At 43.7% G+C, this 144,179-nt stretch overlaps 1 long non-coding RNA gene across 1 annotated transcript; it reads left to right on the top strand.

Annotated features, from left to right (window-relative positions):
* Nucleotides 1-71,363: 71,363 nt before the first annotated feature.
* Nucleotides 71,364-127,830, top strand: LOC141083462 (uncharacterized). Its single transcript, XR_012230725.1, has 5 exons — nt 71,364-71,467; nt 107,159-107,242; nt 117,138-117,197; nt 117,598-117,842; nt 127,624-127,830. It is a non-coding gene; the product is annotated as an uncharacterized lncRNA (long non-coding RNA).
* The last annotated feature ends 16,349 nt before the right edge of the window (nt 127,831-144,179 follow it).

Genomic DNA, 144,179 nt, shown 5'->3' with positions numbered 1-144,179 from the left:
TGCGTCACAGGAAGTTTTTGAATATTTAAAAAAAATGAACATTTAAGTTTTTTCACAAAAAAAATTCAGGTTCAATTTTTTTTATTTTACCAAGGGTAACAGGAGAAATTGGACTGCAAAAGTTATTGTGCAGTTTGTCCTGAGTACGCTGATACCTGATATGTGGGGGGAACCACTGTTTCGGCGCATGGCAGTGCTCAAAAGAGAAGGAGCGCCGTTTGACTTTTTCAATGCAAAATTGGCTGGAATTCAGATCAGACGCCATGTCACGTTTGGAGAACCCCTGATGTACCTAAACAGTGGAAACCCCCCACAAGTGACCCCATTTTGGAAACTCGACCCCCCAAGGAACTTATCTAGATATATGGTGAGAACTTTGAACCCACAAGGGCTTCACAGAAGTTTATAACGTACAGCGGTACAATTAAAAAATCATATTTTTTCCACAAAAATGATCTTTTCACGCCCAATTTTTATTTTCCCAAGGGTAACAGGACCCTAAAAGTTATTGTGCAATTTGTCCTGAGTACGCTGATACCCCATATGTGGGTGTAAACGACTATTTGGGCGCATGGCAGAGATTAGAAGGGAAGCAGCGCCATTTGACTTTTTTGGCTGGAATTGAGATCGGACACCATGTCGCGATTGGAAAACCCCTAATGTACTATAACAGTGGAAACCCCCCACAAATGACACCATTTTGGAAACTAGACCCCCCCAAGGAACTTGTCTAGATGTGTGGTGAGCACTTTGAACCCCCAAGGGCTTCACAGAAGTTTATAACGACGAGTCTTGAAAATAAAAAAATCCAATTTGTCCTGAGTACGCTGATACCCCATATGTGGGAGAAAACTACTGTATCGGCACACGTCGGGGCTCGGAAGGGAAGTAGTGATGTTTTGGAATGCAGACTTTGATGGAATACTATGCGGGTGTCATGTTGCCTTTGGAGAGCCCCTAATGTACCTAAACAGTAAAAAAAAACCACAAATGACACCATTTTGGATACTAGACCCCCTAAGGAACTTATCTAGATGTGTGGTGAGCACTTTGAACCCCCAAGGGCTTCACATAAGTTTATAATGCCCGGGCATGAAAATAAAAAAATCATGTTTTTTCCACAAACATGATCATTTAGTCCCCAATTTTTTATTTTCCCAAGGGTATCAGGAGAAAATGGACCCAAAAGTTGTTGTCCAATTTGTCCTGAGTACGCTGATACCTCATATGTGGGAGAAAACTACTGTATGGGCACACGTCAGGGCTCGGAAGGGAAGTAGTGATGTTTTGGAATGCAGACTTTGATGGAATGGTCTGCGAGTGTCATGTGCGTTTGGAAAGCCCCTGATGTACCTAAACTATTGAAACTCCCCACACGTGACCCCATTTTGGAAACTAGACCCCCCAAGGAACTTATCTAGATGTGTGGTGAGCACTTTGAACCCCCAAGTGCTTCACAGAAGTTTATAATGCCCAGGCGTGAAAATAAAAAAAATCATTTTTTTCCACAAAAATGATATTTTTGCCCCCAATTTTTTATTTTCCTATGGGTAACAGGAGAAATTTGACCCCGAAAGTTGTTTTGCAATTTGTCTTGAGTAGGCTGATACCCTATATGTGGGGGTAAAACACTGTTTGGGCGCATGGCAGAGCTTGGAAGGGAAGGATCACCATTTGACTTTTTCAACGCAGAATTGGCTGGAATTGAGATCAGACGCCATGTTGCATTTGGAGAGCACCTGATGTGCCCAAACAGTGGAAATCCCCCAATTATAACTCCAACCCTAACCCCAACACACCCCTAACCCTAATCTCAGCCCTAACCCTAGCCCTAACCATAGCCCTAACCCTAGCCTTAAAGGGAAAATGGAAATAAATACATTTTCTTTTAATTTTATTATTTTTCCCTAACTAAGGGGATGATAATGGGGGGGTTTGATTTACTATTTATGGCAGTTTTTATGTTTGGCAGCTGTCGCATGCTAAAAGTCGCTTTTTATAGTAAAAATAGTTTTTGCATCACCACATATTGAGAGCTATAATTTTTCCATATTTTGACCCACCGAGTTATGTGAGGTCTTATTTTTTGCGGGACGAGTTGACCGTTTTTATTGGTACCATTTTCGGGCATGTGACATCTGTTGATCGCTTTTTATTCTGATTTTTGGGACGCAGAATTAATAGAAACCAGCGTTTCATGAATTTCTTTTGGGGGGGTGCGTTTACACCGTTCCGTGTGCGGTGAAATTGATAAGATGGTTTTATTCTTCTGGTCGGTACGGTTACAGCGATACCTCATTTAGGTCGTTTTTTTGTTTTGGCGCTTTTATGCAATGAAAATAATTTTATATAAAAAATAATTATTTTTGCAACGCTTTATTCTGCGAGCTATAACTTTTTTTATTTTTTTGCTGATGATGATGTATGGTGGTTCGTTTTTTGCGGGACAATATGACATTTTCAGCGGTACCATGGATATTTATATGCGTCTTTTTGATCGCGCGTTATTGCACTTTTTGTTCGGCGGTATGATAATAAATCATTATTTTTTGCTTTGTTTTTTATTTTTATTTTTTAAGGGGTTTGCTAAAGGGGTTAACTAATGGGACAGTTTTATAGGGCGGGTCGTTACAGATGCGGTGATACCAAATATGTGTACTTTTATTGTTTTTTTTTATTTCCAAAAAATGAATTTATTAGGGAATATTTTTTTTTAAATTTATTTAGCGATTTTTTTAAAATTATTTTTACACTTTTTTTTTTAAACTTTATTACATTATCCCAGGGGGGACATAACTGTCATGTGAAAGATCGCTGATCTGGCACATCACAGATCCCTGTGACAGATCAGCGATCTGTCACAGGCACTGCACTTGGCTTCCTCGTGCCTGCGCTTTGCAGGCACTGAGGAAGCCAGCTCCCTGCAGGCCCCCGAAGGTCCCCGTCACCATCTTGGATTCGGGGACCTGCAGGGATGGAGCCCCCCACAGCAGTGCTGCACATTGCGCTGCTGTGGGGGGCTCAGGGAAGCACAGAGGGAGCCCCCTCCCTGCCGATGCTTCCCTTTAACCCCCGGTACACCGCGATCGTGTTTGATCGCGGTGTGCAAGGGGTTAACATGTCGGGGGCGGTCCGTGACCGCCCCTGACACATTGTGCTGGGTGTCAGCTGTGATACTCTGCTGACACCACGTGGGCGCCGCTGATTGCTGTGACATACTATCCCGTCTCTGGGAATTAAGTCCTAGGGCACATGAACGGGATAGTACGTCACATGGCAGAAAGGGGTTAAAATATTAAAATATGCTGTATAACTAATTTAAAGCATAAGTACCTAAACCTCAAAACTCCTTTAAAGGGAATCTATGATGTAAAAAAAACACTATTAACCTGCAGATATGGGGTAAATCTGAGGGTTATTAGCATTCTCAACTTGCACTGAGAGCACCGCTGCCAGGAGGAAATGATCTTTATTCCTCCCAGCAGCCTCAGACTTTTAGACATAGAGGTGGGCAAAAGTGGCTCCAGTCACTGCTCAGTACATAGTGAGTGGCGGCTGTGTCCACTCCAGCTCTAATGCTTGAGGCGCCTGTCAGTCAGTGCCGGATTAGCCATATATCTGCAGCTTAATAGCATTTTTTTAACATGACAAGTTCCTTTTAAGAAATAAACATAACTGAATAGTGGCTGAACTGCAGTACCCAGGAATGACCATTAAACAGTGAACGGAGCCATGCTGTTCAAGCTTCCTTCATTGTATGCTCTTGGCTGAAAACTGCTGGTCTTTGGAGGTGCCGAGTGTCAGACCCCCAACAATCTGATATTGTTTCTCTATTATATGGATTGATCATCAATATCTTAAAGGAGTTGGACACATTTAAGGACTTTTTTTTACTTAAATGCATGTATACTGGGCTAGAAATCATTTTTGTAATTGGGTTTCATTACAAGCCATTTGCTTCTACAGGCCCTTAGTGTGACGTCCATCTGCAGTCTGGGCTGCAGCCAGCCAACACCCCGAGAAACACTGATACCCTTTACCCCTATACAGGGATCTGGATTTATAGCAGAGCCCAGGAGGCGCTGTCTGAATAGGAGCAGTGGCCAGAGCAGGACGGTCGCCAGAAAGGTGTTCCAAAACAGGACAAAAACGTAGTGGTATCCGGGTCTAAACCAGTCGGGCAGCAAGGTACAAAAACAGTAGACAGTAGCAGAGTCAGATTCAGGCCAAGGTCAGAGTCATAAACCAGGAGGGCAGCTGAGGTACAGAATCGTTAGGCAGAAGCAGAGTCAGAAGTCCAGGCCAAGGTCAGAGTCATAAACCAGGAGGGCAGCAGAGGTACAGAATCGTTAGGCAGAAGCAGAGTCAGAAGTCCAGGCCAAGGTCAGAGTCAGTCAACTATAGCAATTCACACAGTAACACGCAGGGGAACCAAGACTATATCCGGCGGCTTGCAAGCCCAGTCCCAAGGTATTTGAGGGATCAGGTCATCCCTCACAGGCTCCCACGCTGATGATGTCATCACGACCGCCCCCAGGACCAGACCTGATGACGATGCACCAACCCCTTCATGACTGACAGAGGAGCGGAGTCTGCGTCCACTAGACGCCTGCGCAGAAGCCCTTTCACTGTTGCCGCCATCACTCGGGCGCGAGCCACAGCACCTCCTAGTGGCTGAGGGCAGAACAGCAGGCCCCGAGTTCGACGACGACATGTCACATGTCAGTCCGGCGCCTCCTGGTGGCCGAGGCCTGGACAGCAGGCCCTGAGCCCGAGGGCGGCGTGACAGTCCGTCGCCTCCTAGTGGCTGAGGGCGGAACAGCAGGCCCTGAGTCTGACGGCGACGTGACACTTAGCTTCTCTGCAAATCTAATTGTCACACACAGTGTGGGAAGACTAAGTGCAACACAAGGGGATGAGGTGAAGGAAGCCCAAACGCTAGGGAAAGGGGGAGTGGAGACCCCTATGCAAATCTAATAGCACCCTGCCAACCGTACCATCCCTATATTGGTTCCACCGAGCAGGAAACCTATACCCTGTATTTCCCTAGAGCTAGACCCTGAATAGGGAAGGGAGGGTGAGCACTGGTCAGTCCCCACTGTACACTAAAGACAAGAAGGGAGACAAACAAGGGGAAATAAACTTAGCTTGAGCAGACACCAAAGAGATAACACCAAATGTCTTCCAAAAGCAGCAGAGATTAAGTAAGCCGACTGCTATAGTTCCAAGCTTTTGCAAGAGAAAACATGAATATCACCAGCAGCTCCCTGAAGCAGACTGAAAGTCTATAAATACACAGGTCCAAGTGTGTCAGTTAGAGCCGGAGGGAGGTTGCCACTTGGTCCAAAAGTCAGAAAGATTAAGGAGGTGTCTGCAATGCCAAACACAGAGACCTTCTGCAGCCAGATGTAGAGCAACTGTCTGCTTCCTCTGCCACACCCCTGACACTAATTTTAGTTTATGGTCATCAATCAGCTGAGAGGAGCTCAGAAAAAGACAGATAAAAAAATTACAATTTCCTGTTAGACTGTCAGACGAACTCAATGATGGATTCTCAACTAAAGGGTTAGCCACTTTCTCTTAAATCTCTCTGTCCAGATGAATTGCATCCCAGGGTACTGACAGATTTAGCAGAGGAAATTGCACATCAACTAGTGGGAATCTTTGAAAAATCCTGGAGAACAGAAGTCCCAGGAGATTGGAGAAAGGCAAATGTTGTTGCTATCTTCAGAAAAGGAAAGAAGATGAAGCCAGGAAATTACAGGCCTTACTTCTATACCAGGAAAGCTTTTCTTCTATACCAGGAAAGATCTTGGAACAAATTATTAAACAGCATGTATGTAAGTACTTGCATAAGAATACAGCAATTAGCCAGATCCAGCATGGATTTTTAGCAAACAAGTAATGCCAGACTAATCTAATTTCCTTCTATGATGGAATCACTGATTGGGTGGACCAGGGAAATGCAATAAATATAGAATATCTCAACTTCAGCAAAGCATTTGATAAAGTATCTCATATTATCCTTATTGAAAAAATGACCAAGTATGGGATTGCCTAGGCTAATGTTAGATGGATTCATAAATGGCTCAGCGATCGTACTCAAAGAGTGGTAAATGGTTGCATATCTAATTGGAGGAGTGTTTCAAGTGGGGTAACACAAGGCTCTGTCCTAGCCCCAGTGTTGTTCAACATTTTTATAAATGATCTAGATAAAGGAACTGATCAAACTTGCAGATCATGCAAAGATAGGATGGATAGGTAACACGAGAGAAAACAGAGAAAGAATTCTGAAGTATCTAGATAAGCTTGAACAATGGGTAGCAACTAATAGAATGGTATTTAAAAGGGAGAAATGCAAAATTCTACATATGGACCCGAAAACCAAAAATTACATCTACAGAATGGGAGGAATAGAACCAAGGAACAACATGGTTGAAAAAGACTGGGATATACTAATAGATCACAGACTGCACATGAGTCAACAGTGTGATGCAGCAGTAAAAAGGGCAAACACAGTTCTAGGATGTATTAAGAGAAGCATAGAGTCTAGATCACGTGAAGTATTTATCCCCCTTCTATTCCTCCTTGGTCAGGCCTCATCTGGAATACTGTGTCCAGATCTGGGCAACACATTTTAAAAAAGACATCGAACAACTGTAGCAAGTTCATAGAAGAGTTACTAGGATGGTGAGTGGACTGCAAAATATGTCCTACAAGAAACGGTTAAAGGATCCGGGAATGTTTAGCTTGCAAAAAAGAAGGCTAAGAGGAGACTTAATAGCTGTCTAGAAATATCTGAAGGGATTTAGCAGTGTAGAGGTATCATCCTTATTCTCATTTGCATATGGAAGTACAAGAAGTAATGGAATGAAATTGAAAGTGAGAAGATGCAGATTAGATATTAGAAAAAGCATTTTGACAGTGAGTGTGATCAATGAGTGGAACCTGCTGCCATGAGGGGTGGTGAGTTCTCCTTCAAAGAAAGTCTTCAAACAGAGGCTAGACAGACTTCTGTCTGAGATGGTTTAGTAAATCCTGCGCTGTATTGAGCAGGGAGTTGGACACGATGACCCTGGAGGTCTTTTGCAACTCTAAAATTTTATGATCATATAATTAGAGCAGCTTTTCTCACAAACTGGCCAACACTTCTGTCCATACAATGGCCATTGGTGGAAGAGCAATGACCAGACCTGTCCATCAGCATCCTCCAACAAAAAAGGCAGCTTTCCCCTCTGAGATGTTTAGCTAGAGGATGATGGACAGGTCAGGTCACATGCTTCTCCAGTTGGAGCCATTGTATGCCATTCTGTCAGTCTAAGAGGAAAAGTCTGTAACTCATTTATCTGTCTTATTCTGTCCACCTCTAAGCTCATTTATGAACAGAGTACATTAAAGTTGAATTTCCTGGGAAACAAATAGACTGTTAATGCCAAAACCAACTGAAAATTAATTTTTAAACTAAAATACATCAGGTTTATTTTATACAGTACTTAAGTAAAAAAAGTCCCCAAGAGTGGCCAACCCCTGTAAAACTGGATTATGCAATTTTTGAAAATTAAAAGCTAGCCCAATTTTGTTGTGAGATTGTGTGATGCTACAATACTAAATAATTTAAACTACCGTATATACTGTACCTTCTAATTTAATTGTACCTATGGTGGCATAGATTGCTGATTTATCATGTACTCAAAGTGTTGCCCTTATCAGATTGAGTTGTCTGATTTTTGTGTTGTGTACTTGAAGTGTTAATTATGGTCATGACAAGAGATGGGAGAATTTTTTAAAGTTCAAATTTGTTGACTTGACCGAATTTTCCACAAAAATTTGATTTCCACTATATAAATTTGTGCAAATCTCAAAACCGGAAACTTTATAATTGCTTGGAAAACACACTTGGAGTAAAAGTGAGAGAACCCCGCTGATCACAAAAGCTTACACTTTACAGACAAAAGAGTACGCCACTGATAATAATAGCTTACACTCTACAGAAGAGAGACTTACCCAGTGACTATGGTGATGGAAAAGCACTCTACACTACAAACTGTGCTCCTCTGGGAGCCACTGATGACCCAGGAATTGACCAGCAATGTGCAAGGTATGATAATCTGCTGGGTGTCATAGCTGCAGGGCATTATGGGGAATCCTGCACGGCCATGCAAAAAGACATTAACCCAATCTCTGATGCTTTAGCAGTGTGGGAAATGATGCTGGGCAAGATTTTTTTATTCTGAACTACAAATTGAAGCTCAAAATGTTTGAATTTGAGTGATTCAACTCAAAGTCAATCCTCCGCGGATCGCTCTGCTCATCTATAGTTGTGACCACAAAGCACCAGAATTGTGTACTTCTTAAAACCATGTGATTGACATCTGTAAGGATCAGCATGCTGAAGGTGCCCATATACCATAGATCGAGCCAGCATATATCCAACATTTATCTCTCCGTGTCCTGACTCCCCCATACATGTGCATAATCATCTCAGTCATGAGTTCATGTTTTCCTCATTTAGCAGGAGAATAAAAGGATTGGGCATTTGAATTTCAACCGCTCAACCTGTCTATCACTTGTCATCATCTTATGAGAGTCAGGAAATCCTCACATATATTATGGTTCTCTAGTCCCTACACATTCAGCAGACTTTCATCTAATGTGTGGGAGCCTTAAATTCACTTGCTCAACATCTGGTCTAACTGATTCACTGCATCCGTTTTTCAATCTGCTCCTGATGTATCCTGGATGGAAAGATTTTAGTTGCTCAGTGAACTCTGCATGTTACTGACAAAGTGTCTGCTGTCACTAGCATCCCTCCTGAAGCACATCCTATGCCAGGCTGATCCAGGCAAGTAATGCTAGAGCATCAGTATACCTACTGTTGACAGAGAGAAGCAGCTGGGAATAAAACGCCTGCCTCCCATCAATAGCCCATTGAGAGGATAAGTAATAACAGCTAAGTACAGGAAAGACAATTTCCATTTCTGGGACCATATGGCTAATGCTTTTAGTAAGCCTATCAAAATTGGCTCCAGATATTTACTGGGAGATAGGAATGGAGTGACTACTCCTCGATATCTACCTGAATGTACTAGGCTGGACATTCCCATGGTCTTGAGGATACCGACTTAAAAGATGCCTCAACCAGAAAGTCCAGAACTAATCAACATTTATGCACTTTTTCCCTGAAAAATCCAATCCGTCAGGCTAGTACAGATTGTAAATTTTCAGTACCGTGGTCTACCAGATTATTAGAGTCTTACTGTAACTATAAATTGTAAAATGATTTAATTTAACATCATCATGTTTTAATTAATTAAATCTCAAATTCTTGAACATGAAAACAAATCATTAAATATCATTTATTAGTTACTTGAAGAAAAGTTCCATCATTTTATGATTAGAGTTCATGACATATTACCTAAATCATAACAAATATCTGCATAAATGACTTACTAATTTGGCCAAGAGCATATTCATACGGCCTCATTTTTACAAAATCACAATCAGGAAGAATATTGCATTTGGTTTGATGAAATAGCCCATCTGCAACTTTTTCCTTGATATACTATACTCGAATACAACTCCAAATACACCAATTTGATTCCTGTAGGATTCTGCCAAGAGGCCAGATGCTAGTGTCAGAAGAATATATTCCATAGTTTGGCATTTGAGCTTTAATACTGCCCTCAGCAAAGAGATGAGATGAGCTGAAACCAAATATCAAAGACATAAAAAATTCAACAGATATTTTCTATATACCTCAGTCTAAGAATCTGACTGCAAACAAGAAAGACAGTTTATTAAACTAATTGTGCTCTCTAATCATAATTACAGGGGCCATAATTAATACTGTCAATATGAACAACATGCTCATCACTATTTGAACTCCACATTTGGCGCTGCTGTTTGAGGGATATAATTCTAATCTGTTTCAGTAGTATTTTATTTATATAAAGGGCAAGGGAGGGGTGTAATTGGCAAATATACAGAACTGAAAAAAGTATGAGAACAGATGGATATAGTAAATGCATAGAAGACCAGCTTCCTAGCATAGAGCATTAGTAGGCCCACAATATTTCAAGGAAGGTGAGCAGACAAATTGTTACATTTCCTAATATACATTGTGTTAACATTTGGTGTCCAAGAGCTAATCTGCAGCAAGGCGGGGATTATTTGCTTTGATTTATATTTATGCGTCTATTACAATTATTAGCATTATTTTTTATACCATTTTATGATTCAGTAGATTTACATATGAGAGGTTAAAAACAAAAAAAAATGCATTTTGCCTCCTTTTTACAAACAGCATGTTCCTTGGGGGGAAAAAATGATCATCTATCCTGTGGACATCAGTAGGGGTCTGATTGCTGAGACCTGCACTGATCAGTGGAAGAGAGAACATTTAGCCCCAATAGGTCTCATGCAGGTGGCTGTATTAGGCCGGGGTCACACTAGTGATTAAAACGGTCGAATGCAATGCGATAAAAAATCGCATTGCATTCGAACCCATGTTATTCTATGGGGCAGCTCACATCATGCGATTTTTTATCGCATCCGATCCTCGGACCGAGACAATCGCAGCATGCTGCGATTGTCACCGATTTTCGGATCGGATTCCCCAATGCAAGTCTATGGATGCGATAAAAAAACGCATGGAAAACGCACCAAACGTGTGACTTGCGATTAAATCGCACAACTTCTCCAGGTCTACAGGATAGGGCATCAGGCATTGGCATTGGATGTCAATTTGATGCTTAGATGCGATTAAAATTGGTTCCTTGCCGGAAAATGGGAAGACAGACGGATATCTGGCCAAGAATTCTTTGTGCGATTTTGTACTGTTAAAATGGGACCAATTTTTTATTCACTGTGTGTGACTCCAGCCTTATAGGTCGGAGTGCGATCCAGCAAAACATCGGATTGTACTCGGACCAATTTTAGTCTATGGGGCCAGGCACATGTCTGATTTTTTCCATGGACTGAGCCTATTCGAGGAAAAAAATTGCTGCATGTCTGAGTTTGATCTTATATTTGGATCGCATTCAGACATGCAAGTCAATGAGCCCGTGGAAACCATCGGACTGCACTCAGATTGATTTGCATAATTGACCCAAATCACTTGGATGAGAGAATTTATGCTCATGTAACCGTAGCTTTAGAATGGACCTGCAGAATGCAAGTGCGATATTTGTTCCATTCTTTAGCTATAGGGCTGCCAAATGCTAAATTCATTTTTTATGGCAGTTCCTTAAGGAAAGAATAGAGTAGTGGTTAGGCATGTGCACTGCTTCTCCATTCTAATGGGGATAAAAGTTTGCAGTTCTGCTGATCGATGCAGGTCCCAGAGTTCAGAACCATAAGATTAATAAGTTATCACCTATCCTGTGGATAAGTGATAATCTGTTTTTACCGGAGAACCTCTTTACTGAGATTTATGCCATCAACCACATTTAGCTACTAATCACAGTATATGTGATAAATGACAGATTGGTGGAGAACCAACTACTAGGACCCCCACGTATCCTAAGAATAGGGGTTCCATGTGACCCATGAATATGAAGAGAAAGTGTCCTTGCATTACCAGTGCTTCATTTACTTTAATGTGTTAATGGGAGAGGCAGTGCAAGAGTGTGTCTAGTGCTCTCATAGACAGTGAATGGGGCTCTAATCATGCATGTGCGCCATAGCCACAACTCTCATTAATTTATTCAAGTGCATTAGAACAATGTTATCACTGTACTGTAAACGCAGTTTTTTTACTTTTATTATATTTAAGAAATAACTTTATTACAATTTATTTTTATTTTCATTCACAATTCAATTCTTGTTCCCTTAGCTTATTAAATTCTTCAAATGCATAATTCCATATAGATGACTGATGTATCAGACAATATCCTGACAGGTAAATACATGTCTTTTTCATGTCTAGAACATTTTGTTGCTAAGGGAACAAGACCTTAACAACCAGATAAACCATTACTAGACAGATATTATCTGTGTCATATGATAGAATGATATACATTTTAAAGGAACCTGTTAACAGAAAGAAATGCTATTAACCTGCAGATATGGGTTAATCTACAGGTTAATAGCATTATTAACCTGCCCGGCACCCTCAGTTAGCTGAATGCTGCAGGTAGAAAATGAACTTTATTGCCCCCGGCAGCGTTCAGGTTTCAGTCATAGGGTGTTGCGGCGTGGGTTCAGTCACCGCTCTGAGTATAAAGATGGCTGTAACCTGCGCCCCCGGCCCTGACAGACACTAGCTCTGCATTGACTCCATGACTGAAACCGGAATGCTGACAGGGGGAATAAAGTTCATTTTCTCTGGGCAGCATTTAGCTAAGTGCGGGCACCGGGCTGGTTAATAGCACTATTAATCTGCAGATTATCCCCATATCTGTAGATTAATAGCATTTTTTTCTGGTAACAGTTTTTCTTTAAATGAATGTTCACACAGCCTTCATTTATTTTACTATTAAAGAAAAATCAATCCAATTTTGTAACTAAAATGGGAAACAAGTGTGGAGGGTGGAGACAGATCACCTTGGCACTGCCCTTTTACTTTTTTATCACTATCACAGCAGTATAATATGCATTAGTAAAAAAGAAACCTACTGAGTCGTGGATTTAAAAAAAAAAATAAATGAATGGTCTGGCATCTTTAAAGGGACTGTCCAACCTTAGGCTACATATCTGCAGTCAGTTTATGTGACTGCAGACTCAGTAAATCTGAACATTGAGCACACTACACACTGTGATGATTCTCCGATGCCGATATCAGTGCCAAGAGCAGGCAGGTGCACAAAATGTGATTTGCATATATGCAGTCGTGCTGACTAGATGGGCACGTTCTCACTCATTCGCTCAATGGAAGTGTATTGAGTGAGACCAGACAAGGTTAGTTGGAAAACTTGCAGTCATGTGCCTGCCTGCTCCCGGCACCAAAGAAGCCCCACAACATGCAGTGTGCACGATGTGAGGATTCACAAGTCTGCAAACATATAAAGTGACTGGAGACCTGTAGCCTAAGGCAAGACAACCCCTTTAAGATAGCTGGTCTAGTCTGGGGTCTGAATATATTTGTGCTTGTATAAAAGGTGGAAATTACTGCAGATGTGAAAGGTCAAAGAAAAAGGACAGTAAATTCTCTCTGACTTACTTATTTTATCAAGAATATTGTAATCTTGATCTGTTCAGTGATCTATACCAACAATGACACTGACATTGTGACATCATGGTAATATTCCTCTGTCTATGGCTCCTATCATCAAAACTACCTGAGAGTATCCCTCTGGGAGTGTGCTAGTGGCCAGAGCACCGCTCAAGTGGACTCATCAGAATAAAGACTTCCTCCATATGAACACCGGACTGGAATTAAAATAATGAGGTATCTCATTGAACACATGTGTCATGAGAATGAGGTGAAAAGTGGGACTAGAAGTTTGCGATGTCTGGTTACACGTTCATTTGCGCTGGTTTAAACTGCTTCACCTTCCTTTTGGTAGTTTAGGTTTTCCATGTTCTGTACTTGCAAGGGTTAATCAGTTCTGTTTGTCTCCTTAATCTCTCCATCCTGAGTTGCCTCAGCTGTTCTGAGTTCATCACTTCCCTCTGGTTTAAATACTTTCCTCAAAGCTTCAGTTGTTGCCAATGATAGCTTGCAACTATCTAGTTTGGAGCTGGAGGAGCGAGATCAGCTGGAAAGGAGCACGCATTTGGAGTTGTTTTAGCAGATATCTGCATGTAGTTGATTTGTGTATGTGTCTCTCAATCTTTATTCCTATTTGGTTTGCCTCACCATCTCCTTCCCTATTTACCACTCGATGGTTTGAGAGAGTTTTTGCATGATTGCAGTTTTCTTTTATCCCTGTCCTTTTCTGCTGTGTCTTTACATTAGAGCAGACTAATCAGGTAGGTATTTAGGGTAAGACAAGGATATGACTGTGATCACCGCACAGGAAAAAAGAGCTCGTCTAGGGACTTTATGAACCTCAGGTAAGCACAGGGCAAATTTGAGGGGTGCTCCCTTGTAACCTTGCCTAGTGGCAGCACTTCCTTCCCCGTCTGTCTCACCATGTGCCATCTTGCTTTGGGTAGAAGCGTGACATTATCACTGGCCCACCTTATCTGGATCAACTATATATCCTGTGACTGCTCTGGCAGACCATTTACAAAAACTATGTTTGGTTGTAGCAGACCTGTGTTAATTTGCCTTGCAGTTCCCACTTCCCACCATTGACTCGAGGTTTAGGGACCACTGCTCCCGTCGGAACCTAAACTAGCCTTCTCGGATAGGTTCACTGGGGGTTCGGGACAAGATTGTGATATTTTGGGAGGCCTGCAAATTATACTTCAGGCTGCGTTCTCATTCCTCTGGTACTGAGGAGCAGCGGGCTGTAATAGTCATCTCCCTTCTCCAGGGGAACTTCTAAGCCTGAGCCTTTTTCCTTCCTTCTGTGTTATGAATGAGTCACCGTAGGAGGCAAAAACAGAAATACAAGCTAAGTCCAGAAAACCAGAGAAGTTGGCAACTATCAGATTGCAGACCCATGAACCTATCAACACAACTAGCAGTAGCCGTGGGGGGTTCCTACGATGCCCTAGACCCCTCAATCACAGCCGGAGAATTAACTAGGCCTAAAGAAAGAAAGGGGAAATCTAAACTGCCCCAGAGCAGACCCCAAAGCAATAGGCAGCCCCCAACATATAATGACGTGAAGCAAGATGAAAACACCAACACAGACAGAAAGATAGACTGAGCAAAGACGGGGCCCAAAACTACCTAGATAGGAAAGGACAGGAAGGCTGCTGTCTGCAATCTGCCAAAACCCTATCAAAGACATAAGCCAACAAGCTGATATGAAAAAGGCCCTGAAGCAGCTAGGCTTCAAAAACTAAATCAGCACTCAGGTATTTACAGAAGACAGAGCTAAAGGAATTCAGCACACCCCAGCAGGGAATGGCAGAAATCCAGAAAAACAAAGCAAAACAAAGTCAAAGCACAAATGCAAAAGGCCGAGCAGCAAACTTAGCTTTAGAGGAGCAGGAATTCAGACTGGTCTCCAAGGATCCCACAGAGAAATCACCCGCAGGGCAGAAGGGCGTCGGCAGCCTTATATCCAGTCAGTAACTCCACTCAGCCAGTCATCATCATCAGCCTCAGGTGTTTGATAATCAGGCTCACTACCTTTCCTTACCAGAAGTGGGAGTTCCTCGGGCCTCAGTAATGAAGGGGAAAATGAACTCACAACAGTACATCCCCCTTGAGGAGGGGTCACCGAACCCTCAACTACGCCACCAGGGCGATCAGGGTGAGCCCGATGAAAGGCACGCACCAATCTTTTGGCATGAATATCAGAGGCAGAGACCCAGGAATTATCCTCCTGACCATAACCCTTCCACTTAACCAAATACTGGAGTCTCCGTCTAACCAGACGGGAATCCAGTACTTTCTCTACCTCATATTCCATGTTACCTTCAACCAATACAGGGTCTGGAGGTGCCACCCCCGGAACAACAGGTTCAACAAACCTCTTCAACAAAGATTTATGGAACACATTATGGATTTTAAATGTGACAGGAAGAGCCAAACGAAAAGAGACCAGATTAATAATCTCCACAATCTTGTAAGGTCCAATAAATCTAGGCTTAAACTTAGGAGAAGCCACCTTCATAGCAATATTTTTTGATGATAACCACACCATATCACCAACCTTAAACTGGGGACCAATGGTCCTATGTCGGTTGGAAAACCGCTGGGCCTTTTCCTGGGAGAGAGATAACTTATCTACCACTTGGTCCCAGATCTGGTGCATTCTCTCCACCACAGTGTCAACACCTGGGCAGGCAGAGGGCTCCACCTGCCCTGAAGAAAATTGAGGATGAAACCCAAAGTTACAAAAAAAAGGTGACATCAAAGTGGCAGAACTAGCTCTATTATTTAAAGCAAATTCGGCCAAGGGCAAAAATGAAACCCAATCATCCTGATCAGCAGAAATAAAACATCTCAAATATGACTCCAAGGTCTGGTCTGGTTTGTTCTCTCTGTCAACCCATTGGTCTGAGGGTGAAAAGCAGAGGAAAAGGACAACTGAATTCCCAGCCTGGAACAGAAAGTTCTCCAAAATCTAGGCACAAACTGGACTCCTCTGTCAGATACAATGTTCTCAGGAATCCCGTGCAAATGAACCATCTGTTGTAAAAACAGGGGCACCAACTCAGAGGAAGACGGCAACTTAGGGAGTGGTACAAGATGAACCATCTTAGAGAACCTATCACAAATCACCCAAATAACAGTCATCCTTTGAGAGACAGGCATATCAGAGATGAAATCCATTGAAATATGGGTCCATGGCCTCTTGGGGACAGGCAAAGGCATCAACAACCCACTAGAGCGAGAACACGGTTTAAACCGGGAGCACGTCCCACAGCACTGCTCAAAATTCCTGACATCACGAGACAAGGAGGGCCACCAAAAAAACTCACCAGATCTCTAGTACCAAAAATACCTGGATGACCAGCCAAAGCAGAGCAATGAACTTCAGACATCACTCTCTTCTTCCACTGGTCAGGAACATACAACTTTCCACTGGGACAATGCTCAGGTTTGTCCTCCTGGAACTCTTCCAGAGCATGTCTCAAATCGGGCGAGATGGCAGAAAGAACTACCCCTTCACCTAAGATGATAGCAGGCTTGGTCACCACAGGAGAATCAGCAAAGAAACTCCTAGAGAGGGCGTCTGCCTTGACATTCTTCGTTCCAGGAAGAAAAGAAACCACAAAATCAAAACATGTAAAAAACAAGGCCCACCTAGCCTGTCTAGGGTTCAAGCGCTTAGCCGACTCTAGGTAAATCAAATTCTTGTGGTCAGTGAGGACCACGACTTGATGCTTAGCTCCCTCCAACCAATGTCTCCACTCCTCAAATGCCCATTTCATGGCCAACAGTTCCCTATTCCCCACATCATAGTTACGTTCAGATGGAGAGAACTTTCGGGAAAAGAAAGCACAGGGATTCATTTTAGATGTTACAGGATCCTTTTGGGACAAAACAGCTCCTGCACCAATCTCAGAAGCATCCACCTCTACCTGGAATGGAAGTGAGACATCAGGTTGCCGCAAAACCGGGGCGGAGGTGAATCTTCGCTTCAGCTCCTGAAAGGAAGAAACAGCCTCCGGAGACCAATTTAACACATCAGCACCCTTCTTAGTCAAATCAGTCAATGGCTTGGCAATACTAGAAAATTTTGCTATAAATTTCCGATAAAAATTAGCAAAACCCAAAAACTTCTGGAGGGCCTTCAAAGAAGTGGATTGAACCCAATCGTAAATGGCCTGTACCTTGGCCGGGTCCATTTCAATAGTTGACGGGGACAAAATAAATCCCAAAAAAGAAATCCTCTGTACTCCAAAAAGGCATTTAGATCCCTTGACATACAGGGAATTCTCCCTCAAGATCCGGAACACAGTCCGAATATGTTCCACATGAGAATCCCAATCCTTGGAGAAGATCAAAATATCATCCAGATAGATAATCAAAAATTTATCGACAAAATCTCGGAAAATATCGTTCATGAAGCACTGGAAGACAGAAGGGGCATTAGTGAGCCCAAAAGGCATCACCAAGTACTCAAAATGTCCCTCCGGAGTATTAAACGCTGTCTTCCATTCATCCCTATGCTTAATGCGAATACGATTATACGCCCCCCTGAGGTCAAGCTTGGTAAACCAGCAAGCACCTTTAACTCTGGAGAATAGATCCGAAATGAGGGGTAACGGATACTGATATTTAACAGTAATTTTGTTGAGGACACAATAATCAATACAAGGTCTTAATGATCCATCCTTTTTGGCTACAAAAAAAAAAACGACATCAAAGGGTGACGAGGATGGTCTAATATGACCCTTCTCCAACACCTCCTTAATATAGGATCGCATAGCCTCGTGCTCGGGTACAGATAAATTGAAGAGCCGACCCTTGGGAAATTTACATCCCAGGCTCAGTTCAATTGCACAGTCATAACTCCTATGAGGAGGCAGAGACGCAGACTCATTCTCACTAAATACATCATAAAAGTCCGCCAAATAATCAGGAACATCATGCGACTGAGGAGAGGTGGAAAACACCGGAGCCTCACTAAAGGCACACCGACAACCCCAACTCACCACAGACACAGATTTCCAATCCAAAACTGGATTATGAATTTGTAACCAGGGAAACCCCAGAACAATAGTATCATGCAGATTATGCAACACCAAAAATCTGCAATTTTCTTGATGGTCTGGGGCGACCCGCATTACCACCTGGGTCCAAAACTGAGGTTTATTTTTAGCCAAAGGAGTAGCATCAATCCCCCTCAAAGGGATAGGCGTCTGCAGAGGTGTCATCGGAAATCCACAACGTTTAGCAAAATCCAAGTCCATTAGGTTTAGGGCTGCTCCCGAATCCACAAACGCCTTGGCGGAAAATGTGGACAGGGAGCAGATCAGAGTAATAGCCAGAAGAAACTTAGGTTGAACACCCCCAACAGAAAACGTGTGTGCAAAGCGTTTCTCTCGTTTAGGACAGACAGAAATAATATGCGAGGCATCTCCACAGAAAAAAGACAACTTATTACGCCTTCTGGACTCCTGACGCTGCTCTCTGGAAAAAACTGTATCACATTGCATAGGTTCAGACATTTGTTCAACAGGTGGCAACACCTCTCGTTCGCGCAAACGCCGATCAACCTGAATGGCTAATGACATAGAATCGTCAATACCAGAGGGAACAGGAAATCCCACCATAGTATCTTTTACGGCTTCTGACAACCCCTTCCGAAAGAGAGCAGCCAAGGCATTATCATTCCAGGTAGTAAGTACTGCCCACTTTCGGAATTTTTGACAGTACAATTCTGCAGAATCACGACCCTGGTTCAATGCCAGCAGGGTCTTTTCAGCCTGATCAATGGCATTAGGTTCGTCATACAACAACCCCAAGGCCTGAAAAAATGCGTTCACATTAGTCAGAATATGATCATCTGGTTTCAAAGAAAACGCCCAATCCTGGGGATCGCCACGCAGCAAAGAGATGACAATTTTAACCTGCTGCGCGGAGCTCCCTGACGAGTTAGGCTTCAAGGCAAAAAATAATTTACAATTATTTTTGCAATTCAAAAATTTAGACCGATCCCTAAAAAATACATCAGGTGTAGGAATCTTTAGTTCAGCAGCATGTGAATGAGCAAGGTAGGCGGAAATTCCCCGCACTTCCGTGGCGAGCTGCTCCACACGATCAGACAATTGCTTTATCTCCATTGAGAGAAAAAAAATTACCCCTACGGCCTCAGAGATATAGAGGAAAAAATATACACCTTTTTTTTTTTCAATTCTTTCCTGCTATTGAGTACCCTAGGATCTGCGGTAGGGCGAGTGATTCTGTTATGAATGAGTCACCGTAGGAGGCAAAAACAGAAATACAAGCTAAGTCCTGAAAACCAGAGAAGTTGGCAACTATCAGATTGCAGACCCCTGAACCTATCAACACAACTAGCAGTAGCTGTGGGGGGTTCCTACGATGCCCTAGACCCCTCGATCACAGCCGGAGAATTAACTAGGCCTAAAGAAAGAAAGGGAAAATCTAAACTGCCCCAGAGCAGACCCCAAAGCAATAGGCAGCCCCCATCATATAATGACGGTGAAGCAAGATGAAAACACCAACACAGACAGAAAGATAGACTGAGCAAAGACGGGGCCCAAAACTACCTAGATAGGAAAGGACAGGAAGGCTGCTGTCTGCAATCTGCCAAAACCCTATCAAAGACATAAGCCAACAAGCTGATATGAAAAAGGCCCTGAAGCAGCTAGGCTTCAAAAACTAAATCAGCACTCAGGTATTTACAGAAGACAGAGCTAAAGGAATTCAGCACACCCCAGCAGGGAATGGCAGAAATCCAGAAAAACAAAGCAAAACAAAGTCAAAGCACAAATGCAAAAGGCCGAGCAGCAAACTTAGCTTTAGAGGAGCAGGAATTCAGACTGGTCTCCAAGGATCCCACAGAGAAATCACCCGCAGGGCAGAAGGGCGTCAGCAGCCTTATATCCAGTCAGTAACTCCACTCAGCCAGTCATCATCATCAGCCTCAGGTGTTTGATAATCAGGCTCACTACCTTTCTTTACCAGAAGAGGGAGTTCCTCGGGCCTCAGTAATGAAGGGGAAAATGAACTCACAACACTTTTGGTTCCCAGTCGCTCCAGATGGTCAAGAAAATTTTTAGTGCTGTGGTGCACCAACCATGTCTCTCTGGCTGAATCAAAATTATGTCAACTTCAGCAGGAAGACCTGCCAGCAGAGAAGTTTTGCTCCAAGTTCTGTTTATGGTACACGGACACTAGTTGGCGTGATCCTGTGCTTTGGAGTCAATTTTGTCAGGAGTTTTCAGAGAGGTCGAAAGATGCCTTAGTCCTGTATGAGACTTATGTTTCCCTGGAGGCCGCCATGTCTCTTGCTATCCATGTCTCTTGCTGAGAGACATAATGAGACACTATGAACCTATGTCTGAGTCCAATAAGTAACCCATGCTGTTGAGGAGCTCAATTTGTTTAATGGTCCTCCAGCAGTTCAGCATAAAAAGGAGTTTGTTTTTTGTGGCGAGAAGGGTCACTTTGTTGGTATCTGCCCAGCTATACATAACCACAAACAGAAGCCGGAAAACTAATGAGCCCAGGTTGTGTGGAGGTCAGCAACTTGGTTGTACCTATTTCCTCTGTTGGTAGGTTGCAATTCTTTCTACCCTCACAGATCTTATTAGGCAGAAGAAAGGTGTTTATTTCTGCCTTTTTTGTACAGCGGGGCGGGGTTTTATCTGGTTGACTCCTGATTTATCTGGGCCCAGGTTCTTTTTCCTCATAGGTTGGCATAAGCTATACCCGTAAACACTATTGATTCTACACCTTTGAGCAAGGGGTATTTTACTCAGGTTTTTCAAGATAAGCTTCTACAGGTAGGAGCCATGCACACAGAATTGATCCATTGTTATGTGTGAGAGGGCTTGCCCGGCCCAGTGGTTCTTGTACTCCCATGTCTGATGTTACATAATCCCGTGGTGACGAAACTGAGCAGAAAAGTTCATGGTCCGTACCAAACACCTAGTGTCCGTGCACAGATCCCAAATACGGACTTTTCCAGGAAGTTCATGTTACTGTAAGGGTTCATTAGCCCGAATATGAGTTGTTTCCCATGCTGTAATCTGTGTGACAACATGAGAAACACTGACTCTGATCGGCGGTAACCTTTTAAGGCTACAGCCCACAGCTGTCAGTGTTCTCCTGCCGGCATAACAAAAAGAAAAACGTGTATTTTTGACAACCATCAAAGAAAAAACAGACAGCTGGGGACTAGTATTCTCAAACTGGTAAGGAGCCATGGATATTGCCCCCTCCAGCCAAAAAATAGTATTCTGCAGCAGACCCAGCAAAGGCGCATCTGTTCAATGCGCCAATTCTGGTGCTTTGCCCACCTCTTCCCACTTGCCCTGATGCGGCAGAAAATGGAGTAATAATTGTGGAGTTTATGTCAGCTTTGTAATGTCAACTGACGTCAAGCCCACAGGTAGTAATGGAGAGGCATCTATAAGACACCCTCATTACTAACCCCATAGTTATATTGTAATAAGACACAGCAAGAATAAAGTCCTTTATTAAAAATAAACGCACATACTTCTTTCTTTATCATAAATACTCCCCACCTTCTTTTACCCATGTATTTAAAAAATTAAAAATAAAAAAACACCATATTCCTCACCTGTCCAAAGAAAAAATGATCCATAACTGTCCCATGATGATCCAGTTGGTTTGGAAAGCAGTCACTTCAGTGATGCGACTGCTCTCCATGCCAGCCGAAACACAAGCATGTGAAGTGTCCGCTTGTACTGTCCCATTTTTAGATCCTGCTCCAATTAAAGAAGCAATGATTTGACTTTGTCCTTGTAGCGGGAATCCAGTAGGGTGGTCAGGTCACCCATTAATCTGCACTGGTGAAACTACAGGCAACTCGTCTGTCGTTGCACAGGTCCTGCAGCATGTAATGGTTCATGAGCCTTAGGCTGCCCAGAGGCAACAACAGGCTGCCCTCAGTGGCAGATGTATAGTCTGTGTCCTCACTATCCACCCATCCATGCTCCAGGGATGCCCGTGAGCTGTTCTGAGAGCGACCATGCTGTGAACACGGCTGTTGTTCTTCCTCCTCCTCATCCTCGTCATTCTCCAGTACTGTACCTTGGTTATACACTTGTGTTGAAGACAGGCCTGATAAAATTGCAAATATTCCCTGTTCCTCCTGCTCCTGTTCCTGAACTCCAACTTCCTCATGCATCATTGCCTGTAGTGTTGTTTCCAGCAGACAAACAATTGGTAATGTTACGTTAATGCTGGTGTTATCAGCGCTGGCCATGTTGCTGGAATTTTCAAAGCAGTGCAACATGGCAGACACGTCCTGTCTGGAAGTCCAGTCATTGGTGGTGAAGTGTGGTTGTTCTGCAGAGCAACTCACCTGTGCATGCTGCAGCTGAAAGTCTACAATTGCCTGCTAATGCTCACACAGCCTCTCCAGCATATGCAGGTTGGAGTTCCATCTTGTTGGTACATTGCAAATGAGGCAGTGAGCAGGAAGAGAGAAGTGAGAATGCCAAAAGTGTGCACACACTGCCCTCACTTTTACCAGCAGATCGGACATATCAGGGTACATTTCGAGGAAACTCTGTGCGACGAAATTAAGAACATGCGTAAGGCAAAAGATGTGTGTCAACCCGGCTAGACCCATAGCTGCTTACAGATTTTGCCCATTATCACACACCTCTAGGCCAGGCTTGAGGTGCAGCGACACCAATCACTCATCTGTCTGCTCTTTGATCCCAGTTCACAGCTGTGCTGTGTGGGGTCTGTCCTCCAAATAGATCACTTTCAGAACCACCTGCTGTCATTTCCCCCTGCAGAGCTCAAGTTGCTGGTGTAGGTGTTACTGTGAGCGAATGATGAGGTGATGGAGGAAGAAGCAATGTGGCCACAGGAAAGTCCAGCAATCCTCGGTGGTGGTATGAAATCCGCTAGAATGCCTTCTGCCTCTGGTCCCGCCACCACTACATTTATCCAGTGGGCAGTTAGGGAGATGTAACGTCCCTGGCCGTGCTTACTGGTACACATATCAGTCATTATGTGGTCCTTGCCACTGATAGCATTGCTCAGTGCACACCTGATTTTGTCCTCCACATGTGTGAGCAGTGCATCGATAACCCACCTGAAGAAGTAGCAGCAGCTGGGAACAAAATACTGTGGGACAACCACCGCCATCAGATTTTTGAAACTGTCCATATCCACGAGCGAGAATGAAAACATTTAGAAGGAAAGTAATTTTGAAATGCTGTAATTGAGGAGCATTTTGTCTTTCTCTCCAAGGTTTGGTGATGGAAAGCTGAACAGTTCCATGGGATGGTGTGGAGATGTTTGGTGACACTGGTGATGGGGTAGTGTTACATCCTCTTTTTGCGGGGTGGCAGGTGGTCTTGTTGATCACGGGGGAGAGGAGAGATAGAGCCTACAGCATAAGAGGGAGTAGAAGGCTCTGATCTGGCATGCTTTTTAGCATGTGTACTCCACTGCAGCTCATGCTTAGATTTCATATGCCTGATCATGCAGGTTGTGCTCAGGTTCAGAAGATTCATGCTTTGCTTCAGGCTCTGATGGAGCAGCGTGCAAACCAGTGTCTTGTCGTCAGGGCATTGTCTGAAGAAAGCCCATGTCAGGGAGCTCCTTTGAGCTGGCTTGTGTGTGCTCATTTCCTTGACATGGTGGGCAGTAGCGGTTGACATACTGGCTACGGGCTGACAGCTGTGGTTTTCCACCCTGCTCTCTCGTGGTCTGTGATGCTGGGGCAGTGAGACAATCTCCCGTTCCTCTAAACTGACCACGTCACTATAATGGTCTTCACTCCATGTGGGGGTCTAAGACTTCTTCACTTCATCATTCCCCGCATCTTCTACACACCTTTCCACACCCCTTCCCTCCTTGCCGGTCAGCACTGCAAAAAGATTTACCAGTTGGTAGCTGTAAAGGAAATACTGTATATAATTGTAAGGGAAGCCATAACATTAGTAAAATAACTAGTAAGGCTGTATCTGCATGATTTTCTCTAAGAGAAAGGACATAACATCTGTCTACTCTTATTGCAGGAACTCAGAACCACAGTGGGGTCTCCTGGGAGAATACTGAGAATTGTCAAACATTGGGGCTTCAAAAGGAGCTAGCAAATGGTTTGTAACTGTTTGTAACTGGGCAGAATATTTCCTATTGACTGCACAGAGAGAAGGGGGGACACAGGATATGTGAAATCCACAACTTAACCTATCGTCCATCCAAATGTGCCAATCCTTGTTATCCTGGAAATTTGAACTTATGGTCAGGACTATAAAAAGCTGGGTGGCACAAAATAAGTTGTTCACATAGGGCATTTCTGTTGTTTCTCCTTTTTCTTTTATAACTAGATGGTGGCCCAATTCTATCGCATCGGGTATTCTAGAGTCTCTGTTAAAATGAAAAATAGTTATATACTCACCTTCCGATGGCCCCCGGACTCTGTCCCGCCTCTCTCACCACGCTCCCGGCATCTTCCGGTCCCAGTAATGATTAGCGAGAAGGGCCGGAGATGATGTCACTCTTGCGAGAGCGCGACGTCATCAGTGGTGTTTCGCACAAAGCATTACTGGGACCGGAAGATGCCGGGAGCGTGGTGAGAGGAGGGACAGAGTCCGGGGGCCGTCGGAAGGTGAGTATATAACTATTTTTTATTTTAACAGACTCTAGAATACCCGATGCGATAGAATCGGGCCACCATCTAGTGTATTATACTCCTGTTACAGCCAGAGCTGCAGTCACTGTTCTGCAGTTACCTAATGTAGTGTACTCCAGTTACACCCAGATCTGCAGTCACTGTTCTGCTGTTACCTAATGTATTGTACTCCAGTTACACCAAGAGCTGCTGTCACTGTTCTGCTGTTATCTAATTTATTGCACTCCAGTTACTCCCAGAGCTGCAGTCACCGTTCTGCTCTTCCAAATGTATAATACTCCTGTTACAGCCAGAGCTGCAGTCACTGTTCAGATCTTACCTAATGTATTGTACTCCAGTTACACCCAGAACTGCAGTCACTTTTTTGCTGTTACCTAATGTATTGTACTCCAGTTACACCCAGAGCTGCAGTCACTTTTCTGCTGTTACCTAATGTATTGTACCCCAATTACACCCAGAGCTGCAGTCACTGTTCTGCTGTTACCTAATGTATTGTACTCCAGAATATGTACAGCAGTGATGCCTTTAACGGCTGTAATGTGCCAGTACAATAAGCAATGTGGCCGTGTTGCCGCGACGACTAATCAACTGTCGCTGATTGGTTGCGGCAGTTAGGCCGCGACCAATCAGCAAGGCAGGATTTCCATTACAGACAGACAGACAGACAGAATTAGACAATTATATAGCAGACTGTTTTGCATATTTGTGTGTCGTTTTATGTTTATCCTTTATGTCTTTTGTTATAAGTACTGTATATTTAAATATTAAAGCTTAAAATCTTTAATAAGTTTGATCCTTGTATGCTCTAATAAATCCATAGCCTTTCAGAGAAAGTGATATGTGATTGTCTGATATAACATAACATATTTTGGGGACTTGTCACCCTGTGTGTTTGATGAGTGGTGGCAGCGCGCTAAGAATTTGGGGTGTGCGGACTGTGTCTGGGTATGATTTATGCTCACTTTATAGCCTAGAATGGAGAATACGTGTTGGATTGAGTGAAAGGATATGAATTAACCCTTGCATGTGCACCTCATATCACCTGCATAGAAGTGTGTACTTGACAGTACCTGTGTTTCCACATCATCTGAGATGTTCGGCAGTGGTCCACTGACCGTGTGCCCTGGCCCTCCCATGTATTCATCCTCAGACATAACATGTTGTGCATCAGGGCACTCAGTCTCTTCCACTTGTGGGGCAGGGCCAGGAGGATGGGCCATGGAACCACAGCCAGCTGAGTCCTCAAACAGCTGAAGAGACTGATGCACGACTTGCGGCTAAGACAGCTTGGCTGTTTTGCAAGGGGGTGAGGTAGAAGAATGTTCATGATCCACCGGTGCCAAACCTACGCTTTCTGCACTGGAACAGGTGGGAGATAGTGATGGGCAAGCACTAAAATGCTCAGGTGCTCATTGCTCAGGTTGAGCAAATGGGAATGCTCGGGTGCTCGACCCAAGCAAAGAGCCCAATTTAAGTCTATGGGAAAACCGAGCATTTTTGCCGCAATCCCCCCTAGAGGTCCTTTTAGAGTGTAAAAATGTCTGAAATCGATGAGAACAGTGCTCAAATGACATGAGAACATTATGGGGAATACCCCTGGAAGCATTTCTGACTCCCAGGTCACAGCTGTGAACAATGTTGTCAGAGTATTACGCCACTTTTACAGGTGCCCACTAAAACATACAAAAATGAAACCAAAATGGATTTTCCTGGGAAATATGATAAGGAATATCCTTTCCAGGGTAATGGTAATGATTTGTATGTAAAACAAAATAAATAACCCAAAATTAAAATGTTCCTCCACCACTTGGGCTATGTTCACACATACAGTTTTTGATGCATTTTTCAACTTTATCGGTGCTTTGAACCAAGACAAATGCATTCACTGGGAAATGTAATTTTAATATTTCACAACCTTATGTGGCCATGTGGTATGTGACACATCATCATACACATCCTGTTTCATTTATGAAGGAGGAACTCTGAAAGTCACAGTCTATTTTTATAGGGCCAGCAGTCGGCCCTCACTTTTCTTAGAGAATCATAAGCCGGCTATGCATTATTGTTCCCATTTTTAAACAGTGGTTCCATTATACTGTTATTGCATATGCAGTGAGTGGCAGGGCTGCCCAAAATTTGGACGCATCCCAACAACCCATTGAACAGACATCATGGATGATCATATGCAACCAAAGTTCCAAGTATTAATTTGGTACTCCTATACTGTTTGCTTATGCACTGAATGCAAGGCCTGCCCTGCCCCAAAGTTACACGCAAAACAATAAGCCTTTGAACTCACTTACTGGATAACCACAGGAAAACCAAGTTCACATTATTCATTTGGTACTCCCATACTGTTTGATTATGCATTGAATGCAAGGTCTGCCCTGCATCAAAGTTACATGCACCCCAATAAGCCTTTGATCCCACATACTGGATGGCCAATGGAAAACCAAGTTCACATTATACATTTGGAACTCCAATACTGTTTGCTTATGCATTGAATGCAAAGCCTGCCCTGCACCAAAGTTACAAGCACCCCAATAAGCCTTTGAACCCAGGTACTGGATGGCCACAGGAAAACCAAGTTCACGTTATTCATTTGGTACTCCCATACTGTTTGCTTATGCATTGAATGCAAGGCCAGCCCTGCCCCAAAGTTACACGCACCCCAATAAGCCTTTGAACCCACGTACTGGATGGGCACAGGAAAATCCACTTCACATTATTCATTTTGTACTCCCATACTTTTTTCTTATGCATTGACTGCAAGGCCTGTCCTGCCCCAAAGTTACATGCACCCCAATAAGCCTTTGAACCCAGGTACTGGATGGCCACATGAAACCAAAGCTCCCATTATTCTGAATTTTTTAAGTCGCCTAAAGTTTGCCCATGAACTGAATACAAGGTCTGCCCAAAATTTGCATGCACTCCAATCCCCCAAGGAAGAAATGTGGAGGATGGTCTCCGAAAAATGTTTTCCCAGTTTAAAGGAGTGGGTCTCCTATACTTGTAATGCCCATACACTAAGTGTATGGGCTGAAAAACATTTTCCCCTGGGGGTACACATCAACTTACTGTGTAAATATTTTTTTACTGCCATCATAAACACCCTTGTAAAAAAGTATAGTGGCTGTTGCATCACGGAACATGTTCACCCTTGTGTTCTAGTGGTGGTGTCTGAAGAGACTGGAGGATGGCCTCCGAAATATGTTATAACTAGAGTTGAGCGATACCGTCCGATACTTCAAAGTATCGTATCGGATGGTATCGGCCGATCTTTAAAAAAAGTATCGGTATCGCCGATTCCGATACCGGAAGTCCCATTCAAGTCTATGGGACTTCCGGTATCGGAATAAGAAAAACCCTTTCCTGCCCTTGTACAGCCTCTCTGGGGTCTGTACGGGCCTTTCGGGGGGCTGTGCCGGCCTGCCAGGGGGTCTGTGCAGGCTCCGGTGGTCTGTGCCGGCCTGCCGGTGGTCTGTGCAGGCTCCGGGGGGCTGTGCCGGCCTGCCGGGGGGCTGTGCAGGCTCCGGGGGGCTGTGCCGGCCTGCCGGGGGGCTGTGCAGGCTCCGGGGGGCTGTGCCGGCCTGCCGGGGGGCTGTGCCGGCCTGCCGGTGGTCTGTGCCGGCCTGCCGGTGGTCTGTGCAGGCTCCGGGGGTCTGTGCAGGCATCGTCCGATGGGACTACAAGTAAATCAACAGCCGCGGAGACACCATCACATGTTTCTCAACGCAAGCAATGACTAGCCAGGTCTTTCCCCGGGAAGGAACAACCACGGGAAGGGCAGTCTCCAATGAAGGAAACCACCTATGCCAAAACATGGTATCCATCCACAGACAGCTGTTTCGGGGTATTGCCCCTCATCAGTGTGGAGTAGGAAACTGGCTAGTAGGAGCAATGCCTAGTGAAAGGCTATGAACATAAGGATGAGTGACCTCATGGAGATCAACATCCAACACTGCGGAGACACCATCACATGTTTCTCAACGCAGTGATCTAGAGCAATGCCCCCATCCCTTATGGGAAATATGCAAAAGCATGTAAATCAACAGCCGCGGAGACACCATCACATGTTTCTCAACGCAAGCAATGACTAGCCAGGTCTTTCCCCGGGAAGGAACAACCACGGGAAGGGCAGTCTCCAATGAAGGAAACCACCTATGCCAAAACATGGTATCCATCCACAGACAGCTGTTTCGGGGTATTGCCCCTCATCAGTGTGGAGTAGGAAACTGGCTAGTAGGAGCAATGCCTAGTGAAAGGCTATGAACATAAGGATGAGTGACCTCATGGAGATCAACATCCAACACTGCGGAGACACCATCACATGTTTCTCAACGCAGTGATCTAGAGCAATGCCCCCATCCCTTATGGGAAATATGCAAAAGCATGTAAATCAACAGCCGCGGAGACACCATCACATGTTTCTCAACGCAAGCAATGACTAGCCAGGTCTTTCCCCGGGAAGGAACAACCACGGGAAGGGCAGTCTCCAATGAAGGAAACCACCTATGCACCAACAGGACGACTGACCATGCTGTCCTCCTCCTTGTCCTCAGGCTATCCACACTGAAAACACGGTATGACAGTTGTGCTTGTAGTACCGTCTATTGCTAATGAAAGTAGCTCCTGTTCTTCCTCCTCCTCCTCTTCCTCATTGTCAACCAATCCACGCTGGGATGACATAAGGCTGGGCTGTGTGTAATCCCCTTGTATGGTTCCATGCTCCATCTCATTGTGCTGCGCCTGCAATGCATCCTCTTTCATTGTGAGCAGAGAACTTTTTAGAATGCAGAGAAGCGGGATGGTGACGCTAATTATGGCGTCATCGTCGCTCACCATCTTGGTGGAGTAGTCAAAGTTTTGTAGGATGGTACATATGTCTGACATCCATGTACACTCCTGAGATCTTATGTGTGGAGTGTGAACTGAATACCAATGGCCTTGTTGATGCTGGTAGTCAACAACTGCCCTCTTCTGCTCACAAATCCTTTCCAACATTTGCAGTGTAGAGTTCCAATGCGTGGGGACATCACACACCAGTCGGTGAGCCAGAAGCTGCAAACGCTGCTGAAGCATGGCAAGGGTGGCTGAAGCTGTAGCTGACTTTCTAAAATGGGCACACCGGTGGCGTACTTTGACAAGCAGATCCGGCAGCTCTGGGTAGGTTTTGAGAAACCGCTGAACCATGAGGTTAAGCACATGAGCCAGGCATGGTACGAGTGTGAGCTCGCCTCACCTATGAGCTGCCACCAGGTTCTGGCCATTGTCACACAATGCCATGCCTGGCTGTAGGTTCAGCGGTGTCAGCCACAGATCTGCCTGCTCTTTCTGACCTGTCCACAACTCTTCAGCATTGTGCGGTTTGTCATCTAAGCATATTAGCTTCAGCACAGCCTGTTGCTGCTTGGCTGAGGTAGTGCTACAGTACTTCCAGCTTGTGACTGATGTGCTCATTTCGGAGATGGAGGCTGAAGAGGAGGAGGAGGTGCAGGAGCTGTTGACTGTGGGGTAACCCTGATTGACGTAGGGCCCGCAATCCTCGGCGTCGGGAGGACGTTTTCCATCCCAAGGTCCGACAGGGTCCCTGCTTCCACTATGTTAACCTAGTGTGCCATCAGCAAGATATACCATATCTGCCCACAAGCACTTGCCCACGTGTCCGTGGTTAGGTGGACTTTCGCAGTAACAGCATTGTTGAGGGCACGGGTAATATTGTGGGACACATGCTTGTGTAATGCCGAGATGGCACACCGGGGGAAATAGTGGCGGCTGGGGACCAAGTACCTTGGGACGGCCGCCGCCATCAGGTTGTGGGAAGCTTCCATCTCCACGAGTCTAAAAGCAACATTTTGAGCGCAAGCAGATGAGAAATGTGTGAATTTAGTACTGTGGCCTGTGGGGCATTGGCTGCGTATTTCCGCTTGCATTCCAATGACTGGGGTATGGACAACTGAAGGCTGCGCTGAGACAAGGACATGGATGTGCTTGATGATGGTGGTAGTTGATTGTGTGCAATGACAGGTGCAGTGCAGGAGGCATCTTCGCAGGCACCATGGATAGCGGATTGGCTTCCACGCACAACAGCGGAAGAAGCAGTTGTGTCACCCGAAGACAGTGTTCCTGGACCCTGGGGTTTGGCCCACAAAGTTGGGTGCTTTGCTGCCATGTGCCTGATCATGCTGGTGGTGGTCAGGCTAGTAGTTTTGCTGGTGGTATAAATGGCCTGTTTGGGGTTATCGGCAGTCTTTAAAAAACAACCAGACTCGGGAAGACCTAATATTTGTGTTGCCAACTTCCGTTGTGTTGGTGTTGCGAGGAACGATAGCCTGCCTTCTGTCTGTGGCCACTACACTGCTTCTTCCTGCCTGTTGGGGTGCTACGTCTCCCTCCCCCTGTGTGCTGCTGTGCTTGGTCTGCATATTCTCCTGCCAAGTTGGTTCAGTTACTATATCATACACCACCTTGTCATCCACTTCCACACCCTGGTCCTCCTCCTGACTTTCTGGCAATTGTGTCTCATTTTCATCTACCTCTTGTGACATGTTCCCACCATCACCTTTGTTTGACCATGGTAGCTCAAATATTTGGGCATCACTACATGCAATCTCATTTTGCCCCGCTTCAAGTGGACCAGGCGAGAGGCCCGAATCTATAAATGGAAAAGTGAACAGCTCTTCGGAATGTCCAAGTGTGGGATCAGTTGTCTCCGGGCACTCGGCATTGTGGGAGGAAGGAGGATCAGACCCACGGCTACTGAGACTTGACCGTGTGGAAGACAGGGTGCTGGTGGTGGTGGCAAAGTGACTAGAAGCAGTATCTGCTATCCAACCAACAATCTTTTGACACTGCTCTGGGTTCAATAGTGGTGTACTGCGGTCCCCTAGTAATTTGGACAAGAAGGTTGGGCGAAAAGATGTGGTTGTTTGTTGTGGCACAAATTCAGCTTGCCCATGGCCTCGGCCTCTACATGCACCATCACCATCACGTCCACTTCCCCATCCCTTGCCAAGCGCCTTGCCCATTTTAAATGGACTACAATATTTTCCACGTTCACTACAAATGGCTGAATTGTGAGCAAACTTATATGTGATCCGTGTGCAGGAAAACCACAGTTTAAAATATCTGGACTGTAGGTAAAAAATTTTTTTAGAAAACTGGTGTCAATAACTAGGGTAAAAGACAGCAAAAGCAGTTGAATGGAGGCCTGAAATGCAACAATTTGTAGCCCATATATAGTTGAGGCATCTTACGGAGATACCACACTGTTCAATATGTGGCCTGTATTTTTTTATTTTACTGCAAAATAGTGTATAGAACTAGGGTAACAGACAGCAAAAACAGTTGAATGGTGGCCTCATATGCCACATTTGGTAGCCCACAGATTCATGAGGAGTCAGATGGAGATACTGTACCACACTGTTCAATATGTGGCTTGTATTTTTTGTTTTTACCGCAAAATAGTGTATAGAACTAGGGTCACAGACAGCCAAAACAGTTGAATGGAGGTCTCAAATGCCACAATTTGTAGCCCACAGATAGATGAAGAGTCTGAACGAGATACCACACTGTTCAATATGTGGCCTGTATTTTTTGTTTTTACCCCAAAATGGTGTATGGAACTTGTGTAACAGACAGCAAAAACAGTTGAATGGAGGTCTCAAATGCCACAATTTGAGCCCACAGATAGATTAGGCATCTTACGGAGAAATCACACTGCTCAATTTGTGGCCTGTATTTTTGGTTTTTTTTAACACAAAATAGTCTATAGAAATAGGGTAACAGACAGCCAAAACAGTTGAATGGAGGTCTCAAATGCCACAATTTGTAGCCCACAGATAGATGAGGTGTGTTAGATAGCCCACCTTCAAATATCTGGCCTGTATTTTTTTTTTGCCCATCTAAATTGTGTCAACAAGTAGGCTAAGACACAACAAAAAAAAAGCCTGAAATGGCACAATTTTGAGCGCAATGATATGCGATCCGTGTGGCGGACAAAACCAAGTGTAAATTATCTGCCCTTTAGCTAAATATTTTTTTGGCAGCAAAATTGTGTCAAGAAATTATATAAGACACTCCATAAAAATTTTACAGTACCACAAACATGGCAGAATTTTCTACACACTCAGATGTGAAAGCTGGGACGGGAAAACCCATATAAAATAGCTGGATTTTCATGCTGTACTATGAAAAAGATTTGGATGTATTCAGCAGTGCCAACAAACAAATGGAAAAAAAGGGGGTTTTGGATTGCTTTGGAATACAACAATCAGGATTAAGATGCAAAAAAAAATATTCCTGCCCACTGATACCTATGTATATACGGTCAATATATGTAATAGGCAGCAGCAGACAGTAATGGAATGGACCCTCTTGATGTATGCAATGAAGTATGCCACATACAATGCCTGCCTGCTACTGATATCTATATACCCGCAGACACTCCCTGCCTACTGTCATGACGGCATCCACTGCGCCAGTCATGCCCGCAGCTGCTGTGCCCATCTCGCACCCCTCTACTCACCTTTCCGCTCCCACGCTCCGGAGTCCTGCTGGTCGGGGGTCCCGGCATCTCACTCCTTCGCTGTCGGCCTTCCGGACGGCAGTGGATCTACGCATGCGCTCTAGCCCGCGGGCACGCGCGCTCCCACTCCTTTACCCCTGCAGCACCTGACCCGGAAGCACTGGTGCTGCAATCAGGTGCTGTCACAGGGTATATATGGCGGCTCCTCCATATTCGAGGCGCCTGATTATCGTGTGCATTTTATACGTTAGTCTTGGTCGTGTCTGTGGGTTCTGCCCACTACTCTCAGTATTACCTAGCCAGTGCTTGTTCTCCCTGCTCCGTCCTGGTAGTCCTGTCCTCCTGCTCCGTCCGGGTACTCATGTCCTCCTGCTCCGTCCTGGTAGTCCTGTCCCACTGCTCCGTCTTGGTAGTCCTGTCCTCCTGCTCTCTCCTGGTAGTCCTGTCCTCATGCTCCATCCTGGTTTTGCTCCCGTCTGTTTCTCCAGTCCTGTCTGAGTGGTTTCTCTGCCGCCCCTTAAACCATCCCTCTTGGTGACAGCTGTCGCAGTATCTGACTCCCTCGGGTTTTGCCCCTGTACAGGGGTTGGCTCCACCTGGTCCGCTCACTCGGGGGGAGCTTTGGTGCCGTGACCCAGAGGGTCCACTCTTGGAAGCACGCCACCCCTAGGTGTCACATCTACCTAGCACTACAATCTATGTACCCCATAATTTTTTTAATTTATTTATTGCACAGGCGTCGGCTGGCAAGTACTCCCATCATCGAACACTTGCTCTCCCTGCTATCAGCGAGACCAGGTGTAGGATGTCATCAGCCAGCGCCTGTGAATGACGATATTCTTTTTACTGCCAGTCAGATTTTCTGGCTCACTCACCACGTGTCATCTGGTGACAAATGTCATCTGTATGACAGCGTGGGAACGGTAGCGCCAATAAACTTGCCACCAATCATAGCCGGTGTTTCTCGCACTGTCATACAGATGACAGAGTGGGAAACACCCGATGTTCCGGCCCCCCCCTTTCATTTAAATGGGAGTCCAATTCGAGTTCAGATAACATTCTGGCACTCAAACCGAATAGTTATAAAATGTTTGGCCGAACCCGCCAGACCCAAACATCCACGGATTTGCACATCTTTACTGGCAGGCACAGGAGATTGCTCTAGCAATTCAATTTCTGGGGCCAAGTTGCCTAAGAGCATGCTATATAATAAGTCGGTCCTGAGGCTATGAAAGATTACATTACAGAGAGCATTGCTAAGGGACATATCAGACCCACCTCATCTCCTGTGGCAGCGGGGTTTTTCTTTGTAAAGGAAAAAATGGGGGCTGTTTGGAATTCTTGGAATTTTGTGAACTAAATCATATCACAGTTCAGGATCCATACCCGCTGCTTCTAATCCTAGTTCTTTTTTGTCAGATCGTTGTGGCTAAGTGGTTTGGAGTGGTTGGGAGAGCCTACAATCTCATCCATATTAAGGATGGGGATAAGCGGAAGATTGCTTTTAACACCCCAGAGGGGTACTATGTAAACTTCGTCATGCCATTTGGGTTGACTAATGCTCTGCTGTTTTTCATCATTTTGTAAATGACATTTTCTGACATATGGCAGGTAGATTTGCCAGACTTTGTGTCACATCAGGAACATGTGAGACAGGTTTTACAGATACTCAGGGAAAATCAACTTTATGTCAAGTCTGAGAATTGTACATTTACTATTCAGAAGATTCCATTTCTGGATTATCTATTATTTTCCTCCGGTTTTCGCATGGATCCTGCAAAAGACCGGGCGGTACAGTATTGGAATATTCCTGAAAATTTAAAATCTTTACAGTGGTTTCTGAGTTTTGCCAACTCTTGCTGAAAGTTCATCAAGGACTTTTCGGCAGTGGCCAAGCCACTTATGGATATGACCAAGAAAGGGACAGACTGTTATAAATGGTCTAAACAGGCCTGTGAATCACTTGATTCTTTGAAGAACTGTTTCACTTCAGCTCTAATACTCATACAGCCTGAAGTTACTCAAACGTTCATTGTGGAGGTAGATGCACCGGAGGTAGGGGTTGGGGGCTGTTTTGTCACAGGGGTCATATCCAAGAAAATGGCCTCCATGTGCATATTTCTAAAAAAAAAAATTCATCTGAGGAAAAGAATTATGATATCGACAAACGACAACAATAAGGAACTGTTGGCAATAAAATTAGCTTTCAAAAAATTACATCATTTTTTGGAGGAGGCAATATACCTGATCTTGGTCATCACCAATTATAAAAAAATGTTGCATCTGGAATCTTTTTTGTGACCTAATGGCCAGGGTATAAAAACATTAAAGCTGATGCATTATCTATTGTTTTCTGAAGGGGGAGGATGTAGTGTTCCAAGTTTACAGTTTTTCCAGAAAGGTGTAGTCATTGTTACTATATGTTCTGATCTAGAGAAGGAGGGCATAGAAATCCATGGGGACACCCCTGCCACCTGTCCTCCAGTTAAATTGTTTGCCCTTCTGAATCTCCATCTTAGAATTTTGAGTGAGCAGCACGATTCGTTCCTGTCTGGAAATCCTGGTAGAAAAACCATCACGGATCTTTTTACTCATCATTTTTGGTGGTGAAGGTTGCCGCAGGATGCTCAGAATTATGTCTCAGCCTGCAGTACTTGTGCGCTTTCTAAGTAGAGATGAGCAAACCTTTCAAGGGTCAGTTCGGTGAACATACTGATATTCAGCGAACGGTTCGGCAAACATACCTGAACCCCATTGAATTCAAAGGGAGGCAAAACCAAACGCATAGACAACTCCTTCAAGGGGGCCAAAAAGCTTCCAAAACAAATCAAATTAGAGGCAAACACCAGGAAAAGTGGTATCAATTGACGCAGAGCACTAATAGTATAACTGCGAGCATGGATGCATGGGACAGGGTATGGGAAAGGGCTTGTCCTAGCATTTCTAGCTTAAACAATGATTAGTAACAGGTAGATAAATTACAGGTGTAGGCCTGGTGCTCTTAGAGACCAATCAGGCAACACAAATGAAGGATACCCAACTTGAAGTTCAAACATTTCCAGAAATTAGGGGTAGACACCAGGATAAGTGGCATCAATTGACCCATAGTAGAAATTTGATAATGGCACAGCAGCAGTCAACGATGGGCCATTCATGAGATATCAGGGTCTAGGCCAACATTTACAGATTTGACTTTAAGTTAAAATTAAGATGAGCTAGGTGAGGGACCAGTGTAAGCCTGCTTTGCTGGGAGATTTGATACATCATGCAACAGCTCAAATTGGACTTTTTCTCAGCCACAGACAGGTGGCACAAATATCTGCTTAATAAACCACTAATGTTACAAAAATGTAAGGATAGTAACACAGGTAGTTTACTTCTCAATTCACCCACAGTATAAATTTTAGAATGGCACAACAGCAGTCCGCCATTGGCCAAGCATAAGGAATCAAGGTCTGGGCCAGCATTTATAGTTTTTAATTTAAGTTAAAATTAAGATGAGGTGGGTGAGGGACCAGCATAAGCCTGCTGCTGCTGCTGGGAGCCCTGATACCTCATGCAACAGCTCAAACTGGATTTTTGCTCAGCCACTCTCAGGTGCCACAAACATCAGTTTCACAGACAATTATTGGTAGAAAAATTTAAGGATAGTAACACAGGTAGTTGACTAATGATCAGTTCACCTTACAGTAGAAATTTGATAATGGCACAGTAGCAGCCAGTCATGGGCTATGCATGAGGTACCAGAGTCTGGCTAGCATTCAGAGCTTTTAGCCTAAGTTTAAATAAAGATGAGGTGGGTGAGGGATCGGCATAAGCCTGCTTTTCAGGGAGCCCTGATACCTCATGCAATAGCTCAAACTGGATTTTTGCTCAGCTACACTCAGGAGCCACAAACATCAGTTTTGTAAACTACTATGGATAGAAAAATTTAAGGATTGTAACACAAATAGTTGTCTGATGATCAATTGACCCACAGTAGAAATTTGATAATGGCACAGCAGCAGTCAACCATTGGCCATGCATGAGATATCAGGGTCTGGGCCAGAATGTAGAGCTTAATTTAAGTTTATATTAAGATCAGGTGGATGAGGGACTGGTGTAAGCCTGCTTTGCTGGGAAACCTGATCTGATACCTCATGCAACAGCTCAAATTGCTTTTTTTCTCATCTACAGCTCTGCCAAAAATTAAGAGACCACTGCACAGTTTTATAAAAATCAGTTTTTCTACATGTCTGACAGCCATTCCATTCCAGTGTCAGTTGAATTCCAACCAAAGTACACCTTATTAATGTGCTTCTGATTAGGTGATCACCTAAACCTAATATTATTTAATGAAGAAAAGGATTATAAAAAACCTGCTGTGGTGTTCACAATCCTCTTGCAATAGGACAAGCTGGATGGCAAAGCAACTGCTAGTAATATCCCAAAAGTAATAGGAATGAAAAAAATAACTTTTAACCATGCCAAAGGAGTTGAAAAGAAAAGTCTTGAGTGAGTAAAAGATGGGCTCAATTATGGCTTTACTAGCAGAGGGATACAGTGAGCATCATGTTGCCTCCATCCTTAAAATTTCTAAGACAGTAATCCATTACAAAAAGGTCAAGCAGCAGACATTGGGGACAATAAAGCTACACACCGGCAGAGGGCAAAAATGACTCCACTGACCGGGATGACCATCATCTTATTTGAATTTCACTCAGCAACCGCAGGATGGCATCAAGTGACCTACAAAGGTAATGGCAAATGGCAGCTGGGGTGAAGTGCACAGCCAGAACAGTTCGTAACATGCTCCTAGAGGCAGGGCTCAAGTCATGTAAAGGTAGAAAAAAGCCTTTCATCAATGAGAAGCAAAGGAGAGCCAGGCTGAAGTTTGCCAAAGACCATAAGGATTGGACCATAGAGGACTGGAGTAAGGTAATCTTCTCTGATGAGTCAAATTTTCAGCTTTGTCCAACACCTGGTCATCTAATGGTTAGACGGAGACCTGGAGAGGCATGCTTCAGCAAGGCTGGAATCTGGCAGGTGAATCTTTGTAAAGAACGTATGAATCAAGCCACATACAAGGTTATCCTGGAAAAACAGTTGATTCCGTCTGCTCAGACAATGTTCCCCAACTCTGAGGTTTTTCCAGCAGGACAATGCGCTATACCATACAGCTAGGTCAATCAATACGTGAATGACGGACCACCACATCAAATCCCTGTCATGGCCAGCCCAATCTCCAGACCTGAACCCCATTGAAAACCTCTGGAATGTAATCAAGAGGAATAGGATAGGATGGATAGTCACAAGCCATCAAACAAAGAAGAACTGCTTACATTTTTGTACCAGGAGTGGCATAGGGTCACCCAAAAGCAGTGTGAAAGACTGGTGGAAAGCATGCCAAGACACATGAAAACTGTGATTAAAAATCATGGTTATTCCACAAAATATACATTTCAGAACTCTTCCCGAGTTAAAACAATAGAATTGTTGCTTTTAAATGATTATGAACTTGTTTTCTTAGCATTATTTGAGGTCTGCAAGCACTGCATTTTTTTGTTATTTTGAACATTTCTCATTTTCTGAAAATAAATAAAAAAATTTAGTGCTTGGAAATTCGAAGACATGTTTTAAGTAGTTTATAGAATAAAAGAGCAATTTACATTTTACTCAAAAATGTACTGATAAAGAGAAAAATCAGACAAACTGAAAATTTTGCAGTGGTCTCTTAATTTTTGCCAGAGCTGTACACTCATGTGGCGCAAATATCAGCTTGGTAAACCATAAATGATAGCATAATTTAAGGATAGTGATAGGGAAACCCAAATTCTTTGGGGTCCCTTCATACACTGTTAGGGTCCTGCTCCCCATACTTACATGAAACATTTCATATATGAGCTCTTGTTATTCTCATTACTTAAGCTATTCTTGCCTCTCACTTCTGTACCTCTTATGATTCATGTAACTAATGGGCATATCACAAGTTATACGTAGGCCTAATGATCAGGCTAGGTAGCTAATGAGGACACAGTCTTAGAATTAGATGAAATATAATTATGTAATGTTAACACCCTCTGAAAAGGGTATATATCAGCAAATCGTTTCATTAAAAGTGTGCTTGGACAGCATCTTTGATACAGATTCACCCTGTCTCTGTGTTGATCTGTCACATTGCCTGGGCAACAAGCTTACTAATCTGGCTACCATCCGGTATATCTGAAGATCTCCCCTTGAGAGATAAAGATCAAACCCATCAATAGTAACAAAGATAGTTGATTGATCAATTCACTTACAACAGAAATTTTAAAATGGCACAGCAGCAGTCAGCCATGTTCCATGCATGAGAGAGCTTTTATTGTAAGTGTAGATTAAAATGAAGTGGGTGAGGGACCAGTGTAATCCTACTGTGCTGGGAGTCTTGATACCTCATGCAACAGCTCAAACTGCTTTTCTACTCATCCACACTCAGGTGGCACAAATATTAGCTTCGTAGACTAATATTGTTAGAAACATTTAAAGATAGTAGCACCAGTTGTTCTACTGAAAGTAGAGTAAGTGCAGGCTTGACGGGATTGGAGCCCTACTGCTACAGGCAACACACATGATGGAGATCCAACTTGGAATCCAAGCATTTCAAAAAATTATTGAAAGACATGACTAAAGTAGCATCAATTTCCCCAGAGTAAAAATAGTATAATGGGGATCTGACACCACTTTCACTATAAGCAAGCCACTAGATGAAGACCCAACTTGACGTCTCCACATTTAAAAAAATTGTTTTGTAACATCAGCAGCAGTAGCAACAGTAGACACAGAAGCCACGACAAAGGTGTCACAGACTGCAAAACCGCGAGATCAATACATCACACTAAAAACAACAGGTGATGCCTAGTTTGCGCAGTCTGTGACTGGGGTGCAAGATTCATTGGAGTTACATAACTTGTTCTTCTTGATGAAAGTTAGGTGGTCTACACTTTCAGAGGACAGCACTTATCTGTCAGGACACCACCAGGAGCGCAGAAGATATGTTCTGAGAGAACACTGGCTGTCGAGCATGACAAAGCCTCCAAGGCGTAACAGGAGAGCTCAGGCCACTCTTCCCTTTTTGAAGACCAAAATGCAAAATGGTCCAAAGTTACCCTGATGGCATTGATATTGAGCTCAAAACACTTCTGCACCATCCTATCCAGCCGTTCACATTGTGTCAGACTTGTACTCTGTTCTGCTGGTGTACATGCTGGTCTAAAAATGTGTGAAAAGACTCACAGAAATTGCTTATGCCATTTGCACTGCTCCTGCTAATGTTTTACATCTCTGATTGAATGTTCTCATGGTTGGAAGTCTATAACTGCGATTCACACTGTGTGCCTCACTGTTGTCTTTTGGAAAGCAACTCTTAAGATTGTCTAAAAGCGTGTTTCGATACTTCAGCAAGCATGTGTCCTATTCCAAGATGGGAAGCATCTGGCAAAATTTACTCTTCTACCGTGGATCTAACAGAGTGGCAACCCAGTAGTCAGCACTATTTCTAATCCTAGCAATATGGACATCATTTTGCAGATAGTGCAGCAAGAAGGCACATATGTGGTGGATGCTTCCATGAGGTCCAAGTCCATGGTGTATTGGTGACAGGGTAACACTCAAGCTTGCTTTCTGTATCAACCAGATGTAAAGGCAGCAATTCTGTGGCCAGATAGTGTTAGGACTCGCAAGCATGAGGACCCTTGGTGCGCGTTGCATAGCTTGCATATCTTGGCGAAAATATCAACTAATACCTCACATATTTTTATGTGTTTTTCTGCACTTTATTTTTCAGGGTGTAGCCAGGCCCATTTGATTTTGTAAACTGTGGTGTCTGTTCACATGGAATGCATTTACAGTGGGGCAAAAAAGTATTTAGTCAGTCAGCAATAGTGCAAGTTCCACCACTTAAAAAGATGAGAGGCGTCTGTAATTTACATCATAGGTAGACCTCAACTATGGGAGACAAACTGAGAAAAAAAAATCCAGAAAATCACATTGTCTGTTTTTTTTTCCTTTTATTTGCATATTATGGTGGAAAATAAGTATTTGGTCAGAAACAAAATTTCACCTCAATACTTTGTGATATATCCTTTGTTGGCAATGACAGAGGTCAAACGTTTTCTGTAAGTCTTCACAAGGTTGCCACACACTGTTGTTGGTATGATGGCCCATTCCTCCATGCAGATCTCCTCTAGAGCAGTGATGTTTTTGGCTTTTCGCTTGGCAACACGGACTTTCAACTCCCTCCAAAGGTTTTCTATAGGGTTGAGATCTGGAGACTGGCTAGGCCACTCCAGGACCTTGAAATGCTTCTTATGAAGCCACTCCTTCGTTGTCCTGGCGGTGTGCTTTGGATCATTGTCATGTTGAAAGACCCAGCCACGTTTCATCATCAATGCCCTTGCTGAAGGAAGGAGGTTTGCACTCAAAATCTCACGATACATGGCCCCATTCATTCTTTCATGTACCCGGATCAGTCGTCCTGGCCCCTTTGCAGAGAAACAGCCCCAAAGCATGATGTTTCCACCACCATGCTTTACAGTAGGTATGGTGTTTGATGGATGCAACTCAGTATTCTTTTTCCTCCAAACACGACAAGTTGTGTTTCTACCAAACAGTTCCAGTTTGGTTTCATCAGACCATAGGACATTCTCCCAAAACTCCTCTGGATCATCCAAATGCTCTCTAGCAAACTTCAGACGGGCCCGGACATGTACAGGCTTAAGCAGTGGGACACGTCTGGCACTGCAGGATCTGAGTCCATGGTGGCGTAGTGTGTTACTTATGGTAGGCCTTGTTACATTGGTCCCAGCTCTCTGCAGTTCATTCACTATGTCCCCCCCGTGTGGTTCTGGGATTTTTGCTCACCGTTCTTGTGATCATTCTGACCCCACGGGGTGGGATTTTGCGTGGAGCACCAGATCGAGGGAGATTATCAGTGGTCTTGTATGTCTTCCATTTTCTAATTATTGCTCCCACAGTTGATTTCGTCACTCCAAGCTGGTTGGCTATTGCAGATTCAGTCTTCCCAGCCTGGTGCAGGGCTACAATTTTGTTTCTGGTGTCCTTTGACAGCTCTTTGGTCTTCACCATAGTGGAGTTTGGAGTCAGACTGTTTGAGGGTGTGCACAGGTGTCTTTTTATACTGATAACAAGTTTAAACAGGTGCCATTACTACAGGTAATGAGTGGAGGAAAGAGGAGACTCTTAAAGAAGAAGTTACAGGTCTGTGAGAGCCAGAAATCTTGATTGCTTGTTTCTGACCAAATACTTATTTTCCACCATAATATGCAAATAAAATGAAAAAAAAACAGACAATGTGATTTTCTGGATTTTTTTTCTCAGTTTGTCTCCCATAGTTGAGGTCTACCTATGATGTAAATTACAGACGCCTCTCATCTTTTTAAGTGGTGGAACTTGCACTATTGCTGACTGACTAAATACTTTTTTGCCCCACTGTAGATGGTGCTGGGCAGCCTACCTGATCTAATAGTGTGGGCGTCACTAATAGGCTGATAACCTGGATGCCATGCATTACCATTGTCTAAACAGAGCCGCATACAAGTCTTTTTTGTGCAACAACATACTGGGCAGCCACCCCTTCCATGGATTGGTAGCCGTGAGTGGCTCTTTCATTACTATTCATGCACCTGTGGTACCGCCATCTTTACTACATGGGCCTGCTGCATTTGTTTGGAGTCCTGGGCAGGTAAACATCTCTGCCTTCTTTTTACTGTATTTTTTAATTTTTGGAGGATTTTTAGTCCTCTTATAGTTGCTTTGTTGTTCGATCTCAAAAAAGGCCCAGACTAGGTTCCCCTGCCACCCCTGAGAACTAAAAAACTGACTGATGATGGTAAAGAAATGCCTGGCAGTAGAAATAAATCTACTTTCGGAAAGCTCCTTCGTGAGGGGGATTATACACATTTTCACTGTGGGATTTTTTTACACACATTTTTCTTGGCCCATGTCTTTTTAGTAGTGCATACTATTGCTCTCTGTGTCCACATTTTTTATCCATGCTTCATAGGTAGCGCATATTTCACTATGATGATATTTTTTTGGGCATATTTTCACGTGTTTTCATTATCACTTGTATTTTAATAATACACATTTTCACTGTGGGATTTTTTTTTTACACATATTTTTCTTGGTATATATTTGATTAATATATCCCTTAGATCATTTTTCGTTATTTGTGCTTAAATCACATTTTTTCACCAACCCTCTTTTTGTTTAATTATACACCATTTTTTAGCACTATTTTTTCACTACTATTACATGAATTTTCTCAAAAATGGGCCTCATTAATTTTTTACCTGTTTTTGTGGAAGGGAGATGATCATTATTGTCTATATTTTGGATTAATTCCACATATGTGCTATATTTATTAAATATATTACAGCGGTTCTTTTGCCTCTAGTTTTAATTTTATTGTTTATTTATATATTTTTTGTATGTTGGTATGTGGCCAAATTTAACTCATTAATAAACGCCTTTTTTATTAAAGCAATTTGTTGCCTCTACTTATTTTGATTTATTTCTACTGCCAGGCATTTCGTTAACATCATCAGTCAGTTTTTAATTTTATACCGGATGGTCTGCCATCCATTTTTTGGAAAGGAGCACATTACCTCTTTAGGTATTTTATTATATTAATATATTATTTAGTACATTGACGTTTTATTTTGTTCTCCTTTCTTTCCCTTCCACCCCTGAGAGCTGCAGACTCAGGACCACTGCTGGCGACAGCCAGAGTTGTGGCTGATGATGCAGTGCTTGTCATAGTTGCATCACTCCATATCTGTGCAGTAAGCCGCAATGTAACCTCCTCATCTTCTTTCTCCTCCACCTCCTCTGCTGAGCTACTCAGCTGCATGTCTCTGGGTTCCCACTAAGTTTGATCTACAACCTCATCATCATCCTCTCTGTTTTCCCTCTCCTCACCCTGAGAGTCACGCTCCTCCTCTTCCTGACCTGACACCACAGTACAGTCCGCGTGCGCCTCAGGTATCTGAGTCTCATGAGGATCACCTCCACCATCGGGGGTTAACGTCTGGTGATGAGGGCCTGGATTCTGCTAGGATCCTACGTTGTCTGGCCTTGGATCTAACAGGAAAAATTTTGGGCATTGGTGCAGATTCTTTTCTCTTCTGGATTCTATGAATCTTTGGAGCAGACATCTGATGCCCATGGATTAGAATGTATGAGCAGCTCTGCAGACTCGTCCATCTGTGGTTCCCCACAGTCAGTTGGGTAGTTGGAGAGTTGTGATGCTGGGTGAAACAAGGGTAATTGGGGTGCCACCTCTGAGGATTATATTAATATTAGCCCAAAACGATTTTAATTAGGAAATGTGGCCTGGTCCATGCACAACAATATTAGCCCAAACTATTTTGATCAGGATATGTGGCCTGGTGCCTGCACAATAACATTAGCCCAAACGATTTTGATTAGGAAATGTGGCCTGGTGCCTGCACCCCAATATTAGCCCAGACGATTTTGGTTAGGAAATATGGCCTTGTGTCTGCACAACAATATTAGTCCAAACAATTTTGATTAGGAAATGTGGCTTGGTGCCTGCACAACAAAATTAGTCCAAAGAATTTTGATTAGGAAATTTGACCTGCTGATTGCACAACATTAGCCCAAACAATTTTGATCAGGAAATGTGGCAGATGCCTGCACAACAATATCAACCCAAATGATTTTGATTAGGAAATGTGGCCTAGTGCCTGCACAATAATATTAGCCCAAACAATTTGATTAGGAAATGTGGCCTGGTGTCTGCACCCCAATGTTAGCCCAGACGATTTTGATTAGGAAATGTGGCCTCCTGGCTGCAAAACAATAATAGCCCAAACAATTTTGATTGAGAAATGTGGACTCCTGCTGCGCAACAATATTAGCCAAAACAATTTTGATTAGGAAATGTGGCCTGGTGCCTACACCCCAATATTAGCCCAAACGACTTTGATTAGCAAATGTGGCCTGGTGCCTGCATAACAATATTAGTCCAAACAATTTTGATTTGGTAATGTGGCCTGATGATTGCACCCCAATATTACCTCAAATGATTTTGATTAGGAAATGTGGCCTGGTGCCTGCACAATATTAGCCAAAATGATTTTGATTAGAAAATGTGGTCTGATGCCTGTTCAACTATATTAGCCCAAATGATTTAGATTAGAAAATGTCTGTGGCCTCCTGCCTACACAACACTATTAGCACAAACTAGTTAGATGCAGATAGGATCCTGCATGAAATTGACCTATCTAGCTGAAGTAGCTGACAATAAACCACCTATCTACCTTTCTGACAACTTGCAGCAGCAGCAAATGGAGCAGCCTCTCTGGGCTGGTACACTGAGAAAATGGCCCCACAAAAACAACATGTCCACTTTTTATATGGTGAGAGACATGTGAGTTCAGCAGCCAATAACAGAAGCACTTGTGTCTGAACGTTGTGGGTGGTTTCTGTGCCAGAATATACAAACATTAAGTTAATTTAAAAAAAACAACAGTCTGCCCGCCGCTCCTCTGACCTTTTCCCACCCCTTCCTTCATAAAACACATCCCCACAGCTCAACATACAGCACCATAATCCTACCCAAACTCCTAACAAAAGCATTAGTGGAAATATGATCATTTATCAAACTGTGCCCAAATGTTGTTGACTTTTAGGGAAAATGTTCAGGAATCTGAACTTGAATATGAATGAGTTACGTTCATGCTGAATTTGAGATTGGCAAATGTTTTCCAAACAAGTTCCAAAAATTTGCATTCAAAAAGTCAAATGGCGCTCCTTTCTTTCCAAGCCCTGCTGTGCGCCAAAACAGTAGTTTTCTCCCACATATTGGAAATCATCATATTCAGGAAAAATTGCACAACAAATTGTGTGGTGCAATTTTTCCTGTGATTTTTTTTCACAGCTCAATTTTATAAACTTCTATGAAGCACCTTGGTGTTTAAGGTGCTCACCGCACGTCTAGATACAGGTGCATCTCATAAAAATTAGAATATCATCAGAAAGTTAATTTATTTCAGTTCTTCAATACAAAAAGTGAAACTCATATATTATATAGAGTCATTACAAACAGAGTGATCTATTTCAAGTGTTTATTTCTGTTAATGATGATGATTATGGCTTATAGCCAATGAAAACTCAAAAGTAGTGTTGAGCATTCCGATACCGCAAGTATCGGGTATCGGCCGATACTTGCTGTATCGGAATTCCGATACCGACTTCCGATATTTTTTCAATATCGGAATTCGGCATCGGAATCGGAAGTTCAGTTGATTGACGGCCTGACGTCATCATGATGCGCGGTGTGTGCGCATCATGATGCGCCGTCACTTCGGGCCTTCCGGGGGTCTCTGCCGGCCTGCCGGGGGGCTGTGCCGGCCTGCCGGGGGGCTGTGTGGACTGCCCGGGGTCTGTACCGGCCTGCCGGGGGGCTGTGCCGGCCTGCCGGTGGTCTGTGCACCCTGTGGGGGTCTGTACCGGCCTGCCGGGGGGCTGTGCCGGCCTGCCGGGGGGCTGTGCTGATGTCCGGGGGTCTGTGCAAGCATCGTCCGATGGGACTACAAGTCCCATCGGGCGATGCCTGCTACCATGACAGTGATTGACACATTAGCCAATGATGGGACAGTAGTAGTCCCATCATCCGGCTAATGTGTTAAATGTTAAAAAAAAAAAAAAAATACTACATACATACTACATGCATGCTACATACATACTACATGCTACATACATACTACATATATACTACATACATACTACATACATGCTACATACATACTACATGCATGCTACATACATACTACATGCTACATACATACTACATGCATGCTACATACATACTACATGCTACATACATACTACATGCTACATACATACTACATGCATGCTACATACATACTACATATATACTACATACATACTACATACATGCTACATACATACTGCATGCTACATACATACTACATACATACTACATACATACTACATGCATGCTACATACATACTACATATATACTACATGCATGCTACATACATACTACATGCTACATACATACTACATATATACTACATACATACTACATACATGCTACATACATACTGCATGCTACATACATACTGCATACATACTACATACATACTACATGCATGCTACATACATACTACATGCATGCTACATACATACTACATGCATGCTACATGCATGCTACATACATACTACATGCTACATACATACCACATACATACTACATACATACTACATACTACATATATACTACATGCATGCTACATACATACTACATGCTACATACATACCACATACATACTACATACATACTACATGCTACATACATACTACATATATACTACATGCATGCTACATACATACTACATGCTACATACATACCACATACATACTACATACATACTACATACATACTACATGCTACATACATACTACATATATACTACATGCATGCTACATACATACTACATGCTACATACATACCACATACATACTACATACATGCTACATATATACTACATGCATGCTACATACATACTACATATATACTACATGCATGCTACATACATACTACATGCTACATGCATGCTACATACATACTACATACATACTACATGCTACATACATACCACATATATACTACATACATACAATACATTCATACAATACATACATAGACATACAGTACATATAACATAGAGTAACATACTTACCAATACTTGTCACATTGTTCCCCGAAGCCATTGTCTTTTCCGGAATAAATATTAACATAACAAACCACAAAAATACTCACCCACGATCCGAAGCAGTCCACGAGTGTGTCCCACGACGATCTTGGGTAGAGAACTGCAGCATCAGATGATGCTGCCGTTCTCTACGGGCTGCAGGAATCCAATGACGGAAGGTAGGTATCCTTCCGCACTGTATTCCTCCGCCACTTAAAAAAAAAAAAGTCCCTAGTCTCACTTTATGCCATTGCTGCGTGGGAATTTCCCACACAGCAATGGCATAAAGTGAGACTAGGGACTTTTTTTTTTAAGTGGCGGAGGAATACAGTGCGGAAGGATACCTACCTTCCGTCATTGGATTCCTGCAGCCCGTAGAGAACGGCAGCAACAGCTGATGCTGCAGTTCTCTACCCAAGATCGTCGTGGGACACACTCGTGGACTGCTTCGGATCGTGGGTGAGTATTTTTGTGGTTTGTTATGTTAATATTTATTCCGGAAAAGACAATGGCTTCGGGGAACAATGTGACAAGTATTGGTAAGTATGTTACTCTATGTTATATGTACTGTATGTCTATGTATGTATTGTATGAATGTATTGTATGTATGTAGTATATATGTGGTATGTATGTAGCATGTAGTATGTATGTAGTATGTATGTAGCATGCATGTAGCATGCAGTATGTATGTAGCATGCATGTAGTATATATGTAGTATGTATGTGGTATGTATGTAGCATGTAGTATGTATGTAGCATGCATGTAGTATGTATGTAGCATGCATGTAGTATATATGTAGTATGTATGTAGCATGTAGTATGTAGCATGCATGTAGTATATATGTAGTATGTATGTAGCATGTAGTATGTATGTAGCATGCATGTAGTATATATGTAGTATGTATGTAGCATGTAGTATGTATGTAGCATGCATGTAGTATGTATGTAGCATGCATGTAGTATGTATATGGTATGTATGTAGCATGTAGTATGTATGTAGCATGCATGTAGTATATATGTGTTATGTATGTGGTATGTATGTAGCATGCATGTAGCATGCATGTAGTATGTATGTAGTATGTATGTAGTATATATGTAGTATGTATGTAGCATGTAGTATGTATGTAGTATGTATGTAGCATGCATGTAGCATGCAGTATGTATGTAGCATGCATGTAGTATATATGTAGTATGTATGTAGCATGTAGTATGTAGCATGCATGTAGTATATATGTAGTATGTAGCATGTAGTATGTATGTAGCATGCATGTAGTATATATGTGTTATGTATGTAGCATGTAGCATGCATGTAGCATGCATGTAGTATGTATGTAGTATATATGTGGTATGTATGTAGCATGCAGTATGTATGTAGCATGCATGTAGTATATATGTAGTATGTATGTTGCATGTAGTATTTATGTAGTATGAATGTAGCATGTATGTAGTATGTAGTATGAATGTAGCATGTATGTAGTATGCATGTTGTATGTATGTAGCATGTAATTTTTTTTTTTTTTTTTTTTACATTTAACACATTAGCCGGATGATGGGACTACTACTGTCCCATCATTGGCTAATGTGTCAATCACTGTCATGGTAGCAGGCATCGCCCGATGGGACTTGTAGTCCCATCGGACGATGCCTGCACATACCCCCGGAGCCTGCACAGACCACCGGCAGGCCGGCACAGCCCCCCGGCAGGCCGGCACAGCCCCCCGGCAGGCCGGCACAGCCCCCCGGAGCCTGCACAGCCCCCCGGCAGGCCGGCACAGCCCCCCGGCAGGCCGGCACAGCCCCCCGGAGCCTGCACAGACCACCGGCAGGCCGGCACAGACCACCGGAGCCTGCACAGACCCCCTGGCAGGCCGGCACAGCCCCCCGAAAGGCCCGTACAGACCCCAGAGAGGCTGTACAAGGGCAGGAAAGGGTTTTTCTTATTCCGATACCGGAAGTCCCATAGACTTGAATGGGACTTCCGGTATCGGAATCGGCGATACCGATACTTTTTTTAAAGATCGGCCGATACCATCCGATACGATACTTTGAAGTATCGGACGGTATCGCTCAACTCTACTCAAAAGTCATTATCTCAGTAAAAAGAGGGAAGAATAGGAACATTTAAGGAAACCAGGATGGATGAACACAGAACTTAAACGCAAGCTAAAAAGGAAAAAAGAAATGTTTATCAAATGGAAAAGAGGGAGGCATATCAAAAGAAGAATATAATGCTGTCTGCAGAACCTGCTCCTTGAGAGCTTTCAGGCTAGCGTCAGCTTCCAACGCTGCCTGAAATCCCTTACTCGATGTGGCAAGAATTGATGAAGCTGCCACATCCTCTGTCAGCTTCCCGGGATCTGTCTCCTGGCTGCTGTCTGACTCGGCAGCCACTTGGTCGGAGAGGGGGAAACCGTCGGACCTCCGCGAGGCTCCTTGGGCTCCGGCGCTCCTACTCCTGGTAACAGCAGCCACGACCACTGAGACCACAGGTAGCGCCTGCTTCCCCTCAGCCCCCGAACAAGTCACCGGGTCAGGCAGACTTCCCTGGCCTCCTGACATACCGGATGCGGGGAACTCCTGCTCTGGGGTCTTACCTGGTGGCTCCTCTCCCGGGATGCCCCCTCCCCCCATGGCCTGTTCCTCTTTCTGCAGAGGTCCTAGACTCAGCAGGTTGGATTCACTTAGGGGCCCTACACTGCCCATAGCAGCCCCTCCCTCCACCTCTGAGCTCTCCCCTGCTGTCTTCTCACCTGTCCTCACTGTGAGCCCTGTGTGTGTAGTGTCAGTGCATGGCTTACCATCAGGTTTCACTCCCTCCTCCACTGTTGGAGGCACATTCAGCACATTAACATTAGCATTCAAAATAGAGTCATGACATTCTTGGGGAGCCGGACTTGGGGGTTCAGTGGCCACTTACTGAGACACTAGCCGCCCCAAATCGGTCCCAAGCACCACATTGGCAGGAATATTTGGCGCTACTCCCACCTCCCACATTCCCCTCCCGGCGCCCCAGTCCAAAAACACCTTGGCGACGGGCAGTGCCGGTTCAACGCCTCCAATTCTGGAAACGGAAAGGGTTTTCCCAGGCACCAAGTCTTGAGGGGACAGCACCTCAGGATGTACCAGGGTTTGTTCAGCGCCTGTGTCCCGCAGTCCCATGACCGCTGAGCGGCGATGGTGACAGGTTGGTAATTGTCCAGGGACCTCCCACCACCCCCTCCTACACAAAACAGTGGACGGTTTCTGGGACAGGGATGGGGCATTCTCACGCTCGGGACACGAAGCCTTAAAGTGTCCCGGCTGGTTGCAATGATGACAACGTCTGGGTTCTGCTCCTGGCCTGGAGAGGGCAGCAGGAGGGTACACCCCTTGCACTCTGGGGGCTGAGGCGACAGGGGCAGAATTGGGCTTACCCCCTCTCCAGGTGATGCTGGCAGGCTTCTTTGGCTCAGATGCCTTGTTGTTGGCATACTTGTCTGCCAGGGCGGCGGTAGCAGAAGCCCCTTTTGGTTTCCGGTCATGGAGGAACTGCTGGAGGTCCTCTGGGCAGTTCCACAAGAACTGCTCCGTGACGAACAGTTCCTGGACCTCCTGGCGGGTGGTGAGCTCTAGACCCGAGGTCCAGTGCTCCGCAGCTCTCAGCAGTGCCCGCATGTGGTCAGTCAAGGTGTCCTTTGAGACCCACTGCAGGCTCCGGAACTTCCTGCGGTATGACTCCGGGGTGAGGTTGTAGTGCTGGATCAGGGCCCGCTTGATGCTGTTGTAGTCCTGCTCCTCCCCGGCAGGTAAGTCCCCCAAAACTTTCAGGAACTTACCCCTCAAACGGGGTGTCAGGTACCTTGCCCACTGATCCAGGGCCAGATGGTGTTGGAGGCAGTTTCTCTCAAAGGCCAGCAGAAAGGAATCCAGGTCTCCATCATTTTCAAGCAGGGGGAAGTCCTCCGCTCGGACCTTGAAAGCCTTGGTCCCCGGTGGGGCTGGAGCGTCCAGCGGGAGCCTGTGCTGAGCCATCTCCAGTCGTTGCCGGCACTCCGCAGCTTTACGGTGTTCTGCAGCCTACAGCACACGTTCTGCATGCTCACGCTTCGCTGCTTTCTCTGCCGCCACCAGGAGTCTGTCATGGGCGGCGTCATTGCCTGCCTCAAGCTGTGCCATAGCCGCTTGGAAAAGGGCCTCTGATGTGGACAGGCTGGGGTGGGCAGGTGGTAGACAGTCCACTGCGGGACTGAGCAAGGGGGTCTGGCTCCTTGGGGAGCCCTGGCTGAGCTCCCCCTCGCCTTCATTGGTATTGTCCTCCACCACCTCTTCATAGATCATAGCATTGGCCTCCCCTTTGTCATACTCCTGGTGCCTTGCGCCATCTTGGGAACCTCTGGTTACTGACACAGCTGCAACCCTGACCTCGCACGCAACTTATTATATTTACACTCTGACCGTCTAGTGCTGGGCTGACCTTAAGACCCCAGCAGTGAAAGTTACCGCTGGTAGTCTTTAGTGTCTGGGAGTAGGGGTCCCACGCACACTATTACTCTGATCCCACCGCTGCCACCAATGTAAAGGAAACACCGGTTCCTCCCACGTCACCAATGTGACGTAACTACACAGGCAGCTATTCAATGAAATTACAGTGGATTTGCAGTCAGAGTAAAAATATAGCAATAATGGTACAAGACTTAGAGATATTAAGCTGGAGGTCAATTTACCAGGTTGTAGGTTGCATGTGGATGCCGGGAGCTCTGCAGTCCACAGGTGCAAGAATCTTAGTTGCCGGACAGACCCCAAAGCGCTTGTCCCGCTGCTCCCTTGGCAGATCTGTCCCCAGTTCCTTCTTAGATCATGATCATCTGGTTCTTCTGTGAGAGAGAGAGTCTCTGCCATGTGCTCCGAGTTCTTAAGCATGCTGGGTTCCTCTTCCCTGTGTCAGAGGGTGGGCTAATAATCTCCACCCTTTAGCTCCCTGCAGAACTTATTCCCAATATGTAAGAAAGGGGGTAACTTTCTCCAGGATGATCGGATCAGGACACGAGAGGTACCAGTGAATGTGGTTTGTTTTGCCTGTCGTGTGGAGAGCAAACATGGCCCCATTGGGTCGCAGTGGAGGGCCAATCTCTATATCTCAGGTCCCAGAGCCCTCACCGACTCAGGAGTTGCACTGCCAGATGCGTGATTTCCTCAGGATCATGTGGATATTTTTTATGAGTCTGTAGCTCGAAAGGTGTGCTCATAATCCATGATCCTAGGATGGAGTCGGAGTGGCTGGGAGAGACAATGGATGTGTATTTCTGTGTCCAGCTGGCAGGTATATTCTAATTGAAGCCCCCAGGCACCTTCATGCCCCATGCTGGCGTGGCGCCTACTCAAGCTTTGAAGTTCTGTTTTGGCCTTATCTCATTATCATACTAAAAGGCCTTGTTATTCAACATTGGAACACTAAATCCTGTTTTCTTCAATATGCTTACAGGCCCTGGGGGGTAGGAGCAGTTAGCTGCCTGTAATTCTTGTGAATTCAGACCAAAATGGCGTCACTGGGATAGGCCAGGCTCAGACATGAGGCAAGCATTATGCCCCATATCCAAGATGGCGGCTGCTCCGTCATCACAGGGGATATGTCAAAAGCAAAGGAAAAGTCAAAGACGCTATAGGATTTTTACAGGATGAAATTGATGAAATGATAAGAAAGGATGTTGAGAATGCCGAACTTTTAAATTCCTATTTTGCATCTGTTTTCTCTCAGAAAGGAAATATAACAACTGATCTTCACTGTCCTATTAGAGAATAGAAGAATCCAGGATATCTATAATCAGAAAGATAGTGAGGAAACACTTAGCTAACCTAAATGAATTCAAGTCTCCAGGTCCAGATGAATTACACCCCAGAGTACTGAAGGAGATAACAGAAGAAATTTTTGAACCACTCTCCTTAAACTTTTAAAAGTCTTGGAGACCAGGAGAAGTCCCAGAAGACTGGAGAAAAGCAAATGTTGTTCCTATCTTCAAAAAGGGCAAGAAGGTGGTCCCAGGGAACTATAGGCCAGTGAGTCTGACTTCTATACCAGTAAAGATCTTTGAACAAATAATTAAACAACATGTATGTAAGTACCTGGATAAGAATGAAGTGATTAAGCAGAGTCAGCATGGGTTTGTAACTAATAAGTCATGTCAGACTAACTTAATTTCCTTCTATGACAGAATCACTGACTGGGTGGATCAGGGAAATGCTGTAGATATAGTGTATCTTGACTTCAGCGAAGCATTTGACAAAGTATCTCACACAATCCTTATTAAAAAAATGACTAAGTATGGAATGGACAAGGCAACTGTTAGGTGGATTCATAACTGGCTTAGTGATCGGACCCAAAGAGTGGTCGTAAATGGCTGCACACTGTCACGGCTGCCACCGATACTCACCTGCAGGGTCCTGTGCGCACCTCCCGGCGCGCACCCGCTCCCCGGCGCGTCCCCGCTGCTGACCTCCGGCCTCCCCGATGTCGCTCCCACGCTCCTGTGGCCGGCGCTCTGACGGCACCATGTGACTCGGTGGCTCCGCCCCCAACATGGCGGCGCCCATTGTCTATTTCTGGCAGGCATCTCCCTAGGTAAGACACCTGTGTATCGTTCCCGGGCTGCTGTCCTTTTGGCCAGCGCTCAGTACGCTCTCAGGCCCTGCATACTCTGTATCACCTTGCTCCGCTTAGTTAGGTTTTTCTGCTGTCTTTCTCTGGGTTCGCCACTCTGGCAGTTCTGGTTTTCCCTGCCGTCCTCTCTGTGTGCTTGCGCTCCTGTGACCCCCTTGTCCGTGTACTCTCTTACTCTCTTTCTCTCTTGCAGCCTCCAGCCACTACCTGCTCCCAACCCTCCAAGTCTCTGCGTTCCTCTGGCTCCTACCGCTGTCTCTCGTACCGCTGCTCCACTGACTCTCCACCCTAGTTCCCCTGGTGCTCACCCAGTCGTCCCTTTGGCTCCGGCTGTCACGGTTCCATCCCTTGTGGGCCTGCCCCTAACACTCCCTGTATAGGGGGTGGCTCCACCTGGTCCAGTTCGTCCGCAAGGGCTCTGGAGCCGTGACCCAGAGGGTCCACTCCGTGTTGCTCTCTTTATTTTTGCCATCCTAAACACACTCCGTAACAGATACACAGGCCATGGACCCCGCTGGAGTCACGGCTACTCAGAAGGAGTTAATTTTTTTACGAGAGAATCAAACACGCATAATGTCCTTTATTAAATCGATGGACGCGCGTCTCTCCGACCTCCAAACCTCCGATCCTGGTAATGCGGCCCAGCTGGCCGGCTTACAGCAAGAGTTAGCGCAGCAGCGGGACGCACAAAGCCACATCCTCAGCTACATGGCTTCGGTTGATGGCCGCTTACTCGTGCTCCAGGCAGCCGCGGCTGCTCCTCCTCCAGTTACTGGCCCTCATCCCCTTCCGCGGTTGGCCAAACCACCCCGCTATAACGGTGACGCTAAACTATGCCAAGGTTTCCTGAACCAATGTCACCTCCACTTCGAGTTGCAGCCTCGGGCATACCCCACGGATCGCTCTAAAGTGGCCTTCATAATCTCCCACCTCGAGGGGGACGCTTTGGCATGGGTAAACCCCCTCTGGGAGCGTGATGACCCCCTGGATGCCCATTTGTCAAATTTTTTGGACACTTTTCGTCGCATATTCGACGAGCCAGGTCGTCTCGCCTCCACCACTGAGTCTCTGTTCAGTTTGTGCCAGGGGTCCCTAACTGTGGGGCAATATGCCATCCAATTCCGTACTCTGTCGTCCGATTTGGGTTGGAACAATGAGGCTTTGGTAGAAGCTTTTTGGAGGGGGCTTTCGAGTCGTATAAAGGACGAGTTGGCAGGCCGCGACACTCCCACGGCTCTTGAGGATCTAATCTCTTTGGCAACCCGAATCAATCTGCGGCTCCAGGAACGAGCTCGTGAGAGAAGACTCGCGCGCCCGCTGCCATCTCCTCGCAGACCACCTAGTCCTCGGTCTAGGGCTTTTCCCTCTGCATCAGGACCCGAGCCTATGCAAGTAGATCGCTTGAAACTCTCCGAACAGCGACGCAAGGAGAGAAGTTCTCACGGCCTATGTTTCTATTGCGGTAGCGGGTCTCATTTGCTCAGTACCTGTCCGGATCGTCCGGAAAACTTCTCCGCCTAGGTCAGGTAAGAGAGGCCTCCCTAGGTGTGCATGATTCCTCTCAACCCCTTTCTCTATCTGTCCTATTGCATGTGGGTGGCAAGCGGGTCTCCTTGGCAGCCTACGTGGATTCGGGCGCCTCTGGGAATTTTATTAGACTCGATGTAGTTTCCAAATTTTCGGTCCCTGTGAAGGCCCTTGAGAGTCCCCATGTCCTTGCATCTGTAGATGGTAATCCCTTGCAAGAGACTGTTAAGTTAGTTACGCACGAGGTCGAGCTTCAGATTGGCGCCTTGCACAAGGAGAAAATCTCGTTTTTTGTTTTAGCCGGTATCTGTCATCCTATTCTCCTTGGTCTTCCCTGGTTGCGACTTCATGATCCCACTTTAGATTGGCGTAACGGCAATGTTTTATGCTGGGGGGACTCTTGTCGGTCTCGGTGTCTGCAGCCGGTGCATCCCGTAGGTGTTCCCCGTCTCCTCCCTGATTCCTCTAGTTTGCCGCCCGCATATCGGGTCTACGCGGATGTCTTCGACAAGAGGGAGGCTGAGGTTCTTCCACCTCACCGACCTTATGACTGCCCTATCGAGCTCATTCCTGGTGCCACTCGTCCCCGCGGCAGAATTTTTCTTCTCTCTTTAGCCGAGACGCAGGCTATGTCGGAGTACATCCAAGAGAACCTAGCCAAAGGCTTCATTCGAAAATCATCCTCGCCTGCTGGAGCAGGCTTCTTTTTTGTGAAGAAGAAGGACGGGACTCTTTGTCCGTGTATTGATTATCGGGGTATTAACCGCATCACGGTAAAAAACAAGTACCCGCTTCCATTGATTCCTGAACTCTTCGATCGCTTGAGAGGAGCATGAGTCTTCACCAAGCTGGACCTGCGAGGAGCCTACAATCTAGTTCGTATACGGTCCGGGGATGAATGGAAGACCGCATTCAACACACGGGACAGGCATTACGAGTACTTAGTAATGCCATTTGGACTTTGCAACGCTCCTGCAGTATTCCAAGAACTCGTCAACGACATCTTTCGAGATCTCCTCTATGTCTGTGTAGTGGTCTATCTGGACGACATCTTGATTTTCTCTCCCGACTTGTCTACCCACCGCCGAGATGTCCGTCAAGTTCTACATCGTCTCAGGGAGAATTACCTGTTTGCTAAGTTGGAGAAATGCCTCTTTGAGCAGTCCTCTCTACCGTTCCTTGGCTACATCGTTTCGAGTACTGGCTTGGAGATGGATCCTGAAAAGGTCTCTGCTGTTCTCAAGTGGCCGCATCCCCAAGGAGTGAAGGCAATCCAGCGTTTTTTGGGCTTCGCCAATTTTTACAGGCAATTCATCCCTCATTCTTCCTCCCTAGTCAAGCCCATCTCGGCTCTCACTCGAAAAGGGGTTAATCTCCACTCCTGGCCGCTGGAGGCTGAAGCCGCTTTTAAAGATTTAAAGCAGGAATTCGCTAAGTCTCCGGTACTCCACCGTCCAGATGCCCATAGGCCATTTTTACTGGAGGTTGATGCCTCGTCTGTGGGTGCAGGAGCCGTTCTTCTACAAAAAACCTCCTCTGGACGCGTGGTCACATGTGGGTTCTTCTCCAAGGTCTTCTCCACCCCAGAACGTAATTACGCTATCGGAGACAGAGAACTACTGGCCATTAAACTCGCCCTTGAAGAGTGGTGCCATCTTCTTGAAGGAGCTGTCCATCCGTTTACCATATTCACGGATCATAAGAATTTGGCTTATGTTCAGACCGCCCAAAGACTCAACCCGCGTCAAGCTAGATGGTCTTTGTTCTTCGGGCGCTTTGATTTTCAGCTCCACTTCCGGCCAGGGAATAAGAACGTCAAGGCTGACGCCCTGTCTCGTTCCTTTTCGCCTGTGGACAGTGAGGATGATCCAGCGCACATCATCAATCCAGCTAAGATTATCACTGTGGCTCCCCTAAGTGTACTTTCTCCACCACCCGGTAAGACCTTCGTTCTAGGTAGGGACAAGGCTAGGGTCTTACGCTGGGGGCACTCATCTAAATTTTCAGGACACGCTGGAGTAAGGAAGACTCTCTATCTCGTCTCCCGTCACTATTGGTGGCCATCGCTTCGCCAAGACGTCCTGGACTTCATCGCTTCCTGTCCTTCGTGTGCCAGGAACAAGGTCCTTCGATGCCGACCTTATGGGCTCCTACACCCATTACCCATACCCACGACTCCTTGGACCCACATAGCTATGGACTTCATCACCGATCTGCCAATGTCCTCGAGATGTTCGGTTATCTTAGTGGTCGTGGATCGGTTTTCTAAGATGGCTCACTTTGTTCCATTGTCTGGTTTGCCTTCTGCCCCCGAGTTGGCGAAGATTTTCTTGCTCCACGTCTTCCGTCTCCATGGCTTTCCTCGGCACGTTGTCTCGGACAGAGGAGTCCAATTCACCTCTCGATTCTGGCGAGCTCTCTGCGGATTGATGAAGATAACTCTGGATTTTTCATCAGCCTATCATCCCCAGTCAAACGGACAAGTGGAACGGGTCAATCAAGTCCTGACTTCCTACCTCCGGCATTTTTCCAACGCGCACCAAGATGACTGGGTTTCTCTTCTTCTGTGGGCTGAATTCGGGTACAATAATCATCCCAGTGAAGCCTCTACCAAGTCTCCCTTTTTTGTGGTTTTTGGACAACATCCCGGCATCCCCTTCCCGTTTCCCCCACCTCGGGTGTACCGGCGGCGGATGCTGTGTCGATAGATTTCTCCCAGATTTGGAGGGACACCAGGGAGGCCCTTGAGAGAGCCAGTCGCAAAATGAAGGATTACGCCGATAAGAGACGTTTAGATGCTCCTCCGTACTCCCCTGGGGAGAAGGTCTGGCTTTCCTCACGGTATATCAGACTAAAGGTCCCTTCCTATAAGTTGGGTCCACGTTTCATCGGTCCTTTTGAGATTCTAAAGCGCGTCAATGACGTGGCCTACAAATTAAAATTGCCTGCCTCGCTAAGAATTCCCAATGTTTTTCATGTATCCCTCCTCAAGCCTGCGGTATTTAATCACTACCACTCAACCGCTTCGCAAAATTTCCAACCCAGCAGTTCTGATAATACCTTTGAGGTTAAGGATATACTCGCCACAAAGACTGTTAGAGGTCGAACTTTGTTTTTGGTCGATTGGAAAGGTTTCGGCCCTGAGGAGAGGTCCTGGGAACCTCAAGAAAACATTAATGCACCTCAGATTATGAAACGATTTCTCGACAACCTTAGGAGAGGAGGGAGTAGAGGGAGGGGTACTGTCACGGCCGCCACCGATACTCACCTGCAGGGTCCTGTGAGCACCTCTCGGCGCGCACCCGCTCCCCGACGCGTCCCCGCTCCCCGGCGCATCCCCGCTGCTGACCTCCGGCCTCCCTGACGTCGCTCCCACGCTCCTGTGGCCGGCGCTCTGACGGCACCATGTGACTCGGTGACTCCGCCCCCAACATGGCGGCGCCCATTGTCTATTTCTGGCAGGCGTCTCCCCAGGTAAGACGCCTGTGTATCGTTCCCGGGCTGCTGTCCTTTTGGCCAGTGCTCAGTACGCTCTCAGGCCCTGCATACTCTGTATCACCTTGCTCCGCTTAGTTAGGTTTTTCTGCTATCTTTCTCTGGGTTCGCCACTCTGGCGGTTCTGGTTTTCCCTGCCGTCCTCTCTGTGTGCTTGCGCTCCTGTGACCCCCTTGTCCGTGTACTCTCTTACTCTCTTTCTCTCTTGCAGCCTCCAGCCACTACCTGCTCCGAATGCTCCAAGTCTCTGCGTTCTTCTGGCTCCTACCGCTGTCTCCTGTACCACTGCTCCGCTGACTCTCCACCCTAGTTCCCCTGGTGCTCACCCAGTCATTCCTTTGGCTCCGGCTGTCACGGTTCCATCCCTTGTGGGCCTGCCCCTAACACTCCCTGTATAGGGGGTGGCTCCACCTGGTCCAGCTCGTCCGCAGGGGCTCTGGAGCCGTGACCCAGAGGGTCCACTCCGTGTTGCTCTCTTTATTTTTGCCATCCTAAACACACTCCGTAACACACATCCAGTTGGAAGAATGTCTCAAGTGGGGTACCACAGGGCTCTGTCCTGGGCACTGTAACGTTCAACATCTTTATCAATGATTTAGATGAAGGAATTGAGGGTAAACTGATTAAATCTGCTGATGGCACAAAGCTTGGAGGGATAGCTAATACTAGAGAAGAGAGAGAGCATTCAAAAGATATAAATAAACTGGAGCAGTGGGCAGCAACTAACAGAATGGTTTTTAACAGGGAAAAAGGCAAAGTACTACATCTGGGCAATAAAAATTAAAAAAGCATATACAGAATGGGAGGAATAGGGCTAAGCAACAGCACATGTGAAAAAGACTTGGGTATACTAATAGATCACAGACTGAACATGAGTCCACAGTGTGATGCAGCAGCAAAAAAGGCAAATACAATTCTAGGATATATTAACAGAAGCATACAGTCTAGATCATGTGAAGTCATTATTGCCCTCTATTCCTCTTTGGTCAGACCTCATCTGTAATACTGTGTCCAGTTTTGAGCACCACATTTTAAAAAAGACATCAACAAACTGGAGCAAGTCAGAGAAGAGCGACCAGAATGGTGACCGGTCTGCAAACCATGTCCTATGAGGAACGGTTGCAGGATTTGGGAATGTTTAGCTTGCAAAAGAGAAAATTGAGAGGAGACTTAATAGCTGCCTACAAATATCTGAAGGGCTGTCACATTGTAGAAGGATCATCTTTATTCTCATTTGCACAAGGAAAGACTAGAAGCAATGGGATGAAACTGAATGGGAGGAGACACAGTTTAGATATTAGAAAAACTTTTGACAGTTAGGGTGATCAATGAGTTGAACAGACTGCCACGAGAGGTGGGATGATTTAGTGAATCCTGCTTTGAGCAGGGGGTTGGATCAGATGGCCCAGGAGGTCCCTTCCAACTTTATCATTCTATGATACTATGAAATTAGAATACTTTATGACACCAGCTTGAAAAATGATTTTAAAATCTGAAATGTTGGCCTACTGAAATGTATGCTCAGTAAATGCACTCAATACTTGGTTGGGGCTCTTTTTGCATCAATTACTGAATTAGTGCGGCATGGCTTGGCGGCAATCAGCCTGTGGCACTGCTGAGGTGTTATGGAAGCCCAGTTTGCTTTGATATCAGCCTTCAGTTCATCTGCATTGTTGGGTCTGGTGTCTCTCATCTTCCTCTTGACAATACCCCATAGATTCTCTATGGGGTTAAGGTCTGGAGAATTTGCTGGCCAATCTAACACAGTGATACCGTTGCTTTTAAACCAGGTATTGGTACTTTTGGCAGTGTGGACAGGTGCCAAGTCCTGCCGGAGAATTAAATTTCCATCTCTAAATGTAAGCTTTTCGGCAGAGGGAAGCATGAAGTGCTCTAAAATTTCCTGGTAGACAGCTGTGCTGACTTTGGTCTTGATAAAACACAGTGTACTTATACCAGCTGATGACATAGCTCCCCAAACCATCACTGACTGTGGGAACTTCACACAATTTTGCATCCTTCTTCTGAACTTCCAGACATCACTGCACATGTCTGGAAGTTCAGAAGATGGCTTTCGATCATGCGCAGTGCATCTCTATAGCCAGGTGTACACTTCCAGCCAACATAGGCACACACTGCGCATGTCTGGACATTGAGAAGATGACTTCCGGTCATGCGTAGTGCATGTTTCTGAAGCCAGAAAGTGTACACCCGGCTTCAGAGATGCAGTGACGCTGCCGGAATGAGCAACGCGTGTGCGCAGATCTGCATAAGCTGGCAATGAGGCCTGCTTGTGCAAATTATGTTACCATGCCTACAGGAGCATGATATCATGGAAAGAGGGCTGACTTGTCTGGGGCAACTAACACTCCATCGACTAATCAAAGCCCTAATTAGCATAGGAAAAGCGAAGGTTATAAATGCTTTTTTAAAGCATTTATTTAACTGAATTATGTTATACAGAGCTGGGTAGGTAGGTAGTTTAATCACACACAGCTGAATGCTGCTGGATTGGAGAGCATGGGGGACCTGACCAGTTCCCTTTAAACTTCCCTGTAACTATACTCTTTTGGTGTCACAAGCTATTGTAAAGCCTATTGACATCCATGAGACTGCGTATCATACTCTGAAACAAGTTAGCAGGGAAGCCTGAAAATTGTCAGTGAAAAAAAAGTTCTCACCAACATGACATAAAGATTTCTGGCAATACATGCTAGTTTCATTATCACCAGAAGTGAGAAAGCAAGAAAGGTAATTTCTCAAAAGTGTGCCATGAAACTATACAATGAGCAAAATACCAGAAATTATATTACTCGTCCATTTGATATCATTTGTTACATATGCAATTACCTGAGTTTTTATTTATTTTAAGACCTATGTAATCCTTGATTTCACCTGTAGTAGCACTGCAGGTGAGGTAAGCTGTTGGAGAATGTGTCTGCAGTGCCTTTGGAATGTGGAGAGACTGTAATGTGGCTCTCACCTCTTATTTCAAGGGCCAAACATGGAAATCACTGGCTCCTCAAGGGACTAGTCAGAGATTGGCTGGGACTGCAAGTATGTTGGGATCTCATAGAATCTAAGATGGCTTATTAATATGCTGTTATAATCCACCATGTTTGCTGTATATTATTGCAATATTTGCTTAAGCACTTGAAAAAATGTAACAAAACAATTTGTGGAAGCTTTGAGAGGAGTCATTGAAGGGAATCTACCAGTAGGATCACCCTTTTTAAGTCGTCTATATAGGCATGCAGGTCATAGGAAGCTGAATAAAATGATATATTTATATCTGCAATCCTATGTCTTATTCCAGGGGAATCCATATTTTTTTAAGTATGTAAATGAGCTGTTTAGAACTGCTATGGGTCGGACACAGATCGCCATAAGAATTTACTTCCAGAGCTTATTTTAAATCATAATGGGCAGCACCAGTGTGAGACATGTATATCAGGAGAGAAGACAGTCAGTCATTACATGTCTCACACCTGTAATGCCCCTTTTAATCTAAAATGAACTCTGGAAGCAGATTTTGTAACAGAAACATTGGATTCGATTCCACTAGCATGCTGTATGTATCACAGAGGGCGCCATTACAGCACTATTCAAAGGCAGTGAGGGTCTGACAAGTCTGCTGCAGGAGATTCTTCTGATAAGCAGAACACTAAGAGGAGAATACAAGTACTGACTCAGTCATTGCAAGCTTTAAGATATGCCTTGAGAGAATTTTTTAAATTTACAAGCGAATATATTTTAGCACGAGCACACTTTTCAATAACAAAGGCTATATTCTGTTCTTCAACTTTGAGAATTATTTTTAAATTCTTACTTGGGTACATTTTAGGTTAGGCAAAGTACTAAGATCATGGAAATACAGTAAATCAAGCTCACAAATGTGATTTAATTTCACAGAGTGAAAATTTGAAATGGAAATTTAAGAAAATAAACTACAATTATTTTTGTGATAAAAAATGTGCAAGGTCAGCTTAGTCCTGTAAAACACCCCAGAACCTGCTCCGGTTTGGTCATCTTCTCATTTAAAAAAAATAGCTGGCGTCCTCTCAATCTTTTTAATTGACACAAATAAAGTTATAAAAGTGTCAGAGAAAAAGGTAAAAAAAAATAAAAAAATGAAAAAAGCTGAGCAAAACTATAGGATGAAATTTTAAAAAGAACCCTTTTTAGTGTATATTAGTTTAATTATATTAACTTTTTATAATATTTATTTTATGCAGAAATATTATTACTTAAGACTACACTATTGAGATTCTAATGGAAAAATCAAACTGTTATTGATTTGTGTCTGTTATTTTTTCAGGGTGACCTTGTGTGCACTGAGACTACATCGATATTTGCTATTATTCATGACCTTTTGGGTTGAGGCTAAGGCATGTTGGTGAGAGATGTGCCTGAATCATTAAATGGTGCATCTTAATGATTCAGGCGTGTCTAAAATGAGACATGCATCTCTGTGCGCCTCACCACAAATTTTACTATAGTTATGGACTTGAGTAAGGCTTGCGGCATAAAGTACAAAAAAGGTACACTGCAGCCCTTCAGGGATAATTAGAGTGGGCATTGCCACACCCATTCCAGCCTTCATTCTGCTCCAGTTCCACCCATTTTGGCAGAGCTCGCTGATATTGGCTTAAAAATCCCAAAAGTTCCCAAATTTTTGTGCAACTTTGCGTTGCATAAAAATTTTGCAACTATTCAAAGCGTTTTACTCCAGGTTTCTGGCATAATCACTTTGATGCTTATATGTGTGGTCAAACTGTACATCAAATGTATTTGGTTGTTTGAATGTAGTCAATGAATGTAGTCATGGCACTCCTGCTCCTCATACTTACTGAAACAGAAGTAGCACAGCCTCTGATTTGTACTTTTAAGTTCAAATAATTATATATCTATGTACATATATAGAGTATTCTGCAAAACTTTTAGATGGATGTCAAAAATGCTGCAAAGTAAGAATGCTTTCAATATTAGACATGTAAAAGGGATTTTCCAGGCCTGGATTTCAAGTCTGAAGTCACTCTGTGTAACTGCAGACTTGTGAATCCTCAAAGCGCAAACAGTGTGCACTGTCAGGATTATCCGGCGCCTGCACCAGGAAAGGACAGACATGTGACCATAAGTATGTGATGTTCATACTTAAGGCCACAGTCCAACGAGACATTTTCAATCTCACTCAATTCACTTGTATTGATTGAGGCTGTACACGTCTAGCTAGGGTGTAACCGCATGTATGTAAAACACATTCTTGCGGTCAAACGCCCACCTGCTCCAGACACTGGAGAATCTTGACAGTGTGCAGTGTGTGCACTGTGAGGATTCACAAGTCTTCACTTACACAGAGCAACTGCAGACATGAACCCTAAGCCTGGAAAACCCCTTTAATAAAAAAAAGAAAGTGAATGAACAAAAGAGAAATGTAAATAAAATCAATATTTGGTGTGACTACCCTTTACCTTCAAAACAGCATCAGTTCTCCTAAGTACGCTTATAACAGTTTTAGAAGAAACTCAGTAGAACAGTTGTTCCAAACATCTTGGAGAATTAACCACAGATCTTCTGCAGATAGAGGCTTCCACAAATCCATCTGTCTCTTCATGTAATCCCAAGCAGACAGGGTGACATGTTCGATTTTGATCCAAGTTTCGGATCCATCTCACAAATGCAAGTCTTTTAATAAAAATCAGACAACACTCGGATGCCATCTGTGTGCTTTCCATTTTTTACAGAAAGTTTGATAGCAGAAGGTTGAGAAATAGTTATGTCTTTTCTTCATCCGAGAAACAATGATAAACCTCGGACCAACCTTTGATGGTAAAAACTGACAAGATGAAAACATTGTGATGAAATTCTGATAAGAAACACTAATGAAATTGTGCATACAAGAAAACCCACTGATGTCTGAATGAGCCCTTAAAGAAATGAGTTTTACATTGAACTTAAAGATGCTTTCACGTAGCCATAGTATGGGAACAATCTGTATTTTAGCAACAGTACGCAGACCACTTGCAATTTTACTGAACTAGACTTAGATTGCAAAGATCCTAAAGGCCAAACAAAACCAAAAAGTTAATTCTTTAAAATGTTCCATTACAATTAAACACCAGTGCCCCTACTGGCCTTAGCAGGAAATGCCTGGAATAAGATGGTGAAAGGAAAAATATATTAGCTCTGTCTATACATTATGAAGTATTATATAGTCTTCTTCAGGAATAATCATTTAAAAACATTCAATATTATTGGTTTTACAATTTAATTTTTTTCTTGAAATGCACAGATAACCACAAAGATTTTTTCCTCCAATTTCATTTCTTTTCAGGTTGCGCTCCTTTAATTTTGTTTCCCAACAGTGATTAAGCAATAGCATCTGAAACATAACCAATTGATGTGATGTGAATGAAATCAATTAAATTGTTAACTGAACTGTATAGTTGGATTTGTTACTGACATACCCATGTGCCCATCATTAGCCAGCTGCCTGCAGTTTTGACTTTGGTCCCTAGATTTTCTGTAATTATTTTTCTTTATATTTTGGTTTAAGTTAATGAACTGATTATATTACAAGCAAGCAACAACTTTCTGTGACCAAAAGTTTATTTACCTAGTTTTTATGTAAATGTAGCCCTTGATTAACCTTTCCGCAGTATTTTTAAAATCCATGAGCATTTAAGTGAATTTAATGCTTTATTCTTTCCTCTATATAACAGGAGTAGTCTAATAATATGCCATAAAAGTCTAATAGATATGGGTCCCACCACTGAAACTCCTATCTCCAGAACATGGAACCAAATGGAACAGGTGATCAGAGGAGGTGGAGAAAGGTGTGAATCCCAGTGGTGAAACCAGCATCTATTAGACATATTTGTCTAATAAACTGTTAAGTCAAGTATATGTCATGATGTGCCTGTCGGAAGTAAGGGAGAGGCACCCGCAATTGTCCCTGGAGCTGGGACCCCCACTATTCCTGTCCCAAGGATTCTCTTGAAGGTAGAGAGGCCTGGGTCTCCAACCTTACTATGTTCCTGAATGCACACTGAACTCATTCCTCCCCCACCCAGGGAGGTATGAAATTGACGAGAAACAGAAAGCACAAACTGGACAGACAGGGGAAACAGACTGAGATAAAAAACTGCAATCATACAAAAAGCTTAAACAACAACAAAGTAGAAAACAAGGGAACAATATGAGCGACCAACCAAAGAGTGCAGAGCAAAAGGCTCTGCAGAGCTCCACCTGTGTGAGGCAACACAGGCAAGCAGAGCCAAACAGAAAAGGGAGCTAAAAGGCCTGGCACCCACAGCATCCATAGCGGTGCAGTCACCCATGGCAACCGGTCTCGGAGGTAGACCGTCCTGTGCCCAGCTGTGATCCGAAGGTGGACCGGTCTTGTGTCCGGCTGTAAACCGGAGGTGGACTGGCGTGTTTTTTGGCTGCAATCTGGAGGATATGTTTCCCAGCTGTGATCTGGAGGATATCGTGTGCTGTGTTGTACTGTGAGTTGAACATTGAAACCTGTTTTGTTTTGAACTTTGCTGGGTCACTGAGTCATCACTGCTCAGTGTGGATACCACTGCACTACATATGGTTACTTGGTTAGAGAATGCGGGCAGTGAGAACTGAGGAATACTCCAAAGCATGCTGCATGTCAGTGAGCAGGCCTGCAACGCCAAAACTCAAGCCAGCTGGAAAAATGGAAGAGCTTTTGAAGCAGGTGGTCCTCATTCAGCAGCAGCATGAGCTACTGTGCTAGCAGGAGCTGCAGTTCTGGTGGCAACAGCAAGAGGCGCTGCAGTTCAGCAGCAGCAACAGCTACTGTTCCAGCAGCAGGAAGAGGCACTGCAGTTCCAGCAGCAGCAAGAGGTGCTGCAGTTGCAGTGGCAGCAGCAAGAGCTACTGTTCCAGCAGCAGCAAGAGGCGCTGCAGTTCCAGCAGCAGCAAGAGGCACTGCAAGAGCATCAGCAGTGTAAAAAGGAGACCCCTAAGGTGAGGGGCAAACAGCGGTGTCAAGAAGAGACCCCTAAGGTAAGGGGCAATCAGAGGGTGTACCAGTGGTCCTTTGCAGAGACTCACCCACCTGGTCTCAAGTGTATGGCCTATTGCAGTTGGTGGACGAATGGCTCCAGCCTGAGACTTTGACCCCGGCCCAGATGATAGAGAGGGTGGTGGATGACCAGTTGGTGAGGGCTCTGCCGCTGCCTTGCAGCATTGGGTGGGGCAAGAGGACCTGGCACTCTATACCAGCTGATAAGTTTGATTGAGCGGTATACAGCTACTCATGACTTTGTACCAGAGCATGGGAAAGGTCGACAAACCACTGTTGGGGCTAACCAGGACCGAGCCCATGATGAGGGGGTAACCTGAAGCGAGGGTAACAAAACTCCCATTTCCCCTAAAGCAGCCCCAAGGTCTAGTCGTGTTGCAGTTATTAAGTGTTGGCAGTGTCAAGGGCCTGGACATGTGGCTGTCAACTGCCCTCTGACATTTGAACCCATAGACTGCGGGTATACTCATTGTATGTCTATGTATGCCCAGCCAGTCTGTACCACCACTACAGGCACTGCTGGTGGCAGACTGCAGCTGTGCCGGGTACTCATCAATGGGTGCCAAACGAAAGCTCTCCTGAACTCTGGGAGCATAGTAACTTTGGTCTATGGGTCCCTTGTTGCCGGGGACAACCCCAAAGGATGGAAAGTGGAGTTGATGGGTATTCATGGGGAAATCCCGACCACGGAGGTTAATTTTCCACACCATGTGGGGACAGTAAACATGTGGTGGGGGTGAAGACCCTTCCATATGGGGTTGTGTTAGAAAGAGACTTGCCCCTGTTCTGGTCCCTGTGGGAGACCAGGGTTAACCCTCCCAAGGTAAATGATGTTCCAGGTGCAGAACCCGAAGATCCCAAGTCAGGGTTATCTGTCATAGGGGTCGCCAACCTAGGGACAGAGTGTAACCCCAATGGGTTTCCCCTAGAGGTAATGGCAGGAGTGGTCAAGGATGTTGTTCCGGGTGCAGAACCCGAAGATACCAAGTCAGGGATACCTGCCATAGGGGTCACCAACCTAGTGACAGAGTGTAACCCTGATAGGCTTCCCCTAGAGGTATTGGCAGGAGAGGTCGAGGAGACCCCACCGAACCCCGAGCTAGAAATTTCCCCTGGTAAGTTTGGGACAGTCCAATTCCAGGGACCAACGCTGAAGCGCGTGAATAAATAGAAAGCGTGGAGGAACTGGGAGTGTGTGGTCATGGAGGTGACTAGGGATGTACACACAAGGATCCCTCTGGCAACAGCCAAGGATGTGGCTGGGGGTCAGGGGAAAATGGATTGAGCTCTCACTAGACAGCAGTGTTGGGAGGCTTGGGTTCGGGTGCGATGTGGTACGGATGTATGCCCGGAGTTGCCGGGATGGATCTTGGCGTTTCAGCAGGATGAAGTCACTGAGGCATGGGTAAGGGTAAGGAAGAAACAGTACAAAGTGCCTGAAGGCAGGTACTTAGGTTACGGGATGAGCTGCAGGCTTAGTGAACCCCAAATAAACAAGGTCGAGACCACCCAAAACTGGCCAAAATCCACTGTTAGTCAAGAGAATGGGCGTGTCTTCTGCAACAGAGAATGGGGAGGTGGTGGTCACGTAATGAAGTATGGAGGAGAAATGCGAAGGGGAGGGATGCTTGCATCAACCGATGGTTTGGGTCCTTACTATGGTTTCTCAGTACAGTGTCAGGTGGGGGTGTCACAGAGTCATGCGGATGCCCTGTCACATGCCCATGTGGAGTGTCAAGTGTTCAGCCCGCACAGATTTAAACAGGGGGGGTATGTTAGCCAGTGAACGGTGGCATATGTAGGGGTCGCTGTGTGTTCCCCACAAGTGCACACGGAGGCATATTGAGGCCATGGGAGTGCATTGTAATCACAGGCGTAGCTGTGATTGCAATGCAGAATAAAAGTAGTGAGTATAGGTCTTGGACATGCTGAAAGGCCTGCCACCCACAGCGTACACGGCAGTGCAGTCACCCACAGCAATTGGAAGTAGACTGTCCTGTGCCTGGCTGTCATCCGGAGGTGGACTGTCTTGTGCTCGGCTATAATCCAGAGGTGGATTGGCGTGTTTATTGGCTGCAATCTGGAGGATATGTTTCCTGGCTGCGATCCAAAGGATATTGTGTGCTGTGTTGTACTGTGAGTTGGACATTAAAACCCGTTTTGTTTTTAACTTTGCTGGGTCAATGCCGCATCACTGCTCAGTGTGGATACTGCTGCACTACACTACAAAAAACACACAGAAAATGTCTAGAGAAAGCACCCACTAACTGTCACAAATAAGGACTACTCCTTCACCACCAAACTGGTTAGTTGGAAGCTATCTCCAGCAGGTAACAGAGGAATCAGTGGGGTTTAAATAGATGCCACTGCAGAGTGATAGGATAGGCCAAACAGCAAATGGAAAACATCTGCTGTAAGAAAAGAGTGACAAAAGGCAAAGGGAAATCAGTACCCAAATAGCAACACAATCTCTATTGGCTCAGATCGAATCCTTAAGCATGACAGTATTGAGGTGTAATTTCAAAATTGAATAATATTCTAGTTGACCCTAATACTCTAATTTCTTTGTTTAGTTTTCACAAAGATATTTTTTTTACCACTGCTTTTTGATTTTAAAGCAAGTTTCAAGTTAAGGGCTGAAAGATAATATGCAAGTCATCATGTTATGTTTTCATTCTATATATCTTGCTTCTAGATTATTATTTGGTTGTTTTTATCTTAGCTAAATTGGGCCAGAACCTTGATCTGTAACTATATTTTTGTAACAGGGTCTACAGGAAGTTTGAGGTAGTCTGAGCAATACCTCCTGTCCCATCTTTGCTTCAGTCTTTACCTCTTTCAGCAGCTCAGCATCCTAAGCATAAATGTCCACCAGCACCCATAAGTACCTGTAAGGCTACCATAAGCTTATCAAGAAGTCAGTGCATGGACAGTTGATTTTTAAGACCATTTTTACTTTTTTTTTACATTTTAATAGTATTTTTTATTTTGTAAAATTAGATGCAAACAATACTAAATCACCCCAAAACGCGTCCAAAAGAAAATAATAAAATAAAAAACAAAAAAATTGTGAATATATGTAAGACTTTAAAATAACATTAGGCCACAGTATAGTATTTTTGAACATTTTTAAACCAACAAAAAATAAAACAAATAACATTATTAAAGAGTGTTAGAATTTAGGCATTAAGTACGTTTTTTATAGCATTTTCACAATTTGCTAAACACATTACCCCTGGTCGACCTTTGTGCACTATGATAGGGCTCATGGAGGTAGCCGTGATATCGCTTGTACAATGCTGAATTAGTTTGCTCTCCATCATATGGATGTATCGAGATGATTTTTTTCATGTCAGATTCTGTACAAATGCAACAAAAGAAAATCTGTAGCATGTCCCATCGGACTCGGTATTGTGGAACCCAGGGGGAGCACAAAACACATGCTAGGGGGTCCGTTGGTTTTCTACGTATAACACAGTGCATCTGTTTTGCTTAAAATGTTCTTTAACCTTTTCAGCATTAACTCAAGTACGTTGATGGTTTCGAAAAGTCAACAGACAAAGATACATTAGTAAAGATCCTTGCACGATGCATCAGAATTCACTTCTTTCAATCTTACATCATAAGGTAATACCCTTTTTTGTGACTGAGATAAAAATATCATTTATAAACCTACGTTATTTTCATTGGGCTAGAAATTCCATTTCTTCTATGAAACTGAAATTTATAATAAACTCAGAAATATAAATTGCTCCTCTGTTTAAAATAAAAGACATTTCTAACAATTCCTCAATTTCTTCCCATTCTCAAACGCAATCATTATTTTCTGAGCAATCTCTTTTACGGAAAAACAATTGGGCCTTAATTCCAGCTATATAAAGATTTTTAATCAAGAATCACTGGTGGGACAGTTTTCTTTAATAATTTATTTTGGTATTTTCTTGTAGCTTTCAGGCACAAACTGAACATGATGAGAACTTGTCTGCATTTGGCGTATTGATCTCGTCCCAGTGGGTGCCGAGATAATGTTATCTAATTCAGCTTATATTGGAAATGCTCGAGCTTTTATATATGAATTAGCTAAGAGGGGCCTATAAACAAAAAGCACCTTGACTGCCAAATGGCATAAAGAAATCCCCATATGATCATGAATTCTTCAGTGATTATGGTTTATTGTGTACAGGTGCTTTTGTGGGCTTTATGACTCCAACACCCAACAGAGATTCCACTTAGAGAAATAACATGATTAGCTGAAACATGTTCACTATCTCACTTGCCTTTTTAGCTATTTTTTTTTTACAATTCATCCTTAAATACATTGTCGATGAAGTATAACACTTATAAAGGTAACATTCACGGGATAATTCAATATAACATTAAACACATAGTAAAGTTCATTCAACCCAATATGGGTATTGCATGATTCTAGGAAAGAAAATACATTCTTGTTTGGGACTTGTGCCACAGTGTAAATGATCCAAAAACATGTAAATGGGCGAGATGCCATGCACACAGATGGTCAAAAGAGCAGAAAGCCAAAAGATCATCAAGATCAAGAGTGGGTGCTATGGGCATAACTTGGAGCAGCGAAAAGTCTGTGATACAGAATAGGTTCCAATGAAGCATTGAAAGCGTTTAATATTCACAAAAGTCATATGATTTATGAGCTAGATCAGTAAGAATCCATCACTAAATATTAGCAAAATCCAGTTAAATTAAGACAAGACTACTTCAAGATATGCAGTTCTTTACCGGCACTCAGTTATAAGGCATTAAAACAGTAGAGGCAAATATAGAAAAAAAAAAACAAACCTGGAAAATTCTAGATTTTCAACTATGGCATGGAGTGCAAAAGTAGCAGTTGCACCCACTTATCTGTGATAGAAATGGCACATAATCCTTGCATCAGATTATACTTTATGGATAAGGGGCATTTTTCTGTATTAAAGCTGTACCCTCGCAAACCCTTAAAGTTGACTGTAAACATGTAAAAGGTAAATACAGTAATACTTTTTTATATTCCGTAAAATATAAGATTGTTTCTAGCTCAAAAGAGAAATATTTTTTTCCCATTAAAGGGAGTCTGTCACACCCAAATGTACAATTCAAATTAACCACATAGCCTTGTAGGAGATTTTTAAATATGTTCCTCAGTTGTCCCCAAAATACAACTTTATTGTAATATCCAAATGAAAATGCTAGGTGTACCTTTTGCATGGTTAAATGCCTCAGTGGTTCGTTCCACTCACATATTTAAATTATACCCCCTTCTATGTTTCTGGAAATCACTTGCTTTCCCAGAACATGCGCTGTTTGAAGATAAATCTATATTATGTGATCACTGGAGAGGGATCCAAGGGGTAACATTTCTTCTTGTGGAGAGTGACATACCAAACCTGGTATGCCAAAGTGAAGAGACATTTAAGCCTTGCAATGCTCCTCTAGGAAATTAAATATGCAAATTGCCTTTTCAGAGAGGAAGAGGTCTAGAACTCTAGTGCCACTTATTGGAAGTAGCAATCCTAAAAGGCCCTTTAACTAGCTTTGCCATATGACACAATGCTTAGGGGTGCTACCCCTGATCATTGCAAACAGTGAGATCTGGTTTGACTGTGAGATAGGCATCTGACAGGAATCCAAGGGGTAACGTTTCTCCTTATGCAGAGTGCCAGGCCTGGCATGGAGGACAGCTAATATCATTGGGTTGTTTGAGGACAACTAATACTTAGCCATCCCTCATTACAGTTTCCTAGATCACAGATACATTGTTGCTCAGTTAGACCAACCATTGTTAATCCAGCCAAGCGATACTCAGGTCCATGTGGCTAGTACTTTTAGGTAGTATATCTACTACAAGACAAACATAGTAGGAAAGGTTTGGGCAGCATGAAGCAACAGTAAGCTTCTCTTTAAAAAAGTTAGAACATGCTCTGGACTTGGAGAGGGAATTCTGCCATGACAGGTTCCCAAATAAAGGATTATTCCAATGGGAAAGAAAACTACATTGCTTTTGTTGCTAATATACGCAATAGCAATGCCTTTTGCTTTTCACTGATTTTCTTAAATACCTTATATGAATATGCTGCTGACATACTTGGGAAAGGATTCTTACTTAAGAAGAAGCATTAACATACTGATGCGAATCTCGTATTGTACCTCAGTGGGGAGTCTTAAATGAAGTGGCAAATTATTACAAATTAATGGAAGCCAAGTATATTTTGGGTGAGATTCATATAAGTGTGAAGAGACTTCACGCTGTTTGCTTACAAATTCACATGAAAGTGTTAAACAGGAAATTAAATATGTCCTGTGTCACTAATCATCTGTTTTAATTTAAGTAATTGTGATGTCTAGAAGGGAAGCTCCTCGTTAGGTAAGTTTCAGTTCTACAACTATTTAACTAAATAATTAGAGATTTCAGCCATTTTTTTACAGGGTTATGGAGTATGTGGGAAATACATACAGTAATGAGAAATAAAGAAGATATTAAAGGGGATTTCAAAGAAATAGTGCATGTCTGAGGTGTGAAAACATATTCTTTGCAATTTAAAGGGATTAATGATTCAGAAGTCTTTTATCACTTTCTGTACCTATATCTCAGGACTGTCTGGATGCAGACGGAAACAGATCCATTTTGAGACATCACAGTAAGGGTACCGTTACACTTAGCGATGCACCAGCGATTCCGACAACGATATGGATCGCTGGTGCATCACTAAGTGGTCGCTAGTGAACTGCCAAACAGGCAGATCTCACCAGCGACATAGCAGCGGTCAGGCGTCGCTACTTACCTGTCAGACGCGGCGATCCTGATGTCCTCCCGCGTCCACGTGTTGATCGTCGGCGCCACAGGAAGCCCAGCAGGAAGTGGCCGACGAGAAATGGCCCAGGACATTCTCGCGCAATCAGCAATGGACAGCGGGGGAGCCGGTCGGAGGTAAGTATCAGACATAGCGATATCGCTAGCAATATCGCTATAACATCACAAAATCAGTGACGTTATAGCGAGATTGCTAGCGATATTGCTATGTGTAACGGGCCTTTAACATATGACCAGGCACCTAGAGAGCTGCTAATGATTGGTTATTTATTTTGAATTTGATCACTAAAAAGAGACAGCTCTTTTGGATCCCAAATGGATTATTATTACAAATGTGTTCAGATCAGTGCTGTGGAGTCGGAGTGGGAGTCGTGGAGTCGGTGTCCATTTGGTGGGGTCGGAGTAGGTATAAAATGGACCAACGCATACTCCCAAAATATATAATCAATTGGATACAGTAGTACGGTGCAGTATGTGCTGTACATTTTTTCAGATGAATTTGGGAGTTATGAATAGAGATGTGCAAATTTGTTCGGATTTGGTTCCGAATACGATTGGAATGGAATATTGCTTTTGCAATATTCGTTGAACACAGCCGAATGTCATTAGAGTCAATGGGAGTAGAAATAACCCAATATGTTCATAACCGATCATAAGACATACCATATTTTTCGGATTATAAGACTCTCCGGATTTTGAGGAGAAAAATAGGATTTTTTTTAATAAAATGGTGGTGCTTCTTATAATCCATGCGTCTTATTGCTTATTGGGGGTGGTGGCTGCGGTGAAGCAGGGTCCCTGGGTCGCTGCTGGAGGAGGCAGGAGTGGGGTGATGCTGCAGGCCACAGGCTGGGATGAGGGGGTGTCTGATGTGCAGTGCACCGCTGCAGGTGTCCGGTGCTGCGGATGTCCATGGCGGTGTTGCCCGGGGAGCCAGGCGCTGCTGCCTGAGGTGTCCGCTGCCACTGCTGCCCGGGATGTCTGCCATTGCTGCTGCCTGGGTTGTCCGCAGCTGCTGCTGCCCAGGTAGATGAAATCTCATCTCCCGTGATCTTGATGCCAAGATCTCCATCTGCGCATGTGCCGCCCCCTAGCCGCCATTTTCCCTGAGTCCACCGCACAGGAAACAACGGAACTGTGGGGGGCTCTGGCCTTTCACAAAATGTCGACAGAGCCCTCCTGCAGTGGCGGACACCTCAGGCAGCAGTGGTGGACACCTGGGGCTGCATACGCATTATAGGACACACCCCCATTTCTCCCAAAATTTTGGGGAAAAATGTGCATTTTATAATGCATAAAATACGGTACATTCGGCATGAATATTGTTCAAATATGGCTCGAACATGTCAAAATCAGATTCGTGGACAAAATCTGAACAAATTCGCTCATCTCTAGTTATGTCCTATAAATGTCTGTTCTATTCCTGATCTAAGGATCTAGGCTTTTAAAGTAGTTGAGATGAATCTGTGCTGCATTTTATATTCATGCTCAGTAGCGAGGCAGTGCTGTGGAGTCAGAGTCATGGAGTCAGAAACTCATAGGCCGCAATTCATCAAAACTGGTGTTTTTCAGGCTAGTGTTGTTGAGGAGTTGTGCTGGAGTCAGATGCTTCTGATTCATTGAGAGGTGCATGTTTCTTAATGAATCCACCACATTTGAAAAGTGGCGTGAACCTCTATGTGCATCCCGCTACAAATCATACTTCAGTCAGGGATTTGTGACGTAAGGTATATAGCTGCTTGCCTTGAACTTGACATGTGGGTGTTGCCCTTCTCCAACTCTGACCACTTTGTCGAAGCTAAGTGAAAATGGCGTGAGAATGCCAAAAGTCACAACATTTTAGCACAGCCTTGCATTTCTACAAAATTTTAATACTTTTTAAAGCTTTTCAAGCCACAATTCTGATGCAAAAGCTTTGATGAATCAGTGCTATTGAGCGTAAGTGGCTCTCAGTGGTGGTCTGGCTCTCATTGTTCACATAAAGGAGCTAGCACGATAAGTGCAAGCTCAGTCATGAAATACAGATCATTACTCTCCACTGGCAGTCTCCATTGTGGGCAGGCAATTCTCCCAACATTATTCTCTGCCACGTAGTCATGTGACCACAGCCTTACATACCTAGTTAATTTCCTTGATAAGTGTCTTGTGCTGCCATTCCAATATACCAATGGTGTCTTCGCATCTCTAACCAGTGCCAACAAGCCTGTGAGGAGCTAGAGGTGTCAGTTACTACAGGGAAGGAGATCTATACGGTTCGGTTTACATCTTAATGTGATATCCCAACATAGATCTGTCTCTTCCTGAGTCTGACGGTTCTCTTCTCAGGTAAGGAAAAATGTTTATATAGACTTAAAGTCTCATTCACATGGCATGAAGCTTTTATGGTGAAATAAGGAGTCCCTATACAGTGGCATGACAGAGTTTGGGCACCCCTGGTCAAATTGCTGTTATTGTGGACAGTTAAGGAAGTTGAAAATGAAATGATCTCTAAAAGGGCTAAAGTTATAGATGACACATTTCCTTTGTAATTTATTTAAAAAAATGTCATTTTTAAAATTTTAAAAATTACAAAAAGGAAAACAGGCTGATGCAAAACTTTGGGCACCCTTGGAGATTCGTGTGCTCAGATAAATATGACCAAGGTTTCAGACCTTAATTAGTCTGGTAGTGTTATGACTTGTTCACTATCATTTTTAAGAAAGGCCAGATGATATACATTTCCCAGGTCTATAAAAAGAAACAAGTCCTGTGGACCAATGAAGTTAAAATAAAACTCTTTGGCCACAATGATCAAAGGTATGTGTGGAGAAAAAAGGGCACAGAATTTTAGGAAAAGAACATCTTACCAACCATTAATCATGGGGGTGGATTAATCATGCTTTGGGGTTGGATTATTGGGGGTGGATTAATCATGCTTTGGGGTTGTCTTGGAGCCAATGGCCTGGGGAACATTTCACAGATAGAGGGAAGAACGAATTTAATGTAATTTCAACAAATTCTTGATGCAAACATAACACCATCTGTAAAAACGCTGAAGTCGAAAAAAGGATGATGACTTCTACCAATGGATAATGATCCTAAACACTCGTCAAAATCCAAAATAGACTACGTCAGAAGGCAGAAGCTGAAGGTTTTACAATGGCCCCTCACAGTCCTCTGATCTGAACATCATTGAAAATCTGTGGCTAGACCTCAAAATAGTGCATGCAAGACTCAGGAATCTCACAGAACTGGAAATATTTTTCAAGGATGAAAGTCCTTCAAACAAGAATTGAAAGATTCTTGGCTGGCAAAAAATGTGTTTACAAGCTGTGATAGTTTAAAAATGGGTGCTATTTTGCACTAAATGTGCAGGATGCCGAAACTTTTGCACTAGCCCATTCATATTTCAGTAATTTTTAAAATGTAAAAAATGACTAGATATACTGTTACACAGTGTATATATTGTAGGTATTCTCTCTGATAGGTAATGGCAGGGCTGCAGTAACGAGGCAACACACAGGCTTACAGTCTAATTTCAGTGGTTTTATGTCACTTTGCAAACAGCAAGTTAACAGAAAATAAGGGAAAAACATAAATGTACTCCAGCTTGGAGAACCACTGGTCCCAGACTCACCCCTTGCACGGGACAGGCTTAACTAAGTGGCTGCCAGGTCCTGCGGCATCCGCCAGGTGCCATTCTCATAGTTATTGAGAGTCTTGCTGCCATAGTCCTGCGGCACGGGGATTCTATATACAAGTTCAGGCTAAGTCCAGCCAAGTTCCTGTAACTTCCAGACATGCACTCACCATGTGCCAAACACCAACCTCCATTACATAGCCCCTAGCCCCTCCCACAAGTGAGGTAGACAACACATGGGCTGATCACGTGACCATGACATCATCGCAGGTCCTGTCTTTAGGGAAAAACCCGGCCAAACATTAATCTGCTGTGAGAAATGTATCTCCCATCCAGTAAAACCCCTTTACTGTACCACTATATATATATATGTACACACAGTGCCTTTCAAAAGTATTCGGGCCCCTGGAACTTTTCAACCTTTTTCCACATACCATGCTTCAAACATAAAGATACCTTTTGCTGCGATTACAGCTGCAAGTCACTTGGGGTATATCTCTATCAGTTTTGTACATCGAGAGACTGAAATTCTTGCCCATTCTTCCTTGGCAAACAGCTCGAGCTCAGTGAGGATTGATCGAGATCGTTTGTGAACAGCAGTTTTCAGCTCTTTCCACAGATTGCATTCAGGTCTGGACTTTGACTTGGCCATTCTAACACCTGGATACGTTTATTTGTGAACCATTCCATTGTAGATTTTGCTTTATGTTTGGGATCATTGTCTTGTTGGAAGACAAATCTCCGTCCCAGTCTCATGTCTTTTGCAGTCTCCAACTGGTTTTCTTCAAGAATGGTCCTGTATTTGGCTCCATCCATCTTCCCATCAATTTTAACCATCTTCCCTGTCTCTGCTGAAGAAAAGCAGGCCCAAGCCATAATGCTGCCACCACCATGTTTGACAGTGGGGATGGTGTGTACAGGGTGATAAGCTGTGTTCCCTTTACGACAAACATATAGTTTGGCATTGTTGCCAAAAAGTTCGATTTTGGTTTCATCTGACCAGAGCACCTTCTTCCACATGTTTGGTGTGTCTCCCAGGTGGCTTGTTGCAAACTTTAAATGACACTTTTTATGGATATCTTTGAGAAATGGCTTTCTTCTTGCCACTCTTCCATAAGGCCAGATTTGTGCAGTGTACGACTGATTGTTGTCCTATGGACAGACTGTCCCACCTCAGCTGTAGATCTCTGCAGTTCATCCAGAGTGATATGGGTCTTTTGGCTGCATTTCTGATCAGTCTTCTCCTTGTTTGAAATGAAAGTTTAGAGGGACGGCCAGGTCTTGGTAGATTTGCAGTGGTATGATACTCCTTCCATTTCAATAAGATCACTTGCACAATGCTCCTTGGGATGTTTAAAGTTTTGGAAATCATTTTGTATCCAAATCCAGCTTTAAGCTTCTCCACAACATTATCACGGACCTGCCTGTTGTGTTCCTTGGTCTTCATGATTCTCTATGTGCATCAAACAGAACCCTGAGACTATCACAGAGCACGTGCATTTATACGGAGACTCGTTTACACACAGGTAGATTATATTTATCATCATTAGTCATTTAGGACAACATTGGATCATTCAGAGATCCAAAATGAACTTCTGGAGTGAGTTTGCTGCACTGAAAGTAAAGGCACTGAATTATATTTTCGGTTTTTGAATTTCCCCAAAAATTTAAAATAACCAATAAATTTTGTTCAACTTCATAATTGCGTCCCACTTGTTGATTCTTAACCAAAAATGTACATTTGGTATCTTTATGTTTGAAGCATGATGTGTGGGAAAAGGTTGAAAAGTTCCAGGGGGCCGAATACTTTCACAAGGCACGGTGTGTATATATATATATATATATATATATATATATATAGCTCTGGCAAAAACTAAGAGACCATTGCACAGTTTGATAAAAATCAGCTTCTCTACATGTCTCACAGCCATTCCGTTGCAGTGTCAGTTGAATTCCAACCAGAGGACACCTCATTCTCCTTAATGTGCTTCTGATTAGGTAATCACCTGAACCAAATCTTCTTTAAAAAAAGAAAAGTATAAATAACAATGCTGTGGTGTTCACAATCCTCTTGCAATAGGACAAGCTGGATAGCAAAACAAGTGCTAGTAATATCCCAAAAGCAATGAAAAAATAACTTTTAACCATGCCAAAGGAGTTGAAAAGAAAAGTCTTGAATGAGGAAATGAAGGGCTCAATTCTGGCTTTACTAGCAGAGTGAGACAGTCAGCGTCATGTTGCCTCTATACTTAAAATTTCTATGGCGGCAGTCCATTACAACAAGGTCAAGCAGCAGACATTAGGGACAACAAAGCTGCAGACCGGCAGAGGGCAAAAACGACTCTCCACTGACTGGGATGACCATCATCTTAATTGAATGTCACTCAGTAACTGCAGGATGACATCAAAAGGAATGGTAAATGGCAGTTGGAGAGAGCACGACAAGAACAGTTCATAACAGGCTCCTAGAAGCAGGGCTCAAGTCATGTAAATGTAGAAAAAAGCCTTTAATCAATGAGAAGCAAAGGAGAACCAGGCTGAAGTTTGCCAAAGACCATAAGGGTTGGACCATAGAGGACTGGAGTAAGGTAATCTTCTCTGATGAGTCTAATTTTCAGCTTTGCCCAACACGTCATTGTCTAATGGTTAGACGGAGATCAGTAGAGGCGTAGAAGCCACAGTGTCTTGTTCCCACTGTGAAATTTGGTGGAGGATCGGTGATGATCTGGGGATGCTTCAGCAAGGCTGGAATTGGGCAGGTTAATCTTTGTGAAGGACATATGAATCAAGCAGCATACAAGGTTAACCTGGAAAAGCAGTTGATTCCTTCTGCTTAGGCAACGTTCCCCAACTCTGAGGACTGGTTTTTCCAGCAGGACAATGCATTATGCCACACAGCTAGGTCAATCAATGTGAGGATTAAGGAAAACCACATCAAATCCCTGTCATGGCCAGCCCAATCTCCAGACCTGAACACCATTGAAAACCTCTGAAATGTAATCAAGAGGAACATGGAGAGTCACAAGCCATTAAACAAAGAAGAACTGCTTAAATTTTTGTACCAGGAGTGGCATAAGGTCACCCAAAAACAGTGTGAAAGACTAGTGGAAGGCATGCCAAGACACATGAAAGCTGTGATTAAAAATCATGGTTATTCCTCAAAATATTGATTTCGGAACTCTTTCTGAGTTAAAACATTAGTATTGTTTCTAAATGATTATGAACTTGTTTTCTTAGCATTATTTGAGGTCTGCAAGTGTGGCGCCCCTGAGGGTCCAGTCGCCACAGAGATGCTACACCTCACCCAGAGGTGTGGTATCCCACAACCAGGTAAGGTGCAGACATCCGACCACATTCCATCCCACATCCCACACACACATAGATGTTATGATTGGGTCAACGAGGAGGAAAACAAAACCAAGCTAAGCTACAGAAAACCAGAGAGGTTGGTAACTAAGCGAATTGCAGACCCCTGATCCTAGCCACACAACTAGCAGTAGCCGTGGAGCGTACCTACGATGATTCTAGACGCCTCGACACAGCTGGAGAACTAAATAATATACATAACAAAATAGTCCAAAACTAATAGCCACCTCAATTCAGCATATTATATCTCAATTTCTGCCACAAATTTGTGCAGACATAACAAAGGCAAATAGGCAAAAAAATAGATGAATCAATAAAAGCAATCATTTATTAATAAATTTCATAAAATTCTTTTTTAAAAGGAAATTTCTAAAAAAAGGGAGTACAAATGTAATGATAGATGCTCACAGAATTAAGCTTTATGCAACATAATCACAGAATGTTTTTTTCCTTTTCTTTTTTAAATTTTTTTACATACAAATTATCTCCAAATAGTGTTTATGTCTTAAGCATAAATTCATAAGCTATATTTATATAAACTTCTGTCTAAATATTTTTAGGGAAAGGCCCAATAGTTCTAAAAGCAGAAGAAACACATCTTTGATTAAATAGTGTGAAATACACACTGCAGAAGGTAAATAACAATTGGGTTTAACTCCCTATACTCTGTGTATACCATGATAATCAAAGACAAGGCTAACTAATCCTTAATGGAGTAATCACAATGCATAAATGCTCAGATAGTAGCGACTTTTGTTCTCAATGTTTCTCTGATTAATTACAAATACTTATAAACAAAAATGCATAAGCTTACTTGATTGTGTAAATATGTATCTAATTGTTGTAACAAAGGAACAACCTAACTGTGTGTGCGGCAAAGAAAATTTCTCCTTAATGTGAATATATCCAATGCCTAGTGCAGAGAACTACAGGTTAATCATGTGTCCTGCTTAATATGCCAGCTATACTGATTCAATTTGAAATAAGCTATTCCTGCATGATGTAACAATGCAATCCTGTTTGCAATTATACAACAACTTACATGTATAAAACTTCTGCGGCTCTCTCATACACGTGTCTGGTTACCCCGACAGCGCCGTTTCGCCATACTGGCTTCCTCAATAGGGGGCGTATAAGATAAGATATACGCCCCCTATTGAGGAAGCCAGTATGGCGAAACGGCGCTGTCGGGGTAACCAGACACGTGTATGAGAGAGCCGCAGAAGTTTTATACATGTAAGTTGTTGTATAATTGCAAACAGGATTGCATTGTTACATCATGCAGGAATAGCTTATTTCAAATTGAATCAGTATAGCTGGCATATTAAGCAGGACACATGATTAACCTGTAGTTCTCTGCACTAGGCATTGGATATATTCACATTAAGGAGAAATTTTCTTTGCCGCACACAGTTAGGTTGTTCCTTTGTTACAACAATTAGATACATATTTACACAATCAAGTAAGCTTATGCATTTTTGTTTATAAGTATTTGTAATTAATCAGAGAAACATTGAGAACAAAAGTCGCTACTATCTGAGCATTTATGCATTGTGATTACTCCATTAAGGATTAGTTAGCCTTGTCTTTGATTATCATGGTATACACAGAGTATAGGGAGTTAAACCCAATTGTTATTTACCTTCAGCAGTGTGTATTTCACACTATTTAATCAAAGATGTGTTTCTTCTGCTTTTAGAACTATTGGGCCTTTCCCTAAAAATATTTAGACAGAAGTTTATATAAATATAGCTTATGAATTTATGCTTAAGAAATAAACACTATTTGGAGATAATTTGTATGTAAAAAAATTTAAAAAAGAAAAGGAAAAAAACATTCTGTGATTATGTTGCATAAAGCTTAATTCTGTGAGCATCTATAATTACATTTGTACTCCCTTTTTTTAGAAATTTCCTTGTAAAAAAGAATTTTATGAAATTTATTAATAAATGATTGGTTTTATTGATTCATCTATTTTTTGCCTATTTGCCTTTGTTATGTCTGCACAAATTTGTGGCAGAAATTGAGATATAATATGGAGAACTAAATAAGCCTAAAGCAAGAAAAGGGGAAATTTAAACTGCCCCAGAGCAAACCCCAAAGGAACAGACAGCCCCAAAACATATATTGTCGGTGAGACAAGATGAAAACACAAACACAGGTAGGAAAATAGGGTGAGCAAATGATGGGGCCCACATTAGCTAGAAAGGACAGGAAAGGAAAGACACTGTCTGCGATCACGCAAAAAACCTTGCAAAAATGTCCAACACTTCTGATAGCAAAAACTCTGAAGTCACTAGACTTCTCCCACTATATCAGCACTCTGGCATATTCTGAAAGCAGAACAAAAAGAGGCCAATCTAATAAGGGACAAAAAACAAACTGACACAAACAGTAACATACGGATGGAAATTCAGCACAGCTCCAGCCGGGGCTGGCTGACCGCACAAAACTGAATAGACAAAACCAAATCAAATGTGAACAATAGCAAAGAACACTTAGCTTGAGCATGCAGGGACTCAACTGGAAACTAACACCTCAGGAGGCAGGAAAAATCACCAGCAGGGATAGAGGGAGTTGGCTGTCTTAAATCCAGTCAGTGACTCCAGATGTCCAATCATCGTCCTCATTATCAGGTGGCAGGCCTCTGTCAATTAGATCAGCTCCATTACCTCCTGTAACCACCAGAGGGAGCCCGGAAAGAGAACTCGTGACTCTTCTGTCAATACAACCAGCTCCACTACCTTCACTAGCAACCAGAGGCAGGCCAGAAAGTGAATTCACAACAGTACCCCCCTTGAGGAGGGGTCACCGAATTCTCATCCACGCCACCAGGCTGATCAGGATGGGTCCGGTGAAAAGCACGAACCAATCTATCGGCATGAATGTCAGAAGCAGAGACCCAAGAATTATCCTCCTGGCCATAACCCTTCCATTTGACCAAGTACAGGAGTTTCCGTCTAGTCAAATGAGAAACCAATATTTTCTCTACCTCATATTACACATTGTCTTTAACCAATACAGGGTCAGGAGGTGCCGCCATAGGAACTACTGGCTCAACAAACCTCTTCAACAGAGATTTATGAAACACGTTATGGATCTTAAACGTAGCTGGAAGAGCCAATTGAAAAGAAACAGGATTAAGAATCTCCAAGGTCCAATGAATTTTGGCTTGAACTTTGGAGATGCAACCTTCATAGAAATATTCTTTGATGACAACCAAACCATATCACCCACTTTAAACCGGGGACCAATGGTCCTATGTCGGTGGGAAAACCGCTGGGCTTTTTCGTGAGAGAGGGACAACTTATCCACCACTTGGTCCCAAATCTGCTGCATTCTCTCTACCACAGTGTCCACACTTGGGCAGGTCGAAGATTCCACCTGCCCTGAAGAAAATCGAGGATGAAACCCAAAGTTACAGAAAAAGGGCGACATCAAAGTGGCAGAACTAGCTCTATTGTTTAGCGTGAATTCGGCCAAGGGCAAAAATGAGACCCAGTCATCCTGATCAGCAGATATAAAACATCTCAAATAGGACTCCAAAGTCTGGTTTGTTCTCTCAGTCTGCCCATTAGTCTGAGGATGAAACACAGAGGAGAAAGATAACTGAATTCTCAGATTGGAACATAAAGCTTTCCAAAATCTGGAAACAAACTGGACTCCTCTGTCCGACACAATGTTCTCAGGAATCCCATGCAACCGAACCACTTGTTATAAAAACAAGGGCATCAACTCAGCGGAAGATGGCAACTTTGGGAGTGGTACAAGATGGACCATCTTAGAAAATCTATCACAAATCACCCAGATAACAGTCATTCTCTGAGAGACAGGAAGATCAGAAATAAAATCCATTGAGATATGAGTTCATGGCCTCTTGGGCACCGGCAGGGGCATCAACAACCCACTAGAACGAGAACAGGGTTTAGACTGAGAACAAGTCCCACAGGACTGCACAAAATTCCTGACATCACGAGATAAGGCAGGCCACCAAAAAGACCGACTCACCAAATCTCTGGTATCAAAATATACCTGGATGACCAGCCAACACAGAGCAATGAATTTCAGACATCACTCTCTTCCTCCACTGATCAGGAACATACAATTTTCCCATAGGACAACGCTCAGGTTTGTCCTCCTGAAATGCCTCCAGGGCACGTCTCAAATCGGGTGAGATGGCGGAAAGAACTACCCCCTCACCTAGGATGGCAGTAGGCTCAGTCACAATAAGAGAATCCACAAAGAAACTCCTAGAAAGGGCGTCCACCTTAACATTCTTAGAGCCCGGAAGAAAAGAGACCACAAAATTAAAACGCGTGAAAAACAAGGCCCACCTAGCCTATCTAGGATTCAAGCGTTTGGCTGATTCAAGATAAATCAAATTCTTGTGGTCAGTGAGGACCACAACTTGATGTCTAGCTCCCTCCAACCAATGTCTCCACTCTTCAAATGCCCATTTCATGGCCAACAATTCCCGATTCCCCACATCATAGTTACGTTCAGATGGGGAGAATTTTCGAGAAAAGAATTCACAGGGATTCATTTTAGAAGTCACTGGATCTTTTTGGGACAAAACAGCTCCTGCACCAATCTCAGAAGCATCTACCTCCACCTGAAATGGAAGTGAGACACCAGGTTGCCGTAGAACTGGATCAGAAGTGAATCTCCGCTTAAGCTCCTGAAATGCCGAGACAGCCTCTGGAGACCAATTCAGCACATCAGCGCCCTTCTTGGTCAGATCAGTCAGTGGTTTGACAATACCAGAAAAATTACCTATAAATTTACGTTAGAAATTAGCAAAACCCAAAAACTTCAGGTGAGCCTTCAAAGAAGTGGGCTGAACCCAATCATAAATGGCCTGTACCTTGGCCGGGTCCATTTCAATAGCCGACAGACAAAATAAATCCCAAAAATGAAATCCTCTGTACACCAAAGAGGCAATTCGATCCCTTAACATACAGGGAATTTTCCCTCAAAATCCAGAACACAGTCCGGACATGTTCCACATGAGAATCCCAGTCACTGGAAAAGATCAAAATATCATCCAGATAGATGATCAAAAACTTATCCACAAAGTCCCGGAAAATATCATTTATAAAGGATTGGAAGACAGAACGGGCATTAGTGAGCCCAAAAGGCATCACTAGGTACTCAAAATGTCCCTCCGGAGTATTAAATGCCATCTTCCATTCATCCCCGTGCTTGATGCGAATAAGATTATACGCCCCCTGAGGTCAAGCTTGGTAAACCAGCAGGCACTTTTAACTCTGGAAAATGAATCAGAAATCAGGGGTAACGGGTACTGATATTTAACCATGATTTTGTTAAGGTAAGGGAACGATAGTCAATACAAGGCCTTAATGAACCATCTTTCTTGGTCACAAAAGAAACCCAGCACCTAAGGGTGAAAAGGATGGTCTAATATAACCCTTCTCCAATGACTCCTTGATATAAGATCGCATGGCATCATGTTCAGGTACCGATAAGTTGAAAAGCCGACCCTTGGGAAATTTACACCCGGGCATCAACTCAATTGCACAGTCATAACTCCTATGAGGAGGCAAAGATGCAGACTTATTCTCACTAAATACATCAGAAAAGTCAGCCAAATAATCAGGAATATCATGAGACTGGGGAGAGGTGGAGAAAACAGGAGTGTCACTAAGAACACATTGACAACCCCAACTCACCGCAGACACAGATTTCCAATCCAAAACGGGATTATGAGTTTGCAACCAGGGAAAACCCAGAACAATAGTATCATGCAAATTGTGCAGCACCAAAAATGTACAATTTTCTTGGTGGTCCGGGGCGACCTGCATTATCACCTGGGTCCAAAACTGGGGCTTATTCTCCACCAAAGGAGTAGCAACAATACCCCTCAAAGGAATAGACGTCCGCAGGGGTATCATGGGAAAACCACAATGTTTAGCAAAGTCCAAATCCATCAGATTCAAAGCTGCTCCTGAATCCACAAAAGCCTTAGCCGAAAATGTGGATAAGGAGCAGATCAGAGTAATTGCCAAAAGGAACTTAGCTTGTACACTGCCCACAGCAAATGTGTGTGCAAAACGTTTCTCTCATTTAGGGCAGACAGAAATAGTATGAGAGGCATCTCAATAGAAAAAACACAGCTTATTACACCTTCTAAACTCCTGACATTGCACCCTAGACAAAACCCTATCACATTGCATGGGTTCAGACGTTTGTTCAAAAGGAGGCAATGCTTCTCGTGTAGTTTTACGTTCACGTAAACGCCGATCAACTTGAATGGCTAATGATATAGAATCATCAAGACCATAGGGAACAGGAAATCCCACCATAACATCTTTTACAGTCTCTGATAAACCCTTCCGAAAGAGAGCTGCCAATGCACCATCATTCCATGTAGTAAGGACCGCGCACTTTCGGAATTTTTGACAGTATAACTCTGCAGAATCCTGACCCTGGTTTAATGCCAATAGGGTTTTCTCAGCTTGATCAATAGCATTAGGTTCATCATGCAACAACCCCAAAGCTTGAAAAAATGCATCCACATTAGTCAGAATAGGATTTCCAGGTGTCAGAGAAAAAGCCCAATCCTGGGGATCACCGTCCAGCAAGGAGATGACAATTTTAACCTGCTTCACAGAGTTCCCCGATGAGTTAGGCTTCAAGGTAAGAAATAATTTACAATTATTCTTAAAATTCCAAAAATTGGACCGATCCCCAGAAAACACATCAGGAGTAGGGATTTTTGGTTCAACAGCAGGTGATTGAGCGAGATAGGTGGAAATTCCCCGCACTTCAGCAGCGAGCTGCTCAACATGATCAGAAAATTGCTTAATCTCCATTAACCCCTTACCTACAATTGACGTAATATTCCGTCCATGTGACCATGGACCTAATTACCATGGACGGAATATTACGTCATCGCGATCAGCGGCGCCCACGTGGTGAGCGCCGCTGATCGCGGCCGAGTGTCAGCTAATTATCATAGCTGACACCCGGCACAATGTGTCAGGGGCGGTCACGGACCGCCCCCGACACGTTAACCCCTTGCACACCGCGATCAAACGCGATCGCGGTGTACCGGGGGTTAAAGGGAAGCATCGGCAGGGAGGGGGCTCCCTCCTTGCTTCCCTGAGCCCCCCACAGCAGCGCAATGTGCAGCGCTGCTGCGGGGGACTCCCTTCCTCCAGGCCCCCGAATCCAAGATGGCGACGGGGGCCTGAGGAAGCTGGCTTCCTCAGTGCCTGCAAAGCGCAGGCATGAGGAAGTCTGCAGCAGTGCCTGTGACAGATGACAGATCAGCGATCTGTCACAGGACAGTGATGTCCCACCTGGGACAAGGTAATAAAGTAAAAAAAAAAAAAAAAAAAGTGTTAAAAATAATTTAAAAAAAATCGCTAAATAAATTAGTTAAAAAAAAAAAAAATATTCCCCAATAAATCCATTTTTTGAAAATAAAAAAAAAACAAAACAATAAAAGTACACATATTTGGTATCGCCGCGTCCGTAATGACCTGCCCTATAAAACTGTCCCATTAGTTAACCCCTTTAGCGAACCCCTTAAAAAATAAAAATAAAAAACGAAGCAAAAAATAATGATTTATTATCATACCACCGAACAAAAAGTGTAATAACGCGCGATCAAAAAGACGCATATAAATATCCATGGTACCGCTGAAAACGTCATCTTGTCCCGCAAAAAACGAGCCACCATACAGCATCATCCGCAAAAAAATAAAAAAGTTATAGCTCGCAGAATAAAGCGATACAAAAATAATTATTTTTTATATAAAATTGTTTTCATTGCAAAAAACCGACAAAACATAAAAAAACGACATAAATGAGGTATCGCTGTAACCGTACTGACCCGAAGAATAAAAACGCGTTATCAATTTTACCGCACGCGGAACGGTGTAAACGCACCCCCCAAAAGAAATTCATGAAAAGCTGGTTTTTGTTCATTCTGCATCCCAAAAATCGGAATAAAAAGCGATCAAAAAATGTCACGTGCCCGAAAATGGTACCAATAAAAACGACAACTCGTCCCGCAAAAAATAAGACCTCACATGACTCGGTGGGTCAAAATATGGAAAAATTATAGCTCACAATATGTGGTGATGCAAAAACTATTTTTACAATAAAAAGTGTCTTTTAGCGTGCGACAGCCGCCAAACATAAAAACCGCCATAAATAGTAAATCAAACCCCCCGTTATCACCCCCTTAGTTAGGGAAAAATAATAAAACTAAAAGAAAATGTATTTATTTCCATTTTCCCGCTAGGGTTAGGGTAGGGTTAGGGTTAGGGTTAGGGCTAGGGTTAGGGCTAGGGTTAGGGCTAGGGTTAAGGCTAGGGTTAGGGTTAGGGCTAGGGTTAGGGCTAGGGTTAGGGTTAGGGATAGGGTTAGGGATAGGGCTCAGATTAGGGTTAGGGGTGTGTTGAGGTTAGGGTTGGAGTTATAATTGGGGGTTTCCACTGTTTGGGCACATCAGGTGCTCTCCAAAGGCAACATGGCGTCTGATCTCAATTCCAGCCAATTCTGCGTTGAAAAAGTCAAATGGTGCTCCTTCCCTTCCAAGCTCTGCCATGTGCCCAAACAGTGTTTTACCCCCACATGTAGGGTATCAGCCTACTCAGGACAAATTACAAAACAACTTTTGGGGTCCAATTTCTCCTGTTACCCTTAGGAAAATAAAAAATTGGGGGCAAAAATATAATTTTGCGGAAAAAAATGTTTTTTTTATTTTCACGCCCAGGCGTTATAAACTTCTGTGAAGCACTTGGGGGTTCAAAGTGCTCTCCACACATCTAGATAAGCTCCGTGGGGGGTCTAGTTTCCAAAATGGGGTCACTTGTGGGGAGTTTCAATAGTTTAGGTACATCAGGGGCTCTCCAAATGCACATGACACCCGCATACCAATCCATCAAAGTCTGCATTCCAAAACGTCACTACTTCCCTTCCGAGCCCCGACGTGTGCCCATACAGTAGTTTTCTCCCACATATGAGATATCAGCGTACTCAGGACAAATTGGACAACAACTTTTGGGGTCCAATTTCTCCTGTTACCCTTGGGAAAATAAAAAAAATGGGGACTAAAAGATGATGTTTGTTGAAAAAATACGATATTTTTATTTTCACGCCCGGTCGTTATAAACTTCTGTGAAGCACTGGGGGGTTCAAAGTGCTCACCACACATCTAGATAAGTTCATTAGGGGGTCTAGTTTCCAAAATGGGGTCACTTGTGGGGGGTTTCCACTGTTTAGGTACATCAGGGGCTCTCCAAACGCAACATGACACCCGCAGACCATTCCATCAAAGTCTGCATTCCAAAACGTCACTACTTCCCTTCCGAGCCCCGACGTGTGCCCATACAGTAGTTTTCTCCCACATATGAGGTATCAGCGTACTCAGGACAAATTGGACAACAACTTTTGGGGTCCAATTTCTCCTGTTACCCTTGGGAAAATAAAAAAATGGGGACTAAAAGATCATGTTTGTGGAAAAAATACGATTTTTTTATTTTCACGCCCGGTCGTTATAAACTTCTGTGAAGCACTGGGGGGTTCAAAGTGCTCACCACACATCTAGATAAGTTCATTAGGGGGTCTAGTTTCCAAAATGGGGTCACTTGTGGGGGGTTTCCACTGTTTAGGTACATCAGGGGCTCTCCAAACGCAACATGACACCCGCAGATCATTCCATCAAAGTCTGCATTCCAAAACGTCACTACTTCCCTTCCGAGCCCTGACGTGTGCCCATACAGTAGTTTTCTCCCACATATGAGGTATCAGCGTACTCAGCACAAATTGGACAACAACTTTTGGGGTCCAATTTCTCCTGTTACCCTTGGGAAAATAAAAAAATGGGGACTAAAAGATCATGTTTGTGGAAAAAATACGATTTTTTTATTTTCACGCCCGGACGTTATAAACTTCAGTGAAGCACTGGGGGGTTCAAAGTGCTCACCACACATCTAGATAAGTTCCTTGAGGGGTCTAGTTTCCAAAATGGTGTCATTTGTGGGGGGTTTCTACTGTTTTGGTACATCAGGGGCTTTCCTAATGCGACATGGTGTCCGATCTCAATTCCAGCCAAAAACGTCAAATGGCGCTGCTTCCCTTCCGAGCTCTGCCATACGCCCAAATAGTGGTTTACACCCACATGTGGGGTATCAGCGTACTCAGGATAAATTGCACAATATCTTTTAGGGTCCTGTTACTTTTGGAAAAATAAGAATTGAGGGTGAAAAGATCATTTTTGTGGAAAAAATATGATTTTTTAATTGTACTGCTGTACGTTATAAACTTCTGTGAAGCCCTTGGGGGTTCAAAGTTCTCACCACACATCTAGATAAGTTCCTTGGGGGGTCTAGATTCCAAAATGGTGTCATTTGTGGGGGGTTTCCACTGTTTTGGTACATCAGGGGTTTTCCAATCGCGACATGGTGTCCGATCTCAATTCTAGCCAAAAACGTCAAATGGCGCTGCTTCCCTTCCGAGCTCTGCTATGCGCCCAAATAGTCATTTACACCCACATATGGGGTATCAGCGTACTCAGGACAAATTGCACAATAACTTTTAGGGTCCTGTTACCCTTGGAAAAATAAAAATTGTGGGTGAAAAGATCATTTTTGTGGAAAAAATATGATTTTTTAATTGTACCGCTGTACGTTATAAACTTCTGTGAAGCCCTTGTGGGTTCAAAGTTCTCACCACATATCTAGATAAGTTCCTTGGGGGGTCTAGTTTCCAAAATGGGGTCACTTGGGGGGGTTTCCACTGTTTAGGTACATCAGGGGCTCGCCAAACGTGACATGGCGTCCGATCTGAATTCCAGCCAATTTTGCATTGAAAAAGTCAAACGGCGCTCCTTCCATTCTGAGCTCTGCCATGCGCCGAAACAGTGGTTCCCCCCCACATATCAGGTATCAGCGTAGTCAGGACAAATTGCACAATAACTTTTGCAGTCCAATTTCTCCTGTTACCCTTGGTAAAATAAAGAAAATTGAACCTGAAGTATTTTTTTTGTGAAAAAAAGTTAAATGTTCATTTTTTTTTTAATATTCAAAAAATTCCTGTGACGCACCTAAAGGGTTAATAAACTTCTTGAATGTGGTTTTAAGCACCTTGAGGGGTGCAGTTTTTAGAATGGTGTCACTTTTGGGTATTTTCTATCATATAGACCCCTCAAAGTGGCTTCAAATGTGAAGTGGTCCCTAAAAATAAAATGGTGTTGCAAAAATGAGAAATCGCTGGTCAATTTTTAACCCTTATAACTTCCTAGCAAAAAAAAATTTTGGTTGCAAAATTGTGCTGATGTAAAGTAAACATGTGGGAAATGTTATGTATTAAGTTTTTTGTGTGCCGTATCGCTGTGATTTAAGGGCATAAAAATTCAAAGTTGGAAAATTGCGAAATTTTCAAAATTTTCGCCAAATTTCCGTTTTTTTCACAAATAAACGCAAGTTATTTGAATGCAATTTTACCACTAACATGAAGTACAATATGTCATGAGAAAACAATGTCAGAATCACCAGGATCCATGAAAGCGTTCCAGAGTTATGACCTCATAAAGGTACAGTGGTCAGAATTGTAAAAATTGGCCCGGTAGTTAACGTGCAAACCACCCTTGGTAGTGAAGGGGTTAAAGAAAAATTCCTATTACGGCCACAGAGAAAAAGAGGAAAAATACAAATAAAAAAAAAAAATTCTGACATATATTCCAAACATATATTGTCGGTGAGACAAGATGAAAACACAAACACAGGTAGGAAAATAGGCTGAGCAAATGATGGGGCCCACATTAACTAGAAAGGACAGGAAAGGAAAGACACTGTCTGCAATCACGCAAAAAACCCTTCAAAAATGTCCAACACTTCTGATAGCAAAAACTCTGAAGTCACTAGACTTCTCCCACTATATCAGCACTCTGGCATATTCTGAAAGCAGAGCAAAAAGAGGCCAATCTAATAAGGGACAAAAAACAAACTGACACAAGCAGTAACATAAGGATGGAAATTCAGCACAGCCCCAGCCGGGGCTGGCTGACCACACAAAACTGAATAGGAAGCATTTAAGGAAACCAGGATGGATGAACACAGAACTTAAGCACATGCTAAAAAGGAAGAAAAAAATGTTTATAAAATGGAAAGAGGGAGGCATATCTAAAGAAGAATATAATGCTGTCTGCAGAACCTGCAGGGCACAAATCAGATTACTAAAGCTGACAATGAATTGAGGCTTGCAAGAGATGTCAAAAGCAATAATAAAGGATTTTGGGGATATGTCAAAAGTAAAATAAAAGTCAAAGATGCTATTGGATTTTTACAGGATGAAAATGATGAAATGGTAAGACAGGATGTTGAGAAGGCCGAACTTTTAAATTTCCAATTTTGCATCTGTTTTCTCTCAGAAAGGAAATGTAACATCAACTGTTCTTCACTGTCCTATTAAGGGAATAGAAGAATCCAGGATATCTATAAACAGAAAGATAGTGAGGAAACACTTAGCTAACCTAAATGAATTCAAGTCTCCAGGTCCAGATCAATTACACCCCAGAGTACTGAAGGAGATAGCAGAAGAAATTTTTGAACCCCACTCCATAATCTTTGAAAATTCTTGGAGAACAGGAGAAGTCCCAGAAGACTGGAGAAGAGCAAATGTTGTTCCTATCTTCAAAAAGGGGAAGAAGGTGGACCCAGGCAACTATAGGCCGGTGAGTCTGACTTCTATACCAAGAAAGATCTTTGAACAAATTATTAAACAACATGTATTACAGTACCTGGATAAGAATGGAGTGATTAAACAGAGTCAGCATGGGTTTGTAACTAATAAGTCATGTCAGACTAACTTAATTTCCTTCTATGACGGAATCACTGATTGGGTGGATCAAGGAAATGCTGTAGATATAGTACATCTTGATTTCAGCAAAGCATTTGACAAAGTATCTCATACAATCCTTATTGAAAAAATGACTAAGTATGGAATGGACAAGGCAACTGTTAGGTGGATTCATAACTGACTAGTGATCGGACCCAAAGAGTGGTCGTAAATGGCTGCACATCCAGTTGGAAGAATGTCTCAAGTGGGGTACCACAGGGCTCTGTCCTGGGCCCTGTATTGTTTAACATCTTTATCAACGATTTAGATGAAGGAATTGAGGGTAAACTGATTAAATTTGCTGATGACACAAAGCTAGGAGGGATAGATAATACTAGAGAAGAGAGAGAGAGGATTCAAAAAGATATAAATAAACTTGAGAAGTGGGAAGCAACTAACAGAATGGTTTTTAACAGAGAAAAATGCAAAGTACTTCATCTGGGCAATAAAAATGAAAAAAGCATATACAGAATGGGACGAATAGGGCTAAGCAACAGAACATGTGAAAAAGACATGGGTATACTAATAGATCACAGACTGAATATGAGTCAACAGTGTGGTGCAGCAGCAAAAAAGGCAAATGCAATTCTAGGATTTATTAACAGAAGCATACAGTCTAGATCACGTGAAGTCATTATTTCCCTCTATTCCTCTTTGGTCAGACCTCATCTGGAATATTGTGTCCAGTTTTGGGCACCACATTTTAAAAAAGACATCAACAAACTGGAGCAAGTTCAGAAAAGAGCGACCAGAATGGTGACCGGTCTGCAAACCCTGTCTTATGAGGAAAGGTTGCAGGATTTGGGAATGTTTAGTTTGCAAAAGAGAAGACAGAGAGGAGACTTAATAGCTGTCTATAAATATCTAAAGGGCTGTCATATTGTAGAAGGATCAACTTTATTCTCATTTGCACAAGGAAAGACTAAAAGCAATGGGATGAAACTGAATGGGAGGAGACACAGATTAGATATTAGAAAAACCTTTTTGACAGTTAGAGTGATCAATGAGTGGAACAAGCTGCCACGAGAAGTGGTGAGTTCTCCTTCAATGGAAATCTTCAAACAGAGGCTGGACAGACATCTGACTGGGATGATTTAGCGAATCCTGCTTTGAGCAGGGGGTTGGACCAGATGGCCCAGGAGGTCCCTTCCAACTCTACGATTTTATGATTCTATGACAAAACCAAATCAAATGTGAACAATAGCAAAGAACACTTAGCATGAGCATGCAGGGACTGAACTGGAAACTAAGACCTCAGGAGGCAGGAAAAATCACCAGCAGGGATAGAGGGAGTCGGCTGTCTTAAATCCAGTCAGAGACTCCAGATGTCCAATCGTCATCCTCATTATCAGGTGGCAGGCCTCTGTCAATTAGATCAGCTCCATTACCTCCTGTAACCACCAGAGGGAGCCCAGAAAGAGAACTCGCGACTCCTCTGTCAATACAACCAGCTCCACTACCTTCACTAGCAACCAGAGGCAGGCCAGAAAGTGAATTCACAACAGTACCCCGCTTGAGGAGGGGTCACCGAACCCTCATCCATGCCACCAGGCTGATCAGGATGGGCCCGGTGAAAAGCACGAACCAATCTATCGGCATGAATGTCAGAAGCAGAGACCCAAGAATTATCCTCCTAGCCATAACCCTTCCATTTGACCAAGTACTGGAGTCTCCGTCTAGCCAATCGAGAATCCAATATTTTCTCTACCTCATATTCCACATTGCCTTTAACCAATACAGGGTCAGGAGGTGCCGCCATAGGAACTACTGGCTCAACAAACCTCTTTAACAGAGATTTATGAAACACGTTATGGACCCTTTATGGCCCCTGCTTTGGAACACAAAGGGTGTTGGGATGTGGGCAGAGCGTAGTTTGAGAGAGGGATAATTGTAGGTTACACAGAAGTTAGGTTAGATTCCCTCAGAGGGAGGGAAGGAGAAGGACGTGTCTTGTGCAGCTCCAGTCAGCAGGAGTTGCCGGACTGAATAGCTTGACAGAAAGCTTCCTAAAAGGAAAGTTGGTTCTTCTGAGACACGGTTGGAGCGTAGTCCCCATGTGGCTCATTCCACATTGACGGACGTCAGGTGGGGAAGAAACTTGGTCGCAACGGGTCACGGCCCCTAGCCTAGTGAGCGTACTTCAGAGCGCTACTAGCAAGCCGATAGCTGTGGTGACTTTATGGACCACAGCCCCTACCACAGTTATTGCAACCGGAAAGGCAGCTATATAGGATCAAATAAACAAAGGGGTTTGCGTTATCTGACAGGATTCGCAGCTGCTGGCCTGGGACATTAACTGTGAAGTGCTGGAAAGGAAGGAAAGTGGAAAGCAGCATATTGTGTGGAGACGGCCAGGAAAGGGTACATACTGACAGGGAGTGCTGGAAGGGTGTACTTCATTTTACCTGGATGTTAGCTGGACCCCTCACCTGGAGAACATAGCACTGAAGTGGGCATCTGTACCGTGGACAGAACTGTGAGCAAAGTATTGGAACTGCCTGCAAATGCGTCATCTGCCTTCTTTCTGCATCACCAACCCAGCACTGCTACATCCTGCACTACCTCACCATCTCTAAACTCATCTCAACTGCCCTGGGACTACAGCTCTGCCTGTGGAGAGCTTTATCATCTCTGCTGCGTCTTACCATCTGTCCCGGTGGATCTGTACTGCAGCGCTGGTCACCCTGACCAGAATACCACAGGTGGCGTCACGACTTACATACAAACTTTATTTCTATTCAATTTCCTTAAACTTTACATGAACGCCTGGGGCCACGGACCGGGTCACTGCCACCGTGACACATCCCTTTAAGACAACAAGCCCTGTACTGAGTATCCTACGGCCCCTGGGGCGCATCACAAGCACTGCATTTTTTTGTTATTTTGACCATTTCTTATTTTCTGAAAATAAATACAAAATTTAGTGCTTAGAAATTCGAAGACATGTTGTCAGTAGTTTATAGAATAAAAGAGCAATTTACATTTTATGCAAAAATATACCTATAAAGAGAAAAATCAGACAAGCTGAAAATTTTGCAGTGGTCTCATTATATATACAGGCCAGGGGGATTCTACTATTCATATTAGATGTAAGTAATGGTCGCAGGTTACACATTGGCATTATTATGCTCACAATGCACTTGAAGCACTTTATGTTCTGATTACTATTTTTATGTATACTTATGCCTAAGGCTACTTTCACACATCAGTTTTTTGCCGTCAGGCAGGATCCGGCTATTTTTAGAAAAAACGGATCCGGCATAAATTTTGGAGAACTGTAGAAACGGATCCGTTTTTTTGCTGGATCCGTCTAGCAGGTTATATCTGTTCCTGGGGGCTGGCCAATTGGATCTGAGCATGCGCAGACTTAAAAAAACCGGATCCGGTGGCTGGATCCGTCTTTTTCTGGATCCGGCGCATTCCGGCGCCCATAGACTTTCATTGTAGCAGAAAGCTGGAAGCGCCGGATCCGGCGCTTCCGGCTTTTTCGCCGGAGACAAAAAACATTACAGTAGCCGTTTTTTCCAGACGCCGGAATGAGACAAGTTGCCGGATACGGCAAAAAACGGATGAAACGCAATGCCATCCGCCACGATCCGGCGCTAATGCAAGTCAATGGGGAAAAACTGGATCCGGCATTGCATTTTGCCGGATCCGGTTTTACAAAAAAAAGCCGGATCGCGCCTGAAGGCAAAAAACTGATGTGTGAAAGAGGCCTAAGGCTATGTGCACACGCTGCGGATTCACCTGCAGGTTTTTCTGCGCGGATCCGCAGGTAAAACCGCAGGTAAAGTGACCTGCGGTTTTCCTGCGGATTAGCCTGCGGTTTTGCCCTGCGGTTTCAAACCTCTACTATGTTAAAGGTGTGAAACCACTGCGGAATCTGCACAAAGAATTGACATGCTGCAGTTTGTAAACCGCAGCAAAACCGAGCGGAAAAAACTGCAGCTTGAGCACAGCAGATTTGAAATGCCATAGGCTAACTTGGCACTGTACCATGTCTGCGGAACTGCTGCGTTTCCGCAGGGCCAAAAACGCTGCGGAAACGCAGCAGATCCGCAACGTGTGCACATAGCCTAATTAGTCTTACCCACCAGTGTTGCAGAATTGAACTCCCTGATATGGGTTTAAATATTTATTGTTACTTGGTGTGTTTTGACTAGTTGGGCAATAGTGTATATAATATACTTTCTAGTCTTTTTTGCTTGTTTAGAATTTATTTATTTACTGTGTCCTTCAGGTTTATTGTGAAATGATTTAACCCCCGTGTTACTTTGCCTTCTTAGTGAGTTGCTCTGTCCTATTGTTGTATTTTAATTGTTGATGTAATAAAATGTATTTATTTTTATCCTAAAAACAGTCTTTGATCTTTTTTGCTTGAATTAGAGTTAAAGGTTTTGGTTTGTATAATATCTTGGAGTTTTTTGGATTTAATAGTTAATTCCATAATTTATAGGAATTTTTGGTATTTATATATATATATATATATATATATATATATTTTTTTTTTTTTTTTTTTGCGTAAAATACAAAGGAAATGTGTCAACTTTAACTTTAGCCCTTTGATAGATCATTTCATTTTCAACTTGCTTAACTGTTCACAATTACAATAACTTTTACCTGGAGTGCCGAAACTTTTACACCCCACTGTGCTTATATAGTATAACCCATTTTGTGTTGTATGGATAGATGATGTTTGGTAGCTCAATACAGCACTCTATACTGTCCTAGAAGCTAAAGCACAATTTAAAGCCTCTGGCCCTCAAAGAAAACTTTGTAACAGGGACCTTTCCACTCGTCAATTCCCTTTTACATTTAGAGAGGACCTGTCACCAGGTTAGAAGTGACCAGTTATTTCTGTCAATTTATTCCCATTGCTCCCCTGAATATTTGGGTTTTGTTTGCTTTATGTGTTTGTTTCTTCTTGCTGTTATTTTTTTTAATTTTTTTAAATCCACTATACAGCTTCAGCGATATAGGCCTTTTTATTACCTGCTGATTTTTATAGTCTTTACCAAGAGGGGCACAAGGTTCTCTGGGGGCATGCCTTTAGGTTGTTATATATAATTACCCTTTACTCTGTGAGCAACACCCCTAAATACTGTAAAACTTAGCACTAAATATAAAGGCCCATATCCATAGAAAAGTGTAGCAGATTTAAAAAGAAGTAAAAATTGAATATTCGGGGAAGAAGGGGGAATAAAATAAGAGCAAAATCTGGTAATTTTCATCTGGTGACAGGTCCTCTTTACTAGTGTTGAGCCACCCCCCTAGTGTTCGAGTTCGGTTTGGTTCGTTGAACAGGAGGCAAGTTCGTCGAATGTTCGTCGAACGTTCGACGAACACCGTCAAACCCCATTGAAAACAATGGCAGGCAAACACAAACACATACAAAACACATACAAAACACCTTCAAAGGTGTCCCAAAGCAGACAAACTGCTCAGAAGACACAAATAACACATGGAAAAGGGACAACTACATATAGAAAAGAGGTGGAGGAGTAAAAGGAGGAGAAGGAGACACAGATTTAGGCATTTCATGCCCTTCTAAAATCAAGAAAGGCTGGAATAAAAATCCAAAATAAAAAAAGAATTCTAAAATCGAAGACGATCATATAAGGTCGGACTTCCCACCATAAATTATGCCAACTGCCGATTGGGCGGCGTTATTCCCACAACCCTCCGAACAGCGACCATGAAGGCAGTCTTTGGTTTCCAGGGGGAGCATGGTTGCAAAGTTGAACCTTAAAGGAATGTCCGGAATGGCACCACCAGGAGTGGAGCCTGCGGCTTAATTGGGCTCCACACGGGAAACCTCACCCTGGCCGACCACGGAAAGCATTGACAGATTGCAAACTTTCTCGATTCTGTGGGTGGCCATTTTTAGTTGTGCTAGCGATTTGTCAGCTTAATTCCGTTAACAAACGAAACTCCGGCATGCCCCCCGCGGTCCGCATCCAGCTTATTAGAGGGACACGCGAGGCTCTGCCACGCGTGATCGAGCAATAACAGGTCTGTCAAGCCCTTACATGTCTGGGGCTGCACACGCGTTACACTGAATGGACCAGCATGTGTCTACTCTTTGCTGACAGGTGCGGGTAACCCGCTGAACCCCGTTAGTGATGGGGATCTGGGATTCCAATTCTTCCCCGCGAACGACGATTTCCCAGTAAGTGCAGGTCAACCGGAATTCCGGAATTAGGCCTAACAGGCATTCCTGAAAGAATGAGAAAATTAAGTGTCCAAAGCACAGGTGCTGTAGCTTGCTTAACAGCTGGGCTCCTCTGCTGAGTAGCAGACAGTGCTTACATAAGCAGGCGGCATAGCTTAGCTCACAGGTGGGCTCCTCTGCTGAGTAGCAGACACAGGCACTAGGCCCAAAGTATTCACTGGGCTAAATGGAGTTACAAACTAGTTCTTACATAAACAGGCGGCATAGCTTGGTTCACGGGTGAGCTCCTCTGCTGAGTAGCAGATACAGGTACTAGGCCCAAAGTATTCACTGGGCTAAATGGAGTTACAAACTAGTTCTTACATAAACAGGCGGCATAGCTTGGTTGCCGGGTGGGCTCCTCTGCTGAGTAGCAGACAGAGCTACAAGGCCCAAAAAGATTGAATGGGCTAGGTTGCTTGGTTGACGGGTGGGCTCCTCTGCTGAGTAGCAGACACAGGTACTAGGCCCAAAGTATTCACTGGGCTAAATGCAGTTAAAAACTAGTTATTACATTAATAGGCGGCGTTTCTTGGTTCACGGGTGGGCTCCTCTGCTGAGTAGCAGACACAGGTACTAGGCCCACAGTATTCACTGGGCTAAATGGAGTTAAAATCTATTTCTTACATAAAAAGGCATTGCAGCTTGCTTCACGGGTGGGCTACTCCACTGACTAGCAGACACTGAAGCTTTGGAGCAGACCTCTGAATCATAGGCCATAGTATGACTAAAGAGGTCTGCAGACTCACCCATCTGTGTAACTCCAAGCCATAGTCTATGCAGTTTCTTAAGGTTAAAAGGGGGGGTGACCCCATCCACCTTGAATTGCCGATGCCAATGCCATGTAAAACACAGCAAGGGTACTCCAAAAAGAGTCTCCATTTTGTCCAAAAATTGGGGCACTGAAACCACTTAAGTGGCTTCACTTGTCCCAGAGTTGCTTAAAATGCTTGCTGACTCTGCTGAGGTGATTTTCATAAATCATTACGCTTTTAGTCTACCCAGGATGTCACAGGGGTTGAATATTCCTTGCAGATTCACGATTTGTTCATCTTTATGAACGTAAGTCTGTCTACATTGTCAGTGGAGAGCCGCGTGCGCTTGTCTGTCAGCACACCACCAGCAGCTCTGAACACATGTTCAGAGAGAACGCTGGCTTTGGAGCACGACAAGATCTCCAAGGAGTGAGTGGCGAGCTCAGGCCATTTTTGCAGATTGGAAGCCCAAAAAGAGCAAGGGTTCAGTTCCACAGTCATGGCATCGATGTTAACTTGGAGATATTCCTGTACCATCCTCTCTAGGCGCTGACTATGTGTTAGACTTTGCATTTCCTGTGGCCTTGCAAAAGATGGCCGAAAAAATTGGTGAAACGACTGCAAAAAATTGCTGTTACCACCAGATACGATGTTAGTGGTACGGTTAGAGTGATGACTCGACAGTCCCACGGTAGCCAAGTTAGAACTCTGAGATTCACTACGTGCACCTCTGGTGTTTTGTAGAAATGCAGATGTAAGATTCTGTAACAGCCTCTCTTGATACTCCTGCATGCGTGAATCCCTGTCTATGGTAGGAATTAGTTTGCCAAATTTACTCTTGTACCTTGGATCTAAGAGTGTGGCAACCCAGTAGTCGGCATTACTTCGGATTCTGACAATCCGAGGGCCATGTTGCAGGTAGTGCAGCAAGAAGGCACTCATATGTCTTGCGCATCCAGGAGGACCAAGTCCTTGTTGTCTTGGTGGCGGCGAGTCAAGAGTCATGCTTCATTCCTCTGCCCTCTCCCCCCAACCTCACACAACAGAAATATCATCAAGCTCTCCTTCATCTGATGAGTCCTCCATGCCCATCGCCATTTCATCCTCCAACTCTTCCTCGGCTCATGTGCCTTCCTCAACAGTTTGGCTGCTACCATGCGCCCTCGTTATTCCCTCTCCCAGACCCTCCAATGCCAGCCGCCTTGGTACGGCCGACCATCTGGACCTTGGAGATATTGTCCCTTCCGCATACAACTCCTCCTGTTCCTCCTTCTCCTCCTCCTCTTGTCCCAACACCTGAATCCGAATACTGTTTAACATGTACTCTAGCATGTAAATGATGGGAATAGTCATGCTGATAATGGCATCTTCAGCACTAAACATTTTTGTCGCCATTTCAAAACTCTGCAGAAGGGTACATAGGTCCCTGATCTGAGACCACTCCTGCAGCGTGATTTGCCCCACCTCTGGATCCCGGTGGCCTAGGCTATACGTCATAACGTATTGCACCAGGGCTCGTCGGTGCTGCCACAGTTGCTGCAACATGTGCAGAGTTGAATTCCACCGTGTCGGCATGTCGCATTTTAGTTGGTGAACTGGCAGGCCCAACGACTTCTGAAGAGATGTGAGTCGTTGAGCTGCGGGATGCGAACGGCGGAAGTGAGCACACAGTGACCATGCTCTCTGCAAAAGGCCATCTAGTCCGGGATAGCGGGCTACAAATTGCTGGACAACTAGGTTCAAAATGTGAGCCATACAAGGCACGTGTGTGACATTGCCCCGGCGAAGGGCCGCACCCAGGTTTGAAGCATTGTCGCACACGGCCTTCCCTGGCTGCAGGTTCAGAGGAGTCAGCCATCGATGGAACTCAGTCTCCAGAGCTGACCACAACTCCTCAGCTGTGACTCACATTTCCCAGACATTTTAACATAAACACCGCCTGATGCCGTTGAGCCCTGGTGCCAGCATAGTGAGGGGTGCAGGTTTCCTTCTGCGCAGTTACAACACGGGTGGCATTACCAGACAGGCTTTGGGTGCAGGACCGAGAGGAGATTGAGGAGGCAGAAGCAGTGGAGGAACTTCGACCTACAGAGGATTAATGCGCTACTCGTGGGGATGGCAAGACTTGGACAGCAGCCCCTTCTCCTGCTGTCACCATAGTTACCCAGTGCCCAGTCAGAGACATGTAACGCCCCTGTCCATGCCTACTCGTCCACGTGTTTGTGGTGAAATGCACCCGGTCACACACAGAGTTTCTCAAGGAAGCGGTGATGTTGTGTGCAACATGCTGTTGTAGCGCAGGCACAGCTTTCTTTGAGAAGTAGTGGTGACTGGGCATCTGGTACTGGGGCACTGCGACCGACATAAGGTCTCGAAAATCCTCTGTGTCCACCAGGTGGAAAGGCAGCATTTCTGTAGCCAAGAGCTTGCAGATGGTGAAATTCAACCTCTAGCTTTGTCATGGGTAGGAGGAAATGGTATTTTACTTGCCCACATCTGAGGGACAGAGGGCTGGCTGCCATGCATAGACAGGGTTGAGTAGGGTGTCCCCGGCAAACTGCTGGTCTGGGAGGAAGGTGCAGGCAGAAAAATTATGTTGCCTTGATCTGAATGTGGTGCTCTCGAGGTCGCAGAGACACCAGCAGGTGTTTCCACTTCCAAATTAAAGGACGACCTGCCAAGCACACTGGCTGTTGCAGGTAAAGAGGTGGATGTTCTGCATCCAAACACATGTGTGCCTGCTGTCCCCCCAGTCACAAAGGATGAAGAGGCCATGGATGCACAAGATGGGGCAGACGGTGGTTGGGCAGGGCCGCTGGGCTGCATTGTAGCACAGTGAGCTTCCCACTGCACCTTATGCCTCATATCCATGTGACGGTTCATGAATGAAGTACTCAAACTAGTGAGTTTTTGCCCTCTGCTTAGCTCTTGGTGACAAATCTTACAAATCACATGTGTTGGGTCATCCTTTGTAATTTCAAGAAATGCCCAGGCTATGCAAGGCTTAGAGACCATGCGACCTGAGGAGCCACCACGACTTCTGCTCACAGGTACAGTTGTGGTTGTGGATGCAGTTGTTGACGTGCTTCCAGTACTCTGTCTCTGTTCAGGAAGGCGCAACCTAACCTCTTCGTCACTATCATCCTCCTCCACCTCCTCCTCTGCTGACCTTATCGACTGGAGGACTGTGGGTTGACGGTAAGTGGGATCTCCAACCTCGCCATCATCACCCTCTGTGTTCCCACACCCCTCGTCCTCAGAACTGACCTCTTCCTGCCGTGACCAATCAGGTATCTGAGTCTCATCATCATCTTCCTCATTTTCTCCACAAACATGACTTACAGTTTGGGAACGAGGGTCTAGATTATGCTCAGAAGAATCTTGTTCATCTGGGCCTGGATCTGACTCACAAAGCTTCTGGGCATCAGTGCACATCATTTCCTCGCCTGGACTCACATAAGCTTTGGAGCAGACCTCTGATTCCCAGGCGATAGTATGAGTAAACAGCTCTGCAGACTCAACCATCTGTGATACACCATACTGAGACAGGCGGCTAGAGACTTGGGAGCTGTGAGGAAGCAAGTGCGCAGGGGGTGACAACTCTGAGGACTGGAGTATTTGTGAGGTTGTAGTTAAGGTGGAGGAGAGACCACTTGAGGGAGCACTTGATATCCGTTCAAGCACCTGCTCTTTTTGTCCCTCATCAGGAATTTGTGATTGGCATGTCCGCAAGAAAGGGATCATATCCGATTGTCCACGAAAAGAAGTAGACATCTTACTTTGGCTGGAAGATGGTCTTTCTTCAGCAGATGTTCCAGTTGCTTTAGCACCTACCCCATGGACACAACCTTTTTTTTCCCTTTGCAACACACCTATTCCCCTTTCCACCAGCAGCAGGCCTTTTGCCACTCATTTTAGTGGTTAAGTTATTTATTGGCAACTGTGTAGATGTTTGCCCAAATAACAATGGATGGAAACCAAGCAGAGCTCAGTGACCAAATTGTGGTACTATGCCCAAAAGGATTTTCTGGGTTAGATGTGGTAAAAAATTATTAGAAACACACACGGTGTAGCTCCTTGACAGGTGGACTACACCGCTGAGTAGCACACACCGCTACTAGGCCAAAAAGGATTTTGTGGACAAGATGCGGTAAAAAAATTAGTAGAAACACACATGGAGTAGCTCCTTGACAGGTGGACAACACTGCTGAGTAGCACACACCGCTACTAGGCCTAAAAGGTTTTTCTGCACAAGATGCGGTAAAAAATTATTAGAAACACATGGTGTAGCTCCTTGACAGGTGGACTACACCGCTGAGTAGCACACACCGCTACTAGGCGAAAAAAGGTTTTTCTGCACAAGATGCGGTAAAAAATTATTAGAAACACACACGGTGTAGCTCCTTGACAAGTGGACTACACCACTGAGTAGCACACACCGCTACTATGCCCAAAAGGTTTTTCTGGACAAGATGCGGTAAAAAATTATTAGAAACACACACGGAGTAGCTCCTTGACAGGTGGATTACACCGCTGAGTAGAACACACCGCTACTATGCCCAAAAGGTTTTTCTGGACAAGATGCGGTAAAAAATTATTAGAAACACACATGGTGTAGCTCCTTGACAGGTGGACTACACCACTGAGTAACAGACAATGCTAGGATTGGCTGAGTTAGATTTGGACAGATGCTGTGAAAAAGACTAGCACAGCACTGGCACAGACCTGCCTGCCTACACTTGCTATGAACCGCTGTAACGTAGCCCTGAAAAGGGCTGTAATTACAACTAGTCCCTACTCCCTAAATCTCTCTCTGTATGTAAGCTTGAATTCGCTGTAAATTCACACTGTTTTACAGTAGAGTGCCCACAGCAGCAGCGGTGCCGTCTAACACAAGCTGCAGCAGTGATAAAATGGTGGCGATGGGGGGAAATGGCTGCTTCTTATAGGGCAAGGACATGTGACATACACAGCCAATGCCCTTGCTTGTGTGAAGAAACATGCACTTTGCTTTGTGTGTGTGCACTGCTGATAGGCTGAGAGACTGCACCGCCCCACTGTAAATGCGGGAAAGAAAAAAAGAAAAGGAGATGTGCATTATTTCAGCACAGATCTATCCCCCGCCCCCCACCCCCGGCCACTATGCCATGAAACTGTCTCTTAACATTGAAAACCATTATTACTGTGAAATTAAAGTTACGCTTTTGGTGAACGAACCGTTGTCGAACGTAACCTCAAACAGCCGAATTTTAAGCAAAGTGTTCGAGTTCGGTGAACGGCTCGAACACCGCCCAAAACAACTCGGCTTTGAAATTGGCAAACAGTTTGACTCGAACACTGCTCATCTCTACTCTTTACATGAGAATACGACATGAAATGGAATACACTATGCACATTTGAAATATGGGTTTTAAAGAGGGTTGTGAAGGATTATAGGAAACCGTGGCTGTTTTTTTTTAAATACGGTTCCATGCATGTAGAGTAGAAATGAGACGATCAAGCACCGCACAAATTTGCCTGTTTGCATGAATTTTCCTGGGAAATTCTTCTGCAGAGAAGCTATTCGCCGTGAATTTTTAATATCCCTTATTATGCTCTGAGGTCTCTCTGTAATAAAATTAAGATGCAGAAAGTTTAGAAATTCCTTAAACTCACCCCTTACTGCTTACCTCTCCAGCCCTTCCTTTCCTCAATTTCACCAACCTGAAATCCCTTCATCAGAGCCGGAAGTCTTGGCGTAGCATTCGCAAGTACATGAAAGGTAACAACATGAGTCATGACTTTACACATGTGAACAGCATTGATCAAAAGTTTATGCGAGGACCGGATTGGCTATGGTGAGGAGCTATGCGGCTTGAGATGTGAGCAATGTGGGGAGTATAAGAATTTTTTGATTTTTTAACCTTTGATGATCCGCTTGCTTTTCAGAAAAATGGCGACCAGTGGTGCAGAAGTAAACTACACAAATGCGTATTTTGGAGAATGCACATTTTTGTAAAATTCAAGTAGAATTCAAGTCCAGTTGAATATATTGTTTCTCAATTTTGCAACTTTATTGAATGAATTTCTCTACAGCTCCTTCTGAGCCTTCCTAGTAGACCACAGGCTGTCAAGATTAAAAAAAAAATTCTTTACTGGACAAAATAATAAGTGTACAGTGGACATGAAAAGTGGCAAAGGAGCCCGGTTAGCCCATTTAAAATACTGAGCATATTTGTTACAACAGTTACTTTAATGGCATAATTGCCATTACTGGATAGTATTTTATTTAATGATCTTTATAGCAGAGGACCCCAACCTCTTATAGGTTATGAGTCATTTTACAACATGAAATGCCACATAATATTATAATATTCATAAACATAAAGGCAATAACATATCATAGGAGTCATTAGGCAAATAGGAGATATAATAATAAGGCTAAATTCACACATCCGTGTCTATTTTTACATATGTGTAAAATAGACTGTTTTTTCCTCATACAGTGAGTACGGAAAGTATTCAGACCACTTTAAATTTTTCACTTTTTGTTTCATTGCAGCCATTTGGTAAATTCAAAAAAGTTCATTTTTATTTCTCATTAATGTACACTCTGCACCCCATCTTGAATGAAAAAAAAACAGAAATGTAGAAATTTTTGCAAATTTATTAAAAAAGAAAAACTGAAATATCACATGGTCGTAAGTATTCAGACGCTTTGTTCAGACACTCATATTTAAGTCACATGGTGTCCATTTCCTTGTGATCCTCCTTGAGATGGTTCTACTCCTTTACTGGAGTCTAGCTGTGTTTAATTAAAATGATAGGACTTGATTTTTAAAGGCACACACCTGTACATATAAGACCTCACAGCTCACAGTACATGCCAGACAAAATGAGAATCATGAGGTCAAAGCAACTGTCCAAGGAGCTCAGAGACAGAATTGTGGCAAAGCACAGATCTGGCCAAGGTTACAAAAGAATTTCTGCAGTACTCAAGGTTCCTAAGAGCACAGTGGCCTCCATAGTCCTTAAATTGAAGAATTTTGGGTCAACCAGAAGTCTTCCTAGATCAGGCCATCCAGCCAAACTGAGCCTTCGTGGGAGAAGAGCCTGAGAGAGGTAAAGAAGAACCCCAAAATAACTTTGGCTGAGCTCCACAGATGTAGTAGGGAGATGGGAGAAAGTTCCACAAACTATCACTGCAGCCCTCCACCAGTCGGGCCCTTATGGCAGAGTGGCCTGACAGAAGCATCTTCTCAGTGCCAGATATATGAAAGCCCGCATAGACTTTGCTAAAAAAAACACATGAAGGGCTCCCAGACTTTGAGAAATAAGATTCTCTGGTCTGATGAGACGAAGATAGAACTTTTTGGTGATAATTCTAAACGTTATGTGTGGAGAAAACCAGGTACTGCTCATCACCTGCCCAATACAATCTCAACAGTGAAACTTGGTGTTGGCAGCATCATGCTATGGGGGTGTTTTTTCAGCTGCAAGGAAAGGATAACTGGTTGCAATTGAAGGAAACATGAATGTGGCCAAGCACAGAGATATCCTGGATGAAAACCTCTTCCAGAGTGCTCTGGACCTCAGATTTGGCCAAAGGTTCACCTTCCAACAAGAAAATTACCCTAAGCACACAGCTAAAATAACAAAGGAGTGGCTTCAGAACAACTCTGTGACCATTCTGGACTGGCCCAGCCAGAGCCCTGACTTAATCCCAATTGAGCATCTCTGGAGAGACCTGAAAATGGCTGTCCACCAAAGTTCACCATCCAACCTGACGGATCTTGAGAGGATCTGCAAGGAAGAATGGCAGAGGATCCCCAAATCCAGGTGTGAAATACTTGTATCATTCCCAAGAAGACTCATGGCTGTACTAGCTCAAAGGGGTGCTTCTATTCAATACTGAGCAAAGGGTCTGAATACTTATGACCATGTGATATTTCAGTTTTTCTTTTTTAATAAATTTGCAAAAATCTCTTCATTTTGGTCTTTTTTCAGTCAAGATGAGGTGCAGAGTGTACATTAATGAGAAAAAATGAACTTTTTTGAATTTAACAAATGGCTGCAATGAAACAAAGAATGAAAAAATTAAAGGGGTCTGAATGCTTTCCGTACCCACTGTACATCACTTGCTTTGCCTCCTCTTCGTATTTGTGTTGCCTCTGTTGATGTATGTCAAGTGTTTTTTTTATGTTAATGTTGATGATTATGGCTTATAGCCAATGAAAACCCAAAAGTCATTATCTCAGTCAATTAGAATACTTTATAACACCAGCTTGAAGAAATGATTTTAAAATCCAAAATGCTGACCTACTGAAATGTATATTTGGTAAATGCACTCAATACTTGGTCGGGTCTCCTTTTGCATCAATTACTGCAGCAATGCAGCATAGAGGCAATCAGCCTGTGGCACTGCTGAGGTGTTATGGAAACCCAGATTGCTTTGATAGCAGCCTTCATCTTGCCTGCATTGTGGGGTCTGGTGTCTCTGATCTTCCTCTTGACAATATCCCATAGATTGTCTATAGAGTTAAGGTCAGTCGAGTTTGCTGGCCAATTACGCACAGTGAAACTGTTGTACTTACACCAGGTATTAGCACTTTTGGCAGTGTGGACAGGTGCAAAGTCCTGCTGGAGAATGAAATTTCCATCTCCAAAAAGCTTGTCGGCAGAGGGAAGCATGAAGTGCTCTGAAATTTCCTGGTAGACGGCTGTGCTGACTTTGGTCTTAATAAAACACAGTGGACCTACACCAGCAGATGACATAGCTCACCAAACCATCACTGATTCTGAATACTGTTTTTTTTTTTATTTTGACCATTTCTCCTTTTCAGAAAAAAATACAAAATTTATTGTTTGAAAATTCGGAGAAATGTTGTCATGTTTGTAGACTAAAAGAACAATTTACATTTAACATCTTACTCAAAAATATACCTATAAAGAGAAAAATCAGACAAACTGAACATTTGAAAGTGGTCTCTTAATTTTTGCCAGAGCTGTATATATATATATATATATATATATATATTATTGTGCTCTATAGCATGTGGAGGACTGGACCAACTTGTCTAAGTTAATTCTGCTTATAAATATTATTTTATATTAATCTTTATCACTGAATATTGAGCAGATTTACGCATGTGTACTAGCTGATACTATTAATACATGTTACAATCAGGATTATTGCAACTTCCATTCTCACCTGTAGCATCTTACCAAAATCATACAATTTACTGAGTTTTATAAAGTTTATAAATCACACTGCTCCTCTTATTCAATTTTTTTACCTTGCTCAACAGCACCTAACGAAACCTGTTGCCCCCACAAACTCTACACATAGTATGATGGCCCCATGCAGCCACTCAAAATAATATGATGTTCCAAAATGCCCTCCTCCACACTGTATGATGTCCCCACAAAGTTCCCCCACACAGTATGATATCCACACACAGTCCCTCAAACAGTATGATGTCCCTACAAACTCCCTCAAACAGTATGCTCTCCTCAGAATGCCCCCTACACTGAATGATGTCTCCACACAGTATGATGTTTCCACAAAGATTCCACACACCATGTTTACACAAAGTCTTCTACACAGTTTACTATCCCCACAAAGTCCCTGTGATGACACCAATGGTGTTACTGATGCTGACTAGGGGGCGCTATAAGGGGGCACGTGAACAAGCGCAGGAAGTGCAGGAGCAAGGCATGCAGTGCGCAAGGACCTGGGACTTAGCAGTGAGCACAGGACCTGGCACTGAGCAGTCACATGACCAGGGGGCGGAGTCACCGCACATGAGTACAGGGAATGAACTAAGCACACAGAGTGCAGGGCACAGACAGTAAACGTTGTCAAGGAGTGCCGAGGGTTAAAAGCCAAACAGTATTAACTGTATCTGCCAACTCCCTCTGTGCCTGTTGGTGAGAAGCAACCAACACTCTTTGCTCAACAGATCTCTGCTCTGCATCATCTTAGTCAGGTTAGATACCTGATCTGACAGAACACGCAGTGAGTCCATAACAAACACACACACACACAAAAAAAACCCTTAAAAATTGTATGTGATGACACCAATGGTGTTACTGGCGCTGCCTAGGGGGAGCTATCAGGGGGTATGTGAACGAGCACAGGGAGTGCAGGAACAAGGCACGCAGTGTGCAAGGACCTGGGACTTAGCAGTGAGAACAGGACCTGGCACTGAGCAATCACGTGAGCAGGGGTGCAGTCACTGCACGTGAGTACAGGGAAGAAACTAAGCACGCAGAGTTCAGGGCACAGACAGTTGTCAAGGCGAGCCGAGGGTCAAAAACCAAATGAGAGCATAGTACCTAGGAAGAAGACAAAGTGTAAACGGAGACAAGCCAAGGAGTCAGATAACCAGGAGGGACAGAGCAGTACAAAGCAGGATGCAGAGGCAAAGGTCAGGAGACAAACTGGGTCATACACAGCAAAGCACACAAGCACAGAGGCACAAGGTTTATGGAAATAAACCTGGGTCAGCAACCACAAACTGAGTATACGGAAGTATCACCGATACAAAATCCAGGAACTGCCAACATTAAATAGCAGCCCCAGAACCAAAGAGAGTCAAACTAAAATTAATCTTGACATGACCAGGATGGAGGCGGAACCATCCTGTCCAGAGTCATAACAGTCCCCTTACAGAGTATGTCCCTACACAACCTCCCTGCACAAAATGATGTCCCCACACAGCCCCCTTGTACAGTATAATGTCCCCACACAGCCTCCTGCACAGTATGATGCCCTCAGACAGTACTTTGCAAAGTATTATGTCTCCACATAGCCCCAATACACAGTGCTATGTCCCCAAGCAGTCACCTTACCCAGTAGGATCTCCTCACAAAGCCCCCCCTCACTGTATGATGTCTCCACATAGTATGATGTCCCCATAAAGCCCTTGCTCCATATGTCACCTCAGAGCCCCTTACACAGTTTAATATCCCAACAAAATCCCCATACATAGCAACATCCCCATACAACCTCCCTGTGCAGCATGATGTCCCCACACAGCTCTCCTGTGCAGTATGATGTTCTCCTGTAAGCAGGTTCAGAAATGCAACAATGCAGGGATTGCAGAACAATGCTGTATAACAATATTATTTAATTTTTAACATAAGGATGAAAATGATCTACTCGCAGGGAGTTAATAAACAGCAAACAGGAATCAAGGGAAGTAAATAGTTAACGCCACAGTCTGATAGTTAAACGGCACTTATCGTAGTCTTCTCTGATCCTAATACACAAACAGTCTCATGGGTGCTGGAGTACCGGCAATGGCCGGCGTGGTGTCCTCAGATGGATCACAAAGAATCACGGTCCAGCTTCTGGCGGCAACGTGCGGTCACCGGTTTTGCCCACTGAGCCCCTAGTTCATAAATCTGTGCAGTCAAAGTGGGAAGTGTTGCAGAAGTCTCTGTCTCACCCATGCGCTGCAGCTGCTGCTGCACATTTAACAGCAATGGGGAACGCATCTCAGGCTCCTGCCACTGGAACACGCTCTTCCACGTGAGAACTGCACTCTCCTTGGCCAGACGCGCTGCGTTATGAAAACTCACTGGCTCAATGGAGCATTCACATCTCTGCTCTACCCCTGTACCTGAGGAGCACGCCGCACACTTCCTTCTGCACACACTGCCGTTGGGAAACTGAGGGCTCTTTCCCACGCTTCCTGCTCACTGCCTAGCTTAGCTACGCCCCTTCTTCCCAGGTCATGGGACCTGTGCCATTCCACATTCCTTCCCCAGAAACACTGGATGCAGCTTTGTCAGTCCCAGACCTTGCACAATGCAGGAGCCCACAGCCCCATCTTCCTCCTTACACTCACGCAGCCCCCTTTCACAGTATTATGTCCCCACACAGCCCCACTACACAGTATGATGTCCATATGTAGGGAAGTGAACTGACCTATGGACCTGTCTGAAGAGGAAAAGTGAATGTAAAGATGTGCAGTAAATATACTTGACGTGAACTTGTATATACGTGTGGGGAAACAGCTAGAATCAGGAAGAGATGGTGTAGGACCGGGTTTGGCCACTAGGGGGAGACAAAGAATAGCGGGAGAAGGAGACGGTGCAGTACTGAGGTTTGGCCACTAGAAGGAGACAAAAGAAATCAGGGAAAGGACTTAACAGCAGCTAATGCTTAAGAAACTGCATAGTCATGGTGGGCGGAGTTACAGGGGGCTAAAGAGGGGAATTCCCAGGCAGGGGAATAAAAAGGGAGAGAGAGAGCCCCAGGGAAGCCAGTCCAGAAGGAGGAGCTCAGTGTAGGAAGAGACGGAAGAATGAAGAGCTCCAGAAGTGACTGGAAGGAGAGATAGTCAGGTGTCCCTGAACGGACTCGGCCAGGGGAAGCGCTGTGGTGGTGGGCCTAAGGTAGCCACAGTGAAAGAACTGTGAGGGACATCACTTTCACGGAAAGAAGGAAGGGGAAAAGGTATTCTGGACTGTGCATACAAGCTGTCGTGTTGCTCTGGTCATCGAGAGGACAGCCAATAAAGAGGACTTGTTTGAACGCACGTTGGTTTCTGTCTCCAGTCTGTTCATGGCTGAAAGGGACCACCCCCCAGTCGGCTCACATACTACACATATACAGAACCTTTCCACAGTATTTGCTCCCAAAACAGCCCCTATACACAGAATTATGTCCTTATGCAACCCCCGTGCATAGGACTATGTTTCCATATATTCCCTTTAGGGCACGGTATTATGTCCCAGCACAGCCCACTCAGGCCACATTATGATATCCCCACACAGCCCCCTTAAGGCAAAGTATGGTGTATACACACAGCCCATTTAGTTCACAGTATGATATCCACACAAAGCCCCATTAGGGCACAGTATGATGTCCCCACAAAGGCCACTTAGGACACAGTATGATGCCTCCACAAAGGCACTGTAAGGCACAGTATGATTTCCCCAAACAGGCCCCTAAAGGTACTGTCACACTTAGCGATGCACCAGCGATCCCAACAACGATATGACCCGGTCAGGATTGCTGGTGCATCGCAAAGTGGTCGCTAGTGAGCTGCCAAACAGGCAGATCTCACCAGCGACATAGCAGTGGTCGGGGGTCGCTACTTACCTGTCAGATGAGGTGTCCACGCGTCGCTCGTCGCCACAGCAGGAAGCCCCCAGCAGGAAGCTGACGACGAGAAACAGCCCAGGCCATTCTCGCGCGATCAGCGATAACCAGCGGGGGAGCCGGTCGGAGATAAGTATCACACATAGCGATATCGCTAGCAATATCGCTACTACGTCACAAAACCAGTGACATTATAGCGATATTGCTAGCGATATCGCATAGTGTGACAGGCCCTTTAGGGAATGGTACTATGTTCCCACACATGTCACTTAAGGCACTGTATTGTATTCCCCTTTATTCACAGTTTGATGGCCAAATGCAGGCCCCTTAAGGCACAGTATTATGTCACCATACAGATCCTTTAGGGCACAGGATTATATCCCCATACAGCATCATTAGGGCATAGTACGATATCTCCACAAAGCCTAGTTAGGGCACAGTATGATATCCCCACACTGTTAACTAAAAAAAATAAACAAAGCTACTCATCTAACCCTGTTCCTCCACTGCTCAGGTCTGCGCTGTGTACTAAGGCATAGCTGAAACCATGGAGTGTTGTCATCACAACTGCTGCACTCTCAGGCACAAAGGCTCAATGCTGGAAGAGGGTGAGCTCCCTGTTCCATCACTATATTCACCGGGATGCAGACATCAGTGAAAGTGAGACACCCAAGTGGTGAACACATGGCGTGGGATGCCACTGTATCCAACACTTTATCTGTCCTGGTCACCTGGCCTCACTGGAACAGCCAAATGGCCATGTGTGGTCTGAAGGCTATACTTAGCCAAGTCCTGCTCTATAGAATAAAAAAACATTTTAATTACAGTAATGGGATAACAGTTTTGGTGTCAATTTTTATTAGTTTTTTTCCACAGTATTACAATTTTTTATACTTTTTTTCAAATCCAGAGATCTAAATCTGAGAAAGAGATTTTTATGACATATATTTTGAATACAATGTATTGGCATATTTCTGTATATTAACCAGGATCAGAGTTCTCTCTGATCACAGCAGTTTCTGTGCAACTGTAATTGTGTATACTAGCTATCTTACCAGTATATGCACTATCACCTTAATGTAACAGTACACCAAGATGCCTTAACTAATAAATGCCCATAACATACTATATTTTCAATTTATGGGAATAGGTTAAACAGGAAGAATGGTGTGTGATACTGAAAAAAACTTGTGGAAACTTATTAAAAACAATCCTTGAAAATCATAAAGTGGTCCTATACCACATTACCTTCTCATATGATTGAGTTCAAAGGTTTATGGGACCTTCTAATTTACCCTTTGTGTCAGTTTGCCTGCTGAGATTACTATCCCCTATAAAATTTATTTGGATTTATATAAAGAATAAATAAAGAATAAATTTATATAAATTTATATAAAGAATAAATTTTATTATATTTGTGTCCAGCATGCAAATTTATGAAACTTTGGCAACCACTTTATTAGCGGATTTGTCTTGATTCCAGGAAAAAAAATTGCATGTAAGTGGCTTCCAAACTCCCGCTTTTCCCCAGTCTATTCATGTGTCTTCAATTACATTGTACTCATTTGGAGTAAAGATGCTGGCGGTGAAAGGTTCAGCACCTGTGTCCTTCTCCGAGTACTGTGCTTATCAGAACAATCTCTTTCAGGAGCTTATCCTTAGAGTTTTGGGAGTAAAGGTGCTGACCCATTTACTGCCATGATCTGTACTCCAAATAAGTACCTTCCAATAAAAATGCAGTTCAAAGCAGGAGTCTAGAAACCACTTACATCCAATTTTTCTACAGGAATGAGGACCAATCCCCTAATAAAAGTGGTTTGCAAAGTTTCATAACTTACTATGCTGGATAAAATTATTTAAAAAAAAATACAAGTTAATGTACTTGTAGAGACATGAGGGCCAGTTCGTGCTCTCATCCGCTGGCCTGGCTATTTTTAGAAAGACCACACGGGTCGGAGTTCATTCCACTGAATGCCTGCACTCTTTCCCGATGTGCTGAACACTACTCAGACAACAAAGGCCGAGGTTACCACACTCCGGTAAGACTTTATTGTGTTACGAATAGTTAATGGCATATATTATATTCAAAGCAAGGACACTAGATGTTACAAGTGACAGTCTCACTCTTCCGCTGGCTTGTCGGGGATTAAAATCTCGACTTCAGGGCATCCAAGGCCAACTACCCCAATCAGCAGCACCCCGCTTTTGGGGGGCACACACTGGGAGGAGGTAACGGCAACCTTAGGAATCTGTCACAATCCATTTTTGGGTCTGTTTCAGAGTCTGGGCGGTCTTATATAAACCTTTTCCCTTTCTGGCCCTCGGGGGTTAATATGGGTTTATTCCCCCGGCGGCCGCTGGTGTTACCACAAGTTTAGTGAGTCTGCTGCTGGGTTTTCCCCCCCGGTGGCCGCTGGTGTTACTACATGTTTAGTTAGTCAAGCATATAAGGAGTCCTTATATATTTTCCCTGGTTTTGGATTTTAATTCTGTGTGTTTTTTGCTCTTGTTTTTTATTAGCTATTTCAGCTCATTTTATTCTCCATCATTGTCTGATGTTTAGAGCGTATTTTGGTTATCCGCAAAATCTGGATGAAATAGAGCATCAAAGAAGATTCATGATGTGGGTTCACCATCCGAAAAGTCTTTTCTGCATTACGATGGAAGGATATGCTGGATTTTGTCTTGAACATATTTTTTCTATATGCGGCTTTTTATATATTTTCATTATTATTATTTTTGTTTCATATTTTTTCACTTTGTTATTTTTAATACTTGTTATTTTTTATTATTTTTAGTGAGTGATTATACTATATTTATTATTGTGAGTAGTATATAATCTTCACCCTGCACATATATATTTGCATTATTTAATATTATTATTAATATTTTACATATTATGTGATATTACATTCTTAGGCACTTTATATTACCCCTGCGGTATCATACTTAGTATATTTGCACTTTATCTGCACATATTTTTAGCTGCATTACATTTTCCCTTATTTGTGCCCACATTCAAGATGGCGGTTTCAGCATTGCGCATGCCTGGCGCAGCAGGACCCATGGTGCATCACTTCTTGACTGCCGACGGTGAGGTGCTGACGTCATGAGGGACTTCCCTCTCACTCCCGAGTCACGTGAGCAGCTGTTGGAGATCCAATATATGGGCCTGTGAGTCAGCATGCATGCGCCGTTAATGGCGCTGATTATTACGAACAACGCGTCGAGGCTGTATTTGGACACATACACTGGCAGTTATCTATGGGTAAGACACAGATTTCCTTACTGGGGTCTTTATAATTGGTATGCATATGAGAGTGAAAATGATCTAAAGGCTATTAGCATTTCACTTGATATCCCTCTTTAAGCACTTTATATGCACTATGCACTTTCTGTGATTTATCTGTGAGGCTATGTGCCCACGTTGCGTGTTAAAACGCACACAGAAAACCGGACTCCTTCCCAGAAATCGCACAGTTTTTTCCGCGCGATTTCACCGCGATTTTACCGCGATTATGATCGCGATTTTGCCGCGATTTTCACGTGCGATATTCAAGCACTTTCCAAGAGATTTGAAGCATCGCTTGGAAAGTGATTGACAGGTTGGTCACATTCGACAAACATAGTGTTTGACAAGTGTGACCAGGTTTTTACTATTGAGGCCACCTATGCGGCATCAATAGTAAAAGATAGAATGTTAAAATGCTAAAAAAAATAAAAAAATCGGGGTATATTTACCTTCCGACGTCCCGCGCTGTCATCCCGGGCCTCAGCTTTCCCAGCGATGCCTTGCGAGACCTGTGATGACGTAGTCGCGCGTTGCTATAGCGATCTCGCGAGACCGCTAGAGTCACGCGAGACTACGTCATCACAGGGCCTTGCCGCAAGGCATTACTGGGAACGCTGAGGCTCGGAATGCAGCTCGGGACGCCGGAAGGTAAATATACCCCGATTTTTTATTTTTTATTCTTTTTTTTACAGGGGTATGGTACCCGGGGCCTGGAGGACAGTGTCCTCTCCTCCACACCGTGGGTACCAACCGCACATGAGACCCTTAACTTCCCGCATGGTGGGCATAGCCACATGCGGGAAGTAAGCGATTCTCATGCATTCCTATGGGTGCGGAATCGCGGCAATTCTTTGCGATTCCGCACAAAAGAATGAGCATGCTGCAATTTTTTCCGTGATACGATTCCGCAGCGGAAAAAAGCGCAGCATTAGCACAGCATGTGCGGAATGCCATAGGAACACATGGGGGGCGTTCTATACACGATTTTTTAACGTTTTCGCAGCGTTTTCGCGCCGAAAATCCCGGCAAAAATGCTTAAAAATCGCTACGTGGGCACACAGCCTTAGGGTGTCACTCTCTTCATTTACATATTAATCCCATTGAGGTTTTTTTGCCTGTGCCCATGCTGTTATAACAGTGTTCTTTGTGACCTTCACACATGAGCTTTTGGAGTATGATTTGTGTTTCTGAGTCTGTATATTACACTAGTCGGTCATTCATGTGGATATTTATTTAAATAAAATCTTTCTGATATTTTTACAATTTTTGGACGTATTTACTCCGCTTTTTTGTGTTTTTTGTGTAGGATCTATAGTTGTTAGAGTGTCCTTGGTGACTTTTTGTCCATGAAACATGCATTTGGTTTTTGCTATGCATTAATATGTATCAGTGGAAGTTGTTCTTATGTTTAGTTAGTCAGCATGTGTGACCACTCCCTCCTTCCCTTTATAAGGCCACCTAGTGCTGCAGATCACTGTTGGTAATACTGGTCTGTTATGAACAGGTCACCGAGGAGGATGGCAGGAATAGGCTAGGACCAGGAAACCAGAAAGGTTGGTCACTTAGCGAATTGCAAACCCCTAATCCTATCAACAGAACTAACAGTAGCCGTGGAGCGAACCTACGATGCCCTAGACACCTCGACACAGCCAGAGAACTAATTAGGCCTAAAGCAAGAACGGTGAAATCTAATCTGCCCTGGAGTAGACCCCCAAAGAAATAGATAGCCCCCAAACATATATTGTCGGTGAGACCAGATGAGGGACAAACACAGGCAGAAAATAGACTGAGCAAATGATGGGGCCCAAACTGTCTAGATAGGAAAGGAAAGGAAAGACACTGTCTGCAATCACGCAAAAACCCTAAAAAATCCAACATGTCTGATGTACAAAAAAACACTGAGGTCTCACGACCTCTCCCCCACTATATCAGCATTCTGGTGTAACCTGGCAGCAAAGCAAAAGAGACTAATATAACAGGGGACTGAACAAACTGACACAAGCTGTAACATATAGAGCAGGGTCCAGCACAGCCCCAGCAGGGAGCACACTGAACCCGCACAGCAAAGCAGAAAGAGGCAAAACCAAATCAGATGCAAGGATTAGCAAATAGACAACTTAACTGAAAAATGCAGGATCAGGCAGGAGACAGCAGACCTCAAGTTGCACAGGAAGAACTAATCACCATTAACAATTGAGGGAAGCCTGCTCACTTAAATACTCCCAATCAGTAACCCCAGATTTCCAATCATCATCGTCAGGTGGCAGGCCTCTGTCAATCCGGCCAGCTCCACCACCCACAGTAACCACCAGAGGGAGCCCTGACTCAGAAGTAAGAGAATTCACAACACTAGTCATTTGCTAACTAACCTTGGTGAAGACTGGACCTACCTGGTGCCGAGGGGGTCCAGCTTATCTGGAGCAGTGGTGATGCTGCTGGGTGCTGATCAGGTGCCTTACTCTGCTGCTTGGATTGGCAGCAGACAAAGCTAAGTTTTGGTTGCTTTAACCCCATGGTGTCTGTTTTATCTTTCCTTTCGTGTTATTGGTGCAGTTCACTTTATTCCCTGTTGGGGGTTTAGCTCAGGGCTAGCCAGGAGATAGGGACAGGTCAGAGACTTGGGCCTCACTACCATCAAGTGTACCCCCAAGGTAAAGAGAGTCATGGCACCCCCTTAGCCTGAGGTGCCCAGGTTCCTCATCCCCTGTTTTCCCACTAGTGCCCCTTGACAGAATCTGACCAAGCACAAGGAGGTATATTGCCAGGTGAGTGGATTGTCCAAACATGGGTTGCCAAATTAATTGAATTCATGGGCTCAGTGTTGGGCAGTGGAGAAGTTCTGCAATCCATCAGCTGGAACCATGGTCCATAGACTGAAGTCCCATAAAATCACACCGGTGACAGGAGCAAGCACAAGCCCCTTATTATATCCCTCAGCTCCCATTTCAGGAGATTGTGTACCACATGATTGGGGAGAGATAATCATGGCTGTTCCCTCATGATCTTTTTACTCTTAGACCTGTGACGGGGACAAGGGGGCATCCTCTACGTCTGGAGGAAAGAAGGTTTAAGCATACTCACAGACGCGGATTCTTTACTATAAGAGCAGTGAGACTATGGAACTCTCTGCCATATGATGTTGTAATGAGTGATTCCCTACTAAAATTTAAGAAGGGACTGGATGCCTTTCTTGAAAAGTATAATATTACAGGGTATATACACTAGTTTCCTTAATTTTGCTTTGATCCAGGGAGCTAGTCTGATTGCCGTATGTGGAGTCAGGAAGGAATTTTTTTCCCCAATGTGAAGCCTACTGTTTGCCACTTGGGGTTTTTTTGCTTTTCTCTGGATCAACATGTTAGGGCAGGTTAGGACAGGATATGGGTTGAACTAGATGGACTTAAAGTCTACCTTCAACCTTAATAACTATGTTACTATGTATTGTTCACTAGGTCAATTAGACAGCATAATTGTCCTCCAAATGATGCATACTAGTACACCGCAGGGGTCTGATACAATTCGTTATTAGCAGGCATTCCACAAATTAGCTTACAAAACGGGACATCAAACGGTCTCACATGAAACAATGGCTTATGTCCCTTATACTTGACTGAACAAAGGAATAGTACCTCATAATTAAGGATAGTTCACCCCTGCACAAGTGGCCAGATTTTCCTCATTGACACTGAGTCATCACAGTACTCATTAAAGTTTGACAATGGGGTGAACAGCCTAAATAATATTACATATCTGCAAGTGAGTGCACATTCCAAATAGTTCTCTGGTCATTCTGCAGTTGTCTGCATGTCACAACTGTTTTTTTTTCCACTACCAGAAGGATTCCTGGCATTCATAGTTCTTGCACAGATATGTTGGTAGGATTAGAGGAACAATGGCCATGAAGTTCATCTTACAATTTTACACGAAGAATCAAGCCTATCAAAATACCCTAAATTCAAAGTCAATTTACTTTAACATACATTGTTAAAATGCATTACAAAGACAGCCATTCATCTGATGAGGGGGCAAACACCTCAAAGTGTGTGTCTGCAAATGGAGTATCTTGTTTGGCTTCTTATCCTAAGTCCTGTGGCAAAGTTCTTTAAAGGGTTGATATTGACTTTTAGAATTGCTACTTTCTATCTAAAGAGGTTATTTGCATAGCTACGCAGTCCCTTTACCAAATTGCACTGTTGACCCAGAAAAATGAGCTGTTTTTTGTAGAGGTGCCAGGAGCAGGACTTCAGTCAATCAACTGATCATACTGTTGCTTGCTTTATGAGTACCATATTTTTCAGACTATAAGACGCACTCCAAATTTTCAGAAGGAAAAAGGAGAAAAAAATTAATGCGCCAAATGGGGGTCTGTCTTACAGTCCTGAATTCATCTTACCCGGGTGGGATCAGCAGCTCTGGTGGCAGCAGGAGTCTTCCGGTGTTCCGACGCTGCAGGGCGATGATCTCGCTTCCATCCCAGCCCAGTGCTGCTGGTGCGGCAGTTTCGGCGGTGCTCAGTGCTGCGGGCGGCTCCGGGGACATTATGTCAAAACCTGAAGCCCTCACAGTTCCATTGCCTTGATGCTGCGGCCTCCGGGAAAATGGCCCCCGGAGGCGGCGCGTGCACAGTTTGAGATCTTGGAGCAAAGATCTTAATCTGTGCATGTACCACCTCCAGCCGCCATTTTCCTGAAGGTCAGATTGATTCCCCAGGCGCAGATTGAGATCTCGGCAACATATCAAGAGTGGGAGAAAAGGGTTGCATTGACAATCCAACACAATGGGCAGCACTTCGAACACATTTTATAAGTGGTCATAAACTTGTAAATAACTTATGAAAGAATAAAGTTACATTAAAACCAAGCACACCATTGTTTTTATTGTGAACTTTTGTCACATGACCCTCTTCCCATTGGAAGTTAGATTCAAAATGGCTGACTTCAAAATGGCCACCATGGTCACCACTCATCTTGAAAAGTTTCCCCCTCGCATATACTAATGTGCCACAAACAGGAAGTTGAAATCACCAACCATTCACATTTTATTTAGGTGTATCCATATAAATGACCCTGTAGAGAAAGCCAGTGATGGTGTGTGACTGCCACCAAACTAAACACCACAAATGAAGATCATCTTCCAATAATTGAGGAGAGAAAAAATACATAACTGTCCCACCTATAAGATAAAGAAAAGTAATCACTATACCAGTAAGTTAACAATCAGTATACATTATTCAAAGAAGGGATATCATTCTTGTATGGTAAAAGACCCAAAGATAAAACATTCATAAAGTGTAGATGTAAATTACTCATAGTTACCAATACATAGCACCTCTAACACATCGACGCGTTTTCCCTTTACGAGTATAGAGGGAGCAGTTCAACAGGAGGCAAATTATGTAAGATGTCATAAAACATTGAAGACGCAAGGATGCTTGTGTATCTGTTCTATGTTGATGACATGGAGGTTCAATTAGAAAATAAGGGAAGGCTCCTTAGGCTAATCTGTCTCCAAGAGTCTTTCTGTGCATGCCTGTACTTACAGACACTAGAGGCTGTCGCAGTAGAAGCGCAATTGTGCATGTGCAGTTCCAACCTGCTACCGTGCATTTCCATACATCTCAACACTAGAGTACATTTGTATTGTCAGCATATCGTCGTGTGTGTGCAGTATTTCCAGAGTCACACACTCCCCATGCACACGCAGTATACCATGGTCACACAAATGATTGACATCCGCATGTCCGATTTTAAAATGCAGTTCCTAAAATACACCAATGCTGCGTCGGAGCAAGAAGGACCTATAAATAAATACACAATGTTTATACTATGTTTTCCACAAAGGCGTCCTCATAAAGGTACATTTAACTGACTATGTGCAAGCAGGTGACCGGATGCAATTCACAGACAGGGACAAAGCGGAAGTAACCAATGTCTGGATTCCAGGGTTCATCTGGCAATGCCTGGATTTTGCTTCCAGGCGTGACACAAGCTACTGGTTCGCACTTCCTGTCATGGCCTTGCACCTCAATGTCAGCGTCTCTGTAACAAACACCCTGTCCATCCCTTCTCTTAGTGCCAAATCTCCTCCAGTTTTGGCACACTCGCCTTTTATACCAGGGAACTGTGTTGTCAAGGTCAACTGGCCCAGTGTTCCATCCAAACCGGTACTTTCTGAAACTCTCCCTCTTGAAGTTGGTTTCACAGGGTCCCATTTAAACAGTAGATGGAATGTTTCCTACACAAATACCGTACAGTGCTGGGGATTTTTATATTTTGTGTCACATCGTCTTACATGTGCACATGTGCACATGTGCAGTGTTTGTTTGCTATGGATTATATGTAGCCCCATAGCTGAACTACATACACTGCTCAAAATAATAAAGAGAACACTAAAATACCACATCCTAGATATCACTGAATGAAATATTCCAGTTGCAAATCTTTGTTTATTACATAGTGGAATGCTTTGAGAACAATAAAATGTAAAAATGATCAATGTAAATCAAAATTAATATCCCATGGAGGTCTGGACTTGGAATGATACTCAAAATCAATGTGTAAAATGAAATTACAGTCTGATCCAACTTCAGTGGTAGGCGTCAAGACAAGGAAATGATGCTCAGTAATGTGTGTGGCCTCCACACGCCGGTATAACCTCCTTACAACATCTGGGCATGCTCTTAATGAAGTATTAGATGTTGCAGACAGTTCTCCACGGCGTCTACAGACTTTGTCATGTCTGTCACATGTACTCAGTGCGAACCTGCTCTTATCCGTGAAAAGAAGAGGGCGCCAATGTCGAATCTGCCAATCTTGGTGTTCTCTGGTAAATGCCAGTTGCCCTGCACGGTGTTGGGCTGTAAACACAACATCCACTTTTGGACGTCAGGCCCTTATATCACCCTCATGGAGTCAGTTTCTGACAGTTTGAGCAGACACATGGATATTAGTGGCCTGCTGGAGGTCATTTTGCTCTGGCACTGCTACTCCTGTTCCTCCTTGCATAAAGGAGGAGGTAACGGTCCTGCTGCTGGATTATTGACTTCCTACTGCGCCCCTCCACGTCTCCAGGTGGACTGGACTGTCTCTTGGTATCTGCTCCATGCTCTGGACACTGTGCTGACAGACAGAGCTACCATTCTTGCCATAGCTTGCAGTGATGTGCCATCCTGGATGAGCTGCACTACCTAAGGAACTTCTGTGGCTTGTAGACACCACCTCATGCTACTGTACAGTACTTATAGAGGTGAGAGCAATGACAAAATGCAAATGTGACCAAAATATCAGCTAAAAAAATAAGAACAGAGAAATGGTCTGTGGTCACCCACTGCAGAAGCACTCCTTTATAGGGGTTATCTTGCTAATTGCCTATCATTTCTGCCTGTTGTCGCCATAGGGCTTAAAAATGGGTAAATTACTGTACGTACCTTAAGCTAATTATCTGAACATTTCAATTGCGGATTATAGAAGCACAAAGTGTATTTCTTCACTAAAAGAATGCATTTTGTTGATTGTTTGCACTCGCTGTTCCTTTGACTTGCTTTGTAGGTTGAAAAACTCATAAAAATGTACCTGATTCAAAAAAAGGTATCGATTTATTCTTCTGTATTGCGGCGCCATTTTGGCCATGATTTACTTTACATTGTAAAACATACTGACAGGTTCTTTTAAATCATGTCATTCTACTGGTGCAGCGGCTACAGTGAGGAAATAAAGTTATATCCTCTGCAGTCACTCCCTTCCACTTGTTATGGGGAGCACAGGGAACAGTGAACAGTCACAGCTCATTACACAGTAAACACTGTAATCACTCCTCCTACACCATGATTGACAGCTTGCTGTGCAGCATAGGTGTGAAGAGCAGGCTGTCAGTGAAGGTGCAGGGGAAGTGATTACAGCACTCACTGTGTGAGCACTCACTGTGTAGCATTGATAGTTACAGGTCTCCACACCACCCTTGATGATTACAGCACTCACTGTGTGAGCACTCACTGTGTAGCATTGATAGTTACAGGTCTCCACACCACCCTTGATGACTGGAAGCGAGCGGCTACAGGGAGAATAAAACATAATTTTCTCCCAGTAAAGCAGCCTAACATGATTTATACACTAATGACCTGCAGACTACCACTATATCTGCAGGAAAATAGCAATTTTGTAGGTGACAGGTTTCAATTAACTGCTTTAGTTACATCCATCTTTTCATTGCACTTAGGGCCGTTACTTTCTTCTGGAAGGTACTTGTTCTTCTTGCAGAGCTCAAGCTTTACTAGGTGTAAAATAATGGGCAATAAATCTCGGATAGAAGAATAGAAACTTGTTCTTGTTTAGAAAAAAAGATAACCATATTTCTATAAGTTAGTGTCCGATAGAGAACCTTGACACATAACTAGGGACAGAAGCTATCCTAGTGACACTAGAGATAGGGAGTCCAGAATTTTTTGGTGATCTAGATCACTCTGGTATGCCCACCAAAAAGAGCTCTTTTGGACCTCAGGCAAAACCTCACCCACACATGACTGAAAGACTTACCAACTGGAGTTAGACAATGACATAACTGGGTGGTCAGGGTTTCTGCATCAAACTAGCAGATTTAACCACTTCCACTATTTTTAGTTCAGTCTGTAAAAATGTTGTGCGACAGGGCACTAATTTGGCTTCACTTGTCAGGAGATCATTTTTTGACAGCTAAGAGAAGCCATTGCTTTTTATGGTCCATACTGTAGGGCTACTACAACAAAAGAATCTCTTACCTGCACAGGATAGATTTAACAAACAAACCTAAAACTGCTCCCTAAAAAGGATAATTTTTGGACAGATAAAAGAAGCCATTGCATATTCATTTTAGGAAAACCAAACCAATTGTTACTTCCAAATAATGAATTTTTTTGGACCATTTATAAAAGCCATTGCTTCTTCCATATGCATCCAGCGTGGTACTGTGGGCATCTGCCCCCCAAAATGAATCATTTTTTGAATCTTCTTCTATTGTATAAATCATAAAATGTCCAACAGTGCTGTGTGTTGTTGGTTGCTACCTCTTATCATCTGGCTAGCCACAGATATATAGGCTAAAGTCACTTTGACATTGCTCTGTGCCCTCATACACATTAAACAAAATACTTGGATATGGCAGTGTAATATATGTGGGTAAGTACAGTCTAGATAAACTTCAAAGAAAAATGTTAGACATATATCTGCTGGACTAAATTAGAAAATGACCATTCAGAAGAATGCAGATACCAAATATACATACCCCATACACATTAGGCTAATGTTGGCCAAGTGCACTGATATGAATGCGTTTGGCCAACAGTCTAATGTGTATGGACAACAATGTGCACTGGTGAACTGATTATTATTTCCTCCTGGAGATAAGCTGCTGCCAGACATGTCTGGCGATGGCTTTCTCATAAAGAACAAACCACAGATAGAACACCTACTTGAAAAATGGACATCTGAATGAGACCTAAGGTTGTATTTGCCTTGAAGAGGTTGCAAGGTGTTAGATATAGTTCCAGGACACTTCAGAGCATTACATTGTATATATTTTTAGAGTAAATGGAAACTTTTATGTACTTTGGACTGGGCAAGTAATATTTTTTAGCCATTTCAGAATAATCAAATCCAAAACAAATTTTAGTAAATTCACTCATCTCTATAGGTTATAAATATATTCAATGGAAAAATCCCTGTTATGACTAAATATTTAAAAAGTTAAGGCAGTGCTCACATCTGCATGTGTTTTCTGTTTGCAGGAAAACCCAAGAAAACCGCATGTTGGGCTCCGTTGCAGTGTCCACATTTTATCAGCAACAAATACACTTCCCGTCAATTCTGACGACAGAATCTGCAATATGGACTCCTAATAGACCCTCCGTCACACATGTGGACATAGGACATTCTAAGATGGACACAAGTCTGTAAAAAAGTGCAAAGGAAAAATAAAATGTTGCTTAAAACAAGTTGCTCTTATTTTTCTACTGCGCCATGAATTCCATAATAGGCAGCATATTATCTTCACATTATTACAAGAGCCCCATTATTTTATAGAAAGTCAGTTTTCATTACCTTCTTCTAACAGTACAGTACATTAATAAGACAGGCAGAAATTGTACATATGGCAAAATGTCACTAATAAACAGTATTTTTCTCACTTTTGAATGTGCATTTATCAGGGGGAATCTAAGTATTTATGATGAGTATATTTTTAACTTTAAAACTAATCCTACTCCTTTTTGTGGTTCATATGGTTGTAAACAAACAACATATTTCCGTGTTTTCTGAAAATCTTCCACATGTTCAACAATATGGACAATATGTACCTGGAATAAATATATGTCAGCTACTGAATAAAATCAGTTTACAATTATGCTTTGTGGGTTGGAATAAGTAATAACAGTGTTTATTAGATTTTTACAGTATTAAGGGCAAGAATTAAAGAGGCCCTCACAGCAGGTCAAAAGTTGCCAGCATTTGCCCTCATTTTATTCCCTCAGTATTCTGTTTTTCTTTGTTTGAATTAAATCTGCCATACATCACCAGAGATATTGGCCTTTCTATTTAGTGCTCATTTTTATGGTCTTTACAAGGTAATTATGCACTGCAGCCTAAAGACATCACACACCCCAGGGAATCCTGTGAGCAAAACCCCTTTGTATAAAACTCAACTTTGAATAAATGTATCAATTAAGGTGTTTTCTTAAGTAGATTGATAGGTAAGTGCTGATTGGACAACTTGAAAAGACAACCCCTTTATGTCACGAATTACTGAATTGGGTGTAAGAAAGTGTAACCATTAAGTTTTACAAAATCTCTGGAATGAAGGGGCTGCCTGCATACCTCCCAACCTTTACGGAACAGAAAGAGGGGGAGGCTATGTGGCGAGCAAATTTTGACCACCCCCCTAGCCACACCCTAAAGCTATACCCATTTACCATTTCTTTCTACCCTGGCAATGTAGGGAGGTTGAACTGACGGATAAATCTGCCTGTAGGAAGAGGCAGAGGGGTAGCGCAGTGTAGGTACAAAAGCGCTGAGATAAAGAGAAAGGGGTGCTGTGTTGTAGTTTGACCATTAGATGGCAGTGGGGAGTGTAGGAGTTTGACTGTGAGACTGCCATTGGACAAAGAAACTGTCAGGTGATAGTGGGCGGAGCTACCAGGACTTGGGATTATAAGAGGTTGAGGGAAGGTTCTGAAAAGTCCAGTCAGCCAGGGGAGCTCACTAGTAAAGAGGTTCTGCTGTAGAGAGAGAGACGATAGAAAGGCTCCACAGAGGAACTGACAGTTGAGACGGTCACGGGGAGTGGCCCAAAGGACAGTAGCCGCAGACGTAGATGGTCCGAGGATACCAAGCGGACGGCGTACTTGGAATGGTGAAGCGCTGTGGTGGATAGGCCTAGGGCAGCCACAGTGAGAAGAGACACAAAGGACGCCATGACGATGTAAATAAGAAGTGAAGGTACCCGGGTCTGTGAATAAAAGAAGTGTGAAATTCCTGTGGAGATTTGCGGTGGTCGTCAGTGAGGCGGACAATAAAGACGGACCTGTTGAATACAACCCTTGTCTCAGTCTCGTGTCTGTCGGCGGTAAGAAGCGGGTCACCCACCATCCCTGTGGGCTACACTCTCTCACCTACCCTACAGCAGGATGCATTGTCAGAGGGGAGGTGGCAATGAGGGACATTCTGCAGACAGAGCTCTTGCAGGACATAGACCCAAATAGGGGACTGTCCCAATGTATGCAGAACAGTTGGGATCAATGGATATATTTTTTCTTCATTCATTCATAGTTGTAGCAGCCAGAAATTTCTCATGTTTTTGTAAGCTTATTTATTTTATTTATTGTACTCACTTATATAGCGTCATTAATTCCAAAGCACTTTACAGACATTATCTGCACTGTCCCCATTGGGGCTCACAATCTAGATTCCCTATCAGTATGTTTTTGGCGTGTGGGAAGGAAACCGGAGAACCAGGAGGAAACTCACGCAAACATGGGGAGAACATGACATTGCTATTTTGCATCTGTGAGACCTTATTCACAAGTTGCACAAATACTGTTTTTTTTTTTCTACGCATTATTTTCTGCGGGTGTCTGCATTAAACAACACAATATTAATCTTCTCCAGTTATTGCTTTTTTGCGACATATTTAATGCATTTTCCATCTTTATTTGTTGCATTTTCCATGCTTTTATATAATACAGAAAAACTTTGATTCTGCACTTAAAAAAGCAACTGTTTTTTACATGTGTTTTATTCAGGTTTCCCAAAGAAAGCTAAAGGGAAAAAAAACACCAACACTGTACAGTTCAGCAACGTATTTAGATGCATTGTGAGCGAGAGTTTTCATGAAATCACATCCATTTTGCTTGGACAAGTAAACGAATTTCTGTGCAACAAAATGTGGCAGAAAAAACACTAGCATTTATGCTACTTTTGAACATGTCATAAATGTCCAAGTAAAGTGAATGTGATTTCATGAAAACTCCTGCCCACTGTGTGTCTAAAGCCACTGCTGACTGTGCTGTTTTGGTGCATTTTTTCTCTATAAGCTTTTACATGAAGCCTGAGAAAATGCTGCTGCATTTTTAACCCCTGTGGAAGAACGGCTCACTCGGCTGCACACGGAGGTAGACACAGGTACACTGTCTCTTTAAAACTTCTGTTGATTTATTGTACAGGTGGCATAAACCAACATGAAGTGAAAATAAACACAGCCCTTTGGGAAAAACTAGAAAACAAAACAAAATAGGGTACAGTCTCTGCATCTGCGAGGATCAACCCACTCAGTATAACAACCATACAATGGTTCAGTTTTTCCTTCTCAGGACAAAAAACACTGGAGATCCTCTATCCAGCCCTACAACAATCACTGCCTCTGGAGGCCGGCTATTTAAGCCCCAGACCACTCCCTGAGGTGGAGCTAAGGTGGACAACTGTGGGGAAGGTGATCGGACGGACGGACTTGTCAGCAAGAAGAATGGATGGTTTGTGCACTTTAGACAGATGTTAGTTATGACAGAAGGGAAACAGCTGGGAAAAGTGTAGATTGAGTGCAGTACCTTGGGTCGACCACAAGATGGCAGAGGAGAGCGTGAGTTCAGGACTTGACAGCAGCTTAGGGCTTTAGAAACCGTTGGTCATGGGGGGCGGAGTTACAGGGAACCGGGAAAGTTATAAATAGGACAGGAGGGTTCCAGAAAGTTCCAGTCCGGGAAGGAGCTCAAGAGGAGAGGAGTCTGTGACGAAGTGTGTGCTGTGTGGAGACTAAAAAATAAAAAAAAGAAAAAGGGGGTTACTTGTGCTATTATAAAGTTGGTTTAATGTATAATATGCATAAGAAGAATGCAACAGGTCTCGGGTTTGAGGGTCTGTGTGACAAAGGATCTGTGTGACAAAGGGTCTGTGTGACAGAGGGTCTGTGTGACCGAGACGCCGACTATGACTTGTTTTATAGTGAAGGACAAAGAGATGGAAGATATGGAACCAGACAATGGTCCCAAGCCAGGTCCCTGACACCACGGACACCCCAGGAGAATAGGCGGGGGCTGACAATGACCTGATAGGAGTAAGGCCTCGGTCATGGCGTTCCGGACAGTTGAGGGTGACAGAAGGGGAGAGTAGGAGAAGGTACATGCCGTAGAGAAAACCGGGTGTACCTAGCCCAACTTGAAAGAAGTTGTCATGTGGCGTGCACGCCGGCGAGTAGCAGTAGGCTGCTCGGAGCATGGTGCTCCTGGTTTGGTTTGGCCCCCGCGTGTGGCGGCTTTGGCCCAACAACCGGTCTGACAACAGATAGTAGGAAAGCTTCAGAACGACGAAGGTAGGGAATACGATTGCCGGGGATGACAATAGACAAAGGAAGGGAGAGTGTGGGGAAGGTGACTGGACGGACGGACTTGTCAGCAAGAAGAAAGGATGGTTTGTGCACTTTAGACAGATGTTAGTTATGACAGAAGGGAAACTGCTGGGAAAAGTGTAGATTGAGTGCAGTACCTTGGGTTGACCGCAAGATGGCAGGGGAGAGCGTGAGTTCAGTACTTGACAGCAGCTTAGGGCTTTAGAAACCGTTGGTCATGGGGGGCGGAGTTACAGGGAACCGGGAAAGTTATAAATAGGACAGGAGGGTTCCAGAAAGTTCCAGTCCTGGGAGGAGCTCAAGAGGAGAGGAGTCTGTGACGAAGTGTGTGCTGTGTGGAGAGCTCAACTAGGGGACTGAGGAGAAAGGAAGTCAGGGGGGTGGCCCCGACATGAAGAACCACAGAACAGATGAGGCCCCGGGGGAAATATACCAAATTGACGACAACCTCTGACCAGTAAATTGCTGTTGGTGAACAGGCCTAAGGCGGCCACAGTGACCGAGCTGGTAGGAACGTCACTAAGCTAAAAAGTACGGTGTATGTACCTGGGCCTGGAAACGGAAGGTTGTGGAAGAAGTGCGGTGTATTGCTGGAGTCGTCAGACGGATGACTAAAATAAACTTGGACCTGTTGTATCCGAAATCTGCCTCCATCTTGTGTCTGTGACGTCTGTGCGCAGTAAATGAGGGACCACCCCCCTGTCCGACCCACACCACTACACAACACAACCTCCCACCAGCTCTATGGCTGTCCACAAAAAGCCCAGCCATTTAAACAATTTGTCTCTTAACCCCTTGCAGCATTTAATCTGCTGGAGGAAAACTTCTGGGTTATATATCACCATACCAGCACCTTTGTCACACCCCTTAACAACCGTCGATTCTTCTTTTAATGGTGACAGTTAAGGGGTCTTATTTCTCAGCACCACTTTTTAACGGCGCTGAGAAATAAGGGTATACGGTCACCCAGCATTAGACAATCTCCTGGGTCTCGGCTAGTCGAGACCCTGAAGGACATGATCAGGTTTGGTTTATACGGTCCCGTCACATGATTACCATTATTCACCGAATAATGGCGATCACAACAAAAAAAAGTCCAATTTAAAATTAATTTCTCTTCTGTGATATGATCTAGCATATCAGAGATCTAGCATATCAGAGAATAGAGAAATGGGGTCACCAAAGCAACCCCAATACCTCTATGATTTGGGTGCAAAAGTCCTTAGAGATCCATGACTTGTTTATCTTAATGAAAGTTAGGCGGTCTACACTTTTAGGGGACAGCCGGATGTGCTTATCCGTCATGACACCACCAGCAGCGCTGAAGATACGTTTTGAGAGAACGCTGGCTGCCGGGCCCGACAAAACCTCCAAGGCTTGTGAGGCGAGCTCAAGCCTATCATCCATTTTGGAAGACCAAAATGTGCAGGGGTCCAAACCCTGATGGTATTGATATTTACTTCTAGATACTCCTGCACCATCCTCTCCATTCATTCACCATGTGGAAGACTTGGACTCTGTTATGCTGGTGCACGAGTTGGTCTAAAAAAAAGTGTCAAATGACTCAGAAATTGTTTCTTCCATTTCCACCAATGCTGCTGCTAATGTTTTGTGTTGGTGGCAGGGTAAGAATGAGGCTTGTTTTCTCCATTCCCACCCATCAACTATGAACAACAGAGGGGGGAGGATCATAGAATCATAGAATCGTAAAGTTGGAAGGGACCTCCTGGTCCATCTGGTCCAACCCCCTGCTCAAAGCAGGATTCGCTAAATCATCCCAGACAGATGTCTGTCCAGCCTCTGTTTGAAGACTTCTATTGAAGGAGAACTCACCACCTCTCATGGCAGTCTGTTCCACTCATTGATCACACTAACCGTCAAAAAGTTTTTTCTAATATCTAATCTGTGTCTCTTCCCATTCAGTTTCATCCGATTGCTGCTAGTCTTTCCTTGTGCAAATGAGAATAAAGATGATCCTTCTACAATGTGACAGCCCTTGAGATATTTATAGACAGCTATTAAGTCTCCTCTCAGTATTCTCTTTTGCAAGCTAAACATTCCCAAATCCTGCAACCTTTCCTCAGAAGACAGGGTTTGCAGACCGGTCACCATTCTGGTCGCTCTTTTCTGAACTTGCTCCTGTTTGTTGATGTCTTTTTTAGATGATTATCCTCTTCATCCGACAATTGCTCGCCCATCCCTTCTTCTTCCTCCATTTGTCCTCGGATCTTGCACCTTTGATAATAGTTTGTCTGTCATCACCAGCCTCCCTGGATCACAGTAATCCACCCTCCCTTGGCACCCGCCTGAGTGACGACAGTCTTGAACTTAGAGACAATGTTATACCTTCCACATCATCCTCTGCTTCCTCTTCTTCTGGGACCATCATCTCCTCCCGCAGGCTATTCAAAGTCTGCTCCAGCATATAGCTGACTGCAATAGTGATGCCGATTTTATTATTATTATTTATTGATATAGCACCATTAATTCCATTGTGCTGTACATGAGAAGGGGGTTACATACAAAATTATAGATATTGTTAACAGAAAACAAATTGACAATGACAGACTGGTGCAGAGAGGAGAGAGGACTCCTGTCCTTGCGGACTTACATTCTATGAGATAGTGGGGAAGAGACAGAATGTCGGGGGTGCAGCAGCTCTGGTGGTGATGAGGCGGCAGAATGGTTATTGCAGGCTGTAAGCTTTCCTGAAAAGATGGGTTTTCAGGTTCCGTTTGAAGGATCTGAGGGTGGTAGATAACCAGACATGTTGAAGCATGGAGTTCCAGAGGATGGGGGATATTCGGGAGATATCTTGGAGGCGGTTGTGTGAGGAACGAATAAGTGTGGAGGAGAGTAGGAATTCTTGGGAGGATCGAAGATTATGTGAGGGAAGATATTGGAAGATTAGTTCAGAAATATAGGGAGGGGACAGGTTGTGGATGGCTTTGTAGGTCAGTGTTAGTAGTTTGAACTGGATTCGTTGGGGAATTGGGAGCCAGTGGAGGGATTTGCAGAGGGGAGAGACAGGGGAGTAGCAAGGTGGATTAGTCAGGCAGCAGAGTTGAGGACAGACTAGAGTGGTGCAAGAGAGTTAGCAGGGAGGCCACAGAGGAGAGTGTTGCAGTTGTCATGGTGGGAGATGATGAGGGCATGTACAAGTGTTTTAGTATATTGAGGGCTGAGGAAGGGATGGATTCTGGAAATATTTTTGAGTTGGAGATGACAGGAGGTGGCAAGAGTTTGGACATGTGGTTTGAAGGACAGGGCAGAGTCGAGAGTTACTCCGAGGCAGCGGATTTCAGGTGCGGGAGAGAGCGTGATGCCCGTTTACTATAATAGATAGATTGGGTAGGGAAGATACATGAGATGGAGGAAAGATAATGAGTTCAGTTTTGTCTACATTGAGCTTTAGAAAACAAGAGGTGAAAAAGGAGGATATGGCTGATAGACACTCCGGGATTCTGGACAGCAGAAAGGTGACATCTGGGCCAGAGAGGTAGATCTGAGTGTCGTCTGCATACAGGTGGTACTGGAAGCCATGTGACTTTATGAGTTGTCCTAGGTCAAGGGTATAGATGGAAAAAGTAGGGGCAGTGAAGTCGTCTGGCAGGCGTGTTTTCTTCCAACGCCGCTCCGCGACCCTGGATGCTTGTCGAAGTTTTTTGGTGAGGTTGTTGTGCCAGGGTTGCCTATTGATTCGTTGCACTTTGCCATGCATGAGAGGGGCAACTGAATCGATGGCTGATGTGAGGGTGGCGTTGTAGAAAGTGGTGATGGAGTCTGTATCGTGGAGTGAAGATATGGAGGACAGAGGTAGAAGAGAGTCTGTCAGTGACTAGGTGTGCCAGGTTTCTGCGAGGATGTGCTAGTGGCTGGACATGGGGGGCAGGTGAGGTGGACAAGGATGAGAAGGTGAGTAGATGGTGGTCAGAAAGGGGGAAGGGAGATGTTGTGAGATTGGGTAGGGAACAGAGGCGGGTAAAGATGAGGTCTAATGTATGTCCATCTGTGTGGGTGGCTGTGGAGGATCACTGAGTAAGTCCAAAGGATGAGGTAAGTGACAGGAGTTTGGAGGCTGCTGGCTGGTGGGTGTCAATGGGGATGTTGAAGTCCCCCATGATGATGGTGGGGATGTCAGCAGAGAGAAAGTGGAAGAACCAGGTGGAGAATTGGTCGATGAAGGCAGTGGCTGAGCCCGGTGGTCAGTATATGACAGCCATTTGGAGATTAGAGGGAGAGTAGATATGGACAGAGTGAACCTTGAAAGAAGGGAGGATAAGGGAGGGTGGGGGTGGATAGAGTTAAAGAAGCAGTTTTTCAAAAGAATGAAACCCACTCCTCCACCATGTCTGTTGCCAGGGCGATGAGTGTGGGTAAAGTGGAGGCCGCCGTAACTCAGTGAGGCAGGGGAGGCCATGTCAAGGGGTGTCAGCCAGGTCTCAGTGACGGCGAGAAAGAAAAGGTTGCAGGAGGTAAAGAGGTCATGGATCACGTGGAGCTTGTTGCAGATGGAGCGGGCATTCCAAAGTGCTCCAGAGAGAGGGAGTGGAAGGGTGGCACAGTTTTTAAGTGTGAAGGATTGCGGCAGTTTCTCTTAGTGTGAGAAAGATTGGGGTGAGGATCACTGGGATATATGAGGTGGGGGCCAGGATTGGGGGATATGTCACCAGCAGTGAGAAGAAGCAGAGAAAGGGAAAGCAGGTGGCTGAAAGAGAGTGACCAACTTGTATTGTATTTTAAGAAAACAATTCAACATAGGTACCCAAAACATACTAAATTATATACATATGAGAAGACTATCAATTAGGTACAACAATCATGGACTAAAGTGTGGACAGATCGCAGTATAAAACCGCACAACACACAGAAAAAATAACGATCATAAGTCCAAATTCATGAAAAAATTCATACAAAACATCCTTTTTTAGATATAACATACAGGTCAGGTATAACACCACTTAAGTGTAAACAGCAAAAATAATGACGACATTCAGACGTCACACAGAAGCCTCATCATTACAGCATGTAGTAAAAAACAGATCATCATGAATATAATTATAGTTATAATACCCTGAGTCTGACACAATAGGGGAAATACCAGATCATTATAAAAACTATTATGTCAAAGAGTAAGGCTCAACCAGTGCATAGGTACAAGTGAGCACTTACTAAGCGATCGCAAACAAGAAAATGTCCAGCAGCGATCATACCTTATAGGCAAAATGACAACAGGGGGCAAGAGGCCACAGCGTTCGGCGTCCAAGCGTCTCCCCGACGCACGTTTCGGAGCCCAGCTCCTTCTTCAGGGGGCGTGGTTACAGGAGGGCAATGTGCCTTATTATAAGGCGTAAGAACCGGAAGTTCAATGAGGTGCTGCAGCTGTCAGTCAACTCCAAACCGCGCCCCTCATCCAGTGAACGCTGGAAACATGCGGGCCCACATGACCAGACGTCATCAGGATGAGGGAGTCGCTTTAAGGGCGGACCACAGCGCATGCACAGGAATACTGAGCGCCATATTAGGAAAGGGCAAAAATAAGGGCAAATATAATACCTAAATCCTTAATCAAATGCAACAAAGAAACCTAAAATGGCACAGTCAGAGAGTGGATAGAACCTAATAAATAACATAACAAAACATCAGGAGATATATATGCGTATACAGAGATTTATCAATACATATCCTCATATTGATTATATAGCAGCACATTTAAATATAATATAAGTGCATATATAGCATATTATTATTATTGCATAATTAGAATGAATAAATTCAAAATAAAAAAATAAAAAATAAATAATAACAAAAAATGCAATATGAGTATGTACTGTCCATCAAATATGAGACTAAATGACTGTCCAGATGAATCCGCATAATTTCCAGTAGCTATCATCATAAAACGCATATATAAATAATATATCCAATGATGTAACGCTGTATATCAGCTGTAGGTCTTCACCACTCCTGAATTGAGTCCACGTAAATTTCCAGAAGCTATCAATAAAGACGAAATCAAAACTCCATGCCATAGATCAAAAGCGAAAAGACACTCCTAAACCACCTAAAGATAAAAACATAAAACAAGAGAATTGAAAATAAATTAAAAACAAAGCTATTGCCACTGATGGAAAATGACTCAATAGGTGTCGTCTAGATCACAAGAAGGGAGAGAAACTATTATATTCATTCAGCCCATGTGGCTGAAGTGTGTTAAGAGCCCAAATCCAACGGGATTCAAGCTGAGCCGACCTCCGCGATACTCCACCGCCCCGTGGAGTGGCCTCGATACAATCGATGCCCCTTACACGAAGTAGGGAGGCATCACAAGAGTGGCTGAGCCAAAAATGCCGTGGTATAGTTTTTAGGGTAGAAGCTTCCTTGTGGTCAACTGCTGCCAATATACCTAGGACATGTTCTCTCACACGAACTTTGAATGGACGTGTGGTTAGACCCACATAAATGAGTCCACACGGACATGTTGCAAAATAAATAACATTCCGAGTGTTACATGTAATAGTTTTCCTAATGTCATAAGTCCTTGATCCATTGGCATTATGAAAAGTATAGCATCTTTCTATATTTGGACAAGCTACACAGTGACCACAAGGAGTGCAACCCGCTCTGCGACCCATTCCATTATCCAAAAACGTAGATTTGGGAATACCCACATGATGGCTTCTGACTAAATAATCACGAAGATTCTTTGCACGTCTAGTGGAGATGACAGGTCTTTCTGAGGTATATTTAGAAAGTATAGGGTCAGCCCTAAGAATGGGCCAAGATTTAGTAAGAATGTCCCTTACTCTGGCCGATTGGGCATGATAATCAGTGACAAACCTCACTTTGTCATCCATCGGTCGAAGATCAGATTTATAAAGTAAATCATGTCGCCGTGAATGTTTAGCTCGATTAAAGGCCCGCTTCACCATACGACGGCTATAGCCCCGTTCATAAAGTCTCATTTTTAGATCCTCAGCTTGACGTTCAAAATTTAAATTAGTTGAGCATATTCTGCGCAATCGCAGAAACTGTCCTGTAGGTACAGATTGAATCACATGTCTCGGATGTGTGGAGGAGGCGTGCAAGAGAGTGTTCCTTGAAGTGGGTTTCCTAAATATATCCGTCTGTAACACATCCTTGTCATCACGTCTGAGTGTAACATCCAGAAACTCGACCTCATTCATGTCAAAATGATAGGTAATGTGAATGTTCAAATTATTAACATTGAGGGATTGCATAAAATCCTCAAGTGAGGAACTGGACCCCTGCCAGATCATGAAAATGTCGTTGATGTAGCACGCCCAGAGAAGGATGCGGTCCATCGACAACCCATGATCGGGCAGGGAGAGGTCCCTCTCCCACAGCCCCAGGAACAGGTTGGCGTAGGCGGGAGCAAAAGAGGCGCCCATAGCTGTTCCCTGGAGCTGTAGGTAAAAGGACCCCTTAAAAATGAAGAAATTATGAGTCAAAGCGAAATGCAACATTTCCAAAACAAAATTCTGAAAAGTACAGGGGAAATTCGACATGCCGAGATAATATTTTACGGCCCTAAGACCGTCAGAAAGTCTAATACTGGTATACAAAGATTCAATATCCGCCACAACCAAGATGGCGTCTTGATCCATATGTAAATCATCAGTAAGTCTAAGGAATGCCCCTGTATCCTTTAAGAATGAGGGAAGACTCTCAACAAATGGTTGAAAAATTGAGTCAAGCCATCGATTGACATGCTCCAAGAAATTCCCCGCTTCGGAAATAATAGGTCGACCAGGCGGACAATCCTTGTTTTTATGTAATTTAGGTAATAAATAAAGTGTAGAGATCGTAAGTTCAACAACAATGAGTGCTAATGCCAGCTCTTTCTCAATGATACCTTCACAAACAGCCCTATCTATAATACTATTAAGTTGCGTTGTATAGGCCGACAAGGGGTTGAAAGAGAGTTTTTTGTAACATGTTTTATCACTTAGTTGGCGAAACGCCTCCTTTTCATACATAGTAGTGGGCCAAATGACAATGTTCCCCCCCTTGTCGGCCGGTTTCAACACAACATCCTTACGCTCTTGAAGGGCTTTCAAATGTTCACGTTCCTCCTTGGTCAAATTATTGTGCGAAATCATTTTTGGTATCTTCATCAGATCGTTAGTAACGACCTGAACGAATAGCTCTATATTCGCACAAGTTGACAGAGGGGGGAATCTCTTGGAGCGTGGTCGAATCGATGAGGGTATCTTACCCTCTATTGGTCTTTGATGCTCAATGGATAATTCCTCCAAGATTCTCAGAGCTGATTGTTCCTCCTCTGTTGGAAATAGAACATGCGCATTACCATCATGAAAACATTTTTTAAATAATAATGAACGAGCAAACAAATGTAAGTCTTTGATGACAGAGAATGTGCCCCTCTGAATTATTTAAAAATTATGAGAGTCAATTGGAAAAGACCCTTGATATTACTGTTAAAAAGATTAATGAGATTCAAACATCTAAATTCAACCGAGATATGAGGGATTATAAAATGAATAATATTTTCCTTTGGAGAAAATCTACATCTTTTCCGCCATATACTGACCGTACTCCATCTGTGACATCAATTTCTTCATTGAGTGATCTATCCGATTCAACATCAACATCAGTGATGACTAGATCTGGTGTCAATAATAGATGGACAAGGGAGACCAATTTCCATCCTTATAGGAGATACGGACGTAGATCACCAGTGAATATTAATAATAAAAGAGAGAAAAAGGTAACTATGAATGATAACAAAGTTATTAATTTGAGTGAGTATACCTTTTCTGAGATCGATCTGACTCTACTTAGTAAGGGGTTATCCTTTTCACCGTCCGCCAAATTTGACACATTCTCTGTCATCAAAGACTTACATTTGTTTGCTCGTTCATTATTATTTAAAAAAAATTTTCATGATGGTAATGCGCATGTTCTATTTCCAACAGAGGAGGAACAATCAGCTCTGAGAATCTTGGAGGAATTATCCATTGAGCATCAAAGACCAATAGAGGGTAAGATACCCTCATCGATTCGACCATGCTCCAAGAGATTCCCCCCTCTGTCAACTTGTGCGAATATAGAGCTATTCGTTCAGGTCGTTACTTACGATCTGATGAAGATACCAAAAATGATTTCGCACGATAATTTGACCAAGGAGGAACGTGTACGTTTGAAAGCCCTTCAAGAGCGTAAGGATGTTGTGTTGAAACTGGCCGACAAGGGGGGGAACATTGTCATTTGGCCCACTACTATGTATGAAAAGGAGGCGTTTCGCCAACTAAGTGATAAAACATGTTACAAAAAACTCTCTTTCAACCCCTTGTCGGCCTATACAACGCAACTTAATAGTATTATAGATAGGGCTGTTTGTGAAGGTATCATTGAGAAAGAGCTGGCATTAGCACTCATTGTTGTTGAACCTACGATCTCTACACTTTATTTATTACCTAAATTACATAAAAACAAGGATTGTCCGCCTGGTCGACCTATTATTTCCAGAGCGGGGAATTTCTTGGAGCATGTCAATCGATGGCTTGACTCAATTTTTCAACCATTTGTTGAGAGTCTTCCCTCATTCTTAAAGGATACAGGGGCATTCCTTAGACTTACTGATGATTTACATATGGATCAAGACGCCATCTTGGTTGTGGCGGATATTGAATCTTTGTATACCAGTATTAGACATTCTGACGGTCTTAGGGCCGTAAAATATTATCTCGGCATGTCGAATTTCCCCTGTACTTTTCAGAATTTTGTTTTGGAAATGTTGCATTTCGCTTTGACTCATAATTTCTTCATTTTTAAGGGGTCCTTTTACCTACAGCTCCAGGGAACAGCTATGGGTGCCTCTTTTGCTCCCGCCTACGCCAACCTGTTCCTGGGGCTGTGGGAGAGGGACCTCTCCCTGCCCGATCATGGGTTGTCGATGGACCGCGTCCTTCTCTGGGCGCGCTACATCGACGACATTTTCATGATCTGGCAGGGGTCCAGTTCCTCACTTGAGGATTTTATGCAATCCCTCAATGTTAATAATTTGAACATTCACATTACCTATCATTTTGACATGAATGAGGTCGAGTTTCTGGATGTTACACTCAGACGTGATGACAAGGATGTGTTACAGACGGATATATTTAGGAAACCCACTTCAAGGAACACTCTCTTGCACGCCTCCTCCGCACATCCGAGACATGTGATTCAATCTGTACCTACAGGACAGTTTCTGCGATTGCGCAGAATATGCTCAACTAATTTAAATTTTGAACGTCAAGCTGAGGATCTAAAAATGAGACTTTATGAACGGGGCTATAGCCGTCGTATGGTGAAGCGGGCCTTTAATCGAGCTAAACATTCACGGCGACATGATTTACTTTATAAATCTGATCTTCGACCGATGGATGACAAAGTGAGGTTTGTCACTGATTATCATGCCCAATCGGCCAGAGTAAGGGACATTCTTACTAAATCTTGGCCCATTCTTAGGGCCGACCCTATACTTTCTAAATATACCTCAGAAAGACCTGTCATCTCCACTAGACGTGCAAAGAATCTTCGTGATTATTTAGTCAGAAGCCATCATGTGGGTATTCCCAAATCTACGTTTTTGGATAATGGAATGGGTCGCAGAGCGGGTTGCACTCCTTGTGGTCACTGTGTAGCTTGTCCAAATATAGAAAGATGCTATACTTTTCATAATGCCAATGGATCAAGGACTTATGACATTAGGAAAACTATTACATGTAACACTCGGAATGTTATTTATTTTGCAACATGTCCGTGTGGACTCATTTATGTGGGTCTAACCACACGTCCATTCAAAGTTCGTGTGAGAGAACATGTCCTAGGTATATTGGCAGCAGTTGACCACAAGGGAGCTTCTACCCTAAAAACTATACCACGGCATTTTTGGCTCAGCCACTCTTGTGATGCCTCCCTACTTCATGTAAGGGGCATCGATTGTATCGAGGCCACTCCACGGGGCGGTGGAGTATCGCGGAGGTCAGCTCAGCTTGAATCCCGTTGGATTTGGGCTCTTAACACACTTCAGCCACATGGGCTGAATGAATATAATAGTTTCTCTCCCTTCTTGTGATCTAGACGACACCTATTGAGTCATTTTCCATCAGTGGCAATAGCTTTGTTTTTAATTTATTTTCAATTCTCTTGTTTTATGTTTTTATCTTTAGGTGGTTTAGGAGTGTCTTTTCGCTTTTGATCTATGGCATGGAGTTTTGATTTCGTCTTTATTGATAGCTTCTGGAAATTTACGTGGACTCAATTCAGGAGTGGTGAAGACCTACAGCTGATATACAGCGTTACATCATTGGATATATTATTTATATATGCGTTTTATGATGATAGCTACTGGAAATTATGCGGATTCATCTGGACAGTCATTTAGTCTCATATTTGATGGACAGTACATACTCATATTGCATTTTTTGTTATTATTTATTTTTTATTTTTTTATTTTGAATTTTTTCATTCTAATTATGCAATAATAATAATATGCTATATATGCACTTATATTATATTTAAATGTGCTGCTATATAATCAATATGAGGATATGTATTGATAAATCTCTGTATACGCATATATATCTCCTGATGTTTTGTTATGTTATTTATTAGGTTCTATCCACTCTCTGACTGTGCCATTTTAGGTTTCTTTGTTGCATTTGATTAAGGATTTAGGCAGTGGCGTAGCTACTGTTTGTGGCGCCCGGGGTGGTCGAAAAATTTGCCGCCCCTTTGGTTGTTGATAATCCGGAAGCATCCGAAGAGCCCACACTACACTCAAAGATCTAATTTTTAGTCTGCTACTAACTCTACTGTTATTATTTCTATCTAGACTTTCATCTTCTTGCAGTTCTCTCTATATATGTATGCATTAGCGTGATGATGCTGGATGAAGACCTAATGGCTTTTTTAATAATAATTTTTAATAATGTGACAGACCTTACATATTGGATTATATAGAGCCCTGTTTTTTATTACATACCGTCCTGTCTTGTTAGCTGTATAATGCAATGATGGCTGATGGAGCATGGGGAAGCTTCCTTTCTAATGGAGGAGCTGATGGACTGGAAGTTTGGTCACCGGCTCCTCGATCAGCAGTCATTTTATATCTAAAAAGAGAGGGGACTATGTAATAAAAGAGGGCGCTGTAAATAACAAAATTAACAAGAATACACTATGTAAGAGACAGCACTGTACATAACAGCAGAGGAAGCTATATAATAAGGGACGGCATCATATATAACTAGAGAGGATGGTACGTAATAAGGGATGGTGTTATACATAATAAAAGAGGAAACTATGTAACTAAGGATGGTGTTATACAGAATTAGTGAGTACACTATATACTAAGGGACTGTGTTAGACATAGTGAGTACACTATACACTAAGGGACTGTGTTAGACATAATAAACGATA

Source organism: Dendrobates tinctorius, unplaced genomic scaffold, assembly GCF_039654945.1.
Source record: "Dendrobates tinctorius isolate UK_male_01 unplaced genomic scaffold, ASM3965494v1 ptg000005l, whole genome shotgun sequence".
In the NCBI taxonomy this organism is placed as follows: domain Eukaryota; kingdom Metazoa; phylum Chordata; class Amphibia; order Anura; family Dendrobatidae; genus Dendrobates; species Dendrobates tinctorius.
Note: the sequence above shows the minus strand (reverse complement) of the source record. Positions and strands in the feature narration are given on the sequence as shown.